This window comes from Camellia sinensis, chromosome 6, assembly GCF_055761805.1.
Source record: "Camellia sinensis isolate YWXY chromosome 6, ASM5576180v1, whole genome shotgun sequence".
NCBI lineage: Eukaryota > Viridiplantae > Streptophyta > Magnoliopsida > Ericales > Theaceae > Camellia > Camellia sinensis.
This window is the reverse complement of record NC_138966.1, coordinates 33,387,067-33,531,245: the sequence shown is the minus strand read 5'-3', so window position 1 is coordinate 33,531,245 and position 144,179 is coordinate 33,387,067. Positions and strand designations below refer to the sequence as shown.

The following is a 144,179-nucleotide window of genomic DNA, read 5'->3' as shown; positions in this document are numbered from 1 at the left end:
GCTTACAGCTTTCCAAGTCAACACTTGGTTACAACAAAAGAGTACTAACTCATTTACAGTTTAAGCCCTTGGCTTGAGATTACATGTAATACATCAAAATTAAAACAACAAAAGAATCCGCCTGCCTCTAGCCTCCCAAGCTACGTCCTTGGAGGTGGCATGCTACCTGCACCTGAAAATGATATTCCCATATAGGGTGAGCCACAGCCCAGTAGAAATATACTAAACCAACCATGGACAATGACTAAAAGATTAGCAATTGATAGATGGCCAGCACTGATACATTCACATAAATCACATATTTATGTCATACGACTTATGAGTCCAAGTTACCTTTCATTTTCCCTTTTTCAACAGATAAGCATATAAGCTCTACCCACATTCTCAACAGATATGTATAACAACAATATCCACATTCACAGATAAGCATATAAGCTATATCCACATTCTACAACAGATATGTATAACAACAATATCCACATTCACAGATAAGCATATAAGCTATATCCACACTTCACAAAGATAAGCATATGAGCTCTATCTTCACTTAGACAAGCATATGAGCTGTATCTACGGAGTTCATCCCCTATCTTCTCCCAACACTATCCGATTTAGAGGTACATCCCCCATCTTCCCCTAAACCGCGGAGTACATCCCCCATCTCCTCCTCTACACATAACGTATACAAACACATTGGTTCTATACACAATCACTCAATGTATATAGTTAATGTATTCTATCAACCGTCACATTCCATGACACATTCTATTGATTAGTTTTCGTTTTCCTAATCATCATGCACTGTCTACAACAATCTCGACTATCCTCCACCGATAGCCCAAAGCAATTATTTCTAAACAGAAAATAAATGCACAAATGGATATTCAATCAACATTCCAATTCGGTGAGTGATAAATAATTCAACTACACCCTTTTTCCCACACATTCCCAATCTCAACAATTCCATTTCATTTCCTCATTTCTCACAATTAATTATCCCAATTAATCAACCAATGTAATTAGGTCATTATCCATAATTGACATTTCAACCCTTAGGTCCCATTTTCATCAATGACTCAACATTTATTCCATTTCTCTATGCCAAACATGCTTCTAGGTTTATTATGAATAAAACCCCAACTTTTGTAAAATAACATAAAAGCCCCAAACTTTCACCAAATTACCAAACCAACCCCAACATCTCAAAATACCAAAATTTAAAGACAAGATCCATAGAGAGGAGTAGGATATCCCTACCTCAAAGTTAGAGCTCGAATGGAGATGAAGACCAAAACCAAAATGCTCCAAATTCCAAAATTTTCAAATTGAAACGACGCCCTCGACGATCAACACAACAATTACAAAGACCGAAGGTGAGGAACTCACCCTAGCTAGATCAAAATCTAGAGAGAAGGCAAGATCTTAGAGAGAGGAGCTCTCAAAATAGCTTTTAGAAAAAGTAGGAGAGAGAAAGAAATGTAAAAAGTGATTTAAAATCACCCAGCGGATAACTCATATACGTATGGCCCGCTCGAGCGGAGAACACGACGCTCGAGCGCCAAGAACAAAACTTTGGACACGCTCGAGCGCAATAAGGCCCGCTCGAGCGCCAAGACACAAGAATAAAGCACTTCCGCTCGAGCGCGAAAACCAGTCCGCTCTAGCGCAGATTTCCACCTCCCAGAACTTACACCCAGAAAGTACTACCCGCTCGAGTGCCAAATGACCCGTTCGAGCGCCACCGCTCGAGCGTAAACAAACCCGCTCGAGCGCAGAAATCACGTCTGCAGAAGTTTTGCAGAAACCCGAAATACTGGAGGTGTGCAATACCCGCTCGAGTGCAAGAAGACCCGCTTGAGCGGAACGCCTAAAAATTGGACGACAAGGAATTGAAACCAAGGCCTAACCAACCTGTAACAATCCTGCCCAACACATCCTATAACTCAAATACGAAGTAAAAAGGATGTAAATAAGATACTAATCAACTGCCAACATCCACGGACACATGTCCGGATCACTGTACAACAAGGGTAAACCCGGGATCGCTATAGTCCCCTTCCCACAAAACCAAGAAACGTGAAATACAAAGAGAGCAAAAATTTATTATTTTAATAACATTGTAATAACATGTTTGAATTTGCATATTCTCACATAAATTGATTCACACACTATTGTTAAGTTACTAAAAGTGTCTTTCTTAAATTATTCTAATACCCACTATATTCTTCTTCAGTGGCATTTCTAAACGCGAATTGCCTTGAGATCAATAGTTAAAATAATAAAAAGATTGAGCATGGAACAACATGATGCAGTTTCTAGCAGTGGGTTAGAGGGGCTCTTGAATCTCAGATATACAAAGCTTGATCATGACCTCTGCGAATGGTTGGTTCAGAAATTTAATCCCAAAACTTGTTCCTTGAATGTTAATGGGCGACGACTCCTCATTACTGAACTAGACATTCACAAGTAATTGGGCATTCATGCCAAAGGAAAAACCATAGAACTAAAAAAATCTTCACAAGAATTTCCCAAGCTATTTGAAGAACTTAGAGTTATCCAAGGAGCTATCAAATTGAATGCTTTGAGAGAGTATTTGACCAAAACTGAGGGAGCTGGAGAGGAATTTACGGGAATATTTGCCCTATACATATTAGGTGCCTTCTTATGCCCAACCACAAAGGATGTTAAACAATCCTGCATTCACCTCGTTCGGAATGTGGATGGCATGAAGGATAATAATTGGGCGAAGTTCACTCTTCAATTCTTTGTTCATGGTTTATGCAAGTACAATTCAAAAAGTCACTCATAACTAAATGGATGCTTATTTCTTATAATAGTATACTTCTAACCAATTACAAATTGTTTTGTTAAAAATACTTGATTTCAATGCCTTTTTCATTACATAGTACATGTTAAATTCATACATTTTTGTGATGCAGTTGTTTTACTTTGATCGTGTTGCTCCTAGTGGTTGTCATGTTGCTCGTGCTCACTCGGCCCCTTGCTTGGCTGATTCTACATTATTTTTTCTTATATATTTGAAACAAAATTTATGTTATTATTTAATACTATAATTTATTTTTCATTATTTGTTTGGGGCCGAGTATAGCACGGATATTATGCTAGTACAACTCTAACGCTATGTTTGGATTGATTGATTTGGAGAGAAAAGAAAAAAAAAATGGAGAGATATGTATTTTTCTTACTTGTTTAGATAACTTAAGTGGAGAGAAATGGAGAGAAACTTATTTCGCTTATAACCCTTATTTTTAGTCTTCCCAAAAGTGGAGAGACTGGGAGAGAAAAGAAACTAATATTTTCATAATACCAATTTTGTCCCTGTAAAAATAAAAGAAATAAAATGATTAAAAATATAAAAAGGTTATTTTGGTAATATAAAATAAAACAATTTCTTTTCTTTTCTCTTATAAAATCTAACCAAACAAGAAGAGAAATCACAATCATTTCTTTTCTTTTATTTCTTACTTATCCAAACAAGAAAGAGAAATCACAGTCATTTCATTTCTTTTCTTTTCTCTTATAACTTAAGTAATCATTTCTTTTCTTTTCTTCTCTCTCCTAGGTTCCCAAACATAATGTAAAAGAAATCAAAACCAATGATCAATAGTAGCTATAATGAGCAAAATTTCACCATAGTGCTAAATTAAAAGAAAATGAATAAAATAGCATACCCACCAGTGCCCTGTTATCGATTAAACCAAACAAACTACAAAACCCCACCCACTAGTACCTTGCTATCAATTAAAAGCAAAACATAAAAAATAAACACACCCGCCAGTGCTCTAGTATCAATTAAATGCAAATAATAAAAAAACACACTCGTAACTATCCTATTATCAATTAAAATCAAACAAATCAACAAAAAAAAAAACCTGTCAGTGCCCTGCTATAAATTAAAATCAAACAAATAAATTAGCACACCAGCCAATGCCTTGCTATTAATTCAAAAAACATGTCTACAAGTACCCTACTATCAACTAAAACCAAACAAATAAATAAAAAAGCACACCTGCCAATACTCTGCTATCAATTATTAATTCTTGAAAAAAAATAAAAAAATAAGCACAGCAGCCAGTGCTCTGCTATCAATTATACGCAAATAATAAAAAAAACACCTGTAAGTACCCCACTATCAATTAAAATTAAATAAATAAATAAATAAAGCACACCCGCCAGTGCCCTGCTATCAATTCAAAACAAATAAATTCAAAAACACAGAAGCAAGTACCCTATTATCAATTTAAATTAAATAAATAAATAAATAAACACATCCGCCAATGCCCTGCTATCAATTCAAAGAAAAGAAATTCAAAAACACACAAGCAAGTACCCTACTATCAATTAAAATGAATCAAATAAGTAAAATAGCACACCTGCCAATGCCCTGCTATTAATTCAAAAAAAAAAAAAAAGATATCACACTCGCAAGTATCTTACTATTAATTAAAATAAACAAATAAATAAATAAAAAACACACCCGCAAGTGCCCTGCTATTAATTAAAAGCAAATAAATTAAAAAGCACCGTTAGGGAGGAAGGGATGGAGGAGGTAACGCTTTACTTCTACGTTAAGATGGAGAAATTGAGAACCTATGACAAACAAAAACAGAACATCGAAACATAGTAAAGAAGACAGTAAGAAATTAATGATTATGGAGAGAAAAGAAAGAACTTATGTCCGGAAAATATTATTTTGCACATCTTTTGACATTAATAAACTGCATAAGCAATAACAGAGATGAAACTCTACTACCTTTGTGCAAAGTATCAACAACCATTATATAAATAAACAGTTCAACAAATGTACCAAAACCAACCGTTTGATCACTTCAAAAAAAATTAAATAAAAATATCTACAAAAAAAATTATTTAATTGGATGAACTATTGGATTATTTGATAGATCATAACTTGGTTAATTTCCTAGTAGTTTCCTGTGTCAAAGGTGAAGCTGAGTAGCTTCTAATTGGATGGACTATTGGATTGTTTTTTTGTAAACTTGGTATCCGGCCTATTGAACTATTGGATTTGGATTATTGTTATGGGATTTTCTGATCTTGATAGAACCTTTATGTTGTGTTTGGATCATGGATTTGAGTAGAGATTTGAAAAGAAAATGGGAAAATGTGGGTGAAATGTCAATGAAATATAATTGCATTCAACACACATTTTCCCTTTCCCTTTCCAAATCCCTAGCTAAATCCATGATTCAACCATAACATTAAGAAAATATGATGGTTTCAGCGTTACAGAAAGCAAAGCGCATTCACATAATTTTCTTCTTCTGTGCTAGTTTATTATTTTCCAAAAAATTTAAAATAAAATAAAATTATGGGAGTATATTTTCCAAATAATTTGAGCCAACATCAGTCCATATGTCATAGTTACATGAAATTATATATCATAAAGTGAGTAATTATAAATGACAGTAACTATGCCTTTGGTTATAATTCATGCTTAACATAAATGATATGTATGTAGAAAAGTTCCTAGAATTTGAATGTATGGTATAGATTTTACTTGATGTGATGTGGACTACACCCTATATCAATTTGATCCACCCATTTAAAATTCTATACATTTTTCTAAGTATTTTTTCTGGTTATGTAGAATTGTTGTTTACTTAAAAAGCATAACTTAGTTTCATTCCTAGTAGTTTTCTATGTGAAAGAGGAAGATGAGTTGCTTTTAATTAGGTTGACTATTTGATTGTTGTTATTGGATTTTTTTGATCTTCATAAAGCCTTTTTGAAAATTGGATGTTTTGATTTGAGTATCATAGAAATCATATTCTTATAAAATTCCAAAATTTTATTATGAAGATCATTGATGATGCTAATAATGACAACTAATAAAATTGTTAAATTCTAATATTTTGCGAAATATATTCTGAAACTCTTTTTTGTAGTTATCTATTCAATTTTCTCTTCTCCTGTAATGTGATTTACATTTTATCATTGTTCTATAAATTCTTCATCTCTTACTCTTCATCTGGGACAACAGAAAGCCATTGGATTTTTTTAACATTATACATTGGGTGTATCGTGCATGTTGGTATAATAAATAATATTTTTTTTCTAAATTTGTATAGAAACTCATTGGTTTTCCCATTCATTCTGTATTACACTGAGTTGAATGTTAAGCAAACCCCTACTCAATCTAATGGAATTCCAAACAAATATAAAATTAATATTAAAATAATATGTGCATAGATAATGCACCAACAACATCCAATCATGAGAAGAATTGTACATCAATCAAATAAAAAACCTCAAATGCAGAGGTAAAATATGCAACTATTTATCCAAAAGGGGAATATTACATTCAACCATAACCCAAAAGCACCAATACTAGAAGTATAACATAAGAAGAAACGAAAAATTATAAACATAAACAGATTTCAACAAATAAATAAGAAATTGCAGCCTCATATCAGTTACATGTGTAGAAAATTCAATTAACCACACATCAGATTTCACAAACCCAAGCCAAATTTGAAGTATATTTCTATACATATGGAATCAAAACAAATACCAAATCAACAAACATGAAAAATAAAAGCTATTCATATCATATTTTCCTAAATTTAGAAACCAACCACTCCAAGTGAGGCAGTTTTGAAGAAGGGGAAACAAGAATCGTGAAAGGAAATAGGGTTTACAAAAGGGGATTTTGGTCTAGGGTTTCATAGAATAGGGTTGAAGAAAGGCGAGAGAAACGAGTTGCAAAGAGAGACATAGTGAGAGATTCATACCTTCAGGCAAAGTTTTCACATGCAGAGAATAGATATGGATCAATCAATAAAAAATATGCGCTTCACAGGATGGTCTTTTAGGGCGGACAAGATCGCCGGAGTTGTGTTTGAAAACGGGAGGGTTTTGGACAAAATAACATGAGGGTTTTGGCAAAACAACATGAGCCTTTAAGGGAGGGGGGAAGCACAATCAGTAAAAGGGAAGAAAAAAAAAAGTAACCGGTTGAGAAGGTATTCAATTTTTTAATTAAATTATGTTTCAGATTAATTTATATATATCTAATGGTTTAAAAGTAAGGTGTACATGATATGCACATTTAATGAGGTGCACAATCCTTAATACTCTAATAATTGAACATAAAGTCATTCATAGAGAAGACTTTCAAATGTTTATTGGATTTAAATCATATAGGCACATTTGAAATAATTCTTTCCTGAACCTTGATCCAATCTGGATGACCATTATTACACAACCATTTGTTTCTCACTTTCCACAGTTCCCAGAAAATTGCTTAAGGTATATTATATATAACAATTCTTGTGTCTTCTTGGATTTTTAAATAAATCAATTAGTTCCATGAAATAAGTTGGCTCTACAAGAACAAATATTAACCATTCCAAATTGAATTGCATCAACTTCTCTGAATGCATCTTGATGGACTTACAATATCCAATTGTTTGTCTGTGAGCTTATGAAATATAAAACCTTAATGGATTTATACAGTAACATCAAAATATTTATTCGCTTATCACTTTCCACAATTCCCAGAAAATTGCTAAGGGTAATACATCCCAAACTACTTTAATTTTCTTTTTCATAGGAAAATCAAGCCACCACAAGAGTAATTGTTAGAAGCATAAATTGATTTCAATAAACAAATAAAAAATTACAGTCTCATATAAGTTACATGAGTACAAAATTCAATTACCCACACATCAGATTTCACACACTCAAGCCAAATTTCAAGTGTATATATATATATATATATATGGAATCAAAACAACTACCAAAGCAAACAAACATAAAAAACCTAAACCCATTCATATCATATTTTCCTAATTTTATAAACCAACCTAGTGAGCTCACAAAGGTGAAAGGGGTAGTTTCGAACAAGGGGATTTTGGTCTAGGGTTTCATAGAATGGAGATGGAAAAAGGGAGAGAAACAAGTTGCAGAGCGAGACACACACACACACACACACACACAGAGAAAGAGAGAGACATACCTTGAGGCAAAGTCGAGGGCAGGTTGTGTTTGTAGGATAGTCTTCGAGGGATGGTCTTCGGCGGCGAAGAAGAGCGTCAGAGTCGTGTCTGAAAAACAAAAGGGTTTTGGGAAAACAACGTGACGAGGGTTTGTGGAAAGACAACAATCGGTAAACAACTGTTGCTTTCTAATCAAATTATTTAATGGTTAAAATTAATTTGTAAATATTTAATGATTTAAAATAAATGGGTATATGATGTGAATTATCTAATGAGTTGGTATTAGAAAGCAACAGTAAAGACATGGAAGAGAGAAAAAATTTTCCAAGTCATCCAACCAATATTGAGATATAAACTTTATACAAACTTTTCCAATCATCACGGCATAATTTTTTCCATTTTAATTTTGATTAAATATTGAGATATGATCTAATATACTCATTTTTTATGATAAGAACTTGGTTATTTTAATTGATTTTTTTATTATTATTTGACTATTTTAGTTTGGTTAAAAAAATTATTTTTAGAATGAAAGTTGACTTTTTTTTTTATATAGGTGATTTGATAATTGTGAGAAAAAATATGAAATGATTATGATTTGGATGTGACATTTTTGTTTTATTGATTATTTTAACTTATTTTGTCTTTATTGACTATTTTAGCCAAAAAAAATCATATCCCAAACAGACCAGACTCATTATGCAATAACTAAGACAGACACTCCTTCAAGTAGATACTATTCAGTGTGTTTTATTTTAATTTTTTGAGGTCCATGTCTAAGCAGCTGCAATTGAGACTTATTGGGACTTAAAATTTGAAGGAGCTTCCGGAGTTGGGAAAGGTGGAGCTGGTGTAACACTAACCAGTCAAGAAGGAAAAGAAGTTTCATCTATCATATAAGCTTAACTTTAGGTGTTTAAACAACGAGGCTGAATATGAGGCGGTGATACTAGGTCTAATAGCTGCCCAAAAGAAGGGCCTCTGCAAGTTGAAAATTTGGGGCGACTCCAAGTTAGTTGTCAAGCAAACGATGGGTGATTTCGCCTTGAAGGAGCCTTTATTGGCTCCATATCGCACTGTAGTTCAAAGGTTGCTCACTCAGTTTGATGATGTCCAAATCCAGCATACCTCTCAAACACATAAGCGTTTCCTCAATGCCTTGGCTACACTGGGGGCAAAGGTGGAGATACCAGATGATAGTATAGCCATCGTCATCGAGAAAAGAACAACACCAGCAGTGCTAGCCGAAGAACATACAGAGCAAGATGCTGAGGGGTGGAAAGAAGATATAATCCAGCAGTTGAAAATAGGCCAGGGAACAATTAGACCAACAGAACCTGCATCATTTCTGCTTCTCAGAGGAGAGCTATATTTTTGCGGTCCCAACAACTTGCTGGCAAGATGCGTCGATAGACAAGAAACAACTTACAGAGTTAAGCAGATCCATGCTAAGTCTTGTGGAGATAGAGATATCATTCTATACCGACGAATACTATAGCGATCCCGGGTTTACCCTTGTTGTACAGTGATCCGGACATGTGTCCGTGGATGTTGGTATTTGTTTATTATCTAGTTTGCATCCTCTTTACTTTGTATATTGAGTTATAGGATGTGTTGGGCAGGTTTGTTTCAGGTCGGTTGTGTTTGGGAGCCTAGTGTTGCTGCCCAGATTTTTGGACCTTCGCTCGAGCGAGGAGTTGGTCGCTCGAGCGAGAGTTGAGTTCGTGTCTGGTGGGTCGAGCCAGAGTGGCTTCGCTCGAGCGAGAGCTTGCTCCTGGTTCTGGACCTGAGAGTTGTATTTCCTGGCTCGAGCGAGCTTTTCGTGGCTCGAGCGGTCTGGGTTTTTCTTCGCTCGATCGAGAACTTCTTGGCTCGAGCGAGAGTTTCTGTGTCTGGTCGCTCGAGCGACAAAGGCTTCGCTCGAGCGAGCGTGTTTTATATCAGCGGACAGTAGCGATTTTGAACTTCAGTTTTTCACTTCTTTTTTTGATCAAACCCTAAATCCGAGACCCTCTCTCTCTAAACTTACATTCTCTCTAAGATTTGATCTCCCTAGAGTGTGAATCTAGCCTAGGGCCTTTGTTAAAAAGATAGAGGGCACTGAGAGCTTTGATTTAATCTGAAAAAGTTTGGATTTGGAGCAAGTTGATCTTCGAGTCTTCATCTCCTTTTTGGCTCAAACTTTGAGGTAGGGATATCCTACTCCTCTCTATGGATTTTCTCTTTAAATTTTGGTATTTTGAGATGTTGGGGTTGGTTTGGTAATTTTGTGAAAGTTTGGGGCTTTTGTGTAATTTTACAAAAGTTGGGGTTTTATTCATAATAAACCTAGATGCATGTTTGGCATGGAGAAATGGAATTGATGTTAAATCATTGATGAAAATGGGACCTAAGGGTTGAAATGGTAATTATGGAAAATGGCCTAATTACATTGTTTGATTAATTGGGATAATTAATGGTGAGAAATGAGGAAATGAAATGTTGATTGAATATCCATTTGTGCATTTATTTTCTGTTTAGAAATAACTGCTTTGGGCTATCGGTGGAGGATAGTCGTGATTGTTGTAGACAATGCATGATGATTAGGCAAACTGAAACTAATCAATGAAATGTGTCATGGAACTTGACGGTTGATAGAATACATTAACTGTATGTATTGGGTGATTGTATATAGAACCAATGTGTTTATATACGTTATGTGTAGAGGAGGAGATAGGGGATGTACTCCGCGGTTTAGGGGAAGATAGGGGATGTACCTCTAAACCGGATAGTGTTGGGAGAAGATAGGGGATGAACTCCGTAGACACAGCTCATATGCTTGTCTAGAGAAGTGAAGATAGAGCTCATATGCTTATCTTTGTGAAGTGTGGATATAGCTTATATGCTTATATGTGGATAATGTTGTTATACATATCTGTTGTAGAATGTGGATAGAGCGCATATGCTTATCTGTGGATATTGTTGTTATACATATCTGTTGTAGAATGTGGATATAGCTTATTTGCTTATCTGAGAATGTGGATATTGTTGTTATACATATCTGTTTAGAATGTGGGTGGTGCTTATATGCCTATCCGTTGAAAAAGGGAAAATGAAAGGTAACTTGGACTCTTAAGTCGTATGACATAAATTGGTGATTTATGTGAATGTATCAGTGTTGGCCATCTATCAATTGCTAATCTTTTAGTCATTGTTCATGGTTGGTTTAGTGTATTTCTACTGGGCTGTGGCTCACCCTATATGGGAATATCATTTTCAGGTGCTGGTAGCATGCCACCTCCAAGGACATAGCTTGGGAGGCTAGAGGCGGACATACTGTTGTCGTTTTACTTTTTGATGTATTACATGTAAATTCAAGCCAAGGGCTTAATGTGTATGAGTTAGTACTCTTTTGTTGTAACCAAGTGTTAACTTGGAAAGCTGTAAGCCCTTAGGGCATTTGCTTTTGTTGTTAACATGTAATACATATGTAATGGAATTCTGATAAATGGAAGAATGTGGAACTTTTACATATCAATGCATGTCTTATTTGTTGGGTTTATTGTTATTATTTTGAGGGCGTTACAACTTGGTATCAGAGCGTACCGGGTTCGAATACTTTGGGTACGTGGGAAGTGATTAGTATCACAATGGGTTTGTCTCGCTTGATAGAGACTTAGATGTAATATCATATGCTATGTGCTTAATTGATAACATGCTTATGTGACTATGTGGGTATGGGATTTAGTTTCTAGGATGTTGATTGGATCCTTGGGTTCCTGGGAGTCTTGTTGGAAAAGCACTTGATCGATGCTGTTTCTAACCGGAACTCTAGTAACGCCTTGGGACTATCATTATCCGGAAATGAAATTCGTAAGTGTTTATGTGTTTATGTGCTTATGTGGAGTGAATTACATTTGTCCATGCATTAGGACGTGAGTGTTTAGTTTCGGCACATTTGTGAATGTGCTAATGTTCTGTGTTACCTTTATTAGGATGTCAGGACGAGGAAGAGGTGCTAGGCGTGGTAGACCTGCGAGGCAGGAAGCACCGTTACCGGGTGAGATTTCGGCAGTGCAGGAGGGAGTTGGTCAGGCCACTGTGGCCGAGCCAGTGGGTCAGCAGGCCATGGGTGCCTTGGCCAGAGAGATAGCAGGAGCTTTGGGTATTCTTAGAGCTGGGAATCAGGCCGCTGAGGCAGGGCCTTCTTTCTTGAAGAGGGAGTTCTTCCAGTCTAATCCGGATGAGTTTGTCGGGGATCCGAAGGAGCCACTGAAGGCTGATGAGTGGCTAGAGCAAATGAGTAAGACGTTCGAGATGCTTGGCATCGAGGACGGAGCACTGAAAGTGACCTTGGCATCCTTCCAACTGAAGGGAGATGCGGGTCAATGGTGCAAGTACAAGAAGACTCGTGTTGGTGGTACTTGGGAGGCGTTTATAAATGCTTTTCAGGAGAGGTTTTTGTCTGCAGCAGCTAGGGAGAAGCTGAGGGATCAGTTTAGCCGGCTTAATCAGCAGGGCTTGTCAGTGGCCGAGTTTGAGGCTACTTTTACTAGTCTGTCCAGGTTTGCACCTGAACTGGTGGCGTCTGAGGAACGCCGTTGCTATGAGTTTGAGCGGAAGTTGAGGCGGGGCCTCAAGTTGAGAGTTGGTGGGTCTTATATCCGAGAGTATAGACACCTGGTAGATGTTGCAGCTCATATGGAGCTCATGATGCAGGAGGAGGATGAGGGGCAGAGAGGCTCCAAGAGAAGCCAGGATAGTCAGGGTGATGGCAAGAGGCAGAGGGGTTCTAACCCTCAGTAGTCGCAGGGTGGTGTTGCTAAATCGACCTTCCCAGTGCCGAGTGTAGGCTCCGGGAGAGGTGGTCAGGGGGATTTCACCTGTTATAAGTGTGGCCAGTTGGGTCACAAGGTTTCTGTTTGCCCGCAGAAGAGTGGGGGTCAGAGAGCTGCTTCTTCTTCAGCTAGACCGCAGAGTCAGAGTTTGGGCAGGGGGCAGCCCTTGTCTTGTTATCAGTGTGGACAGCCTGGGCACCTGAAGAGGTTTTGCCCGCAGTTGAGTGCCACTTCGGGAGCGTCTGGTTCTAGGAAGACGCAGGGTTTTCAGCCAGCTCAGTCTGTGCAGGCCTCGAGGGCCAATCCGGGAGCTTCGTCATCCCAGACTGTGCAACAGTCTTTTGCTCCGAGAGGTGAGCAGGTAGACCAGGGGCCTACGGGGCGCGTGTATGCTGTTACCGCGCAGGATTTAGTACCGGCTCCATCAGTAGTGAGAGGTACTTTTCTGTTTTGCAACTCGGTTGCTAGTGTGTTGATAGACACGGGTGCATCTCATTCTTTTGTATCTGCTACATTTGCATCTGTTTTGGAATTGGAGTTAGCACAGTTAGCATCTCCTATTTGTGTGGTATCGCCTTTGGGTGGTGAGTTGATCCTGAAACAGGGTGTTAGAGGATGTGATATAGAGGTCGCCGACTATAGGCTTCCTTTTCCGTTTGTTGTCATGCCCATGAAGGGTTTTGATGTTATTTTGGGTATGGACTGGTTATCGTCATACCGGGCTGTTATTGATTGCTACCACCAGAGGGTCACGTTATGTACCTTGAGCGGGGAGTGGTTCCATTTCTTGGGAGACCGGGTAGGTAGTGTTTTGCCACCGGGGTATGATTCGCGAGGGCGAAGTGAGCTTAGTGGTCTACTTGCTAGCTTTGAGAGTAGTGAGTGTGATGAGACCCAGATTGTGTTGCCGAGGGTGGTTTGTGAGTATTCGGATGTCTTTCCCGAAGATCTTGTTAGTTTGCCACCTCACCGAGAGATAGAGTTCTCTATTGATTTAGTGCCCGGCACGGCGCCGATTTCTATGGCACCTTACCGTTTTGCTCCAGCAGAGTTGGTTGAGTTGAAAGTTCAGCTCCAGGAATTGCTAGATAAGGGTTTTGTTCGCCCTAGTGTTTCGCCGTGGGGAGCGCCGGCCCTCTTTGTTAAAAAGAAAGATGGTGCCTTGAGATTGTGTATTGACTACCGGAAGTTGAATCGGGCTACGGTTAAGAATAAGTATCCTATGCCCCGTATAGATGATTTGTTTGACCAGTTGAAGGGTTCCCGTTGTTTCTCTAAGATAGACTTGAGATCGGGTTACCACCAGTTGAGGGTCAGGGAGGAAGATATTCCGAAAACGGCATTCCGTACGCGGTATGGCCATTATGAGTTTCTGGTGATGCCATTTGGGCTTACCAATGCACCGGCAGTCTTTATGGACTTGATGAACCGGATTTTCCGGGAGTTCTTAGACCGATTCGTGGTCGTCTTCGTGGACGACATCCTTATCTTTTCGCCTTCAGAGGAGGAGCACGAGGCACACGTGAGAGTGGTGCTTGAGTTGCTTAGAGCCCATAGGCTGTATGCCAAGTTTGGGAAGTGTGAGTTCTGGCTGAGGGAAGTCAAATTCTTAGGCCATGTGGTATCCGGGGAAGGGGTGTCTGTTGATACATCCAAGGTTGAGGCAGTGCAGGATTGGGCACAGCCTAAGAGTGTGTTTGAGATCCGCAGTTTTCTGGGATTAGCTAGGTATTACCGTCGGTTTGTGAAAGATTTCTCCAGGTTAGCGTCACTATTGACTAGACTGACTCGGAAGGGAGTCAAATTTGTGTGGAGTGAGACTTGTGAAAAGTCGTTCCAAGAGCTGAAAGTTAGATTGACCACCGCTCCGGTGTTGATTATTCCGGAGAGAGGGTTGGGTTATGCGGTTTATTGTGATGCCTCACGAGAGGGTTTGGGTTGTGTGTTGATGCAAGAGGGGAAAGTGGTAGCTTATGGCTCACGTCAGTTAAAAATACACGAGAAGAATTACCCCACACACGACCTAGAGTTAGCAGCTGTGATCTTTGCCTTGAAAATCTGGAGGCACTACCTTTATGGTGAGAAGTTCGAGGTGTTCTCGAACCACAAGAGTTTGAAGTATCTGTTTACCCAGAGAGACTTGAATCTGAGGCAGAGGAGATGGATGGAGTTCATCGAGGATTATGATTTTGAGTTGCATTATCATCCAGGAAAGGCCAATGTTGTGGCCGATGCCCTTAGTAGGAAGACCATTAGTGATGTAGCTTGTATAGCCATCCGGGAATGGGAGATGTTGGGAGCACTTGGCGAGTTTGATTTGCTACTGGGCGAATCTGTTGAGGCTGCGGCCTTGTTTTCTGCTGTTGCGCAGCCTACACTTGTGACTAGAGTGTTGGAGGCACAGAGAGATGACCTTGAAGTAGAATCCCTCCGAGAGAAGATCTCCAGTGGGAAAGTTGAGAAGGGTTTGACGGTGTATCCCGACCTGAGTGTGAGATACCGAGACCGTTTGTTTGTACCGGAGTCTTGCCGAGAGGAGGTACTCCGAGAGTTTCACCATTCGCGCCTTGCGGTGCATCCGGGAGGTACTAAGATGTATCAGGATTTAGGTCGCCAGTTTTGGTGGCGGGGTATGAAGAGAGATGTGGCTGTTTTCGTATTGAAGTGCCTTACTTGCCAGCAAGTGAAGGCCGAGCATCAGAGGCCAGCGGGTTTGTTGCAACCCTTGCCTATTGCCGAGTGGAAGTGGGAGCATGTCACTATGGACTTCGTTGTAGGTCTTCCGAGGACTCAGCGGGGTAGTGATGCTATTTGGGTGGTTGTAGACCGGTTGACTAAGTCGGCGCACTTTATTCCTATGCGCGTGAGAGATTCGGTGGATCATCTTGCCGATTTGTATATTCGGGACGTAGTGAGATTGCACGGGGTCCCAGTGACGATCGTCTCAGATAGAGATCCGCGTTTTACTGCTAGGTTGTGGCAGAGCTTGTAGAGTGCCTTGGGCACTAAGTTGACCTTTAGTACGGCCTATCATCCTCAGACTGACGGGCAGTCCGAGCGTACTATTCAGATCCTTGAGGATATGCTTCGGGGTTGTGTCCTTGACTTCAGTGGGACGTGGGAGAGGCACTTGCCCTTGGTAGAGTTTGCCTACAACAACAGTTTTCAGTCTAGCATTGGTATGGCACCGTTTGAGGCCTTGTATGGTCGACCGTGTAGGTCTCCAGTTTGTTGGGCCGAGGTGGGTGATGCACCTTTGTTGGGTCCGGAGTTGGTTAGGGAGACGACGGAGAAAGTTGAACTTATCCGTAGGAGGCTTGTTACAGCCCTGAGTCGACAAAAGAGTTATGCCGACCGTAGGAGGAGACCTTTGGCATTTGAGGTAGGTGACCATGTCTTTCTGAAGATATCACCTAGGCGAGGTCTGATGAGGTTTGGGAAGAGTGGGAAGTTATCCCCTCGGTTTATTGGTCCTTTTGAGATCCTTGAGAGGATTGGTGAGGTTGCTTATCGGTTAGCCTTACCGCCGCAGTTGTCCGGAGTGCATGACGTGTTTCATGTGAGTATGCTTCGGAAGTATGAGCCAGATCCATCACATGTATTGGATTGGACCGATTTAGAGGTAGATGAGGATGCCTCGTATGAGGAGAGACCGATTCGGGTCTTAGATAGGCAGGATCAGGTCCTGCGTGGCAAGACCATTCCTTTGGTGAAAGTCTTGTGGAAACATCACGGAGTGGAGGAAGCCACTTGGGAACGTGAGTTGGGAGTCCGTGAGAAATATCCGGACTTGTTTGTTGATGTGTGATCTTGTATTTAATTTTTGTATTGTGTTGAACTTAAGAGCTTTTATATATGTCTTAAGTTGTGAAACATTGAAAATGTTTTGGTTTATTGGAAGTATGTTTTGGGAACTTGCCTCATATGGAAATTGAATGTAACATTGTATATGTTGAATATGTTGTTTACATATTGTGAAATGCCTCTTGTTAAAGGGATGGGATGACCGGTAATGGGTCGAATTATTGAATGTTTAAATATAACATTGTCTAAAATGGAGGAAAACTTGTTTTGAAAACTTGTGCTTAATTTCGGGGACGAAATTCTTTAAGGGGGGGAGGTTATAGCGATCCCGGGTTTACCCTTGTTGTACAGTGATCCGGACATGTGTCCATGGATGTTGGTATTTGTTTATTATCTAGTTTGCATCCTCTTTACTTTGTATATTGAGTTATAGGATGTGTTGGGCAGGTTTGTTTCAGGTTGGTTCTGTTTGGGAGCCTAGTGTTGCTGCCCAGGTTTTTGGACCTTCGCTCGAGCGAGGAGTTGGTCGCTCGAGCGAGAGTTGAGTTCGTGTCTGGTGGGTCGAGCCAGAGTGGCTTCGCTCGAGCGAGAGCTTGCTCCTGGTTCTGGACCTGAGAGTTGTATTTCCTGGCTCGAGCGAGCTTTTCGTGGCTCGAGCGGTCTGGGTTTTTCTTCACTCGATCGAGAACTTCTTGGCTCGAGCGAGAGTTTCTGTGTCTAGTCGCTCGAGCGACAAAGGCTTCGCTCGAGCGAGCGTGTTTTATATCAGCGGACAGTAGCGATTTTGAACTTCAGTTTTTCACTTCTTTTTTTGATCAAACCCTAAATCCGAGACCCTCTCTCTCTAAACTTACATTCTCTCTAAGATTTGATCTCCCTAGAGTGTGAATCTAGCCTAGGGCCTTTGTTAAAAAGATAGAGGGCACTGAGAGCTTTGATTTAATATGAAAAAGTTTGGATTTGGAGCAAGTTGATCTTCGAGTCTTCATCTCCTTTTTGGCTCAAACTTTGAGGTAGGGATATCCTACTCCTCTCTATGGATTTTCTCTTTAAATTTTGGTATTTTGAGATGTTGGGGTTGGTTTGGTAATTTTGTGAAAGTTTGGGGCTTTTGTGTAATTTTACAAAAGTTGGGGTTTTATTCATAATAAACCTAGATGCATGTTTGGCATGGAGAAATGGAATTGATGTTAAATCATTGATGAAAATGGGACCTAAGGGTTGAAATGGTAATTATGGAAAATGGCCTAATTACATTGTTTGATTAATTGGGATAATTAATGGTGAGAAATGAGGAAATGAAATGTTGATTGAATATCCATTTGTGCATTTATTTTCTGTTTAGAAATAACTGCTTTGGGCTATCGGTGGAGGATAGTCGTGATTGTTGTAGACAATGCATGATGATTAGGCAAACTGAAACTAATCAATGAAATGTGTCATGGAACTTGACGGTTGATAGAATACATTAACTGTATGTATTGGGTGATTGTATATAGAACCAATGTGTTTATATACGTTATGTGTAGAGGAGGAGATAGGGGATGTACTCCGCGGTTTAGGGGAAGATAGGGGATGTACCTCTAAACCGGATAGTGTTGGGAGAAGATAGGGGATGAACTCCGTAGACACAGCTCATATGCTTGTCTAGAGAAGTGAAGATAGAGCTCATATGCTTATCTTTGTGAAGTGTGGATATAGCTTATATGCTTATATGTGGATAATGTTGTTATACATATCTGTTGTAGAATGTGGATAGAGCGCATATGCTTATCTGTGGATATTGTTGTTATACATATCTGTTGTAGAATGTGGATATAGCTTATTTGCTTATCTGAGAATGTGGATATTGTTGTTATACATATCTGTTTAGAATGTGGGTGGTGCTTATATGCCTATCCGTTGAAAAAGGGAAAATGAAAGGTAACTTGGACTCTTAAGTCGTATGACATAAATTGGTGATTTATGTGAATGTATCAGTGTTGGCCATCTATCAATTGCTAATCTTTTAGTCATTGTTCATGGTTGGTTTAGTGTATTTCTACTGGGCTGTGGCTCACCCTATATGGGAATATCATTTTCAGGTGCTGGTAGCATGCCACCTCCAAGGACATAGCTTGGGAGGCTAGAGGCGGACATACTGTTGTCGTTTTACTTTTTGATGTATTACATGTAAATTCAAGCCAAGGGCTTAATGTGTATGAGTTAGTACTCTTTTGTTGTAACCAAGTGTTAACTTGGAAAGCTGTAAGCCCTTAGGGCATTTGCTTTTGTTGTTAACATGTAATACATATGTAATGGAATTCTGATAAATGGAAGAATGTGGAACTTTTACATATCAATGCATGTCTTATTTGTTGGGTTTATTGTTATTATTTTGAGGGCGTTACAAATACAGAGGCAAGGGTATAACTGGCCAGAGATGGACAAGGAAAGTATTGAGTTGCAGAGGCAATGTGCAAAGTGTTAGTCCTATCCTAAGGAAGAGGAAGCCCATTTCTTAAGCAGTGAAGAATGGAGGCAGCCATATATCGACTACCTTGGAAAGGGCACACTGTTATAGCGATTTCGGTATTCCCTATTGTTGTTTAAGTGTAATCCGAACTCGGTTCCGTAGATTTGTTGTTGTCTTATCCTCTTTTCTATCCCTTACTCTTTGTTTTAGAGTTTTGGGTTGTGTTAGGCAAGTTGGGAATAAGTTAGTTGTGTTTTAAAACTTAGAATTTTGCCCAGGTTTTGGTCTCTCCGCTCGAGCGGCGCTTTGACACTCGAGCGGGCATTTGTTGTTGCCTCTCCGCTCAACCGGTAGTTTGGACGTTCAAGCGTGAATTTCCTTCTCTGAGCATTTTGGTCGTTTGCAGAAAATTCTGGAAGGGTGCATCCGGCGCTCGAGCGTGAACCTGTGTCTGACGCTCGAGCGGGGTGTTTTACGCTCGAGCAGACATGTTTTATATCAGTCCGTGAAATCACTTTTCGAATCACTTTTCACTTTTCTTTTCTCTCTCTTACTTTCCCAAAATCGATTTTTGAGAGCTCCTCACTCTAAAACCTAACTTCTCTCTTGGGTTTGATCTAGTAGGAGTGTTTTCCTCACCTTGGACCTTTGTAAGAAGTGTGTTGATCGTCGAGGGCTTCGTTTTGATCCAAGAAATTTAGGATTTGGAGCACTTCCGAGTTTTGCTCTTCTTCTCCTTGGGTTCTACATTTGAGGTGGAGATTTCCTTGTTCTTTTTCAATACTTCGCGTATAGATAGACATGGGGTAATTTTGTATTGCATGAAAATCATATCCATGTTGGATTTGTTTGAAATCATGAGAAAGAACCTAGGGTTGGTTGTTTGAAAATGATTATATTATCATTGATGGTTGTTTTGGGCTAATTAAAGTGTAAATTAGCATGTTATAGTTGAAAGAAGAAAAATCCTAAATTATATTTTGATTTGGTAAATTAAAATGGAGGGTAGTTAACCTATGTTGTAAATCTCTATTGTTATTGTGAGTTGGGTGAAGGTGTTAATGCCTAAGGGATTAACCATGGCTTTGGAATGGGTTTGAAATGAATATAATGGACTAATATGAGTTATGGCTTTATTATCCACGGATTTTGGTTTTCTGACAACAAAATGGACGGAGTTGGTTTTGTGAAAACAAAAGGAAATGGAACTTGTTTTGTGAAATGGGAAAAGTATTTTTGAAATACGTATGAAAATTGGATTGTTGTTTCTTGAGTGTTGAACACACACATGTGAGGGATTGTATCTTTAACTACCATGTTAATGTTGCTGTTGGGTTTGTGGTCTCATAGTAATTGAGTCTTTAATAGATGTACTAAATATTTGCATCTAGAGGTTTTGTCCTTGGTCATCGGTGGAGGATGACACGGATGTGTTGGATTGTTGTGTATGCGTTACACCACTGTTGATTGAGCATTGTATGTGATGAAATGCTGAGATACATTATATATGTATACTTGCTCGGGAGAAATTAGTTATGTGTTCATATACTTTAACACATTGCTTGTATCTTGATGGTTTATGTATATATGTTATATATGTTAGTTATGCCCTGTTATGTTTTGGTTTGTGGTGTTATACCTTGCGCTAAAAATCAGAGGTACCGTGACCTTCCAGCTAGCGCCTGTAGAACTGACTGCGCTGAGAATCTAAGGCACCATACCCTTCCAGCTAGCGCCTGGTAAACTGGCATGTTGTTGTGAGATGTGTATCTTTGGCTTACTACGCACATAGCTAGTAGAGCAAAGTTTTGTTGTTGATGTTTCAGTGTGTCTGGGAATATCATGGATTGTGTCGGCTACAGTTTTGGAGGGCTGAGTTGCCTCATTGGTTTACCTTATGCATGTTGGTGAGTTGTTATCTCCTTTTTTTATAACGGTGCATGTATAGATTTGATTGTATCGGGAAGAAGCCAAAATGTCTTTTTGTCTTTTGGAAAGTGTGAAGGAGAACGGATTTTTTTTTAAAGAAATATATGTTTTGAAAAGGCACATCTGTGTATGTTTGGAAAATGGAAGAGAGTAGTGGGCTTAGTGAATTTATTTCCTAAGGAATTGTTAATGTCATGAAAGATTGGGAACGGGGGTTAATGAAAAGAAAAGAAAATTTAATCGCCTTTGGCGTTGATTGAAATGGTTGTTTTCGAGAAAGTTCATACTTATGTATATTTTATACAAACTGTCACATTAACTATCCTAGTATGAGATTGAGCATTCATGAACATAGCTATCTGTAAGCTGTTATTGTTGAGGGCCATGTTGAGATCCCTACTGGACTATATGTTCATCCCACGTTGTTGAATCTTTTTCAGGTGTTGAGCTGAATGTGCTACAAGATTTGGATCTTCTTATTTGTTGGCCACGGGGCCTCTCTTGTATTGGCGGAATGCCATATGTGTAAAAGGGTTGCACCCTTCTTCTTGATTCGTTAATGATGTAAGCCCATGGCAATTTATTTATAATACTTAGGTTGTATTTACTTGCATACGAATGAGAGCAATGTTATTCACTTCTACGTGAATATACGAGTTTATTTCTGCATGTTATCTCTAAAATGGAATTAAGTAAATGAAATTGGTAATACTTCGAGTAGTAAAAAGTGGGGCGTGACAACTTGGTATCAGAGCAAGCCGGGTTTGAATACTTTGGGCTCGTGGGAAGTGGTTTTTACCGTAGTGGGTTTACTGCGTATGGTGAGGGCGCTGCATATAGATATCATGAAACTTAGGACTTTGGTGTTGCATTTATGTAAGCATGGGATTCAGTCTCTCGGATAGTATTCATAGCCGGTGAACTTGCTTTGAGGTACTTTTGGAAACACGCCTGATCAACGTGGTTTCTGATAGGAATTCCTTGAGAGTTCCGGGATGAGTGGCTATCTTTGTGGACTTGATTCGATTATGTGTTTACATGTTTAGATGATTATATGCAATAGAGATGTATATTTTGTGACTAAGTGAGTCTTGTAACTTAATAGTAGTGGTGTGTGCCTCGGAGAAGGCTATTGTGTTGTGCACTAAGCGTGGTATTTGCTTTTGTGCTTTATAGGATGTTTACACGAGGAAGTAGAGGATGGTTGAGTAGTAGGAGTGTCGGTAGGGGCACAGCAGTTCCTTTAGCACCAGCCGTTGCAGCATCAGCTGTCGGCGAGGATGTCGCACGTGAGATTGTGAGAGCGGTGCAAGATGCCCTAGCTCGCACTGAGGGCGGCAGCGGGCATGCTCTCAAGCTTACTAAGGAGTTTTTCTGCTCCGGCCCACCAGAGTTTGTGGGGGAGGCTAAACCGTTGAAGGCAGAGAGTTGGTTGGAGCAGATTACCAATACTCTTGATATGCTCAGAGTCGAAGAGGAGGAGATGAGGGTCTCTTTGGCAACTTTTCAATTAAAGGGCGATGCGAGTTATTGGTGGAAGTATGCTAAGAATGCTGTAGGAGGCACGTGGGTTGCTTTTACCGAGGCCTTTTAGGCCAAGTATTTCCCTCCTTCTGCTCGAGAAAGGTTGAGGGATCAGTTTTTGGAGTTGCGTCAGGATGACACTCCTGTGGCGCAGTTTGAGATGCGGTTTGCCAGTTTGTTGAGGTTTGCTCCAGAGTTGGTGGCAACAGAGGAGCGTCGTTGTTATGAGTTTGAAAGGCAGTTGTGTTTCGATATTTGGGAGAAGGTAGCTAGATCCTTTTGGAAGGATTATTATAATTTAGTCGAGGCAGCGGCCCATGTGGAGGCCATGGTTGTGAGTGATGGTTGGGATGAGGAAGAGACCATCTCGGTAAGTCCCACGGTTCCTAAGCGCTCTAGGCTCAGTAAGGGGTGGAGGCGGAAACATGCTCAGTCAGGGGCTAATTCCTTTTCTTCGCCAGGGGTTTCGGACTCTTCTGTTGGGAGTTCCGGGGAGGTGCTGATTTCAGACCAGTCTCAGAGTAGGGGGTCTGGTGGTTGTTTTGTTTGTGGTCAGTTGGGCCATGGTAGACGTTTTTGTCCTTTGCGTGTAAATTATTCGGGTGTTTCAAAACCCAGTCAGACTCAGTTGTACCCGTCCAGTCAAGGACGCTATCGGTACCAGAAACGGGCAGGCCAGGCTTCGAGAGCCTCGCAAGGGCCGACTTATTAGTTAGCCCTATGGTATTACCCTAGAGGGGAATTTTTGTGTTATTGGCCGGTGGTGTATCATGTGAACAATTTTGTTGTTGACCGGTGTACTGTTAGATGCTGAGGCACCATGTTTATGTATCGCATATGTATGCATAGTGTTGTTTGTTTAATCCTCATGTATTGGGGAGTATGTATGGAATTTCGAAACCCCTATAATATCTATTGAGAAGTTGTTAATGGGATCAATGATCCTGATGTTGTTACATGCTTGGTACTGTATGTTGAGATAGTCTGGTGACGGCATGTGGGCCTTGTTCACTTTTGGAGATTAATTGTTGAGAACGGGAATCTGTAGGTGAACGGGATTGGTTTGACGATTTCTGGAGTTGTGTAGTATTGATAAGTTATGTGAGAATGTTCGAGGGAATGTGAGATTTGTATCTCGGGTTAGCGGGAATGGTACCTGTATGTTGATTAGTGTTTTGGGCTTTGCTAGTTAATGAGTCCGTGGTGACCCCATCGGTTGTATAGGGGTAGTGTTCATATTGTGATTGGCTATCAATTGTTGGGTATGGTCCGTGAGTGGATTCTGGCAGCATTCTTAAGAGGAAGAACAAGTTGTGTTCTAGGGTGACGAGAATAGCGTTGGTCAAATTGTCCTTCGTGACTGGGTTGTAGTAATTAAGGTTTACCAGGTCGGTCTTCGGTCGAGGAGATGAGCAGGCTTGCTATGTAGCCATGGGGGGGGGGGGAGATAGTGATTCCCTTAGACACAGTGTTGATGTGGTTTGATTTTAGGAGATCCGTTGAGATTCCAAAATTTGGGGGATTGTGTGGGGAACTCCGTGTTTGGGGTTAGTGGCACTTCAGTGTGTGGTTTACTAGAGTGGTGGTTTATTGAGTTGATTAGTCAGCTTTTGGTATGGGGTTTTGGGTTGACATTTGTCACCTTGAGGTTAGTCTTGTTCGTTGTAGACTTGTATGTTGATTAGGGAAAACTGAAACTAATCGAACATGTTATGTCATTGAATCTGACGGTTGAAATAATACATCAAGTTTTGTATTGATTGATTGAAATTGCATATGTTAATTGCTTATATACAGTGTTGTGTGTGGGAGGAGATGGGGAATGTACTCCACGGTTTATTGGAAGATGGGGGTTGGACCTCTAAACCGGATTTTGTTTGATTTGATATAGCACTAAAATGTGTAGTGTTATCAATTGTGAAGTATAGAAGTGTTTCTATGTTATATTGATACAACACCAAAATGTGTATCATTTGTGTATTAAGGAGGTATTGTTGATGTGAGATGTGGTCTCTTTTAATTGTTGGCCAGGTTCTAAGCCATGTTTATGATTTTAAATTGATTAAGTAAAGGAAGGTGGAATGAAATTATAAAATCATGAATTTCTTATGCCTTGTGTGTTGATAGCACTGCTGTTATTTCTATTAACTATCATTATAGAAATGTTACGTTTTGTGTTGGTTTTGGCCTCACTGTGTGAGTGATGGACGTTGCTAGTATTATTTTGAAAGGATAGGGAAAACAAAATTTTCCTAGTGTTTGAGCCACCTAAAAGCGTTGTTGAGAAATTGATTTAATTCAAGGGTTTTGAGGAATTCCAAATGAATCTTTTTGGCAAATAAACTGTGGATGGTTATGTGTTTTGGATAACACCGTATTTGTGAAAAATGTTTACAAAACTTCTGAGTTTCGCATGAAAAATGGAAGGTTTATTTCGAAATGTCAACATTGAAAACTTGACTATCTTTGTGAACTGTCACATGAACAAGAAAATGTTTTCCTTATATTAATGCAAAAGATTTGCTTTGATTACCCTTTATTGGAAATTATGGTTGTTGAGTAGTGACTTAGCATGAAGCGCTAGTCAGATGTTGGTAAATTGTTTTGGGAAGGTTTGGTTTTATTGTAGTTTTTCGTGCTTGAGTGTTGTCGTTTGGAACGTGTTCCCTTGGTTGGTCTCTTCCTTGGTAAGAGTGAATCGAAGGTTAGTAGGGAGAATAGTTCCTCTCCTAGTACTCGGGTGTTGGTGTTGTGTGATCAGTTGGCCTTGTGTTTTGGCATATCCTTAATTTCGGGGACGAAATTCTTTAAGGGGGGGACGTTATAGCGATTCTGGTATTCCCTGTTGTTGTTTAACTGTAATCCAGACTCGGTTCCGTAGATTTGTTGTTGTCTTATCCTCTTTTCTATCCCTTACTCTTTGTTTTAGAGTTTTGGGTTGTGTTGGGCAAGTTGGGAATAAGTTGGTTGTGTTTTAAAACTTAGAATTTTGCCCAGGTTTTGGTCTCTCCGCTCGAGCGGGCATTTGTTGTTGCCTCTCTGCTCGAGCGGTAGTTTGGACGCTCGAGCGTGAATTTCCTTCTCTGAGCATTTTGGTCGTCTGCAGAAAATTCTGGAAGGGTGCATCCGGCGCTCGAGCGTGAACCTGTGTCTGACGCTCGAGCGGGGTGTTTTACGCTCGAGCGGACATGTTTTATATCAGTCCGTGAAATCACTTTTTGAATTACTTTTCACTTTTCTTTTCTCTCTCTTACTTTCCCAAAACCGATTTTTGAGAGCTCCTCACTCTAAAACCTAACTTCTCTCTAGGGTTTGATCTAGTAGGAGTGTTTTCCTCACCTTGGGCCTTTGTAAGAAGTGTGTTGATCGTCGAAGGCTTCGTTTTGATCCAAGAAATTTAGGATTTGGAGCACTTCCGAGTTTTGCTCTTCTTCTCCTTGGGTTCTACATTTGAGGTAGGGATTTCCTTGTTCTTTTTCAATACATCGCGTATAGATAGATATGGGGTAATTTTGAATTGCATGAAAATCATATCTATGTTGGATTTGTTTGAAATCATGAGAAAGAACCTAGGGTTGGTTGTTTGAAAATGGTTGTATTATCATTAATGGTTGTTTTGGGCTAATTGAAGTGTAAATTAGCATGTTATAGTTGAAAGAAGAAAAACCCTAAATTATATTTTGATTTGGTAAATTAAAATGGAGGGTAGTTAACCTTTGTTGTAAATCTCTATTGTTATTGTGAGTTGGGTGAAGGTGTTAATGCCTAAGGGATTAACCATGGCTTTGGAATGGGTTTGAAATGAATATAATGGACTAATATGAGTTATGTCTTTATTATCCACGGATTTTGGTTTTGTGACAACAAAAGGGACGGAGTTGGTTTTGTGAAAACAAAAGGAAATGGAACTTGTTTTGTGAAATGGGAAAAGTATTTTTGAAATACGTATGAAAATTGGATTGTTGTTTCTTGAGTGTTGAACACACACATGTGAGGGATTGTATCTTTAACTACCATGTTAATGTTGTTGTTGGGTTTGTGGTCTCATAGTAATTGAGTCTTTAATAGATGTACTAAATATTTGCATCTAGAGGTTTTGTCCTTGGTCATCGGTGGAGGATGACACGGATGTGTTGGATTGTTGTGTATGCGTTACACCACTGTTGATTGAGCAATGTATGTGATGAAATGCTGAGATACATTATATATGTATACTTGCTCGGGAGAAATTAGTTATGTGTTCATATACTTTAACACATTGCTTGTATCTTGATGGTTTATGTATATATGTTATATATGTTAGTTATGCCCTGTTATGTTTTGGTTGGTGGTGTTATACCTTGCGCTAAAAATCAGAGGTACCGTGACCTTCCAGCTAGCGCCTGTAGAACTGACTGCGCTGAGAATCTAAGGCACCATACCCTTCCAGCTAGCGCCTGGTAAAATGGCATGTTGTTGTGAGAGGTGTATCTTTGGCTTACTACGCACATAGCTAGTAGAGCAAAGTTTTGTTGTTGATGTTTCAGTGTGTCTGGGAATATCATGGATTGTGTCGGCTACAATTTTGGAGGGCTGAGTTGCCTCATTGGTTTATCTTATGCATGTTGGTGAGTTGTTATCTCCTTTTTTTATAACGGTGCATGTATAGATTTGATTGTATCGGGAAGAAGCCAAAATGTCTTTTTGTCTTTTGGAAAGTGTGAAGGAGAACGGATTTTTTTTTAAAGAAATATATGTTTTGAAAAGGCACATCTGTGTATGTTTGGAAAATGGAAGAGAGTAGTGGGCTTAGTGAATTTATTTCCTAAGGAATTGTTAATGTCATGAAAGATTGGGAACGGGGGTTAATGAAAAGAAAAGAAAATTTAATCGCCTATGGCATTGATTGAAATGGTTGTTTTCGAGAAAAGTTCATACTTATGTATATTTTGTACATACTGTCACATTACTATCCTAGTATGAGATTGAGCATTCATGAGCATAGCTATCTATGGTCATGTTTGATTCAAAAGACTAATAGTGAAGTATTAATAATCCTATTAAATTAGTGTAGGATTCACTATCCAATTGGATTAATATCCATTGGATTAATAATCCCACCCCTACCCCATTACTAATAATCCTACAAATTTGTTGGATTAATTATCCATTGGATTAATAATCCTAAACCAAAATGTTAAAACAAACATGAGATAATTGGGCTCACGGATTAATAATCCTAATCCCATGCTCTAATCCACCCAATCAAACATGCCCTATAAGTTGTTATTGTTGAGGGCCATGTTGAGATCCCTACTAGACTATATGTTCATCGCACGTTGTTGAATCTTTTTCAGGTGTTGAGCTGAATGTGCTGCAAGATTTGGATCTTCTTATTTGTTGGCCACGGGGCCTCTCTTGTATTGGCCGAATGCCATATGTGTAAAAGGGTTGCACCCTTCTTCTTGATTTGTTAATGATGTAAGCCCATGGGCAATTTATTTATTATACTCAGGTTGTATTTACTTGCATACGAATGAGAGCAATGTTATTCACTTCTACGTGAATATACGAGTTTATTTCCGCATGTTATCTCTGAAATGGAATTAAGTAAATGAAATTGGTAATACTTCGAGTAATAAAAAGTGGGGCGTGACACTGCCCGAGAACAAAGCGGATGCAATCAGAGTTAAGAGGTGAGCCCTCCGTTTCTTCCTTGACCAAGGCAAACTGTACCGAAGAAGGGGAACCTTTAGCGTGCTTATCAAAAGATGAGGCAAATGAGGTGCTGAGGGAAACCCATAAGACAGAGCATCAAGGAGGGCAGCGATTATATGGACATCTCATTCTCCTCGGCTATTACTGGCTGACAATGGAAGAAGATGCTAAGAACTTTGTGAGAAGATGCCAATCATGCCAGAAGTTTAGGAATTTGATACATGCACTGACAGTTGAACTGCACAACATCAAGACTTTTTACCCGTTCCGTACTTAGGCATTTGACATGGTTGGTCCTATAGTGCAATAATCCAAAGACTACAGATGGATACTTGTTGCAACTGAAGTTAGCACCAAGTGGGTAGAGGCTATACCGATAAGGAAGACAAATAGGACAGGAGTAGCCAACTTCATCAGAGAGAACATAATCTGTAGGTTTGGCATACCCAAAGTAATGTTGTCTGACAATGAAACTCCTTTGGTAAATCGCCACGTTGGAAGACTATTGGATGCCTACCAGATCAAGCACCATAAGTCGAGTCCATACTACCCCTAAGGGAACGGACAAGCTGAGGCGACCAACAAAACCCTCATCCGCATACTAAGTAAAATGATGGATAAAGTAGGGGACACATGGTCTGAACAACTCCACGTAACGCTCTGGGCATATAGAACGTCAAAGAGAAAGCCAACTCAGGCAACCCCATTTTCCCTAGTACATGGGTCCGAAGCTGTGTTACCAGTTGAGTTAGCAGTACCCTCAGCAAGAATGGTTATGTCAGCACACTTAGTTCTAGATAGTATGAACAATGACATAGAGGCAGCTGAAGAAAGAAGACATCGGGCCTCGCAGGCAATGGAAAAGTATCATCAATCCATAACCTGTGCTTACAATCAATCTGTTCAACACAGAAAGTTCAAGAAGGGGGACTAGTATGGAAAACAGTGGATGCAATCATGCGGGGGCAGCCAATTCCCAAGTTCTCACCCAGATAGGAAGGCCCCTACAAAGTTGCTGAGGCAAGCAGTAGTAGGTACTACAATCTGACAAGAGTAGATGATGGATTCAAAACTGGCCCTGTCAACGCCAAGTATGTCAAGGAATATTTTCCTTAATTTCTTATGTTCAGGAAAAAGAGTTGTAAAGTTTCTTTGTTAATACTTCCAAAGCAAAGTGTAAAGAAAGTATCATACACTTAGTAAACATTTTGCTCTCATATACACTTAGTGTGAGGAAAGTTTTTCATACTTAGTGAAATTTTATCCTTGTAAAAGCTTAGGCATGGTGAAGTTTTTTCACTGCAAGAGCTTTGCTTATCTTTAGAAGCTATATAGAAGTAATGTAAAGAAAGCGATGAAATGAAACTCAAAAGTACTACCAAACATCATACTTTTCATTAAAGTCAAACTTCCAGAACATGATTACAATGTTTGAAAAGAAGTTATGACAGAGAAGAAAAAAATAAAAGACACCCCAAGCGCAATGAAACAACAAAACAAAGAAAAGAAAATAGAAGAAATCATAACAAAGTCACAGACACATCAAATCAAACCCTTCAAAAGGGAGTCCATCAGAGTCACATCTTGAGGCAACTAGGCAACCAATGCAAAGTCCTTCTCTTTGAACCAAGCCAGGTTCTGCCAGTGCTGCTTTAGAGCACCCTCACACTCCTTGATAGTCTCCTCCAAGGACGCAATCATCGCCACATTGTTAGCATGCTCAAGGAAACCATAAACTTCCTGAAGCTTGTCCCTCATCCATGATAGGTTCAAACCATTCTTTTCAAAGCCACTCAGGTTGGCCACAACACTCTCCACGAACTTGCTGGGGGTTGTCAGGATCTGCTTGGTAGCGAGGTCACGAATGAAACTGGCAAGTGATTCTAGCAGTGTCGCCTGCACTATAGATCCATGAACATTAAAGGCAGTGAAGGTGTCCGAATGCAATGCTTGGATACGAGCAAGAGTGGAAACAGCTTCGGAAGAAATCCAATAACTTAGAAAGGAAACTTTCTTCGAGGGCTGAGGAGACTCTCTCACACCGCTACCAGCTTCAATCACTGGAGGGAAACTAATGGAGTGACCAAAGGTCTAAGGGCGGCGCACTTCCCCTAAAGATGATTGCCCAGCAACATTAGAGTGAGTAAATGCTGGCTGGCGATTGGGTGAACTAGCCTTACGAGAAAGGCCAACGCTGCCTGCACCGTCGTGTAGCTTCGAAAAGAGGTCGTCCATCTTGTAATCTCCAACATTCAGATCTGGAACAGTAGTAGTATCCATCCCAGTATAAAAATCTTGAGACACTCCAAGGTCAACTGGTCCTTCTGGAAAGTGAGTGGGGTACAAGTTTGCCAGCTGTTCAGAGGTTACTTAAACAACTGGGTCAGTGGTCCCAGCAATAGCAGTAGCAGTGTGGGTGGCTAAAGTGACAGCTACCTCAGCAAGTCGGTCCAAATTTAGAGGGGCCACAGTAGGAACATTGGTAGCAGCCGCAACACTTGCACTCCCTTCAACTACTTGGATGTTTGGAAGTGGAGTCTGTTGAACTAATGGAGACTTGGTAGATTGGGAGGAACCGCCAAATGCAACTCTAAGGGGAGGTGGTGTGTAACAACCCTCATACTGTTTACCGACTGATGACTGATTGATTACCGATAACCGTCGATTACCGTTAAACTGAATTGATTATGACTGATAATTGAACTGATTAAAGTACTGAACTGACTGACTGAAATTGGAAACCGAATTAATTGAGTATATGTTAGTTAAATTGCATTCTATCTGTTTGACTGTATGATTATCTGTTCATGCTTATATGTTTAAACTACTAATTGAAGGCCATATCGGCGGCCGAATTAGAAACCGATTGATGTTCCATGAACCTCAGAATTAATGTGATTTTATGGTATAATTATCCGAAAAATGATTAGGTACGATTAAATTAGATTAAAATAAGCTAATTAAAGAGTTTGACGTAATTACACTTTTGCCATTGTTAGTGGGCCCTTATTATAACATGTTAGAGCCTTGGTATGCTTGAATCAAACATTTTGCTCAGCTCATTTCTTGCTTTTGCCGACTAGAGGGAGAGAGTTAAGGGAGAGAGTTAGATTTCACCTCTTTTGGCTTGGTTTTGCTTGGAAATTGAAGGAATTGAAGTATAGATTGCATAATTGAGCTTCCTTGCCTATAATTCTAGACTTGGGTAAGAGATTTAACCTTCTAGTAATGTATTTGAACTTGTTCATGCTTAGTTCTTGAGCCTCTAGTGATTTGAGCTTTGAATTGGAGCCTAGTTCATGCATGCATGCCTTTATTTTGAAGTTTTGAAGTTGTCTTTCATAAATTGTACATGCATGCTCATATTTTTACAAGAGACCATGAACTCATCATGTTTTGAAAGATTTGGCTCCTTAGAGCATCAAATTGAAGCTTTGAATTGATTTGAATTCATGCATGTTTGCATGTTCTTCATATTCTTGAAAATGGGTTTGAATGTGGTTTTAATTGACTCACCTTTGGGGCTTGAATTCATAAATTGAGCTTTGAAACTTGTTATACATTGAATTTAGTTATGTTTTCCAGAATTTGGGCCCAAGAGGTCGAGTTTGGAGTAGTGGAATGCTTGGTTTGAGCTTGGGAGGCAAATCTGGAAATTCCAGATTTGGCTTCCTCGCTCGAGCGAAGGATTCCCCGCTCGAGCGAGCACCTTTGTCCAGGGCTCCGCTCGAGCGACCATCGAGCGACCATCGCGCGCAAAATCACAGCATCCAGTATTTTTACTGTTTTGCAGACCACTCGAGCGAAGGATTCCTCGCTCGAGCGAAGCCTTTGATTTTGGACTTACGCTCGAGCGGAGAAAGTCCCACTCGAGCGAGGCTCCTAGTTTCAGCAAACTTTGCGAAATGTTTTCTAAGTGTATTGCTGCATCCTCATCCCATCCTAGGCATTCTTAGGCCTAGTTTAAGACATTTAGATGAGGATATCGTTGTAGAACACACCAAGGCAAATTAGGGATTAAGTTATGATATTTCCCAACTGTGTAGCTTAGTGTGTGTTCAACCTGTGAACTGTGTAGGGTTGGCAACTGGGGAGACACGCTCTAGCATACTGTAGCCCAGAACTCTGTGAGTAACAATTGTGTAAAGATATGTTCAACTGATATCTTTTGAATACTGAACTGAACTGTTTACTGAACTAGTATTACTGAATGAATGTATGTCCTTTATTTCTGAACTGTACTGTGGCATCCTTAGTACCTACTGTTTACTGTTACTGTTACTGTTACAGAGATCTCTGTCGGTTCCCTCGTGGAGCCACTACTGTTTACTGACTGATGGCCACCATTACTGTTCGGTCTTTTAAGACCTACTGTTACTGTTATGCTAATGGATGTACCACATATGACTGTTTACTGTACTGAACAACTGAAATACTGATTGAATTGAACTGTTTTCATTACCGTAAGGACATTCATTCTAAACCTCTTTACGCATTATGTTATTCACTGGGCTTTAGCTCACTGTTTATATATATATGTAGGTGCTCAGCCACCAGATCGGAGCTAGGAGCGTGGGTTAGACTCCAGTTTTGTCAAGCCAGCCTTCGTGCCTCACTGCGAGGTTCCGAGTTGCCATGCTATGGCTTTGGGGTGTTTTGTTTGTTTTCCCCCGTCTGTCTCCATACTGTTTGGATTACTGTATAGACTGTCAGTTGCTAACTGTACTGTTATCAAGGGATTAGGTCCTTGTACTGTGTGACTGTAAATTTTGTATAGACTGTACTGTTTGTATATGTATGAATGCATGAAAAATCTATTTGGCATACAGACTGTCACCGCTCATTGGACATCGTTTAATTACTGTATTGGCTTCCGCCAGGCCCTGTACTCTGTTTTACTGTATTACTGTTAAGCAGGCCTTCGGTAATCTCGGATTACTGGCTGGTTACGGTGCTAAACCCATAGGGCCGGGTTTGGGTCGTGACAGAGTGGTATCAGAGCGATACTTAACCACGAGTTATACCGCACACACGTGTCCAAATGAGCTATAGGGTGTCCTAGAAACGTAATTAAGGCATCTCATGAGCATGATAAGTGTGTGGTTATTGTATGACTGAGTTTTGACTAAATACATGCTAATGTGTTAAACTGTTAAACAAATGACTGCTTATGTTTAAAACTGTTGTAACTGCTTATAGTGAAAAATGGATAATGCAAATGAACCCGAATCCTCAGCTACTGAGGCAAGAATGAAAAGAATGGAAAGAATGATGGAACTGATAACTGCTAGACTTGATCAACAAAACCAACAGCCCTCACCTCCTCCTCCTCCGGTACAGCCGGAACCTAATGTGAATGTGAATGATGGGGATATAATTGCTCTTACCCAGAAGTTCAGCAAAATGAAACCGCCATCCTTTCAGGGAGGCCTTGAACCGTTAAAAGCTGAAGCTTGGGTTCTGGAGACAGAAAAACTATTTGAAGTGTTCCCATGTTCAGAAGCGAATAAAGTACTGTTAGCTACCTTCACCTTACAAGAAGAAGCTAGAAGGTGGTGGATGTTGATCCGTGATATAAATACTGTTATGACTTGGGCTCAATTCAAGGAATCCTTCTTTGAAAAGTATTTCCCTCAGTGTGTCAGGGATAGAAAGGTGACTGAATTTGAACAGCTGAAGCAGGGCACAATGTCCGTTGCCGAATATGAAACAAAATTTACTGAACTTGCCCGTTATGCACCGCATATGGTGGATACTGAGTATAAGAAGGCCAGAAAATTTGAAGGTGGCCTTAATGTTGCAATCCTTGACCGGATAAATGTTTTGAAACTACCGACTTTTGTGGGTGTTCTCGACCGGGCATTGATGGCCGAGTCGAACATTGCAGCAGTGAAACAATCTGAAACACCAACAACTGAATGGCATGGTAAAAGGCAGGGTTTCAAATTCAAGAAAGGCAAGCACAACCTAGCCAATAAGAAACAGAATACGGGGTCGACAACTAGCCCCAGCCAAGGGAGTGGGTTTATACCACCCTGTCCTGAGTGTGGCAAGAAGCACAAGGGGGTCTGCTACAGAATATCTGGAGCCTGTTACAGGTGTGGCAAGGTGGGCCACATGGTTAAAGACTGTCCCTCTGCTCCACAAGCCAGTAGTAAAGCTGCACCAAGCGCAGCAGCATCAACTGTAGCACCAAAGCCTAACCCCAGAGCTACCGGGAAAGAGCCCATGAGGCAGGGCCGAGTGTTCGCCCTAGTACCGGGAGACGTGCAAAATACTGAGACCGTTGTGTCAGGTATTCTCTCTATTTGTGCACAAAATGCATATGTATTGATTGATTCGGGGTCTACACATTCTTATGTATCGCATGCTTTTTCACGGAAATTGAATAGACCCTTAGAACCCATGAACTATCTGCTAGCCGTATCATCACCCGTAGGAGGGTCCATGACATGTGCTTATATGTACCCCGCATGTGAAATTATTGTTGGGGATATGCATCTGTTTATTGATTTACTGCCATTGAACATTGATCATTTTGACGTAATATTGGGGATGGATTGGTTACAAAAATATCATGCCACTATTGACTGTGTGACCAAGCAAGTTGTTTTTCGTCCACCTGGTCTGCCTGAATTTGTGTTTAATGGGAGTGGAGTAGTACCTCCTCCGTATTTGATTTCGTCAGTGAAAGCTGTTAAATTAATTAGAAAGGGGTGTAAAGGATATTTGTGTTCTGTACTGACTGTGTCTACTGATGATAATGTTAAAACTGATGTGAATTGCATTCCTATAGTCAGAGAATTCCCAGATGTATTCCCAGATAATCTTCCAGGAGATTTGACTGACAGGGAGATTGAATTTACCGTTGATGTGATTCCCGGAACACAACCAGTTTCTAAAGCTCCTTACCGAATGGCTCCAACTGAACTGAAAGAACTGAAAGTGCAATTGCAAGAACTGTTAGACAAAAAGTTCATCAGACCTAGCACTTCGCCATGGGGTGCTCCTGTTTTGTTTGTCAAGAAGAAAGATGGCTCACTGAGACTGTGCATTGACTACCGTGAACTGAATAAGGTAACTGTAAAGAATAAATACCCATTACCGCGTATGGATGATTTATTTGATCAGTTACAGGGTGCACAAGTGTTTTCCAAAATCGATCTCAGATCGGGGTATCATCAACTGAAGGTTAAACCAGAAGACATTGATAAAACTGCTTTTAGAACAAGGTATGGCCATTATGAATTTTTAGTTATGCCATTCGGAGTCACGAATGCCCCTGCTGCATTTATGGACCTTATGAACAGAATCTTTAAACCGTACCTTGATGACTTCATTGTAGTGTTTATTGATGACATATTGATTTACTCCAAGAGTAAAGAACAACATGAACATCATCTGAGACTTGCCCTGCAAACCTTAAGAGAACAGAAACTGTATGCTAAACTGTCTAAATGTGAATTTTGGCTTGACCATGTTATGTTTTTGGGGCATGTTGTTAGCAAAAATGGAATTTCTGTTGATCCACAGAAAATTGAAGCTGTAGTGAACTGGCCTAGACCAACAAATGTGACTGAAGTCCGAAGCTTTTTGGGATTGGCTGGATATTACAGGAGATTTGTCAAAGATTTCTCCAAAATTGCCCTACCACTGACACAGTTAACACAAAAGGGGACATCATTTGACTGGACTGACCAAAGGGAATCTGCCTTCCAGGAGTTGAAAACCCGATTAGTGACTGCACCAGTTCTTACCTTACCTTCAGGTACGGATGGCTATACTGTATTTAGTGATGCTTCTCATAAGGGTTTGGGGTGTGTTTTAATGCAGAATGGGAGAGTTATTGCTTATGCTTCCCGACAGTTGAGACCACATGAAAAGAACTACCCGACCCATGACCTGGAACTTGCTGCAGTGGTGTTTGCACTGAAAATTTGGCGTCACTATCTGTATGGGGTGACGTGTGAAGTATACACCGACCACAAGAGCTTAAAATATTTCTTCACACAGAAAGAACTGAACATGAGACAGCGGAGATGGCTGGAACTGATTAAAGACTATGACCTACAGATATTGTACCATCCGGGAAAAGCCAATACCGTTGCCGATGCATTGAGCCGGAAATCGATTGGAAACTTAGCCTGTTTGCTTACCGGACAGAAAGAGTTGCTTTGTGACCTTGAAAAATCTGAAATTGAAATTGTTTTGAGAGAACAAGGTGGAACCTTAGCTGCTATTTCTGCTTAACCGGCACTGATTGAAGAGATTAAAGAGAAACAGCAACTGGATGACTTCTTGAAGGAGATCATCGAAGAAAGAGAATCTAAACCGAGACCGGGATTCAAATTTGAGAATAATGTACTGAAATTTCAAGAAAGACTGTGTGTACCAAATGATACTGAACTAAAAAGAAGAGTTCTGCAAGAAGGCCACAATTCGAAATTGTCTATCCATCCAGGGAATACGAAAATGTACCAAGATCTGAAACAGAATTTCTGGTGGCCGGGAATGAAGAAAGAAATTGCTAATTTTGTATCCAAATGTCTTCATTGCCAACAGGTCAAAGCTGAACATCAACGACCTGCCGGACTATTGCAACCCCTACCCATACCAGAGTGGAAATGGGACCATATCACGATGGATTTTATCGTCGGATTGCCTCGCTCCAGAAAAGGTATGGATTCAATTTGGGTTATTGTTGATAGACTAACCAAATCTGCTCACTTCTTACCTGTCAAGACAATCTATAATGCGGACAAATTGGCTGTTATCTATATTGATGAAATTGTGAGACTGCATGGAGTGCCTGTGTCTATTGTTTCTGACAGGGATTCGAAGTTTACATCGAGGTTTTGGCAAAGCCTACAAATTGCACTGGGTACCGAACTGAGACTGAGTAGTGCCTATCATCCTCAGACAGATGGCCAATCAGAAAGGACCATCCAAACTCTGTAGGATTTACTGAGAATGTGTGTCCTTGATTTTCAGGGAAATTGGGAAAGCCATTTACCTTTGGCTGAATTCGCCTACAACAACAGCTACCATTTGAGTATAGGTATGGCGCCTTTCGAGGCATTGTATGGCAGGAAATGTAGGTCTCCAATTTGCTGGGCAGAAGTTGGAGATGGGCCTTTGCTTGGGCCCGAGATTGTGTATGAAACAACTGGAAAAGTGAAACTGATACAGCAGAGACTGAAAGCTGCACAGAGTAGACAGAAAAGTTATGCAGAAGTCAGAAGACGGTACAGAGAGTATGAAGTGGGTGATCACGTTTTTGTGAAAGTGACACCAATGAAAGGCCAGACTCGTTTTGGAGTCAAAGGCAAGTTAGCGCCGAGATATGTCGGACCGTATGAGATTATTGAGAAAATCAATTCGGTGGCGTATCAAGTTGCGCTTCCTCCTGAAATGGAACACATGCATAATGTTTTCCACATTTCTATGTTAAGAGATTATCTCCGGGATCCCTTCCATGTAATAGAGCCTACCCACGTAGTGTTGAGTGATGACTACACTTACGAGGAACGGCCTATACAGATTGTAAACAGACGAATCAAGAAATTGAGGAACAAAGAGATCCCGTTAGTGAAAGTTGACTGGCAAAACCACGGTGGCGTGTATGCCACTTGGGAAAGGGAAGATGACATGGCCAAACGATATCCTGAACTGTTTCCACTGAATCCTGTTTTCTTCCAGAATGAAGGTAACTCGAGTTTAGAGGACTAAACTCTTTATAAGGAGGGGAGACTGTAACAACCCTCTTACTGTTTACCGACTGATGACTGATTGATTACCGATAACCGTCGATTACCGTTAAACTGAATTGATTATGACTGATAATTGAACTGATTAAAGTACTGAACTGACTGACTGAAATTGGAAACCGAATTGATTGAGTATATGTTAGTTAAATTGCATTCTATCTGTTTGACTGTATGATTATCTGTTCATGCTTATATGTTTAAACTACTAATTGAAGGCCATATCGGCGGCCGAATTAGAAACCGATTGATGTTCCATGAACCTCAGAATTAATGTGATTTTATGGTATAATTATCCGAAAAATGATTAGGTACGATTAAATTAGATTAAAATAAGCTAATTAAAGAGTTTGACGTAATTACACTTTTGCCATTGTTAGTGGGCCCTTATTATAACATGTTAGAGCCTTGGTATGCTTGAATCAAACATTTTGCTCAGCTCATTTCTTGCTTTTGCCGACTAGAGGGAGAGAGTTAAGGGAGAGAGTTAGATTTCACATCTTTTGGCTTGGTTTTGCTTGGAAATTGAAGGAATTGAAGTATAGATTGCATAATTGAGCTTCCTTGCCTATAATTCTAGACTTGGGTAAGAGATTTAACCTTCTAGTAATGTATTTGAACTTGTTCATGCTTAGTTCTTGAGCCTCTAGTGATTTGAGCTTTGAATTGGAGCCTAGTTCATGCATGCATGCCTTTATTTTGAAGTTTTGAAGTTGTCTTTCATAAATTGTACATGCATGCTCATATTTTTACAAGAGACCATGAACTCATCATGTTTTGAAAGATTTGGCTCCTTAGAGCATCAAATTGAAGCTTTGAATTGATTTGAATTCATGCATGTTTGCATGTTCTTCATATTCTTGAAAATGGGTTTGAATGTGGTTTTAATTGACTCACCTTTGGGGCTTGAATTCATAAATTGAGCTTTGAAACTTGTTATACATTGAATTTAGTTATGTTTTCCAGAATTTGGGCCCAAGAGGTCGAGTTTGGAGTAGTGGAATGCTTGGTTTGAGCTTGGGAGGCAAATCTGGAAATTCCAGATTTGGCTTCCTCGCTCGAGCGAAGGATTCCCCGCTCGAGCGAGCACCTTTGTCCAGGGCTCCGCTCGAGCGACCATCGAGCGACCATCGCGCGCAAAATCACAGCATCCAGTATTTTTACTGTTTTGCAGACCACTCGAGCGAAGGATTCCTCGCTCGAGCGAAGCCTTTGATTTTGGACTTACGCTCGAGCGGAGAAAGTCCCGCTCGAGCGAGGCTCCTAGTTTCAGCAAACTTTGCGAAATGTTTTCTAAGTGTATTGCTGCATCCTCATCCCATCCTAGGCATTCTTAGGCCTAGTTTAAGACATTTAGATGAGGATATCGTTGTAGAACACACCAAGGCAAATTAGGGATTAAGTTATGATATTTCCCAACTGTGTAGCTTAGTGTGTGTTCAACTTGTGAACTGTGTAGGGTTGGCAACTGGGGAGACACGCTCTAGCATATTGTAGCCCAGAACTCTGTGAGTAACAATTGTGTAAAGATATGTTCAACTGATATCTTTTGAATACTGAACTGAACTGTTTACTGAACTGGTATTACTGAATGAATGTATGTCCTTTATTTCTGAACTGTACTGTGGCATCCTTAGTACCTACTGTTTACTGTTACTGTTACTGTTACAGAGATCTCTGTCGGTTCCCTCGTGGAGCCACTACTGTTTACTGACTGATGGCCATCATTACTGTTCGGTCTTTTAAGACCTACTGTTACTGTTATGCTAATGGATGTACCACATATGACTGTTTACTGTACTGAACAACTGAAATACTGATTGAATTGAACTGTTTTCATTACCGTAAGGACATTCATTCTAAACCTCTTTACGCATTATGTTATTCACTAGGCTTTAGCTCACTGTTTATATATATATATGTAGGTGCTCAGCCACCAGATCGGAGCTAGGAGCGTGGGTTAGACTCCAGTTTTGTCAAGCCAGCCTTCGTGCCTCACTGCGAGGTTCCGAGTTGCCATGCTATGGCTTTGGGGTGTTTTGTTTGTTTTCCCCCATCTGTCTCCATACTGTTTGGATTACTGTATAGACTGTCAGATGCTAACTGTACTGTTATCAAGGGATTAGGTCCCTGTACTGTGTGACTGTAAATTTTGTATAGACTGTACTGTTTGTATATGTATGAATGCATGAAAAATCTATTTGGCATACAGACTGTCACCGCTCATTGGACATCGTTTAATTACTGTATTGGCTTCCGCCAGGCCCTGTACTCTGTTTTACTGTATTACTGTTAAGCAGGCCTTCGGTAATCTCGGATTACTGGCCGGTTACGGTGCTAAACCCATAGGGCCGGGTTTGGGTCGTGACATGGTGCAACTTCCAGTGGCTCTCTCACGCCACGATCTTCCCTTAGAGTCTTAGGTACGACATCATCTCCGCCAACAGAAGAACAGTCGCAGTGCACAGGGTCAATAGGGTGTGAAGGCTGTGAACCCTCAGCAACTATATCACCCACTGCAACTTCCATAACAGGGGAAACTTGTACATTGTCTGCAGCCTCCACAACTGGCTCAACCTCGGTAACTGGCTTGGCCTCAGTAGTTGGTTCGACTCGAATGCTGGGTTCCTCTTCAACATCTGGAAGAACTGTCCTGCGGGTCCTGAATCTTGTGACCCTAGTAGCAATAGGAAGGCGGTCGCCGTCGTCGTCTAAGTTTGAAGAAATACCAATGGTAGTAAAAGAACCACTTGGACCAGAAAGTAGTGTGGTCGATGGCCCCTAAAAAAAAAAAAAAAGATCATGTGGTTATTAAAGTAAATATAAGAAGTCCAAGGAAGTAATACAAAATATTTTCTTAAGTATGGATACATTTTGGAGTCTCTTCCTATTGGCGAGGCATGAGCCTCAACAACTAATGCTACTGCTGCTTGGGCTGCCCTCAGCTTGGAACGGGTCATGCGTATTGTTGCGCCCACTTGAGGGGGAGCAGTTTGCAAGGGTTGAACAGACATTGCTCCGGAGGGGTGAGGCTCTTCTACGACAAGCCGAGATAGAACCTTGAAGCGGCAGAAATATACTGGTCTGTTTCCCTCGGCCAGAGGGCAGACGGAGGGACAAGTCAGGCTGCGAGATGGGCTCCATCGCAGGAACAATGAGAGAATTGTCGCAAAAATTGAAGAAAGAATTAAGGTTGCGGTACCAGAACAGTCTGTTGCTAGGAGTAAATGCGCCCTCTCTCCCAAGTGAGGGAAGCTCCATGAAGCCTTAGCCCTCCACGAGTAGAGCATTATAGTCACGGGCAAACCGCTGAAAGCTCTAATGGAAATCAGTCTAGGGTAAAGGTGTGGGACACCCTGATCCATTCTGAACTGCCTAAGGACCATGTTCGGTCGATAGACGACACTGAACATGCCCTCTTCGTTCCACACAAGTAAAAATCCGGGACGTATCATAGTAGCGATGAGAAGGGAGTTGGCTTGGACACTATCGAGAGAAAAATCAACGTGATGGGCCTCTGGAAAATAAAATGGAACCACATAAATGCCTGGAAGAAGTTAAGTGAAAGGGCAGAACACGCACTCCTCCATGCAGTCGACATAGTCTGAAAAGGGTCTGTTAGTGCCAAGGCCAGACCACCGAGAGATGCGAGGCAGGGATTGACGCACTTGCCTCGTGACAAGACGATCCTTTGCATCCAGAACAAGGTGGCCCTTTGCATCAAAGACTTCATCAGTGAAGAAGGGCTCATGCTCTTTAGGGATGGGGCCTATAGCAGGAAATCTCTCATAGAAAAAAGCAATCAGGAACTAAGTGTGTACAAAACTCCACACATCATAGCGGCCCATGGATCGTTCCATGTCCAAATGGATAAGGTCAAGGCGAAAATATAAGTTCTCCAAGAAAAGAGGGGCCAGAGAAATTTGACTGCTGCTGTAGAGCTTGACAACCAAAGAAAACACCAGGGGATTAATGCTCTCGGCAGGGTTACTAGGTAGAACAAAGAAGGAGATGAAATAGCTGACGAAGGCAGCCAAGTACAAGTCGCTGCAGTAGCCCGGCCCAACTACGGATTCGCGGCTCTCCTCTTTGATGTCGCCTACAACTGGTTGCAGGTCCTTGAAGAAATGCTTCAGCCAAGAAAGGTAGGTGGTTTTGTCCCTCTTAGGCCTCTCCTGGAGCATTTTCCCAGTTCTAAGGTCATACTAGGAACCAAATTTTCGCGCCTTTCGAAAGGTGCTTTGGAGAGCAGTAATGGCAACTTGCTCTGCAGGAGTTAGGGACGCTGGCTCAAAGGGGTGATCTCCACGGGTGCTCAAGCACGGAAGGATAGCAACATCTTCCAGGGTTGCGGTTATTTCCCCCCATGCCAAGGCAAAAGTGTGAGTGTCACGGCTCTAGCGGGAAATGACTACATCAGTGTTGGTCTGCACCTTGCGCACTGATAACTCCCTCGAAATCAAAATGGCATTGAAAAGACGGACATCTCGCAAGCGCTGCGCAAAGCCATCATCAGTAATAATGTCATCGACCCAGAGGGACCAATCTACTAGAAGGCCTGAGTGAGTGCGATAATAGACGTATAAATGTGGAAAGTCACCACGCTCCACGCGAAACTACAGCACAGAGACTGGGTTAACCATGTCAGCATCATCCGAAGTAGCCTCTCCAAAAGGGAACAGAGGCTCCTCCAGAAGAAGGGCATCAGGAATGAAGGAGTCAACTGCCTTCCAGAATGGGTCAATCAGTCCTCTGAAGTATGGAGCCCTCTTCTACTTAGTAGGGTGTGGGGCTGCCCTATCGGGAAGAAATCTTGTGCTGGCCATAAGAAAGAATAAAGAAAGGTAAAAAAGGCTTTGGAAAGTGGGGACAAGGAAGAGAAGAAGACAAAGGAGACAGAAACGTTTGTTAGGTAGAAGTGGGGGACCAGTAGACCCAAGGGCATTATTTATAAAGAAAAAGCAGCAAAGGGCGCCAATACGCTTCCCTAGGCCATTATGACTAGGCAATCAAAGGGGCACCTTTTCAGAGCCGATGCAACTTCTAACCCAACTGACGCAACCCTTGGGTTGCTTGCTGACGTCATGCACGTGCGGGAAACAGGGAGCATGTCCCACACACACGCAGTATGGGCCTAAGCACTGAGGTTGCCTCAGGATTAAAAAAGAAGCATGGGCCAAAGCCCAAGGGAAATGGGCCAACAATGGGCTGAAGCAGGTCTGACCCACTAGGGCTCCAAATGGACTTCACAAAAAAAAATGCCCAAGTCAAGTTGCAGAGACAACACCTGCAACAGTGAAGTTGCGGAGGGAACATGTGCAGCAGCAAAGTTGCTGAGGCACTTTGCCTCAGCGCCGCCATTCTTAATATCTTCGGTTCCTCCACCATTTGAAGTTGCTGAGGAAAAGAGAAAGCCGACGCAACTAAGTTGTAGAGACAACACTTGTGACGGCCAAGTTGCGGAGGCACTTTGTCTCAACGCCGCCATTCCAAGTATCTTCGGCACCGCCACCATTCCAAGTAATGTCGGTACCATAACCATCTGGAGTTGTTGAGGAAAGGAGAAAACCAAAGCAACTAAGTTGCAAAGGCAATACTTGCAACGCCCAAGTTACGGCGGCATTCTGTCGGCGCTGCCATTTCTAATATCTTCGGTCCTGCCGTCTGAACTTGCCATGGGAAATGACTACCGCAGTAGCTACTACTGTAGCAACTACGACCGCAACAACTAAGTTGCAGAGGGAATATCCTACCAAGGTGAAAATGGCCTTTGAGAGAGGCCTTCCTCTGCAAGTAGAGGCTAATGCCTACGGCTAATAGCAGGCCTTTCTCCCCAAAGTTCATTTAACTTGGCGCTGATAGCAGGCCCCAAGACTTACTGGTTGGAGCTGATAGTAGGCCCAAAGATACTAATCTACCACGATGATCCCGCGAAGATTGGAGCAGGATAGCCCGAGCATAAGGGACTCCCTTTCCATTACCCAGGTCATGGACCTGCCTTGGTTGTACAGGCAGGACTACCTTGGGCTTGGTACTAAGGCACAGCATGGCTAATAGCAGGCTTGGCTGTGGCCTTCACCCTGGGAAGCTGGAGAGTTTGTGGTTAGGTGGCTAAGGGTGGAGGCTTCGCTGAGGTGAGCACGAACATAGTCGAAAGCAGACTAATGGAGTCCTGAGAATGCATGTACTGGCCAAATAAAACTGAGAAGGCAAGTGCAGTAGCAAGGTTCACCGCTGCAAGTGCACTTGCTAAGGTTCAAGCTGAGAAGGCAAGTGCAGAGGCAAGCACTCCTGTCGCAACTACACTTGCTGAGGCTCAAAAAAGATAGTTGCGGAGGCAAACAGATAGTACATAGTACATGCAGAGGGACACGTGGCACCTTCAGCCTAGTGGCTCAAGGCAGAATATTCCATATGATCCTCTTGGACACATGTCTTCTCTCTATTTGGCCACTTGGTGTTCTCTTGGTGCCAAGGAAAAGCCTATAAATAAGACCCATTTCCCAAGGTTCAACAGGAGGAATTTTGGCAATTTGGGGAGATGCTGCCCATTTTGGCACTACCATTATCTTCTTCTTGAGCCACTTGTTTCACCCTCACCTAGCTACACACTCTCCAACTCCCAGATAGTTGCTACTACTCATTCTTCAGCCCCTTCCGCCATTAGTGGACCATTAGCATAGTTTTGCCTCTCTAATCACCTCTATAACCTTGAACTCCCCTATAAATAGTATATATATATATATATAAGAACTGCTTATCTGCTTGAGGTTCGTCTCTTTTTTTTCTTCCCATTTTGTCCTTTCATTTTGAATAATTTACTAATGGTGACCTATATGTTGCGTGAAGGTTTTTTTTGTAATTACACAAATATTCTTAGTCAATTATACAACAGATTTTTTTCGTAATTACGCAAGCATTCTTGCTCAATTATGAAATATAAATCTTTTAGTTTTAACAAATTACAAATACACCCATAGGTTTGTTTAAAATATGAATCGGTCCTATAATACTAGAAATTACAACTATCGTTTGTTATAAATTTTAATTTAACACAATACTTAAGGGGAAAAAAAAAACTATTCTCCTATGCAATAATAAATACTCAAAATTGTTTATTGTAAAATATTTCTCATATCATTAAAAATCGTTAATTGATTTAATGATTTACTTATTAACAAATGGTTAACCAAAAAATACTTTTCATATTATTAAAAATTGTTAATTTACTTAATGATTTACTTATTAATAAAATTGGTCATTTGTTAAGCTAGTATGATTTATGTATTAATAAAATTAGTCATTTGTATATATGTATTTTCTTCAATTTTCTTATTTGTTCAGTGAATTATCATAGTAATTTTTTTTTTAGATAAGAGAATTATCTTAGTATTTGTTTTATATTTATCTGTTGAGAAAACCTATACACAATAATTTTTTTTAGTTATTTATAAATTCAGAAGGAATACATCATTAGGTGTATAACAAATCAAAAAATAATACATGTAACGCCCTCAAAATAATAACATTAAACCCATCAAATAAGACATGCATTGATATGTAAAAGTTCCACATTCTTCCATTTATCAGAATTCCACTACATAAGTATTACATGTTAACAACAAAAGCAAATGCCCTATGGGCTTACAGCTTTCCAAGTTAACACTTGGTTACAACAAAAGAGTACTAACTGATTTACACATTAAGCCCTTGGCTTGAATTTACATGTAATACATCAAAAAGTAAAACGACAAAAGTATGTCCGCCTCTAGCCTCCCAAGCTATGTCCTTGGAGGTGGCATGCTACCTGTACCTGAAAATGATATTCCCATATAGGGTGAGCCACAGCCCAGTAGAAATACACTAAACCAACCATGAACAATGACTAAAAGATTAGCAATTGATAGATGGCCAACACTGATACATCCACATAAATCACATATTATGTCATACGACTTATGAGTCCAAGTTACTTTTCATTTTCCCTTTTTCAACAGATAGGCATATAAGCTCTATCCACATTCTCAACAGATATGTATAAAAACTATATCCACATTCACAGATAAGCAGATAAGCATATAAGCTATATCTACACTCTCAACAGATATGTATAACAACAATATCCACATTCACAGATAAGCATATAAGCTATATCCACACTTCACAAAGATAAGCATATGAGCTCTATCTTCACTTCTCTAGACAAGCATATGAGCTGTATCTACGGAGTTCATCCCCTATCTTCTCCCAACACTATCCGGTTTAGAGGTACATCCCCCATCTTCCCCTAAACCGCGCAGTACATCCCCCATCTCCTCCTCTACACATAACGTATACAAACACATTGGTTCTATATACAATCACTCAATACATACAGTTAATGTATTCTATCAACCGTCAAATTCCATGACACATTCCATTGATTAGTTTCCGTTTGCCTAATCATCATGCATTGTCTACAACAATCACGACTATCCTCCACCGATAGCCCAAAGCAGTTATCTCTAAACAGAAAATAAATGCACAATAGATATTCAATCAACATTTCATTTCCTCATTTCTCACAATTAATTATCCCAATTAATCAAACAATGTAATTAGGTCATTATCCATAATTAACATTACAACCCTTAGGTCCCATTTTCATCAATGATTCAACATTTATTTCATTTCTCTATGCCAAACATGCATCTAGGTTTATTATGAATAAAACCCCAACTTTTGTAAAATAACACCAAAGCCCCAAACTTTCACCAAATTACTAAACCAACCCCAACATCTCAAAATACTAAAATTTAAAGACAAAATCCATAGAGAGGAGTAGGATATCCCTACCTCGAAGTTTGAGCCAAAAAGGAGATGAAGACTCGAAGATCAACGTGCTCCAAATCCAAACTTTTTCAGATTAAGTCGAAGCTCTCAACGCCCTCTATCTTTTTAACAAAGGCCCTAGGCTAGATTCACACTCTAGGGAGATCAAATCTTAGAGAGAGTGTAAGTTTAGAGAGAGAGAGTCTCGGATCTAGGGTTTGAAAGAAAAAGAAAGTGAAAAACTGATGTTCAAAAACGCTACTGTCCGCTGATATAAAACACGCTCGCTCGAGCAAAGCCTTTGTCGCTCGAGCGACCAGACACAGAAAACTCTCGCTCGAGCCAAGAAGTTCTCGCTCGAGCCGAAGACTCAGATGTGCGCTCGAGCGAAAGAATGCTCGCTCGAGCCAACAACTCAAACCCTCAGGTCTGCAACCAGAAGCACGCTCGAGCGACAAACTTCTCGCTCGAGCGAAGAACAAACCAGACCGCTCGAGCAAAGAAAACTCGCTCGAGCCAAGAAATGCAACTCTCAGGTCCAGAACCAGACGCAATCGCTCGCTCGAGCGAAGCCACTCTGGCTCGACCCACCAGGCACGAACTCAACTCTCGCTCGAGCAACCAACTCCTGGCTCGAGCGAAGGTCCAAAAATCTGGGCAGCAGCACTAGGCTCCCAAACACAACCAACCTGTAACAAACCTGCCCAACACATCCTATAACTCAATATACAAAGTAAAGAGGATGCAAATAAGATAATAAACAACTACCAACATCCACGGACACATGTCCGGATCACTGTACAACAAGGGTAAACCCGGGATCGCTATAATACATATCCTACCACATAATTCTATCATATATCTAATGATTTATTCTATTCAATTTCATAGAACAATATTCCAATTTTTAAAAAATATATATATAAAACTTAAACATACTGTAATAATAGCCCGTGCCTTGCACGGGATGTTTCAAACACCGCTTAGCTGCTTGAGGTTCATCTTTTCTTTCGGATTTTGCCCTTTCATTTTGAATAATTTACTAATGGTGGCCTATATGTTGAGTGAAGGTTTTTTTTTGTAATTACGCAAATATTCTCGGTCAATTATACAACAGGTTTTTTTCGTAATTACGCAAACATTCTTGGTCAATTATGAAACAAGTTTTTTTTGTAATTACGCAAACATTCTTGGTCAATTATAAAACATAAATTTTTTATTTTTTAACGAATTGCAAATACACCCATAAGGTTTGTTTAAAATATGAATCGGTTTTATAATTCTAGAAATTACAACTATCGTTTGTTATAAATTTTAATTTAACACAATATTCAAGGGGGAAAAAAAAAAGAAGCTATTCTCCTATACAACAATAAATTATCAAAATTGTTTATTGAAAAATATTTATCATATCATTAAAAATAGTTAATTGACTTAATGATTTATTTATTAACAAAATGGTTAACCGAAAAATATTTTTCATATCATTAAAAATTATTAATTTACTTAACGATTTACTTATTAATAAAATTGGTCATTTGTTATGTGAGTATAATTTATGTATTAATAAAATTAGTCATTTGTATATATATATATATATATTCTTCTGTTTCTTTATTAGTTCAGTGAATTATCTTAGTAGTTTTTTTTTAAATGAGAGTATTATCTTAGTATTTGTTTTATATTTATCAGTTGAGAAAACCTACACACGATAAAAAAAAATTTATAAATTCTGAAGGAATACATCATTAGGTGTATAACAAATCAAAATATAATAAATATTCTACCACATAATTTTATCATATATCCAATTATTTATTCTATTTAATTTCATAGAACGATATTCTAATTTTTAAAAAATTATCAAAATATAAAACTTAAACATACTGTAATAATAGCCCGTGCCTTGTACGTACCTTTTCAAACTAGTATATATATATATATGGAGAGAGAGAGAGAGAGAGAGAGAGAGAGAGAGAGAGAGAGAGAGAGAGTCTGTGTGTTTGTTATATTAAAATCATCATTTTTTTTTGGCTTTTGAATGTATATTGGTGGGGTGGTTGGAAATTGGTTTTTGTATACAACCCCGTTTTGTAGCTAAAAAATTATGAGGCTCGAATGGTCCGAGTCCAAAACGATGACGTTTTGGTTTTTTTTTTTTCTTTCTTTCTTGTGTTTTTCTGAAGATGAAGAACATGAAAGTGAATAAGAAGAAGAAGAAGAAGAAGAAGAAGAAGAAGAAGAAGAAGAGAGAAGAGGGAGCTGGAGCTAGAGAACACAAAGAGGGAGCTGGACAACAACATCTTCATCAACACATCATCATCATCAACAACAACTTCATCAACATCTTTATCAACAACAACAACATCTTCATCAACATCATCATCATCATCAACAACAACAACATCTTTATCAGCGTCATCATCATCAACACATTATCATCATCAATAAATAAATAAATAAATTCAAATCCAGATCTACTTAGAAAAAAAGAAAAAACAGAGTCTGAAAGAGGAACATCTTCATCAACAACATCTTCATCATCATCAACGATTTTTTTTCCCCCGATCCAGATCTACTTAGAAAAAAAAAAGAAGAAGAGAAAAAAGAGTCTGAAAGAGGAGACTGGCGATACCCACCGGCGCTGCCACCATCATCGTCGATCATCTTTTCTCCTTCTCCTCTGTCGCCTCTTCTCTCTTCCTCTTCTCTTCTCTCCTCTCCTCTTCTCTCTCTCTCTCTCTCTCTCACTCTCTCTCTTCTCTTCTCTTCTCTTCCCTTTGTCTGTGTTCGAAAGAAAGAAAAAAAAAAAAAACACTGCCTTGTTTTGGGCAGTTTGGCCATTCGAGCTTAAAGAATTTCGAGCTGCGAATCATTTTTCTTTTGCATATTTGCTACAAAAAGACATAAAAAGTAGAATGAATAATTAACAACTTATAGTGACTTGTTAATTTTTTGATTAAAAAATTTACTTCCAAACAAGGGTTCAGAGTATCCTACTCTTCACAAGAGTAAATTTTTTTTTTTTTTTTTTTTTGATATTATTCACAAGATTAAATTTGTTTGCTCAGAAAAGTTGCAATTTTTTTTTTTTTAAATTTGAAAAACCAAAATCCGTTTAATTTTTTTTTTTTTTTTAGTACTTTAAAAGCTTATAACCCAAAACTTTTGATATGTGAAGTTTTTGGGTTAGTCAAGCTTATAACCCTAAAATACTGAAGTTTTTTAGTATTCTTTTTAGTATTTTAGGTTTAAACTAGTGCAAATAAATAAAAATAAAAATAAAATCCATCCAAACATAGCCTCATTCAAAAGTTTTGATATGTGAAAAGTAAAAAATCTAGGCGATGCCCAAGTTAGAAGACGGTAATTCAGGTTAAGTAGAAAACTAGTTCAACTCAAAAGAAATCAATTATTACCTAAGATGACAAAAAGTAATTTTTTTTCTGCATTTTCCCTTTTCAAGAATTTACAAATTTCCCTATCTAAAAGAAAAAAGAGTTTAAAAATTTCTTTCATAAATTTATAATTAAAACAAACCTTAAAATTACCCAACAAAATGTTATTAGAAAAAACAAAGTTTTTTAAAATTTGAAATTGATGATCGAATTTAAAAGATGAAACTCTTTTATGAGAAGTACAAACTAGTATCAATTTGCGGGGTTCTCATTAGAAGTTAGACTGAACTCTAAAAGTGGATGAAAATATCTCGTAGTGCTAGTTCCAACCGTCCAAATTTAAGGTTAATAAAAGATGATGTTATTTTTGAATGTGTAACTTAAAATAAAATACAATATTTTAAGGTCATTTTATTTATTTATTTTTTATTTTTCAAAAAACCAAAAAACCAAAAAACAACTATTTTAGCCAAAACCAACCAAGGCCATAATGCTCATACTAGTAAATCAATAGTTCAGTATTTGGCAGGTTTCACATAGAAATTGCAACAATATAAGAAGACAAATTACCTTCTTAGGATGCAATCAATAACAATTCCAGCACACCAAACTAGTTTCCCTTCATTTAATTGTGTCATCTACATTAGCAATTATTTCCATGGTTGTTTTTGTTGTGGAATAAACTACAGATACGAACAATACCAAAGCAAATCAATAAAAAATAAAAAACCAAGACACATAAAAATTACGTGGTCACATCCATTGGATCAACGATTACATGTGGAAGTTGTTAGTAAAAATTATATTTATTCCCAATCGACAAGAATTAAATAACAATTCAAACCCAACAATTAAATAAAATTAACCAGGCAACTGTGTAATTGATTCAAATGCCTCAAAAGAACGAGGACTTCTTTGGAACAATTGACAGTTACAAAGTAAACAAAAGATAATTTCCAGATGAAACTATCAAAGTTGACCAAGTCACAAATTACGAATTACAAAAGAAACTACTCCTAAACTGATAGAAATTACTCCTAGATACAAGCTAAGTCTAAAAACTAGTTTTTTGAATGTAACAACATTGGAAGTGTAATGGGCCCAAGTTCCAAGGGTGATTCTTCCATTGTAGAGAATCACATTTATGTTGCTGAAGATGAAAGATAGATAACAAGTTTGGAAAACCCATCTTTTTGCTTTCGCAACCACTCTCGCCGTCGTTTGGAAAACCAATTCTGAACAAAAGCCTGATGTTCGGTGCTATGTAGCCAAACAAAAGGCATATGTTCGATTGTGGAGTACCAAACATATTCATTCAACAAGTTCAGTGTGTAACTGAACGAAGAGAAATTGACCAACTTGTGAGGCAGAAAGAGAAATCGATAGAGAGAGAGAGAGAGTTTCTGCACAAAAGAGAGAAAAGAGAGTAGGTTTCGAAAGATGAAGATGATGATCACGAAAAAAAAGTTTGTGAATTAGTTGCTCCTTCTCCGTCATTGTCGCCACTGCCAAAACCCTAATCTTTGCCTCCATTGATAGTTTAGTAAACAACAGGTGGCAGCAAGAGGCTCACCAAAGAAGGAAAATAACAAAGGTGGGTTGGTTGTCGGAAGTCGCCGACAGGAGTGGAAGTGGTGGTGAGATTAGGGTTAGGGTTAGACTTGGAAGGATAGAATGAGGACAAAATTGAAATTTGATGTTAGGATAAAATTGTAATAAAATAAAATATAAAAAAACGGAGGATCCAAAGTAAAAGGGTAGAGACATTTAGCTACTTTCCAAATTTAACATAATTATATCGACCTCTTTTTTAGTAAAGCTAAAGCGAACAAAACTTATGTAGATGTTATGTAGACACAATTATAAATAAGGATAAAATAAATATTTCAGAGTAAAAAAAGATGACAATGTTATTTTATCCATACAACTAATAAATTACTAAAGAAAATGCATTAAAGGTTATGCAAATTAAAACCCCAAGAGAGTTAGTGTAATTATATCAAACTTATAGGGCTCAGATATAGTTTCTCCAAATCTAAAAGGGGGTTAGCATAATTTACCCTAAAAATCTATTACAACGTCTAAATAAGGAAGTAGACCAAAAGCAAGGTAAATTCCCAATGAAAAAAGATGATCAGTTTGCCAGAAATTGAAAACCTGAAAATCATAAGATCATTGAAAATGACTCATTTTTTCAGTAAACAAGAGTTGCCTGTTACATATGATACAAAGAAGTGAGATTGGCTATCCAGCTGAGGATGTTCTTGCAAGGACAATCCTCCTTAAACAGAAAAAATTTCAAGATCATGAAATATGAGCTTTGGAAACTCTAAGATTAAGTGCAACTGTTTGACTTTCGCAGAACCTCCTTTAGGACCAAAGCGATTCTCTGTGACATGTGGTGTTCCATAAACCGTTCTTTAACCCTCTCGTACCCTTTCTTTCCCATGGTAAGTCTCCTCTCAACATGTGTGGCCATTTTGACAATATTTTCACGTGTTACCCCTTCTTTCCCGGCTTGATGTAACCATCCGGTTGTTCCATTAACCACGATTTCCATTGTGCCACCAGCTGCTGTACCCTGATATAAAACAATATTTACCAAATTAGTATTTATGCCATTTGAAAAATGAAAATGTTGAGTTGAAGAAACAAATGTGCATGTGCACACACACAGACCAACACATGTATTTTACCCCTTTGAAAGGCTAAAACTGTTTCAGTGTACAATCACAACAATCAGAATGGAAGGGAATAATCTGGAAAATCATATGGCAAACTCATTGATAGTGATTTTGACATGATAGCCAAGTATTTTAATATGAAAAACAAAAAACAATAGTGAACTAATAAAGTCATTTGGTTGCTGGGTGCAAAGGAGCCAATACCAACAAGAGATGTTTAATATCAAAATGTGCAAAATGTCCAGAATTTCATCCCACCACACCTGCACCTTGCAGACAGGGGACAACATATTGATCTCATTTCTTAATTTTGTGGGAAGTGGAAATTGAAAGATGTGCAAATAGTTTATGCTATATATAACATTTTATGTAACGCCCTCAAAATAATAACATTAAACTAACCACATTCCTTTATTTCATTGAGTTTCATTACATAAGTATTACATGTTAACATCAAAACAAAATGCCCTACGGGCTTACAGCTTTCCAAGTTAACACTTGGTTTCAACAAAAGAGTACTAACTCGTTTACACATTAAGCCCTTGGCTTGAAGTTACATGTAATACATCAAAAGTAAAACAACTACACTATGTCCGCCTCTAGCCTCCCAAGCTATGTCCTTGGAGGTGGCATGCTTCCTGTACCTGAAAATGATATTCCCATATAGGGTGAGCCACAGCCCAGTAGAAATACACTAAACCAACCATGGACAATGACTAAAACATTAGCAATTGATAGTTGGTCAACTCTGATACAATCACATAAATTACATATTTATGTCAACGACTTACAAGTCCCAATTACTTTTCATTTTCCCTTTTTCAACAGATAAGCATGCTAGCTCTATCATCATTTCCACAGATATGTATAAAAACTATATCTCACATTCAGATAAGCATAAAGGCTATATCCACATTCTCAACAGATATGTATATCAACAATATCCACAGATAAGCATACAAGCTGTATCCACACTCTACAACAGATATGTATATCAACAATATCCACAGATAAGCATACAAGCTGTATCCACACTTCACAAAGATAAGCATATGAGCTCTATCTTCACTTCTCTAGACAAGCATATGAGCCCTGTCTACGGAGTTCATCCCCTATCTCCTCCCAATACCTATCCGGTTTAGAGGTACATCCCCTATCTTCCCCTAAACCGCGGAGTACATCCCCTATCTCCTCCTCTACACATAACGTATATAAACACATTGGTTCTATATACTATCACACAATACACACAATTAATGTATTCTATCAACCGTCAAGTTCCATGACACATTCCATTGATTAGTTTCCGTTTACCTAATCATCATGCATTGTCTACAACAATCTCGACTATCCTCCACCGATAGCCCAAAGCAATTATTTCTAAAACAGAAAATAAATGCACAAATGGATATTCAATCAACATTTCATTTCCTCATTTCTCACCAATTAATTATCCCAATCAATTAAACAATGTAATTAGGCCATTTTCCATAATTACCATTTCAACCCTTAGGTCCCATTTTCATCAATGATTCAACAATCATTCCATTTTTCTATGCCAAACATGCATCTAGGTTTATTATGAATAAAACCCCAACTTTTGTAAAATTACACAAAAGCCCCAAACTCTCACAAAATTACCAAACCAAGCCCAACATCTCAAAATACCAAAATTTAAAGACAAAACCCATAGATAGGAGTAGGTTATCCCTACCTCAAATTCGGAGTCCCAAAGGAGAAGACGACAAAACCCAACGTGCTCCAAAACCCGAGATTTTCAGATTAAAATGAAGCCCTCGACGATCAACAACTTTTTTGTAAAGGCCAAAGGTGAGTAAATCACTCCTACTAGATCAAAACCTAGAGAGAAGGTAGAGTCTAGAGTGAGAGGCTCAACAATGGTGATTTTAGAAAAGTAAGAGAGAGAAGAGAAAGTGAAAAAGTGATTTGAAAAGTCACAATTTCGGGACTTTAACCCAGGTCTCCGCTCGAGCGTAAAACACCCCGCTCGAGCGGCCACTCACAGACTTCCGCTCGAGCGGCCAACTTCCCGCTCGAGCGCAGAATGCACTCGCCCAGCACTTTTGCAGAACCAGACCTCCGCTCGAGCTCCCAATCCCTACGCTCGAGCGGCATTCAGACAACCCCGCTCGAGCGGCCAATACCACGCTCGAGCGTACAACGCTGCACAGGAAAAATACTGAATGGGTGTAATCTACGCTCGAGCGCCAACACCTACGCTCGAGCGTACAGGCCAAAAATCTGGGCAACTAGTTTTGGTTTCTAAACTCAACCAACCTGAAACAAATCCGCCCAACACATCCTATAACTCAAATACGAAGTAAGAAAGGATGTAAACAAGATAATAAACAACTACCAACATCCACGGACACATGTCCGGATCACTATACAACAAGGGTAAACCCGGGATCGCTATAACCTCCCCCCCTTAAAGAATTTCGTCCCCGAAATTAAGCACAAGTTTTCAAAAACAAGTTTTCCTCCATTTTAAACAATGTTACATTTTAACATTCAACAATTCGACCCATTACCGGTCATCCCATCTCTTTAAATAGAGACATATCACAATATGTAAACAACATATATATTTTCAACATGCACCAACATTATGCACTAACTTTCCAATGTCAACAATATATTCAACATATATAGTGTTACATCCAACTACCATATGAGGCAAGTTCCAAGACATGCTTCCAATAATCAAAACATTCTCAATGTTTTACAACTTAAGACATATATAAAAGCTCTTAAGTTCAACATAATGTAAAATTTAAATACAAGATCACACATCAACAAACAAGTCCGGGTATTTCTCACGGACTTCCAACTCACGTTCCCAAGTGGCTTCCTCCACTCCGTGATGTTTCCACAAGACTTTCACCAAAGGAATGGTCTTGCCACGCAGGACCTGATCCCGCCTATCCAAGACCCGAACCGGTCTCTCCTCATACGAGGCATCCTCATCTACCTCTAAATTAGTCCAATCCAACACATGTGATGGATCTGGCTCATACTTCCGAAGCATACTCACATGAAACACGTCATGCACCCCGGACAACTACGGCGGTAAGGCCAATCGATAAGCAACCTCACCTATCCTCTCAAGGATCTCAAAAGGACCTATAAACCGAGGGGATAACTTCCCACTCTTCCCAAACCTCATCAGGCCTCGTCTAGGTGATATCTTCAGAAAGGCATGATCACCTACCTCAAACGCCAAAGGCCTCCTCCTACGGTCGGCATAACTCTTTTGTCGACTCTGGGCTGTAACAAGCCTCCTACGGATAAGCTCAACTTTCTCCGTCGTCTCCCTAACCAACTCCGGACCCAACAAAGGTGCATCACCCACCTCGGCCCAACACACTGGAGATCTACACGGTCGGCCATACAAGGCCTCAAACGGTGCCATACCGATGCTAGACTGAAAACTGTTGTTGTAGGCAAACTCTACCAATGGCAAGTGCCTCTCCCACGTCCCACTGAAGTCCAGGACACAACCCCGAAGCATATCCTCGAGGATCTGAATAGTACGCTCGGACTGTCCATCAGTCTGAGGATGATAAGCCGTACTAAAGGTCAACTTAGTGCCCAGTGCACTCTGCAAACTCTGCCACAACCTAGCAGTAAAACGAGGATCTCTATCTGAGACGATCGTCACTGGGACCCCGTGCAATCTCACTACATCCCGAATATACAAATCGGCAAGATGATCTACCGAATCTCTCACGCGCATAGGAATAAAGTGCGCCGACTTAGTCAACCGGTCTACAACCACCCAAATAGCATCACTACCCCGCTGAGTCCTCGGAAGACCTACAACGAAGTCCATAGTGACATGCTCCCACTTCCACTCGGCAATAGGCAAGGGTTGCAACAAACCCGCTGGCCTCTGATGCTCGGCCTTCACTTGCTGGCAAGTAAGGCACTTCGATACGAAAACAGCCACATCTCTTTTCATACCCCGCCACCAAAACTGGCGACCCAAATCCTGATACATCTTAGTACCTCCCGTATGCACCGCAAGGCGCGAATGGTGAAACTCTCGGAGTACTTCCTCTCGGCAAGACTCCGGTACAAACAAACGGTCTCGGTATCTCATATTCAGGTCGGGATACACCGTCAAACCCTTCTCAACTTTCCCACTGGAGATCTTCTCTCGGAGGGATTCTACCTCAAGGTCACCTCTCTGTGCCTCTAACACTCTAGTCACAAGTGTAGGCTGCGCAACAACAGAAAACAAGGCCGCAGCCTCGACAGATTCGCCCAGTAGCAAATCAAACTCGCCAAGTGCTCCCAACATCACCCATTCCCGGATGGCTATACAAGCTACATCACTAATGGTTTTCCTACTAAGGGCATCGGCCACAACATTGGCCTTTCCCGGATGATAATGCAACTCAAAATCATAATCCTCGATGAACTCCATCCATCTCCTCTGCCTCAAATTCAAGTCTCTCTGTGTAAATAGATACTTCAAACTCTTATGATCCGAGAATACCTCGAACCTCTCACCATAAAGGTAGTGCCTCCAGACTTTCAAGGCAAAGATCACAGCTGCTAACTCTAAGTCGTGTGTGGGGTAATTCTTCTCGTGTATTTTCAACTGACGTGAGCCATAAGCTACCACTTTTCCCTCTTGCATCAACACACAACCCAAACCCTCTCGTGAAGCATCACAATAAACCGCATAACCCAACCCTCTCTCCGGAATAATCAACACCGGAGCGGTGGTCAATCTAATTTTCAACTCTTGGAACGACTTTTCACAAGTCTCACTCCACACAAACTTGACTCCCTTCCGAGTCAGTCTAGTCAACGGTGACGCTAACCTGGAGAAATCTTTCACAAACCGACGGTAATACCCAGCCAATCCCAGAAAACTGCGGATCTCAAACACACTCTTAGGCTGTGTCCAATCTTGCACTGCCTCAACCTTGGATGTATCAACAGACACCCCTTCCCCGGATACCACGTGGCCTAAGAATTTGACTTCCCTCAGCCAAAACTCACACTTCCCAAACTTGGCATACAGTCTATGGGCTCTAAGTAACTCAAGCACCACTCTCAAGTGTGCCTCGTGCTCCTCCTCAGAAGACGAATAGATAAGGATATCGTCCACGAAAACAACCACAAATCGGTCTAAGAACTCCCGGAAAATCCGGTTCATCAAGTCCATAAAGACTGCCGGTGCATTGGTAAGTCCGAATGGCATCACCAAAAACTCATAATGGCCATACCGCATACGGAATGCCGTCTTAGGAATATCTTCCTCCCTGACCCTCAACTGATGGTAACCCGATCTCAAGTCTATCTTAGAGAAACAACGGGAACCCTTCAACTGGTCAAACAAATCATCTATACGGGGCATAGGATACTTATTCTTAACCGTAGCCCGATTCAACTTCCGGTAGTCTATACACAATCTCAAGGCACCATCTTTCTTTTTAACAAAGAGGGCCGGTGCTCCCCACGGTGAAACACTAGGGCGAACAAAGCCCTTATCTAGCAATTCCTGGAGCTGAACTTTCAACTCAACCAACTCTGCTGGAGCAAAACGGTAAGGTGCCATAGAAATTGGCGCCGTACCAGGCACTAAATCAATAGAGAACTCTATCTCTCGGTGAGGTGGCAAACTAACAAGATCTTCGGGAAAGACATCCGAATACTCACAAACCACCCTCGGTAATACATGCTGGGTCTCACCACTCTCACCACTCTCAAAGCTAGCAAGTAGACTGCTAAGCTCACTTCGCCCTCGCGAATCATACCCCGGTGGCAAAACACTACCAACCCGGTCTCCCAAGAAATGGAACCACTCCCCGCTCAAGGTACACAATGTAACCCTCTGGCGGTAGCAATCAATAACAGCCCGGTATGACGATAACCAGTCCATACCCAAAATAACATCAAAACCCTTCATGGGCATGACAACAAATGGAAAAGGAAGCCTATAGTCGGCGACCTCTATATCACATCCTCTAACACCCTGTTTCAGGATCAACTCACCACCCAAAGGCGATACCACACAAATAGGAGATGCTAACTGTGCTAACTCCAATTCCAAAACAGATGCAAATGCAGCAGATACAAAAGAATGAGATGCACCCGTGTCTATCAACACATTAGCAACTGAGTTGCAAAACAGAAAAGTACCTCTCACTACTGATGGAGCCGGTACTAAATCCTGCGCGGTAACAGCATACACGCGCCCCGTAGGCCCCTGGTCTACCTGCTCACCTCTCGGAGCAAAAGACTGCTGCACAGACTGGGATGACGAAGCCCCCGGATTGGCCCTCGAGGCCTGCACAGACTGAGCTGGCTGAAAACCCTGCGTCTGCCTAGAACCAGACGCTCCCGAAGTGGCACTCAACTGTGGGCAAAACCTCTTCATGTGCCCAGGTTGTCCACACTGATAACAAGTCAAGAGCTGCCCCCTGCCCAAACTCTGACTCTGCGGTCTAGCTGAAGAAGAAGCAGCTTTCTGACCCCCACCCTTCTGCGGGCAAACAGAAACCTTGTGACCCAGCTGGCCACACTTGTAACAAGTGAATTCCCCCTGACTGCCTCTCCCCGAGCCTACACTCGGCACTGGAAAGGTCGATCTAGAGACTGCACCCTGAGACTGCTGAGGGTTATAACCCTTCTGTCTCCTGCCATCGCTCTGACTATCCTGGCTCCTCTTGGAGCCTCTCTGACCCTCATCCTCCTCCTGCATCATAAGCTCCATATGAGCTGCAGCGTCCACTAGGTGTCTATACTCTCGAATATAAGACCCACCAATTCTCAACTTGAGGCCCCGCCTCAACTTCCGCTCAAACTCATAGCAACGGCGTTCCTCAGACGCCACCAGTTCAGGTGCAAACCTAGATAGACTGGTAAAAGTAGCCTCAAACTCGGCCACTGACAAGCCCTGCTGATTAAGCCGGCTAAACTGATCCCTCAGCTTTTCCCTAGCTGCTGCTGATAAAAACCTCTCCTGAAAAGCATTCACAAACGCCTCCCAAGTACCACCAACACGAGCTTTCTCGTACTTCCACCATTGACCCGCATCTCCCTTCAGTTGGAAGGATGCCAAGGTCACTTTCAGTGCTTCGTCCTCGATGCCAAGCATCTCAAACGTCTTCGTTGTCTGTTCGAGCCATTCATCTTCCTTAAGCGGCTCTTTAGGATCCCCGATAAACTCGTCCGGATTACACCGGAAGAACTCCCTTTTCAAGAAGGAAGGCCCTGTCTCAGCTGCCTGATTCCCAGCTCTAAGAATACCCAAAGCTCCTGCTATCTCTCTGGCCAAGGCACCCATAGCCTGCTGACCTACTGGCTCGACCACATTGGCCTGCCCAACTCCCTCCTGCACTGCCGGAATCTCACCCTGTAACGGTACTTCCTGCCTCGCAGGTCTACCACGCCTAGCACCTCTTCCTCGTCCTGACATCCTAATAAAGGCAACACAGAACGTTAGCACATTCATAAATGTGCCGAAACTAAACACTCACGTCCTAATGCATGGACAAGTGTAATTCACTCCACATAAGCACATAAACACATAAGCACTTACGAATTTCATTTCTGGATAATAATAGTCCCGAGGCGTTACTAGAGTTCCGGTTAGAAATAGCATTGATCAAGTGCTTTTCCAACAAGACTCCCAGAAACTCAAGGATCCAATCAATATCCTAGAAATTAAATCTCATACCCACATAGTCACATAAGCATGTTATCAATTAAGCACATAGCATATGATACTACATCTAAGTCTCTATCAAGCGAGACAAACCCATTGTGATCCTAATCACTTCCCACGTACCCAAAGTATTCGAACCCGGTACGCTCTGATACCAAGTTGTAACGCCCTCAAAATAATAACATTAAACTAACCACATTCCTTTATTTCATTGAGTTTCATTACATAAGTATTACATGTTAACATCAAAACAAAATGCCCTACGGGCTTACAGCTTTCCAAGTTAACACTTGGTTTCAACAAAAGAGTACTAACTCGTTTACACATTAAGCCCTTGGCTTGAAGTTACATGTAATACATCAAAAGTAAAACAACTACACTATGTCCGCCTCTAGCCTCCCAAGCTATGTCCTTGGAGGTGGCATGCTTCCTGTACCTGAAAATGATATTCCCATATAGGGTGAGCCACAGCCCAGTAGAAATACACTAAACCAACCATGGACAATGACTAAAACATTAGCAATTGATAGTTGGTCAACTCTGATACAATCACATAAATTACATATTTATGTCAACGACTTACAAGTCCCAATTACTTTTCATTTTCCCTTTTTCAACAGATAAGCATGCTAGCTCTATCATCATTTCCACAGATATGTATAAAAACTATATCTCACATTCAGATAAGCATAAAGGCTATATCCACATTCTCAACAGATATGTATATCAACAATATCCACAGATAAGCATACAAGCTGTATCCACACTCTACAACAGATATGTATATCAACAATATCCACAGATAAGCATACAAGCTGTATCCACACTTCACAAAGATAAGCATATGAGCTCTATCTTCACTTCTCTAGACAAGCATATGAGCTCTGTCTACGGAGTTCATCCCCTATCTCCTCCCAATACCTATCTGGTTTAGAGGTACATCCCCTATGTTCCCCTAAACCGCGGAGTACATCCCCTATCTCCTCCTCTACACATAACGTATATAAACACATTGGTTCTATATACTATCACACAATACACACAATTAATGTATTCTATCAACCGTCAAGTTCCATGACACATTCCATTGATTAGTTTCCGTTTACCTAATCATCATGCATTGTCTACAACAATCTCGACTATCCTCCACCGATAGCCCAAAGCAATTATTTCTAAAACAGAAAATAAATGCACAAATGGATATTCAATCAATATTTCATTTCCTCATTTCTCACCAATTAATTATCCCAATCAATTAAACAATGTAATTAGGCCATTTTCCATAATTACCATTTCAACCCTTAGGTCCCATTTTCATCAATGATTCAACAATCATTCCATTTTTCTATGCCAAACATGCATCTAGGTTTATTATGAATAAAACCCCAACTTTTGTAAAATTACACAAAAGCCCCAAACTCTCACAAAATTACCAAACCAAGCCCAACATCTCAAAATACCAAAATTTAAAGACAAAACCCATAGATAGGAGTAGGTTATCCCTACCTCAAATTCGGAGTCCCAAAGGAGAAGACGACAAAACCCAACGTGCTCCAAAACCCGAGATTTTCAGATTAAAATGAAGCCCTCGACGATCAACAACTTTTTTGTAAAGGCCAAAGGTGAGTAAATCACTCCTACTATATCAAAACCTAGAGAGAAGGTAGAGTCTAGAGTGAGAGGCTCAACAATGGTGATTTTAGAAAAGTAAGAGAGAGAAGAGAAAGTGAAAAAGTGATTTGAAAAGTCACAATTTCGGGACTTTAACCCAGGTCTCCGCTCGAGCGTAAAACACCCCGCTCGAGCGGCCACTCACAGACTTCCGCTCGAGCGGCCAACTTCCCGCTCGAGCGCAGAATGCACTCGCCCAGCACTTTTGCAGAACCAGACCTCCGCTCGAGCTCCCAATCCCTACGCTCGAGCGGCATTCAGACAACCCCGCTCGAGCGGCCAATACCACGCTCGAGCGTACAATGCTGCACAGGAAAAATACTGAATGGGTGTAATCTACGCTCGAGCGCCAACACCTACGCTCGAGCGTACAGGCCAAAAATCTAGGCAACTAGTTTTGGTTTCTAAACTCAACCAACCTGAAACAAATCCGCCCAACACATCCTATAACTCAAATACGAAGTAAGAAAGGATGTAAACAAGATAATAAACAACTACCAACATCCACGGACACATGTCCGGATCACTATACAACAAGGGTAAACCCGGGATCGCTATATTTTAGCACTATTTTTATATATGTTTTTAGTGGATCTTATGCTGGTCTTGAACATGTTAATTTACAAACCATTGACCGCCTAATTATGCCATTTGGATCTATGCAAAATGTGTGAGCACAATACTGGGTGGCACTATGTTCATCTTGATCATCTGCGGGGGCATTTCCCTAAATAAGCCAAAATAAGAAGGGAATTCCCAAACTAAGCCTAGTTTTGAAAGAATTCCCAAAATGAGCTAACTCGCGGTTCACAATCGCGAGTTCAAGACTTTTCCACCCCCGTCGCCTGAAATCAGTAAAAGTTTAAACTCGTTGTTATAAAAAGCGAGTTTAATTAAGAACTCACTGTTCAAAAACGCGAGTTTAATTCAATTTCTTTCCTTTGAACTCGCTATTTACAAGAACGAGTTTATCCAAAATCTCTTTTCGTAAGCACGAGTTTAGCAAAAAAAAAATTTCTGCTGAAATCGCTCTTTGAAAACACGATTTTATCACAACTCGCTGTTTGTAAGCACGAGTTTAGCAAAAAAAAATTTCTAGTGAACTCGCTCTTTGTAACCACGAGTTCATCAAAACACACGTTTTATGAAAAAAAAATTTCATCTCACTCTTTAGAACCACGGTTTTTTGCCAAATTTTTTTATGAACCGTGCTTTTAGCGTAATTTTTTTTTTTAAATTTCAATTTTACTGAACTTTAAAGAAAAAATTTTCGTTCTTTTGTTTATGTTGTCATTGTCTTGGTGATAATATATTTCAGAATAATTTTTTTGGTTAAAATTCTTTTACTAAAACCGTTCTCATATTAATTTTTTTTTCTTTCCTTTTGTCTTTAACCACAAGTTCATCAAAACCCACGTTTTATGAAAAAAAATTTCATCTCACTCTTTAGAACCACGGTTTTTTGCCAAATTTTTTTATGAACCGTGCTTTTAGCGTAATTTTTTTTTTTAATTTCAATTTTACTGAGCTTTAAAGAAAAAATTTTCGTTCTTTTGTTTATGTTGTCATTGTTTTCGTGATAATATATTTCAGAATAATTTTTTTGGTTAAAATTCTTTTACTAAAACCGTTCTCATATTAATTTTTTTTTTCTTTCCTTTGGTCTTTAACCATGAGTTCATCAAAACACACGTTTTATGAAAAAAAAATTTCATCTCACTCTTTAGAACCACGATTTTTTGCCAAATTTTTTTATGAACCGTGCTTTTAGCGTAATTTTTTTTTTTAATTTCAATTTTACTGAACTTTAAAGAAAAAATTTTCGTTCTTTTGTTTATGTTGTCATTGTCTTGATGATAATATATTTCAGAATAATTTTTTTGGTTAAAATTCTTTTACTAAAACCGTTCTCATATTAATTTTTTTTTCTTTCCTTTTGTCTTTATTTTGGGTTAGAATGTGTAATTCAGCATTTTTTTATTTTGTTTGACTAAAGTAAATTTCTTTTGTTTTTCCTTGTGTTTGTTTTGGGTTAGAAGGTAATAATGTAATTGATAAATTTTTTGAGCTTTAGTAAAGCCGTTTTGAAGTCAATTTTTTTTTAATTATTATTTCTTTGTTTTGCGTTAGAAGGTGTTATTCAGTAATTTGTTTGGGCTTTAATAAATCTGTTTTCATTTAAATATACATATTTTTTCTTTTGTCTTTATTTTGGGTTAGAAGGTGATAATGTAATTCAAAAAAAAAATTTCACTTTACTAAAGCCATTTTCATGTAAATTTTTTTATTTTTTATTTTTTTCTCTTCTCTTTGTTTTGGGTTAGAATGTGTTATTCAAAATTTTGTTTTGGCTTTACTAAAGTCGTTTTCATGTAAATAATATATTTTTTTTTCTATTGTCTTTGTTTTGGGTTAGAATCTAATAATGTAATTCATAAAACCTTGAGGAAAAAACACATAAGTCTCCCACAAAAATACATAAGTAGTACAAACATAAGTCTTGAACAACAATACATTGTGGACACCATGAACTGAACACACAATACATAGATAAACATAACAGTTTGACAGACATATATTAGCCAGACAATCTGACCAACTCATTACGGAAACACTTACTCTAACACAGACATTACATATTAATGCATGACCTAATATTGCCGAAGTGTAGACATTAACATCTAATTCGCGCTTAAATCGGTAGGTGGCTCAGAGTCTGAACAATTCGAAAGCTCAGCATCAGAGACAAGCTGAGGATCCTCCATGATACCCTTGATAGCTGCATCATTTGGTTCTGTTTTGTTCTTCTGGGCATCCTTCTTAACTATGTATAGCTGCATATCGCGGGCTAACCTACGGTTCATTTGAGAAATCTCACGTTGTAGTCTTTCACATAGTCGATCAACATTATCAGGATCTTCCTTTTGGATCTCAACAGAACGTGCTTTTGGCACCTTCAATCGATTTTCCTGACATAATCTTTCCATTTGGACTCGCTTGATAAATAGTGCGGGCCACTTCAGATGTCTAGCGTTTGCTAAACCATATCCTGTTTGATTATCTGATGGGTCCTCCACCAAACCACATGGATCTCGATAGTACTTGGGCATGACAAAATGTCGCTTCCCAAACCTATCATGATAAGCACAAGAGGCATCTAACGAAGCAAATGGTGTTTCATCTTCAGCATCGCCACTTCCCCTTCCCCCTCCTCGTCGTGAACTGTCACCCCTTTGCAAGTTCCTACCACCTCTGCGATTCCCACTCCCTCTCATGAACCATGTAGCCATGCTAATTTTTTTAAACAAATGAATGATAATTTCGTAAGGCGAAATGAGTTGTAAGGTTGTGTCTTCACCTTTAGTCGTTTATATAGTTGGTTATGAACAGCTTTAGAAATATGGCCCTGCATGACAATCCCACATAAACGAACAAGGTATGAGTTGTCAGTAGAATGAAAAACCAGAAAAAAGGAAATATTGTGCACCAAGTCACATGACTTGACAATCCATCTGCATATACCGACAAAATAAAGGCATGCTCACTGTAAGGTAAATTAGTGAATTCACTGTTACCATGTGACTTTTTGAATTGAGAATCGCACATATATTAATAAGAAATGATTTGTCATTGTAATAAAAAAAGTCGAGCAAAAAATTGAGAAAACCAAAGTCTGTGCACCAAGTCACATGACTTGACAATCCATCTGCATATACCCACAAAATAAGGGCATGCTCACTGTAAGGTAAATCAGTGAATTCACTGTTGCCATGTGACTTTATGAATTGGGAATCGCACATATATTAATAAGAAATGAGTTGTCATTGTAATAAAAAAGTCGAGCAAAAAATTGAGAAAACCAAAGTTTGTGCACCAAGTCACATGACTTGACAATCCATCTGCATATACCCAAAAAATAAGGACATGCTGACTGTAAGGTAAATCAGTGAATTCACTGTTGCCATGTGACTTTCTGAATTGAGAATCGCACATAAATTAATAAGAAATGAGTTGCCATTGTAATAAAAAAGTCGAGCAAAAAAATGAGAAAACCAAAGTCTGTGCACCAAGTCACATGACTTCACAATCCATCTGCATATACCCACAAAATAAGGGCATGCTCACTGTAAGGTAAAGTAGTGAATTCACTATTGCCATGTGACTTTCTGAATTGAGAATCCCACATATATCTATAAGAGATGAGTTGTCATTGTGTATCAAATAATCGAGCAACATATCGAGAAAACCAAAGCCTGTGCACCAGGTCACATGACTTCACAATCCATCTGCATATACTGACAACTCTCTCCACGATTTGACTACTCAATGTTTGAAAAAATGAAGCTTATGTAGGCAATGTTGTGTTTCAGTTAGCTATGCATCATTCGTTGTTATGACCTACTATTTCTATCAGCGTCATTAGAACGGGTTCCAATTCTAGTTTCTATACTAAGAGAATCGTCAATTTCTAGTTTCTACACAATTCCAATTGGGTTTTAAACTTAGTCCCCCAACTGGACCAACCACTTGGGTTTGAGCTTGTTTGTCCAGGACCCGAAGTTCAGTTTTCTGTTAACCCCCCATTCCTTACCAGAGTCATCATTTGTACTGGACTTACAAGAATTGGAAGGCGACTCTTTCTTCTTTCCTGATGGAGATTGAAATTCTTTATGTAGAGGATTCCTATTTGACGAGGCCCAATTACGGGAAGCTTTTCACCAACCTACCTGTTCTGTTTTATGTGTTATTGAAGGCGGTAGTTCGTTTCACCGAGTTTAGTTTTCTGTCAACCCCTCATTCATTACCAGAGTCATCATTTTTACTGGACTTTCAGGAATTGGAAGGTGACTCTTTCTTCTTTCCTGATGGAGATTGAAATTCTTTCTAAATTGATCCCTATTTCAGCCGCCCTAGTTAAGGGAAGCTTTTCACCGAGCTACCTATTCTGTTTTAGGTGTTTTAAGTATTCACATAATTCAACATACATTAATCCATTCATTAATCCAGAATTGAGAATCGCACATATATTAATAAGAAATGAGTTGTCAGTGTAATAAAAAAGTCGAGCAAAAAATTGAGAAAACCAAAGTGTGTGCACCAAGTCATATGACCTGACAATCCATCTGCATATACCCACAAAATAAGGGCATGCTCACTGTAGGGTAAATCAGTGAATTCACTGTTGCCATGTGACTTTCTGATTTGAGAATCACACATATATCAAATTGGTGTTCAGGTAAACCAATTGCGTTTTAAATTGCTTACTAGAGTCATCATTTTGACTGGACTTCCAGGAATTGGAAGGCGACTCTTTCTTCTTTCCCCATGGAGATTGAAATTTTTTACGTACATGATCTCTATTTCACGAGCCCAGTTAAGGGAAGCTTTTCACCGAGCTACCTATTTTGTTTTATGTGTTTTAAGTATTCACATAATTCAACATACATTAATCCATTTGTTAATCCAGAACATTCATTAACTCATTGCAATTCAATAAAGAAAGTCATGAACTAATAAATGTGCTGTTATAAATGTAGCTATTTCATAAACTTCAGGTTCAGTAAACAAATACTTCAAACACATCCGTACGTTAGATGAACAACAACATTGTCTTACACGCCAGACAACAAACAAATATATATGAAAGATAAAGGTGTTTGATTTCTCATTCCTCATCTGACATGTAGTAGTCAGAGAGATATTTTTCATTGTTTAAGACATTATTTCGCTCAATCACTTCCAAATCTCTGTTGCTTGCTTCTGCTATTTCGGTGGCTAGCTGAAGCATGAAATGTCGACATCTTCGTATCAACATTCTGTTGTTCTCCTTCTTAATTCTACTAACTGCTTTTTCATAGTCACTGACATTTCGTCTAGCCATGGTTAATGAACAACGATGAGGTACCGGTGCCCCAAAGTTACGTAGATCATTAAACAATCCTTCTTGCTCCGTTACCCTGAACGCCCATTTTGCTCGGATACCAGCATAATAATCCTTCGAACTCGAGTACTTTTCGCTCTTGTAGTCATAACTAAATGGAGGTAGCAGCCAGACTTTCGGATTTCTTTGTTGGCGTGAACTTCCTGCACCTCTTAAAGACATTGTTCCTAAAATAAACAAACAAATAATAATAGTAATTGTAGATATATTACTATTGTTATGACTTGAACAAACATCATACTGGGGTTGTCGCTATTTATAGACATCATACTGGGGTTGTCGCTATTTATAGACATCATACTGAGGGTTAACTAGAGATGATCTAGTGACGATAATGCATGCTGGGGCACTATGGAAGAAGTGATACTCGTGATATTATTTTTTAGCTTTTTATTTCATACAATCCTGAGTACCCGTGACTTTGTGTACCTGTGATGTAGTCACGGACGTGGTTGTCAGATAAAGTCATCATTGTAGGACAGAGAATGACACTGCAATCCCTTCATATTGGAGCAGTGAGTTGTCAAATAAAACAATATGCAGTGAGTTGTCACATCGCCTCATGAAACTATTTTTCCATGCTTACTTTTTTAATACAGTAAGTACTGACTTGGAATTGACGATTTCAGTACAAATTGGTATTTTCAAAAAATTATAAATGAAATTAAATCCTTAAATTTTCTTTGTTTTAAACTAATATTCTTCATAAACAACCTATATTTTATTTTATTTTCACTTATTGAACTTCACAATCATCCTATTTTCTCCTGTTTGCATTTATTGTTTCTTTTTGTATATTCTGCAATGTGATAAAAAAAATAACGCATTTACTTCCGCTGCAGAAAGTCACATGCATGACGTAATTTGAGGAAAAAAGTGACAAACTATATAAGCATGGCAAAGTCAGAAAGTCACATGCATTACTGCATCACTGCATAAAGCGACATGCATCACTGCATCACTGCACAAAGTCACATGCATCGCTGCACAAAGTCACATGCATCACTGCATTGCTGCACAAAGTCACATACCATCTGAACTTCAAAAACAAAGCATCCAAATTATTACACCGGTTCAAGTAATTGGTGAGCATCACTGACAAATGTTGGACGTATCACTGCGCCGAGCATCAAGATTTTGGAATTGTAATTTCACATTTATTTTTAAAAAAAAATTCAGGCAGAGAAATTTGACTACATAAGACGTTTAGTCGGTTGATCAGCTTGGTTTTTATTTTATTATTTTTTTTTATGTTTTTACTTTTTGTTTTGGAATAACAATCAATTGTGCAATTCATAAAAGTCGAAGTGACAACTCCTATCAAGTTGATGCATAGTTGTTCAGGTCATAAAAGTTGACGTGACAACTCTGATGCATAGTTGATTACAATAATTTCATACATACAGCTACCATGTGTATATATGGTATAAATATCGCATCATACCATAACAAAAGTTTTACAGCTATTTCGAGCGATATCATCATGAGATATACGGTGGTTGATCTATATTCAGCAATGGGTCGCTATTGGGTTGCAGATGGAGATGAATTTGAATACCCAATGAATCCAAATCTACGTTACTCACGTGCCACCGTTAATACCATGAGAGCTGAGTGGGAATTTCGAAAAACTCGAGCAAACGTTCTCGTTGAGCTATGTCATGAAGTTGATCTTAAATTTCCTTGCCGGTTAGCCATGCGTATGCCAACTGACACTCCACAGTTGTTGCAAAGGGCATTGCATCGTATCTGCGACGAGGTTAATCGCATGACCCAACGTTTGCAAAGGTCCGAACTAATGAAGACCGCAAATGAGCGTGCCGAAGATGGGTTAATGGATGATGCACACCAGTACTACGCCTGGAGCATGGATGTTATGTATGAATCTGATATTGAGATGTCAGATGATGATGATAATGAATGAAATTGTTTGGATGAACGCCCAAACCATTTCTGTAATGCATGCAATTTTTAATGCTTATCCACGACTTATCTTATCAATGAAGGGAGATATTTCAATTGTTTTCGAATATTTATTGTAATTCTACCTTTACTTTCTCTCCGTTATTGTTATTTTGAAGAACGCTACTTGAACTAGACTTTCATGATTTCATGCATTATTGATGTGGAATATAATAATGATACTTAATGAACAAGGTATGAGTTCATATCGATTGATAGTTGAAATACTTGTGTTTGTTTAGATATTTATTTTGTTTCCTTTTTGTTCATATTGCTCCCCACAACTATCCATTATGCAATGTTCACATTTTTTTCCCAGATTTTTGTTGTATAAAATTTTTACAAACCTGTAGCAACACAAGTGGTCCTCCAATCTCATTTAATCATAAAATCCTATCAATTCTTATCATTTTTTTCCTGTTTTCGTTTTCATTTGTATGGAAATCATCAAAACAAGTAAGAATAAAAAATTGTGAAATTATATTTTTCGAAGAAATAAGTATGACACATTTACATCATCTGTACAAGTTTGATATACAAAAACTATAACAAAAACTATAAATAAAATAAACTATACACTCCACAGCACACCCGCTAATGCCCTAACCTGCCCCCAGTCCCACAACCCCGACCGTGGACCTCTCTCCTCGGTCTCCTGCGGTAGACTCTCTGAATATCTGGCTGTTGTGGAGCCTGTGACTGTGACTCCCCCTGTACTGCATGTGCTGCCCTTGATCCTGGCTATGGCGGAAGATCAGATACTACTGTGAGCTGTGAAACTCCATCATCTGGTGCAACTGTATCAGGATCTGCAGCTAGAGCTCGACCTCTGCCTCTGCCCGCACCCCGACCTCTGCCGCGAAGTCCGCCACGCCCAAAACCTCGGCCTCTCCCACGCGCTCTGGGGGGGGGCTCAATGTGGCCCTCAGCGTCAACGTGGGAGATGTCAGTGAGAACTGCATCATGTGTACTCATGGTCGCGATCGAACTGTCTGGTGGTGGTAACTGGGTGGGTGGGGTAACAACATCATGCATGTATCGGGGCGGTGTCCAATCAGGGTCAGGCACATAAGGTATGCTAGTATGCTGCGTAAGAAGTACGTCGAGGGAATCTGTAGATATGTATGGGGTAGTATGTGGTGGGATCGAAGGCAGTGTGGAAGGAACTGATGTGGCAGGCGCTGAAGTGGAAGGCGCTGACGTGGACGGCGTTGATGTGTCTGGAGCACCTGCTGAAGTGTGTACACCGTAGTGGCCGAAATGCAAACGATCTCCCCGATGGGCAACCTGGAATGCCTAGTACAATAACTCCCGGATCTCTGCAACGGCCTCCAAGGCATGTTGTGCATCACGTCTCAAATAAGCGTCCTCAGCCAAGTGAAACGACCTCCCAGCTCCAGCCACCTGAACAAACATTTAGACGTATTATTAGGCTACAGTTCACTGAATGTAAATCAAGTATGATTTTAATAATTATCTGACACATAATATGATACTCACCAATGCCTCAAGATAAGGGCCAACTCCCTGATATCCAGACTCAGACACGTGGCTCGGATTCCCGACTAGTAGGTATATATGTCGCCGATACCACAACATGTAAGGGTCGGAAGAGGGGATCACGTCATCGCTGTAGTCAGCCTGTACAATACTGTCCCGGTGGGCATCCCACAACTATATATATCGCATAAAAAATAGACACCAGTCAATGCCAGCTCGGCCACGCCTATCAATGACGTGCAATTGCCACTCAGTGTCGAACCGATCCGACACGGACTGCACCCGACCAAACTGTCGGAGGACACGATAGGGGAGATGCCACTCAACCACGTCAAAACAAATAAGTGGCACTCTCGCCATCCATATCTCCTGACCCAGTCGGCAGTAGTCGGGGAGCGTATCGAGGACCCCAGCGTAAGGCTGCCAGATAAACTACAATGACGACAAATAATTTAAATTTTGCTCGTAAACTCAAAACATATACAATGAAGAAGACAACTAAAACGCAATCAAAAAAGTTCATACCTCGCCCTCGATCATGCGGTCCAACTGGTCTCTATAAACTACCACTACGTGGGTCGAGACGACCTCATGGCCCATGCCAACCCTCCACCGGCTAGCTCATGGTCCGATGGGCAACTGCATGTCCCCCTTACCCATAGGAAGCTCACCAGGACCAACCGGTTGCCGCCTAGACGGGGCAATGCGAATCAATCTCTCCCATGCCCAAATCTGAAATAGTTTGAATACAATTACAATACTGATATATGGCTATAAATATGAATTGACATGTAATAAAATTGTTACTAACCTGTAGCAACACAAGTGGTCCTCCAATCTCCCTCGTACCCACCTGAGCTGCTCGACATAGCATCCTATACAACCATGCCAGAGCCGCGCTACCCCAGCTGTATTGCCCAATCTCCTCAATGTCTCTCAGCAATGGCAAGTACATCAGCTTGACCAGGTTCTGTGACTTATCAGGGAGAAGTACCCCCCCAATAAGCCACAGAATACATGCTCGGGTATGCTACTGTACCAACTCATCTGGAGCATGATCTGGAAGATGAGCAAAGTGCTCGGCCAGCCACCTCACCCTCACTCTACCTGGCTGTAAATCTGCTGGTGTAGGTGCTACTCCCAATAGCTCAGCACATAGGGCTATCCACTGCGCCGTCGCGCGAGAAGAGTCAACTCCAGTAACTGCTCGGCCATCAATCCGAAGACCATATAGGACAGATACATCCTGCAACGTGACGGTGGCCTCCCCGATCGGGAAATGGAATGTATGAGTCTCTGTGCGCCACCTCTCAACGAGAGCAGTGATGAGTGCGTGGTCCAGTCGAATGTGCCCGATACGATACACACCATAGAATCCCGCGCGTAATAGATACTGCAAGACTCTATGGTCCAACGGATGCTCCCACAATCCAGAATCTGCCCGACGACATGTCAACACGGTGCGTGCCTCATCCTGCACAACAGAATTACCAGTTCAAATAATAACATTATCCCGAAATATACAACAAAATGCAATGTATTTTAATTGTAGCCGTAAAGTGCAACAAACGTTATTGCATACCGGACGGTCCCACATACTGTCAGCCCGATGTGCCTGTCTGAACAATGGAACCTCCTCAGGTACATGTGCCATGAAGCCTGTACAACTGAAATTATTGATCCATATCAAAAGCTCATTTAATCATAACATAATAACAGAGAAAACTGTAATTATTGATTTTGTACTGAACGATGTAAAATACAATGAAGTAAATGTTATGGGTTCGAGAAAAAGACAAATTTATGTGCCACTTACACGGAAGCAATTCGAAATTAATGATTACATTTATGGCATATTTGACAAAACTGAAATATTTATTTTGTAATGCTAAAAGTTTGAATAAATTATAAATTTTGCAAAATACATATAAAATTTTGTAATTGTGAACAAAGACCACAGCATTCCAATTTTTAAATTTTTAATTTATAATAGGTTAATTTTTTTAAAATTTGTAACTTTTTTAAATTATAAAATGTGAACAATGATTGCAGCATTCGATATTTAATTTATTCAAAAATATGAAACTTTGAAATGGTAGAAGAACTACGTGATTAAGTATAGAATATTGTAATACACATTTCGAATCAAGTACTCCGTGAAAAACTAGTACACATTTTCAATAAATTATAAAAGTTTGAATAAATTTTACACATTTTCAATTTTGCATTACACATTTTTTACTCAAGTACACATTTTGTAATACACACTTCAAATGTATGACCCCGTTTACAAATAAAGAATTTAAAAATACATAATTAAATGATCTATTACAAATGAAGAATTTTAAAATGATATATTACAACATGTAAGTATTACATAGTCTTCATCGACCAAGTCGTGCCGGACATGTTCGCCTGTCATGACCTGTCTAATGGCACTCACTGCAACGAGCTGTCAAACGCCTGTCTGATATATCCATCTCATTTGGAATACGAGCCATAGATGTACGACCCCATTTTACTTCTCGCAGACGAAGGTCATTAGGCATTAAGGTCCACTGCGGATCATCCCAATAATCTTCATGCGGTATTGGGTTGAATTTAGTTTCCCAAACCCTTATGTATACAGGAAGCCTGTATACTGGATCAACGTACTAGAATGGATTGTCACCTCATTCAGACATTACAGCGAGCATATGAGAACATGGATAGTGTCTTATCTCATATTTCCCACAACTGCACGTGGGTTGATTCATCCACACAATCTGTCTATTGCAACCTCGTCCACGGCGAAAAGATGTTTGCACCTCAAATACACGGCGGGGCCTATAAGATAATATTGAAACAAACTAATAAAGTTCATGTTTTTAGATGTAATTAACTTAACAACATAATAATAACAATTTTTTCACATTACAAACTAACCTGTCATACGATATCAACTTGAAAGTATTTCCCCTTGCGATACCCTCCTCCATAGTTCTTTGCATCTCTCTAGGGTATTGGAAGTCATTGCGTACATCTGTTTCAGCTTGGGCTCCCATCTCGTCAAAATATTTGACGAGTCGTCGAAATGTGAATTCAACCATAGCTGAAATAGGTAAGTTCCTTGCACCTTTCAAGACGCTGTTGAAACACTCTGCATCATTACTGGTCAATACCCCCCAGCGATATCCACCGTCATATGCAAGGGCCCAGTCCTCAGGATTCATCTTGTGGACCCAATCGATGGCTTCTTGGTTAATAGCTTGTATCTGGTCTAAGTAACCATTACACTTTCGTCGTTGATCAGCACTCCCTGCTTTCCACAGAAGTTGTTTGAGCTCCTTATTTCTGAAATGTGTGTTAAAGTTACTGCAAACATGTCGAAGGCAGTGCCGATGATATCCAACAAATTGGAGCGAGGGATTCAGCCAATGTCGCCTCACAGCAGCTAAAATACTCTCAGCTCGATCAGATATCAAAGTCACTCCCTGTCGGTCCATGATAATATGTTCCTTGATATTTTGAATAAAGAACGACCAAGACTCCAAACTCTCCCTGTCGACAACAGCGAATGCAAGCGGTAATATTATGCCATTGGCAGTGACAATCGTTGCTACTAGTAACACACCAGTGTATTTACCGTATAAGAATGTACCATCTATAGTTATAACAGGCTTACAATATCTAAAGCCATCGATGACGGGTTTGAAAGACCAGAAAACAAAGTGGAAGACGGGTATAATGGTTGCATGCCCAGTATATCTATGCTTCCATGTCACGATGGTGCCAGGATTAGATGTCTGTAATGCATACATGAATTTAGGCAATTGCCTGTATGATTCATCCCAATCACCGAATACCATTTTTATTGCCTTTGCCCTTGCATGCCACGCCTTCTTGTATGATATACTATAGTTCATGGTCTTTTTTATATCTTCGATGACATTCTTAATTGGCATATCAGGTTCATTCTGCATACGACAATCAAATATGAGTTGGATTATCTAGATGTGAACAGTATAAACAAACAAATATGTATGTATATGTCAACATTTATTTTTTATACTAACCGCAACTTGTCCCAAAATATGAGAAGCAATGTAACTGGAGCTAATATTAGTGTGGTCCCTGTTCATTCGTGGGTATAAACAATGGTGAGGACCCCTGTACTGCTTTATTTCAAACAGACCATGTTTCCTACTAAGAGATGCACGCAACCACCAACTGCAGTCGTGCTTGCAAGCAGACACCCAAAGGTCTCGCTTGGAGGTTACGACCTTATATTCTCGATTATTTGTTGCATTGTACAATTTCACAGCATATAGAAGTTGCTTCTTATCAACAAAAACCATTCCTCTGTCCAACTCTGGATTTTCAGCACTCCAGATCCGGTTACGGGGAACGACATCACGGGTACTAATCTCAAAATCACCACCCATGTGAATGTTGTCATAGAAAGGGATTTTAACTCTAGGTGGAATGGGGGCATTTTGAGGTTGAACGGGAGCCTGGGCATCATATTCTTCATCATCATCATCATCTGATCCGCCTAATACATTTTCTTCCTCACACATTTCATTGTCATCATCGTTTAGGGCGACATCAGGACCGTACATGTCACTGTCAGCAAACTGCACCTCGTTCACTGTTTCAGCCATATTACCAGTAACTTCAACCGGAGTGGTATGATGGCTGCATGTCGGCACATCTTGTGTGTTACTGTCAAATTCATAACCATATCCACCACGTGAACTTGATTCTACACCATGGCCCTGAAATGACTAGCCTAATGGATAACATTGATCTGATTCATACATAGGAGACTGAAATGCTGTTGTGTCAATCCCATGCGTCAGCAATGTAGTGAACGGACGAGAATCCATATGTGTCATGTTCGGGATATTGTGTACAATCTCTTTATCAATGTAGACTTCCAAACAATTTGGTGCTTGAAAACTTGCACCGATACTTAATACGGTGTTCAACGCCTCATCGTCATTGATCGGTAATATCTTGTATTTGCTGTGTGCTTGCCACTGGCGATAAGGATATCTACATTTGAAGGTCAATCGGACACTTTCCCCGTAACTTGCCACCTTTGACGTAAACATCTCCTCCAAATTGGTAAACGTGGTGCCAATTTGCACCGCATATATCCCTTTCGGCTCAGCATCATATGCTACGCCTTCATCAGGATCCCGAATTATGTTTCCCCCCCAATAGAAAATAATTGAAACAGTCTCCATATACTTGCTTCAATTAAGACAAAAAAACATTAAAATAGCAACAATATATTTATATCTCCTTGTACTTGTAAAAGAATTATATGAAATTATACTCATTCAATTACAATTACTTGTGACGCAAAAACTGTATTTAAGTAATCATCAATTATAATCCAACATTCATTGTTGATTTTTTAATTAAGATATGAGTTAAAATAATGATAATGGTTTAGAATTTTTAGCTTTTTAAGAAATACATCTTACAACTTATGAAAAAAGTAACATCATCCTCTTATGCTATGCTTTTTACATTACTTATTATGAGTAAGACCATGGTCTTGTGCACATTAAATGTAATTCAACTAACAGCTTTATTAATTTTGGATTAATTTTGTATAAATTAGAAAGTAACAATACTTGTAATCATTAAATAAATATAATTTTATTAGTGTGATGAACATCTTAATTTTATAAGGACTTGTTATTTTACTTCTGAAGTTGTAATTTAAAATGTATCAAAAATGTTTGTGTTACATGGATTCTTGAAAACAAATCAAGTAACCATATCAGACACTTGACACCTAGATAAGTGTATCATATGTATGGTCGATACTTCTCATCAGGTATGCACATATCCACAATTTTAGCCAAAAAAAATTTTGTTCTGAACTCGCTGTTATAAACCACGATTTAAGCCAAAAAAAATTTTCTTCTGAACTCACAGTTATAAACCACGATTTTATCCAAAAAAAAAAAAAAGGACCTGTGTACTCAAAACATATATATTAAAATGTGATCAGAACATCACTTATGTTGTTGGTAGCTCAAGTGGTAGTGCAATGGTGATGGCCAGGCAAAGGCGTGGGTTCAAACCACGCCAACTCCTTCTCAATTTTCAAAAAACTCAATTTTCAAACAACTACCTCGGCATCACCATTGCACTACCACTTCAGCTACCAACAACATAAGTGATGCTTTGTTCACATTTTAATATATATGTTTTCATTACACAAGTCTTTTTTTTTTTTTTGGATAAAGTCATGGTTTATAACAGCGAGTTCAGCAGAAAAACAAATTGGCTAAAATCGTGGTTTATAACAGCAAGTTCAGAACAAAATTTTTTTGGACTAAAATCGTGGTTTATAACAGCGAGTTCAGAAGAAAATTTTTTTGGGCTAAAATCGTGGTTCAGAACAGCGAGTTCATAATATATTTTTTTTAATTAAAACCGCGTTTTGTAACCGCGATTTCTTAATCAAAATCGCGTTTTCTAACCACGATTTTAAGATTTTCCAAATTCCACGCGGGACAGGCGCAGGAATGTTGAAATCGTGGTTGTGAACCGCGACGTAGCTTATTTCGGAAATTCTTTCAAAACTAGGCTTAGTTTGGGAATTGAATTAGTATTTTGACTTATTTTGGGAAATGGCCCTAGGTTGTGACCTTATATAAATTATAAAGTGTTGGTAAACTTCATTTATACATAAAGAAATTTGATTTATACATATTCGTGACCACACTTGTAAGTAAAATATGTAAAAACGTGTTTTCAAAACACATTTTGAACAAAAATTCAAAACCAGTACTCCCTCTTATTTGTCACACACACTGACACTCACTTTCTCTATCTCTCTGTCTGACACAGATACCAACAACACTTCCACTCACATGAAACATATATAATTTTTAATATATATAAATTTTATTTTATACAATTCAGAACAATTAATTTTTTTTTAATTTAATTTATCTTTTTAAATAATTTATTTTTCAAATTATTTTTTTTTGTTCCAATGAAATTTTTTTTTTCAAATAAACCTCAGGGGTGTCAGTGTAATTTACCTAGAAAATAAATTTGCATTTTAAGAATTAAAGTAAAAAAATAATCATTTTATATAGTTGATTATTATTTGCTATTATCAATTATTATTATATATATATAATAATAAAATATTGGTATGAATTTTACAAAATAAAATTTATATATATTAAAAAGCCTATATGTTTGATGTAAGTGTGAGTGTTGTGGGTGTGTGTGTCAGAGAGAGGGATAGAGAGAGTGTTTGTGAGTGTCTATGACAAACAAGAATGAGTGCTGATTTTGAATTCTTTGTTGAATTTTTACATTTTGTTTAGAAGTGATTATTATCCACGGGTCAACAATAAAACCGTGGTTTGCAACCACGTTTTCTGAAGATAGAAAGAATTACTTAACCACAGCATGGTTATGTATAAATCAAATTTTCTTAATCAGATTTACTTTAAAAAAGTAATTACTTCAAAAATTTTGTATAAATAAAATTTCCTTAAAAGCGTGATTTGTAACCTAGACAGATATATCAATAATTTTGAATATGAAGACATTACGAAGATTCTTCTTTTATTTTTCTGTTCATATAATTTTATACTATAATTTGTATGAAGTATTGTATTTATTCAGTGCGATTGGACAAAACTGGACAAGTCATACAAAAATCTTAAATCATAGTGTAACTTTTTCTATGAAATTATTATTTTTTTCATTGAGTTCAAATAACTCGACTGATTTTGTATGACTTGCACTTAATTTTAATTTCAAACATTGTTCACGTCATTTTTTATAACTGGTGGTCAAATTAGTGAGATTTGTGGACAATTAAAGAGAATTTACTTTTATTGACATTATTCCCTCTGCCAATAGGGACCTTAATGACAAAGTTATTTGATAGGTTATTTCCGATGACATTATTCCCTAACTTAGGGAGATAACCTCATCCGAAATAACGTAGGAAATAACTTAGGGAAATAACATAATAAAAAAATTATCGACCTGAAGCGAGTCAAACTTGAGTTTCATTAATATTAAAGAGCTCTTATTATCTGTTAGAAATTAGGTATGCTCCTTTCAGATCTCAAGTTGAAATCTCAGTATGTTTCATTAATTGAGATTTGTCGGATCTACGTGGAATGGACGTTTGGTGTGGATTGTAAGATTAGTTGATAAATACGTAAACTGATTCAGACATCCGACTATCATAAAAAGTTATAACTTAATTGAATAAACATAATGCAGGCGCATGGAGAATAAGTCAATTGGATAATTCAAGTGGGTCAAAATTATCGAGAATGACTCATTTTATAAATCAAATATTTTGATTTTTTCAAACATAATTCCTAAACAAATTTGTTTTTTTTTTTTTATATCAAATGTTTTCATAATAGCATTTTCCATGACGACTTGGAAGGCCTCTTTTCGCAAAGAGGTAAAAAGTAATGTTTTGACTTCTAATTTTTTGTGGATCAAATTATTCAACCTCTAATGTTTATATCAATTTTTTGTAGATCACTTCTAAAAAGTCATTTATTTATATCAAATTTATAAAAGGGAATGTCATGAATTTTAAGGAGGAAAACTCGAAAATGAAATTCAACCGTAAATGGGGCAAGAAATTCAAGTAAACTATACTTTTTATATTTAACCACGATTACATTTGAATTTAGTGCATAAATTTAGTCAAACCAATTTTTCTTATCATAGGGGCATGTGGCATCAATTACATATTTTAAGGTTTTCTTTTATTTTTTATTTTTGGGTCAACATTCTAAGTAGTTAGATTTTTAATTTGTTAATAAAATTTTAGTGTACTACTTAAAGGGTCACCCATAGAAAATATTAAGCAGACCTACACTTCAATTATCTGACTTTTCTATTTTGCCATATCCCTATCTTTCCTGGCCAAAATGATGAGAAAACTTCCATAGCAATTTCTTATCACAAATTTTGTTCCTTACTTTTCAATTTCTTATTCTTACTTAAAAAATTGAAAGTTAGAACAAAATTATTTTTGTTACTTTATTAATTTTAAGTTATTACTACTCCACATCACCTAATTACTAATAATTTTTACAGCCAAATTAACATTTCTCTTTCTTATGTAATTATTATTATTATAGATAATTATCTATTCATTACGTAAATATTATTTGTTCCTAAAAAAAATTATATAGCATTTTTTAAAAATTTTAACTTATCATAAATTTCTTAACCCCTAATTTCTGACATAACCCTCATTTCTGATTTCACAATTTAAAACCGTTAATTGAAAAATGATTTCACATTCATCAATTCAAAACCCTAATTGAAAACCAAAACCCTCATTTCTGATTTCACATTCAATAGAAAACCATAACCCTCATTTTCTTATTTGAAACATAATATTTAAATTTTGATAAACAGATGCAACCTTCAACAGATTTCACATTGAACAGAAATCTGATTTCACATTCAATACAAATCTGATTTCACATTCAACAGATTTCACAATTATAAACAGATTTAAGATAAATATAAACCATTCAACATTCACATTCAACAGATTTCTAAACAGATTTCACAAATATAAACCCTAACCCTAACCCTAACCCTAATTTAAAATTTAAGATTTCACATTGAACAAATTATCTATAATTAAAATTCAACAAATTATCTATAATTAAACACATTCAACAAATTCAACAATAAATTATCTATAGCAAAAGATTTCACATTCAACAGATTCAAGTATTTTTATTTGCTATGCATATGAAGATAATTTTAGGGTACCGAGATATGAAAGGCATTGATGTATTTGGATGTATTTTTATTTCCCCTCTTTTTCTTTTTACTTACCAAAAAAAAAAAAAGCAATGAGAAAAACTGGTACGCTAGGTGGCATGCTTGTTTCTTGTCGGTGTCTAACATGTGTTGGACACGGTACCTATTTTCGAGTGTCCATGCTTACTAGCTTGAGTCTTATTTGTATGGACTTTTTTGAGTTTGAATGTTGTTGGATTGATTTGTGTTTTATTATGTTTTAAGAGTCCAGGATAGTTTGGTAATATTACTTACAAAAAAAGAGAGTTTGGTTAATAATTAGTTTTGCTGGATGTAGGTTTTAGAATGAGTCCATGGGTTGTATTATTGGTGAATATTGTTATTGGGTCTTATATATGATGTCTTTTATATATGATGTCTTTATTAGGTGTAGAATATTTTTAGTTAGTCAAAGTTTTTAGTTTATTAATTTTAGTCATAGTTCTTGTAGAATTATGAGGTATATCAATCTGGGAAAATGGGTCAGCCACTTTAGTTATCTTAACAGTCATGGGTAGGATTAAAACATGATTTGGGTTTCGGGCTAAACAGGTTGGTTCAAATCATGGCTCACGGCTGGGTATAAGGGCTAAATCAAATGAAAATCGGTTAGGTCACTTACTGGAAAAATTTTACTATAAAAAAAGTACTAATAGAGTTAGGAGAGTCCACCAACCTATATATACTTGTATAATCTTGTTATTCATTAGAATTGAGAGTTTGAGAATTTGTGTGAAGCTTTTGAAACTTTATGTAATGCTTTGTTTAGACTTACCTTAGGGGTCAAATCTTTTTTTAAAAAAAGACCTACCTTAGGGGTAATTCTTATGGAAGTTTAGGTAGAATTTGTAAATTTTTGTCTTCTCTTAGTTAAAATTACTGTTGCTGGGGTACTGTCAGAGCCGTAAAAAGTCCCATTTTCAGACTCCAAAACATTATGTCTTGATTAACAATCAACCTTAATCTATTCCCATACTTTTGGCCCTTTTAATTACTAACACATAAAACGTCCCAAAATAACAGCTGTCCAGAGGATCCAGCAACCTGCCTTCTAGAAATGAATTCTAATTCTAGCCTTATTCCTCTCCAAAAATTGGATTCTTTCTTCATCTTAGAACCCTAAAACCTAACAAACCTTTCATAGCCAAAACCCACCACAAATGAATTCTAATTCTAGCCTTATTCCTCTCCACAAACCTTTCAACAAATTATCTATAATTAAACAAATTCAACAAATTATCTATAATTAAAATTCAACACATTCAACAAATTATCTAACCCTAACCCCAATTTATTATTTCACAAATATAAACCGTAACCCTAATTTATTATAAACCGTAATAAATTCATTATTTCTGATTTATTATAAACCGTAACCCTAATTTATTATAAACCGTAAACAAATTCAACAAATTTATTATTTCACACATTGAACAAAAATTTCACAAATATAAACCGTAACCCTAATTTATTATTTCTGATTTCACAACATTTTATTCACGAATATAAACCCTAACCCTAACCCTAACCCCACATTCATGAACCCTAACCCTAATTTATTCACAAATATAAACCCTAACCCTAACCCCACATTCATGAACCCTAACCCTAATTTATTCACATTTTCACAAACATAAATATATTCACAAATTTAAACTAATTTATTCACAGTAAAGTAGATGATAGAAGCCATACCAACGAGAGAGAGAGACAGTACTGAATCAATCAGAGGGAGCTCCAGAGAGAGAGAGAGAGAGCAGCGAGCTCCAGAGAGAGAGAGAACAGAGAGTGAAGAGTGAGAGAGAACAGAGAGTACAGAGCGAGAGAGAGACAGCAGCGGAAAGGAGAAATGAAATCGTGAATGGAAAACACAGGGCTGGGGGGGTTTAAGTAGAAGTTCTAAAATCGTGGTTGTGAACCACAATTTCACTTAAAGAAAAAATAATTGGTCTAAACTCGTGGTTATGAACAGCGAGTTCAGAAGAATTCTATTTTTTGATGAACTCGTGTTTTGAAAAGGCGATTTCAGCATGAAATCGTGCTTGTAAAGAGCGATTTCAAAAGAAGTTTAATCAAACTCACGTTTTCTAACAGCGAGTTCTTAATCAAACTCGCTTTTCCTAACAGCGAATTTCAACCTTTACAGGTTTTAGGCGACGGGGGTGGAAAAGTCTTGAACTCGCGATTGTGAACTGCGAGTTAGCTTATTTTGGGAAATCTTTCAAAACTAGGCTTAGTTTGGGAATTCCTTTATTATTTTGGCTTATTTAGGGAAATGGCCCTTGTAACGCCCTCAAAATTATAACAATAAACCCATCAGATATGACATGCATTTACATTTAAACTAACCGCATTCCTTTCATTGACTAGAATTCCAAGACATAAGTATTACATGTTAACCTCATAACAAAATGCCCTACGGGCTTACAGCTTTCCAAGTTAACACTTGGTTACAACAAAGAGTTCTAACTCGTTTACACATTAAGCCCTTGGCTTGAAATTACATGTAATACATCAAAAGTAAAACGACAAAACTATGCCCGCCACTAGCCTCCCAGCTATGTCCTTGGAGGTGGCATGCTTCCTGCACCTGAAAATGATATTCCCATATAGGGTGAGCCACAGCCCAGTAGAAATACACTAAACCAACCATGGACAATGACTAAAACATTAGCAATTGATAGTTGGTCAACACTGATACAGTCACATAAATAACATATTTATGTCAACGACTTACAAGTCCCAATTACTTTTCATTTTCCTTTTAACAACAGATAAGCATACTAGCTCTATCATCATTTCCACAGATATGTATAAAAACTATATCTCACATTCTCAACAGATATGTATATCAACAATATCCACAGATAAGCATACAAGCTGTATCCACACTTCACAACAGATATGTGTATCAACAATATCCACAGATAAGCATACAAGCTGTATCCACACTTCACAAAGATAAGCATATGAGCTCTATCTTCACTTCTCTAGACAAGCATATGAGCTCTGTCTACGGAGTTCATCCCCTATCTCCTCCCAATACCTATCCGGTTTAGAGGTACATCCCCTATCTTCCCCTAAACCGCGGAGTACATCCCCTATCTCCTCCTCTACACATAACGTATATAAACACATTGGTTCTATATACAATCACACAATACACACAATTAATGTATTCTATCAACCGTCAAGTTCCATGACACATTCCATTGATTAGTTTCCGTTTACCTAATCATCATGCATTGTCTACAACAATCTCGACTATCCTCCACCGATAGCCCAAAGCAGTTATTTCTAAAACAGAAAATAAATGCACAAATGGATATTCAATCAACATTTCATTTCCTCATTTCTCACCAATTAATTATCCCAATTAATTAAACAATGTAATTAGGCCATTTTTCATAATTACCATTTCAACCCTTAGGTCCCATTTTCATCAATGATTCAACAATCATACTATTTTTCCATGCCAAACATGCATCTAGGTTTATTATGAATAAAACCCCGACTTTTGTAAAATTACACAAAAGCCCCAAACTTTCACAAATTTACCAAACCAAGCCCAACATCTCAAAATACCAAAATTTAAAGACAAAACCCATAGAGAGGAGTAGGTTATCCCTACCTCAAATTCGGAGTCCCAAAGGAGAAGACGACAAAACCCAACGTGCTCCAAAACCCGAGATTTTCAGATTAAAATGAAGCCCTCGACGATCAACAACTTTTTTGTAAAGGCCAAAGGTGAGTAAATCACTCCTACTAGATCAAAACCTAGAGAGAAGGTAGAGTCTAGAGTGAGAGGCTCAACAATGGTGATTTTGGAAAAGTAAGAGAGAGAAGAGAAAGTGAAAAAGTGATTTGAAAAGTCACAATTTCGGGACTTTAACCCAGGTCTCCGCTCGAGCGTAAAACACCCCGCTCGAGCGGCCACTCACAGACTTACGCTCGAGCGGCCAACCTCCCGCTCGAGCGCAGAATGCACTCGCTCAGCACTTTTGCAGAAACAGACCTACGCTCGAGCTGCCAAACCTACGCTCGAGCGTACAACACTGCACAACAAATACTGGATGGGTGTATTCCCCGCTCGAGCGCCAACACCTCCGCTCGAGCGTACAGGTCAAAATCTGGGCAACTAGTTTTGGCTTCTAAACTCAACCAACCTGAAACAAAACCACCCAACACATCCTATAACTCAAATACGAAGTAAAAGATGTAAACAAGATAATAAACAACTACCAACATCCACGGACACATGTTCGGATCACTATACAACAAGGGTAAACCCGGGATCGCTATAACCTCCCCCCCTTAAAGAATTTCGTCCCCGAAATTAAGCACAAGTTTGCAAAAACAGGTGTTCTTTCATTTTAAACAATGTTACACTTGAACATTCAACAATTCGACCCATTACCGGTTATTCCATCCCTTTAACAAGAGACATATCACAATATGTAAACAACATATGTACTCCCGACATGCATCAACATTATGCACTATCCTTCCAATTTCAACAATATATTCAACAGATATAATGTTACATTCAACTTCCATATGAGGCAAGTTCCAAAACATACTACCAATAATCAAAACATTCTCAATGTTTCACAACTTAAGACATATATAAAAGCTCTTAAGTTCAACAAAATGTAAAATTCAAATACAAAATTACATATTAATAAACAAGTCCGGATATTTCTCTCGGACTTCCAACTCACGTTCCCAAGTGGCTTCCTCCACTCCGTGATGTTTCCACAAGACTTTCACCAAAGGAATGGTCTTGCCACGCAGGACCTGATCCCGCCTATCCAAGACCCGAACCGGTCTCTCCTCATACGAGGCATCCTCATCTACCTCTAAATCGCTCCAATCCAGCACATGTGATGGATCTGGCTCATACTTCCGAAGCATACTCACATGAAACACGTCATGTACTCCGGACAACTGCGGCGGTAAGGCTAACCGATAAGCAACCTCACCTATCCTTTCAAGGATCTCAAAAGGACCAATAAACCGAGGGGATAACTTCCCACTCTTCCCAAACCTCATCAGGCCTCGCCTAGGTGATATCTTTAGAAAGACATGATCACCTACCTCAAACGCCAAAGGCCTCCTCCTACGGTCGGCATAACTCTTTTGTCGACTCTGGGCTGTAACAAGCCTCCTACGGATAAGCTCAACTTTCTCCGTCGTCTCCCTAACCAACTCCGGACCCAATAAAGGTGCATCACCCACCTCGGCCCAACAAACTGGAGACCTACACGGTCGGCCATACAAGGCCTCAAACGGTGCCATACCGATACTAGACTGAAAACTGTTGTTGTAGGCAAACTCTACCAATGGCAAGTGCCTCTCCCACGTCCCACTGAAATCCAGGACACAACCCCGAAGCATATCCTCGAGGATCTGAATAGTACGCTCGGACTGCCCATCAGTCTGAGGATGATAGGCCGTACTAAAGGTCAACTTAGTGCCCAAGGCACTCTGCAAACTCTGCCACAACCTGGCAGTAAAACGAGGATCTCTATCTGAGACGATCGTCACTGGGACCCCGTGCAACCTCACTACGTCCCGAATATACAAGTCGGCAAGATGATCTACCGAATCTCTCACGCGCATAGGAATAAAGTGCGCCGACTTAGTCAACCGGTCTACAACCACCCAAATAGCATCACTACCCCGCTGAGTCCTCGGAAGACCTACAACGAAGTCCATAGTGACATGCTCCCACTTCCACTCGGCGATAGGCAAGGGTTGCAACAAACCCGCTGGCCTCTGATGCTCGGCCTTCACCTGCTGGCAAGTAAGGCATTTCGATACGAAAACAGCCACATCTCTTTTCATACCCCGCCACCAAAACTGGCGACCCAAATCCTGATACATCTTAGTACCTCCCGGATGCACCGCAAGGCGCGAATGATGAAACTCTCGGAGTACTTCCTCTCGGCAAGACTCCGGTACAAACAAACGGTCTCGGTATCTCACACTCAGGTCGGGATACATCGTCAAACCCTTCTCAACTTTCCCACTGGAGATCTTCTCTCGGAGGGATTCTACCTCAAGGTCACCTCTCTGTGCCTCTAACACTCTAATCACAAGTGTAGGCTGCGCAACAACAGAAAACAAGGCCGCAGCCTCGACAGATTCGCCCGGTAGCAAATCAAACTCGCCCAGTGCTCCCAACATCTCCCATTCCCGGATGGCTATACAAGCTACATCACTAATGGTTTTCCTACTAAGGGCATCGGCCACAACATTGGCCTTTCCCGGATGATAATGCAACTCAAAATCATAATCCTCGATGAACTCCATCCATCTCCTCTGCCTCAGATTCAAGTCTCTCTGTGTAAACAGATACTTCAAACTCTTATGATCCGAGAATACCTCGAACCTCTCACCATAAAGGTAGTGCCTCCAGATTTTCAAGGCAAAGATCACTGCTGCTAACTCTAGGTCGTGCGTGGGGTAATTTTTCTCGTGTATTTTCAACTGACGTGAGCCGTAAGCTACCACTTTCCCCTCCTGCATCAACACACAACCCAAACCCTCTCGTGAGGCATCACAATAAACCGCATAACCCAACCCTCTCTCCGGAATAATCAACACCGGAGCGGTGGTCAATCTAACTTTCAACTCTTGGAACGACTTTTCACAAGTCTCACTCCACACAAACTTGACTCCCTTCCTAGTCAGTCTAGTCAACGGTGACGCTAACCTGGAGAAATCTTTCACAAACCGACGGTAATACCCAGCTAATCCCAGAAAACTGCGGATCTCGAACACACTCTTAGGCTGTGCCCAATCTTGCACTGCCTCAACCTTGGATGTATCAACAGACACCCCTTCTCCGGATACCACGTGGCCTAAGAATTTGACTTCCCTCAGCCAGAACTCACACTTCCAAAACTTGGCATACAGCCTATGGGCTCTAAGTAACTCAAGCACCACTCTCAAGTGTGCCTCGTGCTCCTCCTCAGAAGACGAATAGATAAGGATGTCGTCCACGAAAACAACCACAAATCGGTCTAAGAACTCCCGGAAAATCCGGTTCATCAAGTCCATAAAGACTGCCGGTGCATTGGTAAGCCCAAATGGCATCACCAGAAACTCATAATGGCCATACCGCGTACGGAATGCCGTCTTAGGAATATCTTCCTCCCTGACCCTCAACTGATGGTAACCCGATCTCAAGTCTATCTTAGAGAAACAACGGGAACCCTTCAACTGGTCAAACAAATCATCTATACGGGGCATAGGGTACTTATTTTTAACCGTAGCCCGATTCAACTTCCGGTAGTCTATACACAATCTCAAGGCACCATCTTTCTTTTTAACAAAGAGGGCCGGCGCTCCCCACGGTGAAACACTAGGGCGAACAAAGCCCTTATCGAGCAATTCCTGGAGCTGAACTTTCAACTCAACCAATTCTGCTGGAGCAAAACGGTAAGGTGCCATAGAAATCGGCGCCGTACCAGGCACTAAATCAATAGAGAACTCTATCTCTCGGTGAGGTGGCAAACTAACAAGATCTTCGGGAAAAACATTCGAATACTCACAAACCACCCTCGGCAACACAATCAGTGTCTCATCACACTTACTACTCTCAAAGCTAGCAAGTAGACCACTAAGCTCACTTCGCCCTCGCGAATCATACCCCGGTGGCAAAACACTACCAACCCGGTCTCCCAAGAAATGGAACCACTCCCCGCTCAAGGTACATAATGTAACCCTCTGGCGGTAGCAATCAATAACAGCCCGGTATGACGATAACCAGTCCATACCCAAAATAACATCAAAACCCTTCATGGGCATGACAACAAACGGAAAAGGAAGCCTATAGTCGGCGACCTCTATATCACATCCTCTAACACCCTGTTTCAGAATCAACTCACCACCCAAAGGCGATACCACACAAATAGGAGATGCTAACTGTGCTAACTCCAATTCCAAAACAGATGCAAATGCAGCAGATACAAAAGAATGAGATGCACCCGTGTCTATCAACACATTAGCAACCGAGTTGCAAAACAGAAAAGTACCTCTCACTACTGATGGAGCCGGTACTAAATCCTGCGCGGTAACAGCATACACGCGCCCCGTAGGCCCCTGGTCTACCTGCTCGCCTCTCGGAGCAAAAGACTGCTGCACAGACTGGGATGACGAAACTCCCGGATTGGCCCTCAAGGCCTGCACAGACTGAGCTGGCTGAAAACCCTGCGTCTACCTAGAACCAGACGCTCCCGAAGTGGCACTCAACTGTGGGCAAAACCTCTTCATGTGCCCAGGTTGTCCACACTGATAACAAGTCAAGAGCTGCCCCCTGCCCAAACTCTGACTCGGCGGTCTAGCTGAAGAAGAAGCAGCTTTCTGACTCCCACCCTTCTGCGGGCAAACCGAAACCTTGTGACCCAGCTGGCCACACTTGTAACAAGTGAATTCTCCCTGACTGCCTCTCCCCGAGCCTACACTAGGCACTGGAAAGGTCGATCTAGAAACTGCACCCTGAGACTGCTGAGGGTTATTACCCTTCTGTCTCCTGCCATCACTCTGACTATCCTGGCTCCTCTTGGAGCCTCTCTGACCCTCATCCTCCTCCTGCATCATAAGCTCCATATGAGCTGCAGCATCTACCAGGTGTCTATACTCTCGAATGTAAGACCCACCAATTCTCAACTTGAGGCCCCGCCTCAACTTCCGCTCAAACTCATAGCAACGGCGTTCCTCAGACGCCACCAGTTCAGGTGCAAACCTAGACAGACTGGTAAAAGTAGCCTCAAACTCGGCCACCGACAAGCCCTGCTGATTAAGCCGGCTAAACTGATCTCTCAGCTTCTCCCTTGCTACTGCAGACAAAAACCTCTCCTGAAAAGCATTTATAAACGCCTCCCAAGTACCACCAACACGAGCTTTCTCGTACTTCCACCATTGACCCGCATCTCCCTTCAGTTGAAAGGATGCCAAGGTCACTTTCAGTGCTCCGTCCTCGATGCCAAGCATCTCAAACGTCTTCGTTGTCTGTTCGAGCCATTCATCTGCCTTAAGCGGCTCTTTAGGATCCCCGATAAACTCGTCCGGATTACACCGAAAGAACTCCCTCTTCAAGAAGGAAGGCCCTGTCTCAGCTGCCTGATTCCCAGCTCTAAGAATACCTAAAGCTCCTGCTATCTCTCTGGCCAAGGCACCCATAGCCTGCTGACCTACTGGCTCGGCCACATTGGCCTGCCCAACTCCCTCCTGCACTGCCGGAATCTCACCCTGTAACGGTACTTCCTGCCTCGCAGGTCTACCACGCCTAGCACCTCTTCCTCGTCCTGACATCCTAATAAAGGCAACACAGAACGTTAGCACATTCATAAATGTGCCGAAACTAAACACTCACGTCCTAAAGCATGGACAACTGTAATTCACTCCACATAAGCACATAAACACATAAGCACTTACGAACTTCATTTCCGGATAATGATAGTCCCGAGGCGTTACTAGAGTTCCGGTTAGAAACAGCGTTGATCAAGTGCTTTTCCAACAAGACTCCCAGAAACTCAAGGATCCGATCAACATCCAAGAAATTAAATCCCATACCCACATAGTCACATAAGCATGTTATCAAATAAACACATAGCATATGGTACTACATTTAAGTCTCTATCAAGCGAGACAAACCCATTGTGATACTAATCACTTCCCACGTACCCAAAGTATTCGAACCCGGTACGCTCTGATACCAAGTTGTAACGCCCTCAAAATTATAACAATAAACCCATCAGATATGACATGCATTTACATTTAAACTAACCGCATTCCTTTCATTCACTAGAATTCCAAGACATAAGTATTACATGTTAACCTCATAACAAAATGCCCTACGGGCTTACAGCTTTCCAAGTTAACACTTGGTTACAACAAAGAGTTCTAACTCGTTTACACATTAAGCCCTTGGCTTGAAATTACATGTAATACATCAAAAGTAAAACGACAAAACTATGCCCGCCACTAGCCTCCCAGCTATGTCCTTGGAGGTGGCATGCTTCCTGCACCTGAAAATGATATTCCCATATAGGGTGAGCCACAGCCCAGTAGAAATACACTAAACCAACCATGGACAATGACTAAAACATTAGCAATTGATAGTTGGTCAACACTGATACAGTCACATAAATAACATATTTATGTCAACGACTTACAAGTCCCAATTACTTTTCATTTTCCTTTTAACAACAGATAAGCATACTAGCTCTATCATCATTTCCACAGATATGTATAAAAACTATATCTCACATTCTCAACAGATATGTATACCAACAATATCCACAGATAAGCATACAAGCTGTATCCACACTTCACAACAGATATGTGTATCAACAATATCCACAGATAAGCATACAAGCTGTATCCACACTTCACAAAGATAAGCATATGAGCTCTATCTTCACTTCTCTAGACAAGCATATGAGCTCTGTCTACGGAGTTCATCCCCTATCTCCTCCCAATACCTATCCGGTTTAGAGGTACATCCCCTATCTTCCCCTAAACCACGGAGTACATCCCCTATCTCCTCCTCTACACATAACGTATATAAACACATTGGTTCTATATACAATCACACAATACACACAATTAATGTATTCTATCAACCGTCAAGTTCCATGACACATTCCATTGATTAGTTTCCGTTTACCTAATCATCATGCATTGTCTACAACAATCTCGACTATCCTCCACCGATAGCCTAAAGCAGTTATTTCTAAAACAGAAAATAAATGCACAAATGGATATTCAATCAACATTTCATTTCCTCATTTCTCACCAATTAATTATCCCAATTAATTAAACAATGTAATTAGGCCATTTTTCATAATTACCATTTCAACCCTTAGGTCCCATTTTCATCAATGATTCAACAATCATACTATTTTTCCATGCCAAACATGCATCTAGGTTTATTATGAATAAAACCCCGACTTTTGTAAAATTACACAAAAGCCCCAAACTTTCACAAATTTACCAAACCAAGCCCAACATCTCAAAATACCAAAATTTAAAGACAAAACCCATAGAGAGGAGTAGGTTATCCCTACCTCAAATTCGGAGTCCCAAAGGAGAAGACGACAAAACCCAACGTGCTCCAAAACCCGAGATTTTCAGATTAAAATGAAGCCCTCGACGATCAACAACTTTTTTGTAAAGGCCAAAGGTGAGTAAATCACTCCTACTAGATCAAAACCTAGAGAGAAGGTAGAGTCTAGAGTGAGAGGCTCAACAATGGTGATTTTGGAAAAGTAAGAGAGAGAAGAGAAAGTGAAAAAGTGATTTGAAAAGTCACAATTTCGGGACTTTAACCCAGGTCTCCGCTCGAGCGTAAAACACCCCGCTCGAGCGGCCACTCACAGACTTACGCTCGAGCGGCCAACCTCCCGCTCGAGCGCAGAATGCACTCGCTCAGCACTTTTGCAGAAACAGACCTACGCTCGAGCTGCCAAACCTACGCTCGAGCGTACAACACTGCACAACAAATACTGGATGGGTGTATTCCCCGCTCGAGCGCCAACACCTCCGCTCGAGCGTACAGGTCAAAATCTGGGCAACTAGTTTTGGCTTCTAAACTCAACCAACCTGAAACAAAACCACCCAACACATCCTATAACTCAAATACGAAGTAAAAGATGTAAACAAGATAATAAACAACTACCAACATCTACGGACACATGTTCGGATCACTATACAACAAGGGTAAACCCGGGATCGCTATAGCCCTCATCTGCGTTCTCTCCTTAATTCCTTCCTTCGTGTTAGCAGAGCCACTTCAAAAGTTTTTTTTTCTATTTTTTTAATAAGTAAAAATGACTTCAAAATTAACAGGCTGGCAAACTTTGATCTTGACGTTAAAAGATCAAACAAAAATCAACATGGGGTAAAAGCTTCAAAGACTAGAGTATTTCTTTACAAGGGGCAACATCTACATCTCAAGACTTGCATTTCTTAACAAGAGGCAACATAAAAATCTTTGACCTAGGGATTAACAGCAACATAGCAGATAATTTTTTTTTTTTTTTTTAGATTGGAACAAATAAGTCTCTGGTGCTAAAAGACTCTGGAAATTTGTCACCTAGCTAAAAAGCAATTCAAATCCCAAACCAACAGTGTTGGGAATTATTATTTTTTTTTCAGGGTATATTAATATACCAATCATATTGGTCTATTTAATAAGCATACATGATGAGAAAATTGGTAAAGGGCTCACCAAAACAGGCTATTGAAAAGACATAGCTTCAATGGTTATCCTCCCAAAGCACTCTCCCCGAGCCTACACGAAAGAACCAAGCTTCAGCAATAAAACTTGAACTGAAACCAATATCACCGCCACAAACATGCCAGCCATTATATGGAAAGAAAAAAATTGACGAAGGATACGACCAAATGGGTATGGGGCACAAATATGACATATACAGACACACCAACATGGCAAATTTTTATTTATTATCTTTTTGAAAAAGGACATAGCATGGCAAGGACACAACAACAAATAACTATATCTTCATAAGTGACAATAATAACTATTTTGTTACTTTCAGATTACAACTACATGTATATTTTATTATATCAAAATAGTAAAAAATCATTTTCTACATTACATACTAAAAAAGAAATGTGAATAAAAAGTCTCCATTTCTGATTTAGAAAACTATATTTATACACAAATTGAAAGTTTTGGGCTTTAAAATTTCTAAAATTAAAAAGTCTAAAGGAGAAGGGATTAATAGGTAAAAATTCACATTATTTTTATTTTATCATTGGATCCAAAGTTTATTTCTTTTGAAATTGCAACATATTTCATGTGTATCTAAACAATTGATATGTGTGTTCCCTAACATCAAAAACATGTCCCATTCTAAAAAAATAAAAAGTAATACAACATATTTTTAGACAGGTTTCCAACACGTATTGGGGAGTGTTCGATGAGTGTCAATGTCGGACACACACACACCTTTTTAGAAGTGTTCATGATTCTTAGACAAAAATTGACTAGACCTCAAACAACGGATACAGGTAAGGATAAAAGTAACAAAGGCATGGAAGCTAAAACATTCTAACTCAGGGTTAATGAACACCCAAAAGCCCAACCAACAGATTGTCTCATATATGTACCTTCCTAAAAAATTTGTTTGTATAGTATAAAATCTTAATAAAAAGGACAAAGCTTCTCCAATTGAGGTATTCACTAAATACACAGAATCAGACAAAATGGTTTGGGGGTCTCTTAGAGTCCGAGGCAGTCCAACCCTTGTTGAGGCATTAGGTGAAAGCTCAATGAGAGGCCATTTTTCACATTTTAGATCATATATTCTGTTTTTTTACATCACAAATTTTTACTGTAAAATATAAGTTTTTTCTTAAAATTTGGATTATTCATAGCCTTCATTAGGGATTTTTGGACAAGGAGAATTTTTTATTCAAAATAATAATAATTTGGATATTTGGATAAGAGATATATTTTTTTATTAGGACTGTGAATGTGTTCTTTTAAGCAACGGCTTTGGACAAGGAGGATTTTTATTAGCATTTACTATTCAAGGTCCTTGAACAAGAAATATTTTGTTTTATGCCTATGGACAAGGAAGGGTTTCTTTTTATGGTGCCTTTTGAACAACAAATTTTATTAGGTTTTGGACGACAAGGTTTTTATTTTTATTTTTAGACAACTTAAAAGTTTGGGGCCTTAAGTGAGGGCCTTAATTGCCTAATGGTTGGGCCGGTTATGCTTAAAAGTGTTACAAAATTTCCAGTGAAGTCATTGGCCCTATTTGGTAGGGTTTGTTTCCAGCTTATTTCGGCTTTTAGCTTAATTTAAACTATTTTGATGTGTTTGGTTCAGCTTAACAATACAGATTATAGCTTTTTGTAAGTCAAAAATCAACTTATTCTTTGAGTGGGGGAGGAGAAGCTTAATTTATAAGTCAAAAATCAGCTTATGTTCACAGTTATAAGCTATAAGCTGTTAAGCTATAATCTATAATCACTTTCCCACAGCTCTACCAAACGGGGCCATTGTTCACTTTGAGGGTTGCCAATTTTTCTCGTCAAGAAAGTGTTGACTGCTAGATTATCCTCTTAAATCCACATTCCTCTTTTGGGTAACATATTTATTGGATCCTGTAGGTACTTGTATCACGCCTAATACGTGGCAAGCCCTACAGGTGCCACATTATTAAAGCCTTGCCCGCATGGCAAACTGACAAGGCATCACGTGGACATATCGCACGCCTAATATATAGTGAGCCCTACGGTGCGACGTCACCAATACTCCGTCTGCATGGCAAACCGTCAAGGCACCATGCAAAACTAAAACCACATGCTTAGCCTAAGCGAGAGCATGCACACAAGGCCAAGTATGAAGAGCTCGGCAACAGGCAGCACCATGGCCCCCTTGGCCCATGGTCATTCATACCTCACTTGCTCCAAGTCTAACAACAAGGTAGTCAGGCCCCGGCCTACTTGAACACGTTGGACAGGCCCTTGGCCCATTCACCTACTTTGTTGCCTGGGTCAGGAGTAGGACTCAGGCATGGGATCATCAGAGAATCTTAGTCTGGAGGCTAAAGTTAGAGGATCGTCAAGATGGTTGTCTTCTTGCAAAGTTAACTCCATCTTGATCAGGCTTGAAGAAGAAATGTTGGGGACCTTACGCTTACCGCCTGATGCACGTATGATATGTTGCTTCCAAACTGCCATTATAGCGATCCCGGATTTACCCTTGTTGTACAGTGATCCGGACATGTGTCCGTGGATGTTGGTAGTTGATTATTATCTTGTTTACATCCTTTTTACTTCGTATTTGAGTTATAGGATGTGTTGGGCAGGTTTGTTACAGGTTGGTTGAGTTTAGAAACCAAAAACTAGCTGCCCAGATTTTGACCTGTCCGCTCGAGAGGGGGTTCTGGCGCTCGAGCGGGAATTGCACCCATCCAGTATTTCCTGTGCAGTGTTGGACGCTCGAGCATGGAGTTGGCCGCTCGAGCGGGGTTGTGTGAGTGCCGCTCGAGCGGGGAGTTGGAAGCTCGAGCGGAGACCTGGTTCTGTAAAAGTTCTGGGAGTGTGTATCCGCCGCTCGAGCGGGATTGTTGACGCTCGAGCGGGAGTCTGTGAGTGACGCTCGAGCGGGGTGTTTGACGCTCGAGCATGGCGACTGGGTTTAAGTTCCGAGTTTTGACTTTTCAAATCACTTTTTCACTTTCTCATCTCTCTCCTACTTTTGCAAAAACACCATTGTTGAGCCTCTCACTCTAGAACTCTACCTTCTCTCTAGGTTTTGATCCAGTAGGAGTGATTTGCTCATCTTTGGCCTTTACAAAAAAGTTGTTGATCGTCGAGGGCTACATTTTAATATAAAAATTTCGGGATTTGGAGCACGTTGGGTTTTGTCATCTTCTCCCTTGGGGCTCCGAATTTGAGGTAGGGATATCCTACTCCTCTCTATGGATTTTGTCTTTAAATTTTGGTATTTTGAGATGTTGGGGTTGGTTTGGTAATTTTGTGAAAGTTTGGGGCTTTTGTGTTATTTTACAAAAGTTGGGGTTTTATTTATAATAAACCTAGATGCATGTTTGGTATAGAGGAATGGAATAAATGTTGAATCATTGATGAAAATGGGACCTAAGGGTTGTAATGTTAATTGTGGAAAATGACCTAATTACATTGATTGATTAATTGGGGTAATTAATTGTAAGAAATGAGGAAATGAAATGGAATTGTTGAGATTGGGAGTGCATGGGGTTAAAGGGTGTAGTTGAATTGTTTATCACACACCGAATTGAAATGTTGATTGAATATCCATTTGTGCATTTATTTTCTGTTTAGAAATAACTGCTTTGGGCTATCGGTGGAGGATAGTCGTGATTGTTGTAGACAATGCATGATGATTAGGCAAACGGAAACTAATCACTGGAATGTGTCATGAAATTTGACGGTTGATAGAATACATTAACTGTATGTATTGAGTGATTGTATATAGAACCAATGTGTTTGTATACGTTATGTGTAGAGGAGGAGATGGGGGATGTACTCCGCGATTTAGGGGAAGATGGGGGATGTACCTCTAAACCGGATAGTATTGGGAGAAGATAGGAGATGAACTCCGTAGATACAGCTCATATGCTTGTCTAGAGAAGTGAAGATAGAGCTAATATGCTTATCTTTGTGAAGTGTGGATACAGCTTATATGCTTATCTGTGAATGTGGGATATTGTTGTTATACATATCTGTTGGGAATGTGGATATAGCTTATATGCTTATCTGTGAATGTGGGATATAGTTTTTATACATATCTGTTGAGATGATGATAGAGCTAATATGCTCATCTGTTGAAAAAGGGAAAATGAAAAGTAACTTGGACTCATAAGTCGGATGACATAAAATGTGATTTATGTGGATGTATCAGTGTTAGCCATCTATCAATTGCTAATCTTTTAGTCATTGTTCATGGTTGGTTTAGTGTATTTCTACTGGGTTGTGGCTCACCCTATATGGAAATATCATTTTCAGGTACAGGTAGCATGCCACCTCCAAGGTCATAGCTTGGGAGGCTAGAGGCGAGCAGATTGTTATGGTTTTAGTTCCTTTTTGATGTATTACATGTATATTCAAGCCAAGGGCTTAATGTGTAGATGAGTTAGCACTCTTTTGTTGTAACCAAGTGTTAACTTGGAAAGCTGTAAGCCCGTAGGGCATTTTTGCTTTTGTTGTTAACATGTAATACTTTTGTAATGAAACTCTGATGAATAGAAGAATGTGGTTATTTCATTTGTCAATGAATGTCTTATTTGATGGGTTTAATGTTATTTTTTTTGAGGGCGTTACAGCCATCAAACCACAGACAGCAGTAGGGCTTATATCAACTTCTGACAGAGTTAGGAAGAACAAGCCATATGTCCAATAGGTTTCTTGGGCTCCAATGGTCCGGGAACCTATATAAAATATCATATATGCAGTAGGCAAAGACAAACAAGTCTTACACTCACACTCAGGCTTACACTTCTACTCCTACATACACATACTAAACTTATACATGAGTGTTCAAGGTCCATCACTACCAACCACTCCCTCTCCAAGCTTGCCTTAGCCTTCACTTCTCACCTCCGGTGATCTCAGGCCATTGAAGTGCCCACCATCTTCCCAGAGGTCAACGACCGACTACCTCTACCCACGCTCACCCACATATCCAAAGTTAAATTCTTTGAACATGTTTCATGTGTATCTAAACAATTGATATGTGTGTCCCCCAATGTCTGAAGCATGTCCAATTCTAAAAATATAATAACCACATGTTTAGACACATTACCAACACATATTAGGGAGTGTCTAATGAGTGTTAGTGTCCGATACAGACATAACACCTTAAAAGTGTTTATGATTCTTAGACAAAAATTCATTAGACACCAGTAACGGAAAAAGGTATCAATGGTAGGGTGGCTATATTATTCTAACTCAGTGTCTATAAACACCCAAAAGTCCAACCAACAGATTTTCTCATATACCTTCCTAAAAATTTGCTTGTATTTTATCAAATCCAATTCAAAAAGATGAAGCTTCTCCACTTTAAGTATTCACTAAACACACACAATCAGATAACGAGGATTAGGGGTCTCTTAAGAATTGGGGGTAGCCCAACCCCTAATGAGGCTTTCAACAAAATCTCAATGAGAGGCCTCTTTTAACATTTAAATTAATTCATAGCCTTTACTATTAGGGACTTTGGACAAAGAGAGTTTTCTATTCAAAAAAATAATAATTTAGGTCTTTTGATAGGAAATATATTTCCTTTTTCTTTTTTGGTTGTTGTTGTTGAGCATTTAGACAAATAACTTAAAAGTTTGAGGCATTTGGTGAGGGCCTTGATTGCCTAAAGGTTGGGCCAATTCGGCTTACAAGTGTTACAAAATTTCAACTGAAGTCGTTTTTCAATTTGAGGGTTGGCAGCTTTTCTCTTCAAGTCAGCGTTAAAGGCTGCAGTATTATCCTCTTAAAACCACATTCTTTTTTATGGGTAACATATTTAGACCAGACTTTGCACATCAGATATTATCTCAAGAAGAAAATTTTAGCTGATACGTGTGAATCCCATACAGCAAACTAAAATCAATGAACTGCATAGGTTTCATTGTCCATTCATCTATGTTATTTGGAGTGATTGCTTAACCTAAATGGAATCTTATGAGTGCTTCTATTATTATAAAGGGACTCATCTTTCTCATAACTTGAAGGGTTGGACCAATGAAGGAAACAATTTGTGCAGGTTTTAACAATCTCTTCTCAAAAGTTTCGATGGCTAGAAGAGTCTCCTATATAGGTTCATGGTTTTCTCTATTTAAGAATTTCATAGGAATCTTCTTTCTTTCTTTTTTCTGGTGGAGCTCTAATTTCTGTCTCATTCTCTGTGTCACTTTATAACTTTTATCTTCGGGAAAATTACTTAACATGCATCAAACCTGGCTGTAGATTCTCAAAAGCTATACTCAGCAAGTTGCAAAGGCAGAAAAAATTTTATAGTTCAATTTGTACGAGCTCAAAAGCTGTGATGTGTATTGCCACTTAAACCTTTGACAGTCTAACATCCAAATTAGATTTATAAGATTGGAACAGACTTTGATTTACCACGAGTAAAATGCAGTTAAATATGGTACCCAAATGCAACATTTAAGTAAAGAAAGAAATGTGAACAGAAAAAGATGAATGTAATAGTTATATATGTTAGGAAAAGTTGTTAGATTTATAGACCAAAAGGAAAAAAAAAAATTTGTTGGTTCCACCTTTGATATTAACCAGGAATAGCACTTTTATGAGGCTAGATTCCAATTTGTATATGAACATAGCATTCTGATTAAGAAAATAGCACAACTACCATAAACTTGTACTTAAGGAATCTCTTGTCCTTAACTTCATCAAAAATTTTCAATTAATGCAATCTTTTCTTCTGTCAACTCATAGATCACTTGTCATGCTATTAGTAAGCATGAATAAAGATAACTGAAGTGAAAAAGGCAAAGGAGTGATATTAGTTAAAAGGTAAATGAATCCTACTAAAACAAAGAAGTAGAAAGTCAAACCAAAAGAAAAGATAGAGTATAAGGGTGACACTCCTTTACTGAATTTACTTTTATAAACTATGAATCATGGAAAAAATAGAAAAATGAATAAATTAAGTAATGCTTGCAATGTGAACTGACACTATAATTCAGCGGAAGTACTTGGGAGTTCTGAACAAGAACATCAATGGACGCAAGATAAGGAGCTACATTAAGGGTTTTGTTGACAAAGTGAATGCGGTCTTGAATTTTTTTCTCTGCCACAAAGTTACGCAATTCTGTTTCAAACTTGGTCTGAGCATTCATGTCACTTCCCACTATTACCGCGTGCAATGATGGCACTTGTAGTTTCTTCTCTTGGATTAGCTGTAGACTTTCATGGAAGGAACGGAGAAATAAATCCTGACCTTTCCCACGTGAAACACCTGCAGTTATAAGGTGCCTAGTGCTTAGAAACTACAAAACCGCATAGGGATAATTATATGCATGTCTAATAGGATGCCATACTAGCAAAAGTATATAAATATTTTTGCCATTGATGCAGCCTAGTTGATGATGGACTCATGTAATGATGAATTGATATAGCTTAGTAGAGTTCTAATTTTTTGTTTTTGTATTTTTTTTGTATTTTTTTTAATACCGAATACTGCTGTGTTTCCAAGTTTTTAGGAGTTCTAAAACAATCTTAGGAATATGATTTGATGTTTTATTTGTTAACATGAGAGAAATATGAGTTCTAGACAATTTTTGCATGCTTCTAGGGTTTTATGAAGTCTGTAATTAAGCCTTGTTGGTGTAAAATGAAATTAGCCTTAGAAGATGAGAAGTATGAAGAATTTTTGAAAGAGCTACAGCTCTCTTCCCTATTGTCCTCTATGCTACCGTCTACACTCAATTTGTCACACTATGCACCATCATCAGCCATAAACTAGGTCAAGGTCAACTTTATTACCTCAAGGAAGGAAGGGAAACAAGATTGCAATGAGTGCAATAATCACGCAAGCTGAACGAGGAAAATCAAATTGATTTCCAAAGGAGGAGACACTTCTTTATACTGGGGAATTTCTATCTATGGAACAAAGTTTAAAGTGGCAACTGATACCAAAATGATTCATCATAAACCAAAGACGGGCAATCAAAAACCATAACGGGCAGACGACAATCATGATACATTGATATATAAAATGCCATCAATACTTCACAAAAAGACACTTCTTTGCTAAAGAGCTTTTCACTCAGTGGAGTCTTTTGTTCTATGGTTTTGGACTCATAGCATGGATTTATCAAGATACAGAGACACCAAGATGGTCAGTGGAACATGAGCAGAGTGATATGACACCCTATAGTTTTCATTTTCCTTCTCAAAATCGAATTCCAATTTACTTTTACTCCAAATAGAAAAGCAAAATCATCAACTTCTAAAAAAATTGGTGAGTTTATACTAAAGAGGAAGGCATGTGCGGCTATTTAAATGCCACATAAGGATTGCATCACCAAGCATATAAGGACAGATGTATAAGGCAAACCAAATTCACAGAACTGAGTTTTAAAAAGAATACTAGTTGAATTAAAGCTAATGCTAACAATCGCAACAAAATATGTCAACTTGATTAGATATGAACTCAAACCTGCTGCAACTACCATGCCTACCCAACCCAACATGAATAATAATTATTTTCAATGAAAAGTGCAACCGTTTAACTAGCAAAGAAGTGGGCATACAATATTAACTTTAAAATTCCTGTCACACTCTAATTGAGGACAAACTTATTATCTCATCAACAAGAAGAGCATACTATTGATAGCTGCAAAGAGCAGATCTTCATTCTGCACTCTAAGGGATTCTCGTACATGCTCACGAAGAACCCGTTTTGCCACGCTGTTTTCAGCTACTTCCATTAATTCTTTGCTATTCCCATGGTGCACAACATAGGTCTCAGGCATTTTAATCCTGCACGATGTAAAAGTGAAACAATGTAAAGATGATACAAGAAGCTGATTAAGCAGTAAATTGCAACATAACTACAAGTAAATTCCCACATCTCAATAGAATCAAGTGCTAGACTATATCTCCAGTGTGATCCCTTAGTCGCCATTGAATTGAGAATGTTTTTACCTTCCAACAAGCAAACTTGGCAATATTTTAAAAAGGAGTAACACATCATTATTTTTAGTGCAAATTCTCTATCAGGTAGCCAACAATTTCATCATTCAAAAATGATTAAGAATGAAACAAGGGGAATGGTTTGAGTTATAACTTTTAAGATTGCATTTTAAGGTTAAAAAACTCAGCAAGGCCAAGTTTGACTGAAATCCAATTTAAAAGCAGCTACATAAAAAAAAAAGTAAAAATCTTTAAAGGTTGCTACATGATGCGAGAAAAGAGGCAAGGAGTCATGATATGCAACTCTTATTTGACTCGTGCTTTAAGAAAACTAAACAACATAACAAAGCTTTAGAACTCAATACAGCAACGAAGGTAAAATCTTTTGAAGTGATCCTGTATAGCTGCTATCTGGATTCACATGGACTCAAATGCAACAGCTACATGAGACACCCCTTCAAGTGGACACCATTGCTTTATTGTGCTACTTGATGGAACAGATCTAATTTTGAAATAAAAACATTAGCAACTCAATAATAGCATATACATAGAAACCATAAAAGATAATTCAACAAAGTAATGTTTCAAAGATAAATTTTATTTACCTAAATGACGCCATTTGTTTTTTGCTGATTTCTTCCTTTACTGCATCAGCGGGCACTCATCTTGGACCTTTTCACCTTCTTATATTGTTTTCCTTCAACAATTGTCATCAGCCATTCTGGACTTCGAGTTACTAACATAAGATATCCCATGACCATTCCAAATACAAAGCCACATCCATAACCCATAACAACAACTTTCCAGTTAAATCTGCCTTCCCAATCTGAATTTTCATCATGTTGCAGTGTTGGTGGAGCTGGCAATGGTTGTTGTTCCTCACATTTCTTTGATAAGGGGAATCCACACAAGGCCAAGTTCCTATTGTATGAATCATTCCCAAATGTATTAAATTGGCTCCCTTGAGGAATTTGTCCCACTAGTTGGTTATCCGAAAGGTTTAGTACATCAAGAAACTTCAAACTTGTCAATTGCTAAGGAATCTCCCCAACAAGCTCGTTTGAGGAAAGGTCCAATCATTCAAGATTCATTAAATTTCCAAGTAAAATTGGGATGTGACCTTTGAGGTTGTTATGGATAAGTTAAGACCCCTAAGCGAATTAAGCCTCCCAATGGATTTCGGAATGTCTCCTTAGAATTTGTTTCTTGAAAAATCAATGATTGAGAAGACCGTTAAGATTCTTGAATATTCAACTTCATATCCTTTCATCATTACCACCACAGAATCTTGATAATAGTATTCACCCATGTATTTCAATTTCATTTCATGTTCATCCACATTCATCATAGCTTCAAATTGTTTGATATAGTTTGTTGGCAAAAGCCCAGTGAACTCATTGTAAGATATGTCGATAATTCTCAACTTGGGGAAAGGATGTTTGCCTTTGGTTTTGAAGGAACCTATGGGACCATGAAACATATTAAATCTCAAGACAAGAACCTGCAAGTTTCGAAGAGTTCCCAACCAGTGGGGGAATGTATCATTTATCTTGTTTTTTCCAAGATCTACAACTTCCAAGTGTCTACAATTGAGCAACGATCGTGGAACTTGTCCTTCAATTTGGTTGCCATTCAAGTTAAGATTCCTTAGCACGTTGCCTTTGGTAAATGCTGCAGTAAACGTGCCACGAAAGCTATTGATCCCTAAATTCAACACCGAGAGGCTATTGCTTAAGTTTTCCAAACATTGTGGAATCAACCCACTCAAATTGTTATTAGACAAATCCTGAACTCCAAGTGAACTCAGATTGCAAATCAATGTAGGCATTTCTCCGGTCAATTTATTGTTTGAGATAGAGAAAACATATGTGGTGTTAGGTGGAACAGGGAGTGGTCCTTGGAGTAAGTTGGAGTGCAGGTCAATATATTGTAGATTCTGCCATGGAAGACGCTTCAAACTTGTAAGGAAATTATGAGAAAGATTTAAATTTTGTCTGCCCAAGGCTGGCTCAATCTCAATAAATTGAACTTAAGTTATGCTCAAATTACCAACAAATTTGAGCCGAATTATTTTTCTCATCCACCCTTCAAGGACGACAATTATTTTTTCATCCACCCTTCAAACAAGCTAGACCAACATTTAAATATTGATAGCACTAAAGTATCACCAAGTAATTATTTAGTATTTAAAAAACAAAGTGGAGACAACAAAACCTATGCTCATTTCCACCATTTCAACTTCAGAAAATTATTTTTTGTCATAAAGTATTTAATGAAGATTCCTAGAACAAAGCCACATGAAAAAGGTGACAAAATCCAAATGCTAACCATAATGCGACCCCCACGAGTGACAAAAGGCATTAATGCATGTCATTCCAGTCATCATCCACTAGAACACAAACTGGGATCCCAAAATTTTGTTTAAAATTTTTTTGCCACAATTATAAAATTTTAACAGCCTATCACCCCTTTAAATCCAAGTTTTCACATGCTACAAAGTCTATAACCTTTCTTTCACCTTTTCAAAGCCAAATCATAGAAAGTAACTATATAACCTTACCTTAGGCATGTAAATTCTATGGTCTTGTGTGTGACGTTTACTTCTTCACTGGTCCCTAATCCACTCTGCTACCCAAGCTCACTAATTATTGCCACCAGGGTTTTGGGTTGCAGGAAACCAAAATTACTCTAAAATGTGGAGATTAATATCTTCATTGGATGTGTGAGCTTGTGGCCAGCGAATAAAACTACACAAATCCTTTAATCTCATTCATGGAGTAACTAATATTTTTAATGATACATACTTACCAAACTCAAACATGAATTTGCAACACCAAATTTTTTACTTATCAAACAACTTGGCATAAACTAAACAACTTGAATTTTTTTAAAAATCTAATATGTTCCTATTCATGACAACACTTGCACTAGTAAAATTTCACAAAAAAATAAATATGAGCAACCTTTTCAATCAATACTCTCCATGTCACCATTTTCATACTACAATTAATCACAAAATTCCTACTTCTATAGAACAAGTGTTAGTAAATATCTCCAGTTTGATCCCTCAATCGCCATTGAAGATGAAAAAAAAATAAAAATAGAATAGACTACAATAGCAATGAGTAAAAGCACTGCTCAAAGATTAACATGTAACATTATTTTCAATGTGAATTCTCTATCTAATAGCCAGCATTTATATTACTCAAAATGATTAAGAATGTAACAAGGGAAATGGTTTGAGTTGTAACTTGTAAGATTGCATTAAAGTTAAAAACTTGGCAAGGCCCAGTCTTCTGTGACTGAAATTCAATTTAAAAGCAACTTACATACAAAAGTGAAAATCTCCAAAAGGTTGCTAAACGATGCGAGGAAAAAAAAAACAAGAAAGAGTCGTGACATGAAACTCTTATTTAACTCAGTGCTTTAAGAAAACTAAACAACTTAACAAAGCTTTAGAATTCAATACAGCAGCAAGGGTAAAGCTTTTGAAGTGGTCTTGTATAGTTGTTATCCAGATGCTCACCCACTCAAATGTAGTAGCTAGGTGAAACACCCCTTCAAGTGGATACCATTGCTTTATTGTGCTACTTAATGGAACATACCTAATTTTGAAATAAGAACACCAATAACTCAAATATAGCATATAAGTAGAAACAATAAAAGATAATTCAACAAAGTAATGCTTCAAAGATAAATTCCAATTACCAGATAACGCCATTTGTCTTTGTTGATTTCTTCATTCACTGCATCAGTGGGCACCCTTCTTAGACCTTTTCACCTTCTTATGATGTTTTCCTTCAACAATTTTCATAAGCCATTCTGGTCTTCGAGTTACAAACATAAGATATCCCATAACCATTCCAAATAAAAATCCGCATCCATACCCCAACACTGCAACTTGCCAATTAAATCCGCTTGACTTGTCTGAATTCTCATCTTGTTGGAGTGTTGGTGGAGGTGGCAATAGCTGTAGTTCTTTACATTTCTTTGATAAAGGGAATCCACATAAGGCCAAGTTCCCACTGTATGAATCATTTCCAAATGTATTAACTGGCTCCCTTGAGGAATTGGTCCTGCTAGTTGGTTGTTTGAAAGGTTTAGTACAAGAAACATCAATCTTTTCAATTGCTAAGGAATCTCTCCAACAAACTTGTTTGAGGAAAGATTCAACAATTCAAGGTTTTTCAAATTTCCAAGTGAAGTTGGAATGTGGCCTTTGAGGTTGTTATGGGATAAGTTAAGACCCCAAAGTGAATTAAGCCTCCCAATGGATTTCAGAATCTCTCCTTGGAATTTATTTCTTGAAAAATCAATGATTGAAAAGACTGTTAGGATTCTTGAATATTCAATCTCATTTCCTTTCATCACCACCACCACAGAATCTTCGTAATATGTTTCGCCCATGTATTTAAATTTCACATGTTCATCGACATTCATCATAGCTCCAAATTGTTTGATATGATTTGTTGGCAAAAGGCCAGTGAACTCATCGCAAGATATGTCAATAATTCTCAACTTAGGAAAAGGATGTTTGCCTTTGGTCTTGGAGGTGCCTATGTGACCATGAAACCTATTAAACCTCAAGACAAGAACCTGCAATTCTGTAAGAGTTTCCAACCAGTGGGGGAATGTATCATTTATCTTGTTTTTTCCAAGATCTAGAACTTCCAAGTATTCACAATTGAGCAAAGATCGCGGAACTTGTCCTTCAATTTGGTTGCCATTCAAGTTAAGATTCCTTAGCCAATTGCCTTTGGTAAATGTTGAAGTAAAGGTGCCAAAAAAGCTATTGATCCCTAAATTTAGCACCGAGAGACTCAAGTTTCCCAAACATTGTGGAATCAAGCCACTCAAACTGTTATTAGACAAATCCAGAACTTCAAGCCACCTCAGATTGCAAATCAATGTAGGTATTTCTCCGGTCACTTTATTGTTTGAGATAGAGAAAACAAATGTGAAGTTAGGTGGAACAAGGAGTGGTCCTTGGGGTAAGTTAGAGTGCAGGTCAATAAACCGTAGATTCTTCCTTGGAAGACGCTCTAAACTTGTAAGGAAATTATGAGAAAGATTTAAATTTTGCAATGAATCTCTCCCCACATTGAATAACCATTTTGGAACTTCACCATGAATTTTGTTGTTTGAAAGGTCTAGAGAACGCAATCCGGCTTGTTCTCTCAAGAAGTTTGGGAATTCGCTCAAGTTGCAAGAAGCTAATCCTATAGTGTCAAAGTTGGTCAAGGCAGAGTTGACACTATTGTTGATGCTCAATGAGAGACCATTATATGAGAGATCAAGATAGATCAGATATTTAAGCTTTAAAAGCTTATCTAGATTCATTACACTGCTTAAGTTATTTGATGAAAGCAGCAAGTCTGTTAGGTTCTGGAGTTCATAAAATAATCTTGGAATTGGTACCTGTAGCTTATTGTTATTCAATTCTATCTCAACCAGTGAAGGCAGAGCAAACAACGAAGATGGTATTGTCCCATTGAGTGAGTTATAACTCAAATAGAGAGAAGTTAGTTGGCTCATGTTGCCAAGGGAATCCGGTATTTGACTGTTCAAATTGTTTTCGGAAAGACCCAAGTAAGTAAGTTGGCTCATGTTGTCAAGGGAATCCGGTATTTGACCATTCAAATTGTTTGCGGAAAGACCCAAGTTAGTAAGTTGGCTCATGTTGCCAAGGGAATCCGGTATTTGTCTGTTCAAATTGTTTCCGGAAAGACCCAAGTAAGTAAACTTTGCAAGGTTTGAAATTGATGAGGGGATTTGACCGCGGAAACAGTTTTGCCCGAAGTCTAGAATGATGATTTGTGTAAGGTTCCAAAGAGAAGTTGGAATGGAACTCGAAAAGTTGCAACCAACAAGGCCCAAACCATTCAAGGCTTTAAGATTGCTGATTGATTCAGGCAATCGGCTAGAAAAACTTATGAAGGAGAGATCAAGAAACTGAAGGGAACTAGTCACATTGAAGTTTGGAAGTTTACCTGTGAGTTCCGAATTATGCCATAAATCGAGCTCTCGTAGGTTTGGAAAGTGAAAAATGTTTTCTGAGAATTTCCAACGCAGTTGACAATCTTCAAGACTGAGCGATGTCAAAGAAGATAGATTTAGCAAAGCATGAGGTAAAGGTGAAGAGATATTCAACGAATCAAGGTGTAGTTCTCTTAATTGGGTTAGGTTTTGAAGGAGCATATAGAAAGTGTGTTGTTCAAGTCTCACCGGGGAAGAAAAAAAATAATTCAAATAAGAGAGATCAAGGGAAATCAATTTGGATAGATGGCAGATTTTTGAAGGAATTCGACCAGTAAAATTAGAGGAAGAGAGGTTGAGATGGGTCAAACTTGGAAAGGAGCCAAAATCAGGTGAAATTGTAGAGAAATTGAAGTCATTGAAGGCAAGATTGAGGGTTTGGAGGTGTCGAAGGTGGAAGAGGGAGCTGTTGGGTTGGATGGTGCCCTGAAGGTGGCTGCAACTGAGGTCAAGTCCAATCACATGACCATTCGACCAGTCGCACGTGACCCCCTCCCACGAGCACCGATCACTGCTCTCATTCCAGAACACCATTTTAGAATGAGAATCAGATCCACAACGTAGAGAAGAGGCATTAGCAGTTATGGTAAATGTTGTTTTAAATTGGAGAAGTGAAAATCTCTGGTCCTCAAGGCAGGTATGGCGTGCAGAAGAAGAAGACAAGAGAAATAACAGAAGAAATTGATGAAGAAGAAACATAAGCCAACTCATTTTGTTTTCTTATAGGTAGGAGGATTCAGAGAGAGAGAGAGAGAGAGATATGAAAAACAGAGGAGAGTAAGAAAGATAGTAGTTTGATGATGGAGAAGGAAAATGCATTACTCATTCTTATACACACCAAGTCTTTTTATGGTGGTGGAGCAGCCCAGCCCAGCCCGTCAAGCACGTCAACTTTCTATGGTGGTGGAGCAGCCCAACCCAGCCCGTCAAGTACGGCAACTATGTAATTTTATCCATCAGCCATTATGACTTCCAGGTTGCCAACAATGATTTTTGTCTTTAATTCTAATGAAAAATTATGTTGATAATTCCTACATTTGGTCCATTATAGCATTTTAATTTGAATAATTTCAATTAATTTTATTTTGAATTCTTAATTTTAAATTTTATATTAATTTAATCCAATTGATAACACTGATTATGGTTGTTGAAAAGAAAACAAAAATTATTGAGTTAGTTGAGAATTGAATCAAATAAGTTTACAATTTTTTAGTTATAAAAGATGAAACATGTTCATGTGTACAATTTTTACAAAAAAAAAAAAAAAAAAAAAGGTTATAAACAATTAAACTAAATTGAGATAAAATCATAAATTAATGTTAAAATTGAGTCAATTAAAATTATAAAAACAAAAATAACACAAGAGTAAAAATATAAAGAGTGCGAATATAAATTTCCTTAAATCAATCAAAAGTTGGTAATGCCTTGACTATTTATAATGTAAGTAACAAAACATTTTGGGACTGGTTCGCTTCTCTAGCCCAGCCCGTCAAGCACGGCAACTCTGTAATTTTATCTACCAGCCATCTTGACTTCCAGGTTGGCAATAGTGATTTTTGTCTTTAATTCTAATAAAAAAATTATGTTGATAATTCCGACATTTGGTCCATTATGTCATTTTAATTTGAATAATTTCAATTAATTCTATTTTGAATTCTTAATTTTAAATTTTATATTAATTTAGTCCAATTAATAACACTGATCTTTCTGAGTTAGTTGAGAATTGAATTGAATAAGTTTACAATTTTTTAGCTATATGTTCATGTGTAAATTTTTCACAAAAAAAAAAAACAACTAAAAGTTATAATCAATTAAACTAAATTGAGATAAAATCATAAATTAATGTTAAAATTGAGTCAATTAAAATTATAAAAACGAAAATAATACAAGAGTAAAAATATAAAGAGTGCGAATATAAATTTCCTTAAATCAATCAAAAGTTGGTAATGCCTTGACTATTTATAAAACAAGTAATAAAACATTTTGGGACTGGTTTGCTTCTCTAGCCCAGCCTGTCAAGCATGGCATCGATGTAATTTTAGAATCAAGATTCTCCCCTTGCACTTCCTCCTTACAGGGCCTTTAAGCCCACTTTTAGGCCCAATTTTGATAATCCGAACCGTTCATATTTTAAGATTTATTCAGTATATCATACCTGTAAAAAATCAAGTTGATCGGATATTAGAAAGCATGTGTTCGGAAAACTGTTTATTAAATTCTTTAAAAAAATAGTTTTTTGTTCAATTTTTTTGAACACATGCTTTCTGATATCCGATCAACTTGAATTTTTACAGGTATGATATACTGAACAAATCTTAAAATATGAATAGTTCGAATTATCAAAATTGGGCCTAAAAATGGGCCCGAGGCCCTACAAGGAGGAAGTGCAAGGAGGGAGTGCAAGGGGAGGATCTTGACTCGTAATTTTATCCACCAGCCATCATGACTTCCAGGTCGGCAACAGTGATTTTTGTCTTTAATTCTAATGAAAAATTGTGTTGATAATTCCTACATTTGGTCCATTATGTCATTTTAATTTGAATAATTTCAATTAATTCTATTTTTAATTTTAATTTTTAATTTTATATTAATTTAGTTCAATTAATAACACTGATTATGGTTGTTGAAAGAAAAAATATTACTGAGTTAGTTGAGAATTGAATTGAATAAGTTTACAGTTTTGTAGCTATAAAAGATGAAACATGTTCATGCGTACATTTTTCACACAAAAAAAAAAAAAAAAAAAAAACTAAAAGTTATAAACAATTAAACTAAATTGAGATAAAATCATAAATTAATGTTAAAACTGAGTCAATTAAAATTATAAAAACAAAAATAACACAAGAGTAAAAATATAAAGAGTGCAAATATAAATTTTCTTAAATCAATCAAAAGTTGGTAATGCCTTGACTATTTATAAAGTAAGTAATAAAACATTTTGGGACTGGTTTGCTTCTCTAGCCCAGCCCATCAAGCACGGCAACTATGTAGTTTTATCCACTAGCTATCTTGACTTCCAGGTTGGCAACAGTGATTTTTGTCTTTAATTCTAATAAAAAAATTATGTTGATAATTCCTACATTTGGTCCATTATGTCATTTTAATTTGATTATTTCAATTAATTCTATTTTGAATTCTTAATTTTAAATTTTACATTAATTTAGTCCAATTAATAACACTGATCTTTCTGAGTTAGTTGAGAATTGAATTGAATAAGTTTACAATTTTTTAGCTATATGTTCATGTGTACATTTTTCACAAAAAAAAAAAAAAAACACTAAAAGTTATAATCAATTAAACTAAATTGAGATAAAATCATAAATTAATGTTAAAATTGAGTCAATTAAAATTATAAAAACAAAAATAACACAAGAGTAAAAACATAAAGAGAGCGAATATAAATTTCCTTAAATCAATCAAAAGTTGGTAATGCCTTGGCTATTTATAAAGCAAGTAATAAAACATTTTGGAACTGGTTTGCTTTTAATTGAACAAAAGCATAACGTAAGATTCATTATTATTTTTTTGTTGTCTCATAGTTTAAAATATATATGAATTTTTTAGGGTATTATTTTCACAATATCTTTAATGGAATATTTAAAAAAAATAGACTTTTTAAATTGTTTACTAAATATATTTTTCATAGTACAAGGCAACAGAAAATGATGAATCCTATGATATAGTTATTTTCATCAAATTGTTGAGTATGATTTTGTTTGATGTAGTTTATTCAATTTTTGCAATTAAGAAATATATATTTTTTAAGTAAATTAAAATTGTTTATGCAATTGTTGTTCATATTTTAATAAGTATGGTATAATTGGAATAAAAGATATTATTAAGGAAAAAGTAAACTTTTTCAGAATAAATTAAAATAAATAAGACTTAATTGTCTACATTGAAAATGACTCATTAATATAAAATAAGATTTATTGATAATTTTTTTTAATTTATTTTTTAACAAATTGCGTTGCTCTAGTTCTCTTTGATAATTTGTAGATGTGGGAGATTTCTAAGGAATGTGATTGGAAATAAGCAAAAATTATTCTGGAGGACTAACATATATTTTATGTGGTTTGTCCTTCTAAGTGTACAAGGCCATATTATTAATTTTTCATAAATTTTCTCTTACATTTGAAGCAAACTAGTTATGTGTCTCATTGTTATAAGATCAGCACACAATCAAAAATTATTTAGTAAGTTTAGAATATAGCGTGTCCATGTGCCGTCCAATAATATTCGATAATTTCTCCACTATTTCCTTATTTTGAAGTCATGTATTCATTTAGCCCATGCTATTCGCCGTGCACACGGCCAATGTGAAATTCCCACAAAACAAAATAATTCCTCTCGCATAACCACCTAGTAGAATGGATCCACTAGATAACTTGGAAATCAGGAAATACCTTGATGTTAATATAGATTGATACATGCGAAACAGAATAATTCCTCCCACATAACCACCTGGATTATGTATAGTATTTTTATTTTTATTTTTATCAAATCGTTCTGTTTGATATAGTTTTAATAATATTTACAACTAAAGAATATATAATTGGAGTAAATTAAAATTAATTATACAATTGCTATTCATATTTATATAAGAATGGTAAATTTGTAATGAAATATATTATTAAGGAGACGTGAACTTGTTTGAGAATAAATTAGGAAAAATAAGACTTAATTGTTCACATTAAAATTTGGTAGTACTCACTAATAATATTGAAATAGTGGTTTGAATCATACAATTCGAAATATGATTCGTATAATTCTATATGAGTTTTACATAGGGTAATACAAATTGCAGCTAAGAATAAGAAATTTGTTGGAATCGTGCAATTCAATAATGGAATCGTAGAATCGGAATGAATTCAATTCGAATTATTTTCATTTTTGACTTCCTTTGTATTTTGTGCCTAATTGACCATAATTATAGTAATGTCTTATATTCTCATGTCATGTTAGTAATTTTTGTTTGATTATTGACAACGAAATAAAATTGATTAAAATTAAATAATTTAAATATAAAATTAATATTATTAAGAAAATCGAAATTAAATTGAATTTTAAGTAATAGCGCGAAAGACAAAATAATATTTTTTTTATTCCAGAAAATAAATGAGCATTTTGTATGTGTGTCATAGTTATCTTGTCCAACTTGTAATTATGAAAAGTTTTTACTTTTGCTATTGTAGTTTTAAATTGAATAATTTAATGCCTACACTTTAAATTTAGTTTCTTAATTTAGTTTTTCCATCTAAAATTTTGTTATTTTTTTTTATGTGTACATCTTAGTAAGATGATAAATGTTTTAAAATCGTTAACTTTAACTTTTTACTTAAATGAAAAAACTGAATTAAACTTAAATTTAAAATGTAATGATCAAATTATTGAGTTTAATAAGTCTCTGGGTTAATTTTTGATATAATCCTATGTCTTTGGTTGTAGCAGAGGGGTTAAAGCTGTGATCAGCCCATGGAGGAATGGAATGATCAAAGTCATCATCGCTGATTGGGTTAAAAGTCAGTTTTTTAATTTTTTAACTTTTTTGATTCACATTAAATTTTTATTTTTTAACACATTTTTTTTAAAAAAAATAAAAAAATTAACTTTTAACCAACTTGTAAAATAGAATATGAGCAACCCACTTTCTATTTGCTTCTTCCCCCTTTCCCCCTCCATCGGGATAGATTCTTACAAACAATAATAAATAATTTGGGGGAATTAACAAATCAGTTGAAAGTTGGGGAAAAAAAAATCAAATTAATATTAAAGTTTAAAATTTTAAATTATTAAATTCATAAATTTTTCTAAGTGTTTTAATTATTTTTTAAAAGTTTCCTTGTTTTGTAATTTCTCCTAAAATTTTAAGTGCACATCATTTGATCACAATTTGAAATACAAAAATTTCACATCCAGTGAGAAACTTATTAAATGTGTGGGTTTCATTTCAACAATGATACATAACGCTAAAATGGTAACTTTAATAGGAGTTCTAATGAGGTGGAAGAGAGAGAGAGAGGGTAGAGAGAGATATAGAGAGGAGTGTGGGTCCTCTCTTCACATGGGCACTCTCTACATCATTAGAGCTGCATTAGAGCTCTCAAATTAGAGTTTCCAAACATTATTCGTTTCATTTTATATGGAGTTCAATATTTTATTTTAAAGTCTATTAATCATTTACATTAGTTTCAATTACTTTAACATTACTTAAAAAGAGATTAAGATAATTATATCAAACTTATGAAATTTATTATAATTTTATTAAATCTTAGAAGATGTAAGTGTAGTTTACATTTGCATTTAAATAATATGTAGTCTTCTTCTTAGTTAGTGGTACCAGATGACTATACATAACACTGCCCCTAACATCATAAAGAGTAAAGGTACTTGTACAAAAATATAATACAAAAATGTGTAGAGGAAAAAAATTAAATTTTTCTCAAGTTTAAAATCTGAACTTAATCATCATGTTATGATTTATTGGGTCTATTAAAGGTTCTGTCTCGATAATTTGAATTGTTTATTTTTTAGAGCGTTGTATGTATATCATTCATAGAAAAATTATGTCTATTTGATAAATCGTAACATTTTATTTTATCACATTTGTCTCTGAAAAAATAAACGACAAATATATTCTTGAAAATAGACCATTCAATTTTTTTTAAAAAAACACGATAAAATAAAATTATTATCATTATCAAATCAACCTAGTTTTTTTCAAAGTTACTACACGTAGAGAACCCTATAAAATTAACATTTGGTGGATTTCACAACCTTAATATGGTGCTCAAAGTTAGATTTTGAACTCAAAAGAATTTATATTAAAAATAAATAATATATATATATACATGTGCACAAATTTATTTTGAATAATCCTTACCATAATTAGAATGAATTAAAATTACACTTTAAATTTTCTATGAATATTTTTGTTTTCTTATTTTGTTTTTGTGCAAATACCTTCACAGTAAAAAAAATACCAATCATAACACCACAAGAAATTACACTTTTGCCAATCAAATTTGGCGACTAAAAAAAATTTAGTCACCAAAAGTTATGAAATTGGCGACCAAAAATTATATTAATCGGCAAAAGTACAAGATTTAGTTACTAATTTTTTTTAGTTGGGGTATATTTGGTTGAATAATTTTAGTTACTCATACAAAATTTGATCTAGAAAGTAGAGTTTAGAGCATATATTTGAAGTTAGTATTTTATCAGTTATAGTAAAAATGAATCTTATCCATATATTTTCATTTGAGATAAATTTTGGAATAATTTTTTTTAATATGTGGCAAAATAAAAGACATTTATATTCAAGAGGTAATCATTCTATTTGTTTTCCATTTCCAGAATTCACCCTTCAGAAAATTTTACTTTTTTATTTTTCGTATTTTTTTATTTTCATTGAATTTTTTTAATATTTTAAGCATTTTTTTTTTAATTTTTAGAAACACCTAACATAAATACACTTAAAAAGTATAATATTTGTTTAAAAAAATCTTTAAAAAATTCACTAAATACCAAAAATACAAAAAAAAAATGAAAATTTAGTACATTTTTCATGTTTTTGTCTATTTATTAATTTTTAAAAATATTTTTTCACAAATCTGAATCTCATCACAAGTCAGTTAACTAATACATCCATAAACATCAACGAAAATAATTCTATGAACCCAATTATTCTCATTGATATTTTTGAATGTATCAATTAACCAACTTATCTAAGATAGCATTAAAGTCATGAGAATTATAACATTACACCATCGAAGTCGTTGGTGGTTGTCTTGGAGCAAAAAAGTATCGCCTTCTTAAATATAAATATCTTTTATTTTGCCACATGTTTAAAAAAAAATTATTCAAAAATGAATTGAGTTCAGTTTGTCTATAGTTATAGATCAAGATTAGATTATCTAGTCTGACTAGGGGCTTACTTTTGGGCTTCACTAAGATTATTTAAACCGTTTATATTTTTGAATTCATCGAGCACATCATCCATGTAAAAAAATCAAGTCGATCGGATTATGACAACCACGTGTTCGACGAACCTTAAAATGTGAACAATTCAGATTATCAAAGTGAAGCCCAAAAATGGGCCCACTAATTGGAGACAACCCAGACCCAAATGAATTTGTATAGTGTAGTATTCAAGTGTAGAATAAATTTGAATCTCAAAATAATAATTTTAAATAATTTGTGAGTAATTAAGTCTGAATTTGTAATATTACTGTATCAAAAATTAGAGTAAGGACCTACCGACCCCATATTGCATAATTTCTTTTCAAGTGAATCTATAAATTCAAGGAAATAAAAAGAGTAAAAAATTATTCAATTTTTTTTTATTTATCAAATGTCAAGATTTATTCAAAATATAAAAGGTCTATAAATTTTTTTAAATTATACATTATTGATTTAATATTCTGGACGCTTTCTTTTGAGAAATGCTAGACTCATGGGTGAAGTTAAGGAAGGCCTAGAGGGGCACATGCCCCCTAACTCTTCAAACTATATAAAACCACTTTGCTGGTTATAGTTTTCCAAAAATACTTTTCAAAAAATTTTATTTTCTTATTTTTCGTATTTGTTTTTGTTCTTATTGAATTTTTTTAATATTTTAAGCATTTTTTTTTAAAATTTTTAGACATACCTAACATAAATATATCTAAAAAGTAAAAAAAAAAATTGTGAAAAAACCTTTTAAAAATTCACTAAATACAAAAAATACAAAAAATATATATATGAAATTTCAGTACATTTTTTGTATTTTTATGTATTTATTAATTTTTTAAAATATTTTTTCACAAATTTTTTACTTTTTAGATACATCTAAGTAACGTGCATCTAAAACAGTAAAAAAAAATGTTTAAAATATTAAAAATATTCACTAAAAAAAAAACACACAAAAAGCAAAAAATTCAATTTTCAAAGAACTTAATCCAAAAAACTCAAACCAAACATACTGATGGTTTTAAAAATGTTATTTACTTTACCCCTTTAAAATTATATATATACCTCTCTAAATTTCTTCATAGTTCATCTATTTTATCATTTTCAATTCATATTTAACTCTTTAGTTGCTTCACAAGGAACCATTTATTAAATGTATTGTATTTACCATTTTACATTTTTTCCCATACATTTATGGCAAAATTCTCTAAACTAATAGTGTAATTTGTCCTATAAAAAGACTTAACAAAGTGGTTGAAAATTTTAGTTACCCACAAAATTTAACATAGAAAATAGAGGGTAAGGCATAGATTTAAAGTTAGTATTTTATTAGCCATAATGAAAAATGAATCTTATCTATATTTTCTAATTCCAGATAAATTTTTGAATAAATTTCTTTTAAGATATGACATATTAAAGATATTTTTATAGAAAAGGGTGACAACTTTTCCTCCAAGATAACGATCCCCGACTTGGAGTCAGTCAATTACCAAACCCACAAGTTAGCCAACTGATGTTGATTATCAACCTCATCGAGTCAGTCAAATACCAACCCCACAAGTCAGTCAACTAATGTTGATTATCAGCCTCATCAACAAATTAGAGTGAGCACCTACCAATCCCACATTGAATTATTTTTTTTTCAAGGTGGGACTATAAATTCAAAAGAAAAAAATGATTAGAAAACCATTTAGAATTTTCTATCAAAGATTAAGATTTATTCAAATCATAAGGTCACAAAAAAAAAATTCATTATGCATTATTGATATAATATTCTGAACATTATTTTTTAGAAGGAAATCTAACATCCTACAATATTGTAAGTCAAACTAGTTACTCACATAAAATTTAATCCAGAAAGTAGAGTTTAGAGCATAGATTTGAATTTAGTATTGTACCAGTCTGGGTAAAAATGAATATTATACATATATGTTCATTCGAGACAAATTTTTGAATAAATTTTTTTTGTTGGCAAAATAAAATATATTTATATTCAAGAAGGTGATACTTTTTTCCTCGAAAACAATTACCAAAGACTTGGAAGATGCATTGTTATAATTTTCATGACTTTAAAACTATAATAGACAAGTCAATCAATTATTCTCGTTGATGTTTATGGATGCATCAGGTGACTGACTTGTCTAAGATAACTTTAAAGTCATCACAAGTCAGTCAATTGATTTGTCTATAAACATTAACGAGAATAATTCTATGAACCCACTTATTCTTGTTGATGTTTTTGAATGTATCAGTTAATTGACTTGTCTAAGATAGCATTAAAATCATGAAAATTATAGTATTACACCTTCCAAGTCGTCGGTGGTTGTCTTGGAGGAAAAAGTTTTACCTTCTTGAATATAAATATCTTCTATTTTGCCACATATTAAAAAAAAGAAAAAAAAAAGTATTCAAAAATGAAGTGAGTTGACTTTGTCTATAGTTATAGATCAAGATTGGATTATCTAGTTTAACTAGTGGGATTACCTTTGTGCTTCACTTCAATTATTTAAACCGTTTATATTTTTGAGTTTGCCGAACACATTATTCATGTAAATAATCAAGTCGATCAGATTATGGCAATTATGTGTTCGACAAATCTTAAAATGTGAACGATTTAGATTATAGAAGTGGATCCCAAATGTGGGCCCACTAACTAGAGACAACTTAGACCCAAATGAATTTGTATAGTGTAAGATTTATGTGTAGAATAAATCTGAATCTCAAAATGATAATTCTAAATAATTTATAAATAATTAAGCCTAAATTTGTAATATTACTGCATCAACAAATTAGAGTAAGGACCTACCGACCCCACGTTGCATAATTTCTTTCCAAGTGGGTCTATAAATTGGAGGAAAAAAAATAAGTAGAAAATTATTCAAAATTTTTTTTTTTAATCAAATGGTAAAATTTATTCAAACTATAAAAGGTCGATAAAAAGGCAAATTACATATACCTCCTTCGAGGTTTAGCAAAATTACAGATACTCCCTTGAGGTTTGAGAAATTACAGATACCCCCTGAGATTTATATTTTCATAACAAATTGCTCCCTGAGGTTTATATTTTCATAGCAATTTGCTTCCTAATTTGTTATGCAAATAGTACCTTCAGGGGGGTATCTGTAATTTCTCAAACCTCAGGAGAGTATCTATAATTATACTAAATCTCGAGGGGTATATGTAATTTGCCCAAAAATTTTAATTATACATTGTTGATCCAATATTCAAAACACTTTCTTTCGAGAAATGCTAGACGCACAGGATGGTGGATCTTGTAGCAGTACCATCGAATGCAAGTTCCATTTGCACTATAGAAGGGGCAAATTGCGAATTGAACGCAATGATTTTAATTGACTTGATTTTAATTTAGATTTTAAATTTATAATTTTGTTTGAATTTGGTCCAATTCATTATAATTTATAACATTTTTTCTTATAAAAAATAAGCAATATTTTTAAGTGTAAAATTATGAACTTAACTTAATTCAGTGAGTTAATTTCAACAAATTTAGTGATATTTTTCGTCAAAAACATTAACAACATTATCAATTAGATCAAATTGACAAAAAATTAAAAATTAAAAATCAAAATTAAATCAATTAAAAATTTAAAAACCAAAATAATACAAGCAAAAAAAATATAGAGACTACAAATTAATTGAATAATTTTAATTACCCGCAAAATTTAATATAAAAAAAAATAAAAGATAAAACACATATTTAAATTAGTACTCTATCAGTCATAATGAAAATCAATCTTATCTATAAATTTAGATAAATTTTTGAATTATTTTTTTTTAATATATGACAAAATTAAAGATATTTTTATAAGAAAATGTGACAATTTTTTTTCCAAGATAACGACCACATGGTGCATGACAATAATTCTCACGACTTTAATTTAAGTCACAAGTCAGTCAACTAGTACATCAACCTCAAAATTCCCACGACTTTAATGCATCAACTCGTAAACGACCTAGCGTGACCACCTACCAACCCCAGTAAGGATCCTCCGTCATGTCCTATAGTGTACCAAAACGATGTCGTTTTGGAGCAAAATTTACAAACTAAAAAAAAAAAAAACGAGAAACAAAGAGTAGAAGAAACTGAATGGCCTTACAATCACACCGACACCCCTCTCCGGCGATCTTGCCATTCCAAACCCATTTCCACCCCCTCCCTCCATACATCCACCGGCAAGCCACCACCTCGCCTCCGCAACCCACCTCTGCTCACCCTTATCCGCAGTCCACCTCCACGAACTCATCAACCCTTCCCTCATTCCTCTTCCGTTCTTTCTTTTTTCTTTTTCTTTTATTCTCCATCGTCTTAGATCATTCAACCTCTATAGACTCAGATCGCAAGAACCCAACCCATCACTACCTCTCCACCCACCAAATCCAAACCCATATTCAAAACCCGAAAACAGAGACCCATCATTTTTTCAACAAGTCCAATTCGAAGAAGACTCGCAAATGTTAGGTCTACATTTGCACACTTCTGATAACCCTTAGAATGGATACTATTTCAGAAAGAGTCCAACAAATAAGGTTATATTCACTGTGTATTTGATGAGTGAAGTACTGGAATATAATTATAATTAACAAAAAAAGGTTTGAGGGTCGAAGATTTGAAGTTTGAAAAAGATTTCTGGAGTCAATAATGGTTAAAATCTATGAAAATGGGGTGGGAAAGAGTGAGGGTTTTGGTTTCAAAGTGGGATTTGTACACACAGTGATGCTTTGAAAGATTTTGAAAAGAAATAGTGTTTGTGAGCTCCTCCTTCCTAGCCACTGCCACCGCAACCAACCTCCTCAATCGGAAGAGAAAGAAGAACAACAGGGTGGAGGATGAGTGGGTTTGCGACAGTGGTGCTGTGGGGGTCTGAGAGTGGCGTCGAAGAGTAGGGGTCGCGGTGGTGTTAGTCGCCGGAGAGTGTGAAGAAGAGTGTGCCTCAATTTCTTCTCCTCTCTCTGATTTTTTTTTTTTTTTTTTGTAAATTTTATCCCAAAACGACGTCGTTTTGGTACCTTACAAAATTTCACAAGAAACCATGATAGAGGTTCCGGATTCAATGACCACCGACTTGGAGTCGGTCAATTGCCAACCCCACAAGTCAGTCAACCTATCAACCACACAAGTCAGTCAATTAAGGAAATGCAAGTTCCAGTTGTAATGAATAATACTTGGGACCCTTTTTTGGGGTCACCCCCTTACCCCTTTGTTATGTGGCGGGTGGTGATAGGGGGAGCAGAAAAAAAAAAGAAAAAGAAAAAGAAAAGGTAACCAATGAGAGAGAGAGGGGGTCAAAGGGGGTAGGAGGAAAAGGGGGATGAATCATTGTTGCAGTTGTAATATAGAAGGGGGCAAATTGCGACTTGGACTCAATAATTTTGATTGACTTGAATTTACTTTGGATTTTGAATTTATGATTTTGTTTGAATTTGGCCCAATTGATTATAATTTATAATATTTTTTTTTATAAAAAATACGTAATATTTTTAAGAGTAAAATTATGAACTTATGAACTTAACTTAATTCAGTGAGTTAATTTCAATCAATTCAGTGATCATTTTTTGTCAAAAATATTAACGACATTATCAATTAGATCAAATTGACAAAAAAATAAAAATTGAATGTCAAAATTAAACTAATTAAAAATATAGAAACCAAAATGACAATAGCATAAAAATATAGAGATTGTTAATATTATTTGTCATATAAAAAGACATGACAAATTGTTTGAATAATTTTAATTACCCACAAAATTTAATATAAAATATAGAGGGTAGGACATAGATTTAAAATTAGTATTTTATCAGTCATAATAAAAATCAATCTTATCTATAAATTTTTGAACAATTTTATTTTAATATATGAAAAATTGAAGATATTTTTATAAAAAAAATGTGACAACTTTTCTTCGAAGATAACAACCACTGACTTTGATAGTGCACGACAATAGTTCTCTTTACTGATGCATCAACCTCGTCAACAAACTGGAGTGAGCGCCTACCAACCCGACATTAAATTATTTCTTTCCAAGTGTGGGTTTATAAATTTAGAAATTCAGAAAAAAAAAAAAAAAGGAAGAAGAAAATCATTCAAAATTTAAATCATAACGTCTAAAAAAAATTCATAATGTTCTAATATTCTGAACACTTGTTTGAGATCGACATCTATCATGTTATAACATTCTAAGTCAAACTGAATCTTGGTTGAATAATTTTTGTTACTCACACAAAATTTGATCTAGAAAGTAGAGTTTAGAGCACATGTTTGAAGTTAGTATTTTATCAGTTATAGTAAAAATGAATCTTATCCATATATCTTCATTTGAGATAAATTTTTGAATAATTTTTTTTAATATGAGGCAAAATAAAAGATATTTATATTCAAGAAGGTAATCATTCTATTTGTTTTCCATTTCCAGAATTCACCTTTCAGAAAATTCTATTTTTTTGTTTTTTGTATTTTTTTATTTTCACTGAATTTTTTTTAATATTTTAAGCATTTTTTTTTAATTTTTAGATACACCTAACAAAAATACAATTAAAAAGTATAATATTTGTAAAAAAAAACTTTAAAAAATTCACTAAATACCAAAAATACAAAAAAAAAAATGAAAATTTAGTACATTTTTCATGTTTTTGTGTATTTATTAATTTTTTAAAATATTTTTTCACAAATCTGAATCTCATCACAAGTCAGTTAACTAACACATCCATAAACATCAACAAAAATAATTCTATGAACCCAATTATTCTCATTGATGTTTTTGAATGTATCAATTAACCAACTTATCTAAGATAGCATTAAAGTCATGATAATTATAACATTACACCATCGAAGTCGTTGGTGGTTGTCTTGGAGGAAAAAAGTATCGCCTTCTTGAATATAAATATCTTTTATTTCGCCACATGTTTAAAAAAAAATTATTCAAAAATGAATTGAGTTCAGTTTGTCTATAGTTATAAATCAATATTGGATTATCTAATTATTTAAACCGTTTATATTTTTGAATTCGTCGAGCACATCATCCATGTAAAAAAATCAAGTCGATCGGATTGTGACAACCTCGTGCTCGCGAACCTTAAAATGTAAACAATTCAAATTATCAAAGTGAAGCCCAAATATGGGCCCACTAACTGGAGACAACCTAGACCCAAATGAATTTGTATAGTGTAGTATTCATGTGTAGAATAAATTTGAATCTCAAAATAATAATTTTAAATAATTTGTGAGTAATTAGGTCTGAATTTGTAATATTACTGTATCAAAAATTAGAGTAAGGACCTACCGACCCCATATTGCATAATTTCTTTTCAAGTGAATCTATAAATTCAAGTATAGCGATCCCAGTTTTTCCCCATTTGGTTGTTGTATTCCAGACTTAGGTTCCGTGGTGTTGGTTGTTGTACATATCTTATTTTCGTCCTTCAATTCCTTATGTTCGAGGTTTAGGATGTGTTGGGCAGGTTTGTAACAGGTTGGTTGTGTTTGGGAACAAATGGTTGCTGCCCAGATTTTGGTGCCTTCGCTCGAGCGAAGCTTTTGTCGCTCGAGCGAGCTCTGTGTTTTAGTTCGTTCGCTCGAGTGAGAGTTGGGTCATGTGTCTGGTGGCTCAAGCGAGAAGTCTTGCGCTCGAGCTTGCGTCTGCGTCTCTTTTTGACCTGATGGTTGTGATTCTTGGCTCGAGCAAGCTTTCCTTCGCTCGAGCGAGCGAGCTGTATGTTTTAGGTTTCTTCGCTCGAGCGAGCTTTTCTTCGCTCGAGCGTGCTTTTAGGTTGTAGACTTGAAGCTTCGAATTGTTGGCTCGAGCGAGGCTTTCTACGCTTGAGCGAGGTCTCTTTGTGTCTGGTCGCTCGAGCGACCACTCCTTCGCTCAAGCGAGCTTTGAATATATCAGTTGGCAGCAGCGGGATTACACTTCACTTTTTCGTCTCCTTCTATATTCAAACCCCAATTTCGGCAGTCTCTCTCTCTAAGAATCCATCTAGTTTTAGAGTGTTTCTATCTTGGTTCCTTTGTATAAAAGATAGAGTTTGGCTTGGGCTATCTTTGGATCCGAGAAAGTTGGTGTTTGGAGCATTTCGGGTTTTCGCCTTCTTCTCCTTTTGGTCTCTTCATTTGAGGTAGGGATAACCTACTCTAATCTATGAGTTTTAACATAAGCTTTAGTCATTTTGATTTTATGGTGTTATTGAGTAATTTTGGGAAAAGTTAGGGTTTGATTCGTAATTTTATAAAGAGGGGTCTTGTGTTTTAAAAACTCCATGTGTATGTGAGACCTTGGAAAATGGTACTATTGTTGTTAAATGGAAGAAATTGAACCTTAGGGTCAATAGTTGAGAAAGAGGGATAATGCCCTAATTGTGTTGAATAATTAATTTGAATAATTAATTTGTGGAAATATGAAATTGAGTTGAAATTCATGAAATTAGGAAATTATGAGATTGAATGGTGTAGTTGGATTAATTAATCACTCACCTATGAAAATGTTGATATTATATCTGTTGTTGCATTTATTCGCTGTTTAGAAATAACTGCTTTGGGCTATCGGTGGAGGATAGTCTTGATTGTTGTAGACACTGTATGTTGATTAGGGAAAACTGAAACTAATCGAACGTGTTATGTCATTGAATATGACTGTTGGAACAATACAACGAATATGTGTATTAATTGATCATTGTATATAATAAGTGTATAATTACACTGTATACGTATATTGTTTGGGAGGAGATAAGGGATGGACTCCATGATTTGAGAGGAGATAGAGGGTGGACTCTCAAACCTGTTTGGGAGGAGATAGGAGATGGACTCCATTAATACAGCAAATTTGTGTATTAATTGTGAAGTATGGAAGTGTTTTTAACATGAGTTGTAATCTCATTTGAATTGTTGATATTGGAGGTGTTTTAATATGAGCCGTTGTCTCATTTAATTGTTCGGCCAGGTTCTGAGCCATGTTTATATAACTTAAAAATTGGATAAGTAAAGGAAAGTGAAATGAAACATGGACTATTTGTCATGGAACTGAATTGTGTTATAAGTGGTTTTATAAGTGTTAGTCATTTATCAAATGCTAATGTTTTAGTTATTTCTCATACTTGGTTTAGTATATCTCTACTGGGCATTGGCTCACCCTATATAGGACATCATTTTTAGGTTCAGGTGACATGCCACCTCCAAGGACATAGCTTGGAAGCTTTTGGGAGTTGAAGACTCTTTTGGTTGTTTTGTTATTTTGGTATTACATGTAACTTGAAGCCGAGGGCTTAATGTGTATGAGTTAGTACTCTCTTTTTGTAACCAAGTGTTGGCTTGGAAAGTTGTAAGCTCATAGGGCATTTACTTTTGTTGTAAACATGTAATACATTTGTAATGAATACTTTGATAAATAGAAATATGCTTTATTCTCTTATGTCTATGCATGTAAAAAATGTGGGTCTATGTGTATTATTTTGAGGGCGTTACATCAAGGAAATAAAAACAGTAAAACCTTATTCAATTTTTTTTTATTATCAAATGTCAAGATTTATTCAAAATATAAAAGGCCTATAAATTTTTTTAAATTATACATTATTGATTTAATATTCTGGACACTTTCTTTCGAGAAATGCTAGACTCATGGGTGAAGTTAAAGTAGGCCCAGAGGGGCAGATGCCCCCTAACTCTTCAATCTATATAAAACCACTTTGTTGGTTATAGTTTTTCAAAAACACTTTTCAGAAAATTCTATTTTCTTATTTTTCGTTTTTTTTTGTTTTTATTAAATTTTTTTAATATTTTAAGCATTTTTTTTTTTAATTTTTTGACATACATAACATAAATATACCTAAAAAGTAAAAAAAAAATTGTGAAAAACCTTTTAAAAATTCACTAAATACCAAAAATACAAAAAATATATATATGAAAATTCAGTACATTTTTTTTGTATTTTTATGTATTTATTAATTTTTTAAAATATTTTTTCACAATTTTTTTACTTTTTAGATACATCTAAGTAACGTGCATCTAAAACAGTAAAAAAAATGTTTAAAATTTTAAAAATATTCACTAAAAAAAACACAAAAACCACAAAATTCAATTTTCAAAAAACTTAATCCAAGAAATTCAAACCAAACACACTGATGGTTTTAAAAATGTTATTTACTTTACCCCTTTAAAATTATATATATACCTCTCTAAATTTCTTAATAGTTCATCTATTTTATCATTTTCAACAAAATGACTATAATTTACTTATTCAATTCATATTTAACTCTTTAATTGCTTCACAAGGAACCATTTATTAAATGTATTGTATTTACCATTTTACATTTTTTCCCATACATTTATGGCATAATTCTCTAAACTAATAGTGTAATTTGTCCTATAAAAAGACGTAACAAATTGGTTGAAAATTTTAGTTACCCACAAAATTTAACATAGAAAATAGAGGGTAAGGCATGGATTTAAAGTTAGTATTTTATTAGCCATAATGAAAAATGAATCTTATCTATATTTTCTAATTCCAGATAAATTTTTGAATAAATTTCTTTTAAGATATGACATATTAAAGATATTTTTATAGAAAAGGGTGACAACTTTTCCTCCAAGATAATGACCACCGACTTAGAGTCAGTCAATTACCAAACCCACAAGTCAGCCAACTAATGTTGATTATCAACCTCATCGAGTCAGTCAAATACCAACCCCACAAGTCAGTCAACTAATGTTGATTATCAGCCTCATCAACAAATTAGAGTGAGCACCTACCAATCCCACATTGAATTATTTTTTTTCAAAAGTGGGACTATAAATTCAAAAGGAAAAAATGATTAGAAAACCATTCAGAATTTTCTATCAAAGATTAAGATTTATTCAAATCATAAGGTCACAAAAAAAAAAAAAAAAAATCATTGTGCATTATTGATATAATATTCTGAACATTATTTTTTAGAAGGAAATCTAACATCCTACAATATTGTAAGTCAAACTAGTTACTCACATAAAATTTAATCCAGAAAGTTGAGTTTAGAGCATAGATTTGAAGTTAGTATTGTACCAGTCATGGTAAAAATGAATATTATACATATATGTTCATTCGAGACAAATTTTTAAATAAATTTTTTTTGTTGGCAAAATAAAATATATTTATATTCAAGAAGGTGATATTTTTTTCCTCGAAAACAATCACCAACGACTTGGAAGATGCATTGCTATAATTTTCATTACTTTAAAACTATAATAGACAAGTCAGTCAATTATTCTCGTTGATGTTTATGGATATATCAGGTGACTGACTTATCTAAGATAGCTTTAAAGTCATCACAAGTCAGTCAATTGATGTGTCCATAAACATTAACGAGAATAATTCTATGAACCCACTTATTCTTGTTGATGTTTTTGAATGTATCGGTTAATTGACTTGTCTAAGATAGCATTAAAATCATGAAAATTATAGTATTACACCTTCCAAGTCGTCGGTGGTTGTCTTGGAGGAAAAAAGTTTTACCTTCTTGAATATAAATATCTTCTATTTCCACATATTAAAAAAAAGAAAAAGAAAAAAAAAAGTATTCAAAAATGAAGTGAGTTGAGTTTGTCTATAGTTATTGATCAAGATTGGATTATCTAGTTTAACTAGTGGGATTACCTTTGTGCTTCACTTCAATTATTTAAACCGTTTATATTTTTGAGTTTGCCAAACACATTATTCATGTAAATAATCAAGTCGATCAGATTATGGCAACTACGTGTTCAACAAATCTTAGAATGTGAACGATTTAGATTATAGAAGTGGATTCCAAAAGTGGCCCACTAACTAGAGACAACATAGACCCAAATGAATTTATATAGTGTAAGATTTATGTGTAAAATAAATCTGAATCTCAAAATGATAATTCTAAATAATTTATGAATAATTAAGCCTGAATTTGTAATATTATTGCATCAACAAATTAGAGTAAGGACCTACCGACCCCACGTTGCATAATTTCTTTCCAAGTGGGTCTATAAATTCGAGGAAAAAAAAAATAAGCGGAAAATTATTCAAATTTTTTTTTTAATCAAATGGTAAGATTTATTCAAACTATAAAAGGTCCATAAAAAAATTTTAATTATACATTATTGATCCAATATTCTAAACACTTTCTTTCGAGAAATGCTAGACGCACAGGATGGGATCTTATACCAGTATCATCTAATGCAAGTTCGATTTGCACTATAGAAAGGGGGCAAATTGCGAATTGAATGCAATAATTTTAATTGACTTGATTTTAATTTAGATATTAAATTTACGATTTTGTTTGAATTTGGTCCAGTTGATTATAATTTATAACATTTTTTCTTATAAAAAATAACCAATATTTTTAAGTGTAAAATTATGAACTTGACTAATTTAGTGAGTTAATTTCAACTAATTTAGTGAGTTAATTTCAACTAATTTAGTGATATTTTTTGTCAAAAATATTAACGACATTATCAATTAGATCAAATTGACAAAAAATTAAAAATTAAAAGTCAAAATTAAACCAATTAAAAATTTAAAAACCAAAATAATACAAGCAGAAAAATATAGAGACTACTAATATTATTTTTCCTATAAAAAAAGACATGCAAATTAATTGAATAATTTTAATTACCCACAAAATTTAATATAAAAAAATAGAAGATAAGACACAGATTTAAAATTAGTATTTTATCAGTCATAATGAAAATCAATCTTATCTATAAATTTAGATAAAATTTTGAATTATTTTTTTTTAATATATGACAAAATTAAAGATATTTTTACAAAAAAATGTGACAATTTTTTTTCCAAGATAACGACCACATGGTGCATGACAATAATTCTCACGACTTTAATTTAAGTCACAAGTCAGTCAACTAGTACATCAGCCTCAATAATTCCCATGACTTTAATGCATCAACTCGTAAACGACCTAGCGTGACCACCTACCAACCCCAGTCCGGATCCTCTGTCATGTCCTGCAGTGTACTAAAACGATGTCGTTTTGGGACAAAATTTACAAAAAAAAAAAAAAAAAAAAAAAAAAAAACCAGAAACAGAGAGTAGAAGAAACTGAATGGCCTTACAATCACGCCGACACCCCCTCTCCGGCGATCTTGCCCTTCCAAACCCATTTCCACCCCCTCCCTTCAAACATCCACTGGCAAGCCACCGCCTCGCCTCCGCAACCCACCTCTGCCCACCCTTATCCGCAGTCCACCTCCACGAACTCATCAACCCTTCCCTCATTCCTCTTCCGTTCTTTCTTTTTTCTTTTTCTTTTATTCTCCATCGTCTCAGATCATTCAACCTCTATAGACTCAGATCGCAAGAACCCAACCCATCACTACCTCTCCACCCACCAAATCCAAACCCATATTCAAAACCCGAAAACAGAGACCCATCATTTTTTCAACAAGTCCAATTTGAAAAAGATTCGCAAATGTTAGGTCTGCATTTGCACACTTCTGATATCCCTTAGAATGGATACTATTTCAGAAAAAGTCCAACAAATAAGGTTATATTCATTGTGTATTTGATGAGTGAAGTACTGGAATATAATTATAATTAACAAAAAAAGGTTTGAGGGTCGAAGATTTGAAGTTTGAAAAAGATTTATGGAGTCAATAATGGTTAAAATCTATGAAAATGGGGTGGGAAAGAGTGAGAGTTTTGGTTTCAAAGTGGGATTTGTACACACAATGATGCTTTCAAAGATTTTGAAAAGAAATAGTGTTTGTGAGCTCATCCTTCCTAGCCACTGCCACCGCAACCAACCTCCTCAATCGGAAGAGAAAGAAGAACAACAGGGAGGAGGATGAGTGGGTTTGCGACAGTGGTGTTGTGGGGGTCAGAGAGTGGCGTCGAAGAGTAGGGGTTGCGGTGGTGTTAGTCGCCGGAGAGTGTGAAGAAGAGTGTGCCTCAGTTTCTTCTCCTCTCTCTGATTTTTTTTTTTTTTTTGTTGTAAATTTTGTCTCAAAACGACGTCATTTTGGTACATTACAAAAGTATCACAAGAAACCATGACAGAGGATCTCGACTCAATGACCACCGAGTTGGAGTCAGTCAATTGCCAACCCCACAAGTCAGTCAACCTATCAAGCACACAAGTCAGTCAATTCAGGAAATGCAAGTTCCATTTATAATATAGAAGGGGGCAAATTGTGACTTGGACTCAATAATTTTGATTGACTTGATTTTTCTTTGGATTTTGAATTTATGATTTTGTTTGAATTTGGCCCAATTGATTATAATTTAAATATTTTTTCTTATAAAAAATACGTAATATTTTTAAGAGTAAAATTATGAACTTATGAACTTAACTTAATTCAGTGAGTTAATTTCAATCAATTCAGTGATCATTTTCTGTCAAAAATATTAACGACATTATCAATTAGATCAAATTGACAAAAAATTAAAAATTGAATGTCAAAATTAAACTAATTAAAAATATAGAAACCAAAATGACAATAGCATAAAAATATAGAGATTGCTAATATTATTTGTCATATAAAAAGACATGACAAATTGATTGAATAATTTTAATTACCCACAAAATTTAATATAAAATATAGAGGGTAGGGCATAGATTTAAAATTAGTATTTTATCAGTCATAATAAAAATCAATCTTATCTATAAATTTTTCCGAGCCAGGACCCCCCATAGCTTCTTGGGCTGGTGGAACAGGTATATTATTTTGACCCACTCATTCTTCTTGCGAAGGGATCTCGGGTTGGGCTGGAATGTTTCGGCCTCCCCGACGGGGTCTACCGCGAGCCCTAGCACGTCCAGACATCTATAAGAAGTAGATACAACATTAAATTCAAGACCAACTTTCCGCACCTAATTGCTCCATTCTTAATCCTCAGACTTATTCACCATGTAAACACACAAACTTCCACATAAAATAATCCAAACAATCACACATACAATCACATAAAAGCACACATGAGTCGTCCTCCCTAGATATTGGCTAATTCCATGGCAATCAAGGACCTCCAAATGGAAAGAACAGTGATCAAGTGCCTTTCCAAAAAGATTTCGATGAATACAACAGACAAAGCCACATCATAGGAGCCTAACCCCATACCCATATAATCATATAAAGACACATAACACACAAGGTATCCTAAGCATTCCGTCTTAGCTGAAGGACCCTGTTGTGACACACGTCACTTCCCACGAGCCCAAGGTATTCTAACCTATTGCTCTGATACCAATTTATAGCGCCTTGAATTCTTCTCACAAGAACTTGCCAAGACATAACATAATAATATATCCAAAAATCATCATTCTCATTAAACTTATACCCAAAAATCATCATTCTCATTAAACTACGAGGTAAGAGGTTACAATACATAATGAACATTCCCACAATATCTGGGATTCGTATTCTAGTTCAACGAACTAGATGACCTTACAAAACATAAGCCCCTAAGGCATACAACAACAACAAAACAAATCTAACAGTCTTGTTACAAAAATTCCAAATTCAAAATAACAAAACACCCATAACTTTTCCCAAAAGTAGCTATTGCTTGTTCCAATCCATCAATGAGGTGGTACTTCGTTAACTCTTGAAAAATAAAGTAGGGTTAAGCTATATTGTAGCAACCCTCACTTTATCCTACTCATGCTTACGTACATTTTTTCATGATCCTTGTATTGATTAAGCTTGCATCTTTGCAGACTTTGATTAGTTTCGTTTAAGTGTTGCTTGCATGTTTTGTTCCTTGCTTGGTGTGAGTTTAGCCGAGGTCATCTTAAGCCTAGGTTACACCTTTGAACTTCTTACATCTACGACCCTCTTGGAACCACTTTGGTTGACCTCCACCCTCACCTTGACATGTTGGCTGAGATGTCATTATCTAGGTCGAGGTGTTCATTACCAAGGCCGAGATGTTATACAAAAGTGATCTTGTCCCTGGACTGGTACGACCTAGACCGAGGTATGGCACATCTAGGCCAAGTGTTGTCCTTCCTCGCCGAGATCATTGAGACCTTACTTGCCGAAGCTTTGTCCTAGCCGAGATCATTGGCCGCCGAAGTGCCCTTGTCACCTTGCTTGTTGCTTACACTTTGTCATGCTCTTGTCTTATCAATCTATCACCTTTTTGAGGAGATCTAATCAGCCGTTGCCACGTGTCCCAGCAGAGGGTTAAGTCAGCTAGCAGAGTTAGAATATATCATTTTGTGTCATATCTCTTGCATGGTAAAGAGAGAAACTCTAGGAAGAGGAGAAGAAGTTAGAGTGAGAGAGCTAGATCCCAAGCTTGATCCTTAGAGTTTGAATTGTTGGATTCGTGTTTTGAGGTTAGATTCTGGTTTTGCTCTTGTTGTTCCTTATGTTCATCTAACTACATTGCATGATCTAGCATGATTCATGAGCCATGCATTGCTTTGAAATTCAGTTTTAGAAAGAGAAAATGATGTTCTTGTGTTCTTGAAAGAAAACCATGTTTTGATCCGAAAGTTTGTATCAAGATCCATGTTTTTGTGTTTGTTTTCATAAATCTTCAAGTATGGGTACCCAGGTCCATGTTTTCAAACTCGTCTCATGAAAACTCAGATTTCGAATAGAGAAGTTATGGTTTTAGCATTCATGTTCTTTATGTTCTTGTCCTTCGTGTTCTTCAAAGGGAAACTTAGGTTTTCCTGACTTCATTTCCTTGAATGTGGTCGTTGGGACCATACCTCGGCCAAGGGGTGTGGGACCTCGACCAAGACCTGGTTGGTACCCAACATGTTTTTTTGAGATAAAAAGGCAGTGTTTTAACGTCCAGCATGTTTTGCTTTGACTTGACCTAGTTTTGAAAGAGATACCGAGATCATTTCCTGACATGTAAAGCTTGTTTTAAGCATGCATTTCATATTCATCTTTGAGCATCTCTTCTTGTCTTCTTGAAATGCATTCAATGTGATTTATTATGTGCTTGTAGGCCTTGGATCCTTGCTTGTAATTCCTACACCCGAAGAACTATGTGAGTGGTATTTTTAATAAAGCTATGTTATAAGGTTTTGATAAAAGCCTTGCTTTGCTTTGTTTTGGAAAAGTATTTGATCAAGCATGAATGATTGTCCCTAGTTTTGTATCTAGTATTATATTTGTTTTTCTGACATTCTGGGAAAGTCCTTAGTGCTAGGGGACTATAATGCAACTGCACCCTTGTTTTGAAAGTCCTTAGTGCCAGGGGACTATAATGCAACTACACCCTTGTTTTGCCACTGACGGTTTTCTGCGTGGGTTTGTTTGTCCAGAATGTCATCCCTTGTATTATATTGATGCTAGTAAGCGTCCCTTGAAGATTTGAAAGACTTGATTGATGGACTTGGTTCATCCCTTGATTTTGTATAAGTTATGCTATGTATTGTTTAGAATAGAGATCTTGAATATCATTCATGCAAAACCTTTATTACTAGTATCATTCACTGGGTATCCAAGCTCACCCTCTCCTTATATATATTTAGGTGATGAGCAAGGAGGCGACGACGCCTAGGTGATTATTTACAACTTGTTTTGGATTCACATTTTGTAGCATCTTGAAGATCATGCTTCTTGGCTTGTAGTTTACTTCTTTTGTTTATGTCGGCTTGAGAAACCTTTTGATCAAGATGTATTATGTGGTATTCAAGCTGTAAGACCTTGTTAAGATGTATGCCATTTCATTTAATCTACGCACAGCTCTTATGGACTAATTATATTTAAATTTATTTGCTTCAGCACATGTAGGCCCCATATGTATACTCTGATTGTGTGTGAATCCTTATAAGTTGGCCTTTGGTAATCTCGGATTACTGGCCATCACGACACCATTCTACTAGGGGCGGAATGAGGTCGTGACATATATGTCCAGTAAGAACACATTTAACCTGTAACAACCCAAAAATTTATGACATTACATAAGTACATCGGCCAACATTCATCATAAGAAAACCTGTAATTCATTAAACTTTACATCATCGATCATTAGGGTTTGTACAAAATAGTTCCACATGAAATTATACATTCAATGATACCAAATACATGAATCTACAGCATGTATAACATTTAAATCCAAAAATAAATAATCGCCCTCAAAGGCTTAAAATTTCCAAGGCTTAAGCCCGGTAACACAAAAAAAAATGGCCTCTCGAACCCAAACAGTCATAGCCCTTAGCTAGCAAAATATACCAAAACAAAAATAGGATTGTTATGCTCCCAACACATATATCTGTGCACTAACTTGGCGGGATCACCACGTCCTTTCCTGCACCAAAATCCCATAAGGTGACCATAAAGCCCAGCAGAGACTCCTTAACAAAGTATATATATTTTACGCAAGGTTCATCAAATGAAATACAAATTCCATGCCATGCCATGCCATGCTTCTGAAGAAAATCACATTTTATGCCTTTTAAAAATAAAAGATCATTGTGCTCAATTATAACTTGAAATCTCAACAATTCAAAAATGATCAATTTAGTTCAAGGGGCAGTAAATACGACTCAGGTAATCCCTAGGTTGGTGTCTGCAAGTAGGTATAACTAGCACTACCAAAACCCCACTTTACTGGTTGCTAACCGGAAGGGAAGTAGTACCTCCTCCGCGCGTGTTTTCTGTCTTACACACCGGACACTCAGGCCAACTTAACCAATTTCATCTACACCTCCTATCTGGACTTACCAGCGTATTTACCCCAAAACCATTCCATAAAAAACTTATTTCACAACATTCATTTCTCAATGCAAAAGTTATCAAATTTAAATTCAAAGCTTAACATAATCAAATGAATTGACAAAACAATGTGTCAATTAAAAATGCAATGCAACATTCGTTCTATTTTCCATCTTTCCACACAATATTACCATTGTGACCAAAATTTCCAATCCTCTTCTCAATGCAATTTCCCGAGATAAATATATATACATACATTTATTCCAATTCATCCAAGGGATAGCACATTTTCCACATTTGAGCATCCTCAACAATTTAGTTATTCCAAGACTATATGCAATGTTTTGAACATTAACTTCCAAAATCACAATTCTCATATTTCATGGAACTCAACATTTATATAAACATAGAGAAGAATTTTCTAAAAATAAACATTCATTCATTTTGGCACCTGAAGGACATATGGCCATTTTATTCATGAATTCCCAACATCATTTTAAAACCCCCAAATTTTCTAGGTTTTCTCACACAACCTCACATCTCCAAAAGATTTGAATAAAATCACACCCAAGGCATCTTTCTCTCTCAATAGCAATTTAAAACCCTCATGTGATTATTTAAAAAGAAAATAGGTAACCTACTTTCAAAAATCACTCATCTTCTTAAGCTAACAACAAGATTTCAAGCTATTAAAGGGGATTTCAAAAATCATCAAGATCTTGCAAAAATATATATAACTCAAAAAAAAAAAAAAAAACCTACCTCAATCTTATTGAAAGAAAATAGATGAAAGCCCTAAATTCGACGGTGTTGAAATTCGATCTCCACCGCACACAACGAAGCCCTCGAAGAGTTCTCCAACTTTGATCAAGAAACATGGGTCAAAATGTTTATGGATTTGGAGAAATCAAAGATTTAGTGAGTTTTGGTGTAGGAAATGTAGAGAGATGGAAGAGAAAAGGGTCTTTAGAGAGAGAGGGAGGTGTATAAAATGATATACACTTAGCCCAAGGAAGGAAGAAAAAGAAAATTTTCGGACTCAGCATCACCCGCACGTGCGACACTCACTCCCGCACATGTGGTACTCACTCTCGCACGTGCGACACTCACTTCCACATGTGCAGAGCGTGCTTCCCGCATGTGCGGCCTTCATCCCCCGTACTTCCACTCTCGCACCTGCATAAATTACAGTGACCAACCCAGAACTTCCTCTGTTTTCTGCACGTGCGGCCGCATCTCCCGCACGTGCGGCTCAGCCCTCAGCCCTCAGCCCAACTCAAGTGTAAAATCCCCAGATTCAACTTCAAGCCACCCGAAACAAGTGGAACTCAAAATTGAAATTAATAGAGACAAAAATTTTGAGAAATAGATTTCAAAAATGTTGAACCCAACGTGCACAAAAGAAAAGTAAGACGGGTTACATACCCGAACATCACATAACCAAGTATTTAATCGTTTGAATAATATTATGGTACCCTTGCGACAAAACATTACAAGGGAATATGTCTTCACAAGCCATCTTTATCAACCATATAGATACATGATAACTAAATAGTAACAACTACATTTAACGTCTTCAAGCACAACAATTAAACAATCACAACCATAAAAAGCACACCATGAGTCCACCTGTAAGTCCAATTCAAAACACCCTTTGTTTTTGTTTTAAAAACCACCCCTACATTTGCCGGCTATTATACGGCAGGAAGTGGGCACCCAACGAAAATCATCTGTTTTTTCACTTTTGCCGGCTATTATACGGCGAGACTGGGTGGACACCCAAAAATATTTTTCCCACATTCGTCCAGTAATAAGCCTAGATAGGGCAATTGGGCACCCTTATAAACTCCTCGCGCAGGTACCAACACAACACCACACTTCCAAAATCGACCCTTACTCGGACTCGTGTCAATTAACAATTCATTCACATTTTATTCCATCAACAAACATCCAACATTACCAAAGAATTGAATACAACACAAACATTTAAGAAAAAATAACATTCAAACCACAATCCCTTTACCATAACAACATCCACATCTTTCATCTATTTATTATTCACAATATATCATCAATCAAAGGAAATTCCATACAATTTAGTGTTTCTACTGAATTTGAGAGTTTAGGGTTTTACCAAATTTGGGGGTTTTTCTCATTCATCATAGATATAGGTTTTAACAACATTTATATACATGTTTAAAAAAAAGAAGAAATTTCAAGCAAAAGTTAAGCAAAATGGTTATTTAAGCAAAACATGGGTTTGATCCAACAATAACTTCAAATTAGTTCATAAGTCACAATTACACCATAAAATCTCTTCATAATAAAGAAATATTAGGGTAAAAGTATCCTTACCTCAAATAAGTGAATGAAAACTCAGAAAACCCAAAGTCAACGAAACCACGAACTTCTCAGGTCAATAGAAAGCCCTTGACGCGCTCTACAACCTTTCTCAAAGGATCTGGGTGAGAAGATGCTCTAGATGAGTAAATCTAGATGTCCAAGCGGAAAAAGTTGAGCTTAGAGGGGAAGAAGAGGGACTCACGGTTTAAGAGGAGAAAGGAAAGGAAAAATAATGAGAGAAGTGATTTGGGTCTATTTATAGTAGTAGAAAATAGCCCTAAGATCAATGAAAAGAATAAGTCCAAGACCCCCCCAAAGGTAAGGCCCATTCAGACCCAAAATTCTGAAAATAAACTCGCAAGGGTCGACCCCTGTTGTGGTGGTGTCAACCCTTCAGGAAGAAATGACAATGCTGTTAAGGCAAGGTGGAAGGGTCGCTACTAAATTTCAGTAACCAAACTCAAATTCTGCAAGATACAAGGGGTCGACCCTTCTCAGACTGATGTCAACCCTTAAGGTCAACAACGAAGGACAGGTGTCGCCACCACCAAGGCTGGTATCGACCCTAAATGCCAGCAACACTTCCAGAAATTCAGCAACAGGTAAAGGTTTACCCTTAGGAAGGCTGGTGTCAATCCCAAAATAGAATTTCTAAGTTCCCAAGTGTAGCTCAACTTTCTGCGCCCCCTTTCGGAAACTCGAAATAAGCCCTACAGTTCGGATTCCCGCGGTTCTGAATCTTATCTTACAAGTGCAATGTGAAATAAATAAAAATCGAAGAGTCCAAATTCGACAAATCATTTGTAAAATTGACTTTGAATAAAAAAATGTCAAAATTGGACTGCTTTGCCAGATACAGAGTCGCTACCTAAATATTTTATTTTTAGAAAATTTAGAAAACCCATGACTCGTGCCAAAGGCCACATGTCCGTCATCACCAAGATTGTCTCGGCTCGGGAACTTAGGTACGAGAGGGGAAGGTCATGAATGCATTTGAGTACCCCCACTCGCCGAATCAAAATCGGCCTCTACTAATCATGATATGATTCTTATCAACATTATATGCTCTTATTCCAGTTTATTAGGCTAGAATTTACTATGTGATACGCGCACACAAGGTATAGACTAGTTTGCCCGAATTGAAACAATTCAATTTCATGTTTGTTTTTCGAAAAGGGTTTGAGTTTGCCACATAACAAAGTGGGCTTAAAGTTTGCGAATTTGCCACTTGACAAAGTGGGTTTAAACGTACATCCATTGAATCATTCCAATTCAAGCAACATGCCTTCATCCACAGACACTCAAACATTTTAACACGTAAGCACTTAACCTCATGGCAAGCATGCTAGTCATGGCAATCACTTACACTCATGCAAATATGCTAAAGCACTAAAAACTCACCTAGTACTCCAAGCTAAGATAAAACAAAAGAGTTAGAAAAATATGCATGGCACCAAACTATGCAAGATAGCTAATGCTACGCATGCAATAATGCAACTAAAATAGGTTCAGCTACTTAACATGTCATTTGCAACAATTTGGCGGTCTAAGCACGTATTCAAATAAGTATTGAAATGACAATGCAGTTACAATGATGAACCAAGCCTTGGTGCATGTAGGACAAATGAATGACTGCAAACATGCAATATGCTATTTGAAACGTGATGCCCCTAATCTAACCATCAAAAGCGGATAAATAAAAAAGAGAAAAGACATGGGTTGGAAGACATACACATTATTACAACATTTGATCCCTCACGCAGAAAGGTGTGAATCTATGTCCGAAAGTCTAAATTAAGCTAACTATTACAAAACCGAATGAATGAATAATAATTAACTTAACTAAACTAATTAACTACTTTATTACAACAATTGAATCAATTAACTATTCTAGTTAACTAACTAATTACAAAATGAATTTAAATAACTAATCGACTAACTAATTAGTTACAACACTTTGCAAATTAAGTAGCTACAAACCAATTAATTACAACAAGATTAATTTACATTCTACAAAATGCGTAAGTGAAAATGGATGAAGGTTGCATGCACAGTGCTTGAGAGCTACTTTGTCTGCCCAAGCCGCCTCCGTTTCACGTTCAGCCACTGCCTCTGTTTCCTACAAAACTGCACTGTTGGCCACCTACTGAGGGCCTACCATGCATCACTGATGGCTGGTTGGGCCTACAGAAGCCTGGCCATGCATTAATTTGGTGCAAAGTTCTATTTTTGTGTTCTGAGGTGAACCAGTGCAGATAAAGCATCCTCAAGCTCTGTTTGTCCCATTCTTCTTTCTCTGTCATGGAAAAGCCTCAAGAGAAGATTGAAATTGATTCCAAAGCCATCAATGAACAACATGATTGCTTGATGGTTTCGGATGCAATTTTGGACAAAAGTCTATGAAATGCAAATAATAAGACCACCCCTCCCTCTTATCATAGTATGAACTCAAAGAGGGAGGTTGCAACGCTTCAAGAATTGTAACGCCCTGAAAATTGGGTAAGGTATATCTATTTATACTATAAAACCCACCTGATAGACAAACACATATATATAGCTAACTATTCCATTCATCTATTTCCATTAAATCCCAAATGCCAAATACATGCTATTCACATCTCAATGCCCCAGTTCCAATCACAAGCATACATTTTACAACAAGTATGAAATGGAAGCCGAACAGGTAATAAGTGCCCTACAGGCTTACAAACTTATCCAAGAACATTCTTGGTTACACAAAATGGAGTTTGAACTCAACGCAAATACAGCCTTAGACTTACATTAAAAAATAACAATAAAACAAAAATAAAACCTCAGCTCCGAGTCCTCCCAAGTTAATGTTTTAGCGGAGGCATAACACCTGTATGTGAAATGGTTTCCCTTATAGGGTGAGCCACAACCTAGTAGAGATATACTACACAACATATGGACCATGACAAGACTAAAGAAGAGTATGCTCATGCCATGATCATGATAAAACAATTTCTCTCTTTTTATAAAGCATGCAATGCTGAGATGTAATAACAGATATAAAACCAATTTCATTTTAAACCATATATGTTATGTTATGTGAATACAGGCTCCATGAATTTCTAAGTAAGTGTCTGCAAGTAAGCCCTAATGCATTACCACTGTCATTTTTACCAATAAACTAGAAGGCTCGACACCTAACCGCGCGGTTGCACACCCCCTACCCAGATTCACCAAGTATTCATCTTTTCTCAAACAAATACATTTCCAAACATTTCTAAAAAACAGATACATTTCCAATGAAATGAATGTAATGCAATGTCCAATGCAACAAATGAGGAATGTGGTTCAATTTACCTAAGTCTCATGCATTTCTACAACAATCATTGATATCCTCCACCGATAGCCCAAAATAGAAATTTCTAAACAGATATTTAGGCAATTAAATTCCAAAAATTCTGATAAATACAATCTATTCCATATCTCATCAAATATGAACAACTACACTAGTTTTCATATCACAATCACGTCCGGTAACCTCTCAAGGTCCATTTCTAACCGTGTCGATTTTATTCCAATAGATATATTAAGCAAAATAATACCTTTAATGCCCAAGAAAATATCATTTTCTTTCCAAACTCATTCTCCAAGCATTATTCAACAATGACATCTTATTTTGATCAAAAGCCCTAAAAGTTAAACATAATTCCTTTGTTTTCTTTAAAAATGCTCTTTTGGTTGCAAATCGGTAAAAATTTCAAAACCGATCGAATTGAAGTCCATTTTTGTTCAAATTTAAAACATAACTCTTTCATAACCTTATAGACATATTCCAAGCTTACACTTTCACAATTTGGGCATCAACCCTTTATTTTTCTCAAAATTTTCCTTTTAAGCAAATAAATCACAAATTTTTCAAAAATTCTAATTAAATTATGTACAACTCTAAGCTCCATATAATCAAGTAAAAGTGCATGTCTTCCAACCCCGCTTCTTTCTCCCTTTTATTTATCCGCTTTCGATCGATAGATTAGGGACACGTTTCAATTAGCATACCTTATGCTCGCATGCGTGCATCATTCATTTGTCTTGCATGCACCGAGGCTCGACATACAATTCAAATTGCATTGTATTTCAATACTTATTTGAATACGTGTTTAAAACATGTTATCAAATTGTTGCATTCATATGCCATCTTAGATAGCCGAGCCTATTTAAATTTCATTATTGCATGTGTTACATTAGACATTTTGTATAGTTTGGATCATGCATATTTCTAACTAACTTTTGTTTTGGTTTGGAGTACTCGGTGAGTTTTATGCTTTAGCATGCTTGCATGTGTGTAAGTGACTGTCATGATAGCATGCTTGCCATGAAGCTATTTGGTAAAGTAATTAACTGCATGAATGCCTGTGGATGAAGGTTTTGTTGCTTGAATTAGAATGATTCAACAAGTGTGAGTTTTAAGCCCATCATGTTTGATGGAAAATCCGCACTTTAGCCCACTTGAGAGTGGTATTTTCAAACTATTTTTGAAAACAAACATGAGTTAATTTGTTCTAAGCGACTTAGTCTATACTTGCTTGCGAGCATACATAGTAAAGTTAGCTAATAACCGGAATAAGAACGCATGTGTTTATAAAACAACATATCATGTTTAGTAGAGGCCGATCTTTGATCGGACGAGCGAGGGTGCTCATTTCAAGACCTTCCCCTCTCGTATCCAAGTTCTCAAACCGAGGCAACTTTAGTGATAACGGACACGTGGCCTTTGGCACGAGTTAGGTTTCTTAAATTTCCCAAAAACAAAATATTTAGGTGGCGACTCTGTAATCTGGCAAAGCAGTCCAATTTTGACATTATTTGATTCAAAATCGATTTTCCAAAATGATTTGCCAGATTAGACTCTTTGGTGTTTATCAGTCTCACATTTGACTTTGTGAGATTAGATTCAGAACCGTGACAGGAGTCCAAACTGTAGAACCAATTCGAGCTCTCCAAAAGGAGGCGCAAAGAAAGTCAAGTCTACAAATACCAAGATAGTACTAAAATACATTAGGTTGTTATTCATTGAAGAAGTGGTACTTGAATGGATTTTTCACTCTTTCTGGAAGAACAGATCAAGCCTGGATGCATGAATCTCTAGCTCCACTACAATCAAAATTCCTGGAAAGTCCCTGCTACAATTGCAAATTAACAAAGGGAAATGTTGAGAAGCAATAATTCCAGCTAGAAGTACTACCAGAAAAAAATTAGGCATGTCAATACAAACACCAAAAATTACAAAGATAATTAAAAATTCAAATTAACAATAAAAAATTTAGTTTACTTTGCCAACCACAAACAGAAACACAAAATTAACTAAACAAAACCAATCAATATGCAGGTTGTATATACACACATATATGTACATATATGTTTTTTGAGCATATATATGTTTACCATTTTATCAATGGATTCAGCAGAGCATGTCATGACAAGCATGTCAAGCTAGTTTGTTCAAATTTCACTATAGGTATGGAGCATAAATATTATACTAATATAACCGAGAAATAAATTAGATGAGATAAAATGAAATAATATCAAGATTAATAGTAAACAGATCAAAGGAGTTCAATTATCTTACCATCCAAATCCAATACTAGGGTAGTGGATTTCATTTTCTGGTGTGATCATGGATATGCTTTACATATACAAAAGATATTTCAAAATCTAAATATTTTAGTTCAATTTTTGCAGAACTAGCCACCTTGTTTGGTTTAGACTAATTTTTTGAAAGTTACGATTTTTAAAAGATGGCATAAGCTGATGCCCTACTCTAGCCATTAGAGTAGAAGAATTGATCAATATAATGTAAGAATATCATTCTCGTAAGAAGTTGCCACAACAACTATAGTCACCAAAAGCCAAAGAACCAGAAAAACAAACAAAAACCCAATAACCTTCAACCTTGTGATCACATTTTTTAGAAAATCACCAATCCATCATCCAAGTTTCAAAGATCAAAACACAAAATCAATGACTCCACTTGTTAATGAAGAATTAATTGCTTTCACCAACCAAGCCACACAAACCTTAAACAAGACAATGACATCCACCTAATTTGAGACTCACAAAGAAAGTTAAAGTAACATATTATTTGTCAAAGTAAAAATGTGAAATAGGATGCTGCACCCACAATTATACAATGCTTGCATATATATAGCAAATCTACATAAAAACTAACGTCGAATAAGATAATGGGTCCGCCTTAGGATGCATAGAGTTTTCTTGCTTCATCATGTCCACAACCTTGGCTGTAAATTGCTTCATTTCCGCCTAAAACAGAAGTACAATGAGCATATTTAGGCCATCAATTTAAAATTTAATAGCAGGACAAAGTGAGAGGGAATACCTTGAATGGCTCATTATCAATTTGAAACTGAATTCCAAGTACGAAATGCAACCAAAGAGCAAATCCACTGTTCAAAAACAGAGTCTATAAGGCAAAGTTCACTGATAACTTAAGCGGTGTAGTGGATCTAGATAAGCTTCTAAAGCTTAAAAATCTGATCTGTCTTGATCTCTCACATAATGGTTTCTCAT

General features: G+C 37.4%; 2 protein-coding genes, 1 long non-coding RNA gene and 2 pseudogenes across 4 annotated transcripts in view; all 5 read right to left on the bottom strand.

The window, feature by feature from the left end:
- Positions 1-52,316: 52,316 nt before the first annotated feature.
- LOC145793256 (uncharacterized) lies at positions 52,317-102,638 on the bottom strand (annotated as a pseudogene). Its single transcript, XR_014333842.1, has 5 exons — positions 102,583-102,638; positions 102,339-102,493; positions 100,705-100,967; positions 93,705-93,767; positions 52,317-52,759 (listed from the first exon to the last, which is right to left on the bottom strand). The product of XR_014333842.1 is annotated as an uncharacterized LOC145793256 (transcript).
- A 447-nt stretch (positions 102,639-103,085) lies between these two features.
- LOC145792263 (uncharacterized) lies at positions 103,086-103,633 on the bottom strand. Its single transcript, XR_014331650.1, has 2 exons — positions 103,252-103,633; positions 103,086-103,148 (listed from the first exon to the last, which is right to left on the bottom strand). It is a non-coding gene; the product is annotated as an uncharacterized LOC145792263 (long non-coding RNA).
- Positions 103,634-103,838: 205 nt separating this feature from the next.
- On the bottom strand, positions 103,839-104,474 carry LOC145793255 (receptor-like protein 33 pseudogene; annotated as a pseudogene).
- A 2,303-nt stretch (positions 104,475-106,777) lies between these two features.
- On the bottom strand, positions 106,778-109,393 carry LOC114306105 (receptor-like protein 6). The gene has a single exon (XM_082876035.1). It carries the CDS (start codon positions 109,391-109,393, stop codon positions 106,778-106,780), a length of 2,616 nt encoding a protein of 871 aa, XP_082732161.1.
- Positions 109,394-143,533: 34,140 nt separating this feature from the next.
- LOC114306101 (putative DUF21 domain-containing protein At3g13070, chloroplastic) overlaps positions 143,534-144,179 on the bottom strand; it is a 7,927-nt gene continuing 7,281 nt past the window's right edge. The window contains exon 4 of the mRNA XM_082873654.1: positions 143,534-143,912. Coding sequence (XP_082729780.1) covers positions 143,805-143,912 — 108 coding nt within the window. The 3' untranslated portion in view covers positions 143,534-143,804. The remainder of the gene's footprint in view (positions 143,913-144,179) is intronic.

What these genes read in the sequence shown, in the direction of transcription:
- LOC114306105 (XM_082876035.1), bottom strand. Translation starts at nt 109,393, where the DNA reads ATGAGTTGGCTTATGTTTCTTCTTCATCAATTTCTTCTGTTATTTCTC.